Source organism: Cibotium barometz, chromosome 59, assembly GCF_041138505.1.
Source record: "Cibotium barometz isolate CiBa-2024 chromosome 59, ASM4113850v1, whole genome shotgun sequence".
Lineage (NCBI taxonomy): Eukaryota > Viridiplantae > Streptophyta > Polypodiopsida > Cyatheales > Cibotiaceae > Cibotium > Cibotium barometz.
The window spans coordinates 23765149-23909327 of record NC_141104.1 but is presented as its reverse complement, the minus strand read 5'-3'; the positions used below and the strand labels follow the sequence as shown (position 1 = coordinate 23909327).

Sequence of the window (144179 nt, the reverse complement as noted above, 5' to 3'; positions counted from 1 at the left end):
AGGATAGCAACACAATTGCCGAGCCAAATTAAAGTTAACAGTCCAATAATCATTCAATAATTTGCATATTCTAGTAAGTCTCATCATTGCATGTGACAATTGCTTGGATAGAAGAGGTATGCCATTTAGCAACTCCCTACTTCCTGCATTGAGGAACAAAAAATCTATGAGCAAAGTCTTGTAGTAAAACTCTTTAATGTGGTTTTGGTAGCTTGGATCTAGGTTGAGACCCTCATTCCTGTTGGACATGCCTGACACAATCATCTAGCTTGCAGCCCTGCCCAGCAGCCTATGCGTAGACAGTCGCCAAAGCAAGTAAAGAAGTGCTACAATGGGTATGGCGAAAACAGTGGCACCAAAATTTGTAATGTAGACTGTCAATCTTTGCCTTCTCTCTCTCTCTCTCTCTCTCTAACAAGAAGGCTGCCTCCTCTTATACCACCACCATGGGCTGCCATCAATAGGTTGCCACACAAACTGGGTGAACACACCAGTGCACTGAAATTCCTGCTCCTGAAAATGTATGGTATGTATTGTAATCTTGTTATCAGTAGCTATTGGTTTTAAACTTTCTTTATACAGGTTACCCCTCCTCTCTGAGCTTTCTTCTGAAATGTGCAGGATTGTCGAAAAATCCTGATGGAGCAGGTTCTAAATATGTGTACATTGGTCATAATTGATTTCATCATTCACAAACCAGTGCAAATTAAAATCCCCAGTGAGAATATTTCTTAGTACTATTTAGAACACGAGCTACAAGGTGAAGACATTGAAATCATAAAAGACTTGTGCTCATGAAAGTAAAGGCTCCACGTTTCAAAGCCTCCACCACAAACTTCCAACTGCGATAAAACAGAAAAGCATCCATCTACATCATAAAAAGAGGCAAACAGATTCTTACATTCCAATCTTTGCCAAAAAAAAAAGGGCATTTGAATCATGTGGAGAAGTTTACAAGTCCCCTGTGCAGTGTCAAATGAAGAAAAATACAGGGGTCGAGATGGCAGGAAATAATTCCCAATCCATCCTGCTAGACAAATGGAGAACTAATAGCCTCTCTCATTGTCAGTATGAAAGGGATGAGCATACTAGGTTGCAGAGACACAATTTATACAATAGACGGTGTCTCTTGTAGATGCTTCTCCATGATATCTCAGAACTTTGGTCATACTCTGTAAAAAACACCTTTCAGAAAACCTAGTCAACATCGTCAGTTGACCCCAAGAAAAAACAATTTACCCCTAGAGAGCTCTGTCAACATACATCATTAACCACAACCCTTATTCAGGGGCTAGACTGCAACTGTTTCCTTAGGTAGTTGCTTGGAAAGGCTGCCATTGGTATTATTTGACAAGCTCTGGTAATAGTCCACCAACACCTTCCATCCTCCAGGGCACATAAATCCTTCTGGGGGTTTCTCCCCACTTTTTGCAAAATTACGCATCTAAAGCACCCAAACAAAAATAAGATTCGTTACTTCAGTACAAGAAACAAAACCCGTTGTTAAATATGCAAACAAATAGGCTAACTAGGTATGTAAGCTGCCATTATATTCATACATACAAGGAAGCATTACCTTAGTCCCAGAGATGAATAGAAAATCATCTGCTCTAGCTGGGTCAAAGAATGCCATCTTTCCTTGTGATTTGTCATAGGCAGCAACCTGCATTCATGCGAGTAAAGCCTATTAGATTCACCATGACAAGTAGCCCATCTTGACCCTACTGGGAAAAACGGGAGACCGGGAAAAAAAAAATTGAACGTACTAAGGAAAGCTTTAATAAAGCGAACAATACTAAAACACCTACCCTAAATGGTAGAATGCTCAAGCGCTCAAGGCCAGGAGCCATGCTAAGGACCAATTTGCCATGATCTGGGTCGTATAGATCACGCTTCTGCGTGGGGTGTCCCATGCCTGCAGGATCCCGCCCCACTATGTAGAAATCAGCACCAGCATTGATACGAGCCTTGGCGTGCCATTGGACTTCCGTAGGACCTGCATAGTGCATTGGCGATGGAAAAATTGCCACCACAGTGCTTTCGGGGTCCAGAACACCTTCTTGAAGTACCTGTATGTTGAAGTAGAGCAAGTGAAATTGCTTACAGGAAAAATAAAAATAAAAAATTACAATAACAAGAATTGCCCACACAGCCAACACCAGTCAGTACACAGTAAAATTCACCTTCTCATGCTGCTTCATGCGCCATTCCAAAGGCACATCATCTGCCTTTGTGTAACCACCCAGAGGGTGCAAAAGTAGAATGGGGTTCTTGTAACCCATTTCAAGTAGCCGCTTACGAGTATCTGTCATGAGAAGAGCATGACCATTATGCACAGGGTTCCGGAGTTGGAAGGCAAACACAGCGTCCGCCTGCTTCTCATCAAATATCTTGCGAAGTTGTGCAGGAGAAAGCCTGTACTGATCAAGGCCATCATTATATCTGATGGGATTCAAAACCTCCAAGTCTCCTCCAACGAGCCAATTTCCAGACCTTGTAATAGCTTCCTCAACATAAGGCAACCCGGGAGCTGTAGTGCCCCATGTTCTCGCAATCCGCTCTTCCTTGTTGTGCTTGTAGATCTCAATGCTGTAGATTAAAAAAACCAGTCATTCTTATATTTAGTGTACATTTCATCACAGTTCAATAACTTGATAATCGATGCTCGATCAAAACCTTGCCCTACCTTACTTATATTCAAATTCAAATAACTTTCCACTTCTCTTCTTTTATGTGCTGTTAGTCACCCATGCTCGTAAAAAAGCAGATATGAAGTATGGCAGCCCAAAATAATGATCACATACTCCTGCACTTTATGATTTAAGCATATAATTATGCATAATGTCTACCAGCAGATATACATAGGCATAAGGCCTACCCAACTTACTTGCGCATAATGGCCACCGGTTCACCGGAGGGAGCCTCCAGGGCGATGGCGGGGGAGGCGGCGATTGCATCCTTCTGGCGATCATCGATGGGAAGGACGATGGGGACGGACATGTTGACAAGGGAGCCGTCGGCAAGGCGCAGACAGTTGAAGTGGAGCGCCTGCAGGTACTCCGCCTGACGCATGAACCCACGCAACGGACTAGCCCATCCTTCGCTCACCACGTGCACCCACTCCAGGTCGATCGGAGTCAGGCGCACCCGTGGGAGCGCCTCCGCCTCCGCCTGCTTGGCGACCCTCTCCTCCGCCGGAATCACCAGCTCCACCAGCTCGCCACCGTCCGGCGCTATCAGAGCCCGCAAAGGAGCATGGCGCCTCCTCTTGATAAGAGCAGAGCGTGCGTCAGCGAAAGGGAACACCCGAGGACTATTCTTTGCCAGAGTTCCCATAAAGATGGTTCTAAGGGACAGAAAGTTAGGGCTAGGGTTTTGGTTAGGATTCGAAGAACTCGCAGACACAGAAGAGGAAGAGGAGAGGGACAGGAGAGCGGCAGAGCTTGCAGCGGCAGCCATGGCCACAGCTCTAAATCACGCAGAAAGCAGCAGTTTGATGGGCTTGCGGACGCTGAACAAGGAGGAGGACAAGAACGTGGCTGTGACCGGGAACAGAGAGAAGATTGGAAGGCCTCCTATGGTATGTGCGAGCGAAAGCGTTAGGAGGTGGCCCTTGTTGTAATGAAGCTACGGGGGGATGCACCTGGACACACACTCGACTTTCAAACTCGAAAGAAAAAGAAATGTAAAAAGCACGTCACCGCACACGCCCCCCTCAGATGTGGATTGTTGTAGCATTCCACGTGCGCCATGAGAAAAACATTTATTGGGAGCTAAATTTTGTTTGGGTATTAATTAGTTTGGAAGGGGAAAACTGATGAGACTAGCTGACGCATGGGGCTACTGGAGCTTGAGGGTCCTAGAGGATTTTAGGAAGCTTATAAATAGCCACATGAGTTTCAGCTTGGGGTATGGCCCGAGAGAGAGAGAGAGAGAGAGAGAGAGAGAGTGATGCAAACAAATGAGAAAGAGATGCAAACAAATTAGTTTGGAAGGGGAAAAGTGATGAGACTAGATGACGCATGGGGCTACTGGAGCTTGAGGGTCCTCGAGGATTTTAGGAAGCGTATAAATAGCCACATGAGTTTCAGCTTGGGGTATGGCCAGAGAGAGAGAGAGAGAGAGAGAGAGAGAGAGATGCAAACAAATGAGAAAGAGATGATGAATGCCTTTTATTTTTTCCTTTGCCCTTCGCGTAATGTGAGGAGAGGCTGGGGGACGGCTGGCGGACAAGGGGGAGAGGGTCTAGGGCTGAACAAAGAGAAATGGGAAGAGAGGGGGAGGGTCTAGAGCTGTGCACAAAGAGAGAGAGAGAGAGAGAGAGAGAGAGAGAGAGAGAGAGAGAGAGAGAGGAGGGGCGTAGAGAGAAATGGGGAGAGAGAGGGTCTGGGTATGGTTTGTATGGGTATGCATACTAAGGTTTAAACCTTAGTAGTATGTATTAATTAGTGCCCCTTGAGGCGCACTAATTAATGAATATGGGAGTAGCCTAAATATATGGGAGTAGTATGTATTAATTAGTGCCCCTTGAGGCGCACTAATTAATGAATATGGGAGTAGCCTAAATATATGGTGTGAAGAAAGAGTAGAGAAGAGAAGAGCTCACAAGTATTCTATTGCAAGGGAATGAATGTGTATTACTTATTGTCTAAATTGACTTATATATAAGTGACTATTGTTCACACTAGATCGGCCAAAACAAAAAAATGGTAGGACCACTATTACTAGTCTTAAGCAAGTATGTGCACAAGTCCTTAGACTTTCCTTATTTGACATTAAGTTCATAGTACAACCACTTTGTATGTTCTCACACCATCTTACAAAATGCTCATTAAGCAAGTAAGATGCCAAAGTGACTTACACTAGGTCAGGCAGGTGAAACCATGTTAACCACCACAACAAGCTGATTAACATAGCCTTCTTAATGGTAACTGCGTTCTTACATCACCCAGGTCGGTGGTGAAGCTGGCTATAGGGTCTTAGAGGTGTGGATGGTCCTAATGACGTCGTGAAGTTGGTGTGTGAGGTTAAGTGGTAAATTTGGGATCGATTCGAACCAAATGCAGAGCATGTTGGTGATAATCTTTTGGTAGCCTTGGTGGATGGTCCTAATGACGTCGTGAAGTTGGTGTGTGAGGTTAAGTGGTAAATTTGGGATCCATTTGAACCAAATGCAGAGCATGTTGGTGATAATCTTTTGGTAGGAGCATGTTGGTGATAATCTTTTGGTAGCCTTGGTGGTAGGTAGCTTGTCAAGGCGGCATGAAAGGAAGTAGAAGTTCTTCATGTGAGGCCTCCTTTTATTATAGAATAGGCCTGGGCCCTTCAAAATCGGGTTAGTAGAAGTGGTCCGCATCTTTTAATTGGAGGAATTGATGCCAAGATCCATTAAATGATTTTGCATAAGTAGATGGTGATGCGGAATATCTTTTTCTAACCCACAGTGTCCTACTGCCGTGTTGGTAACTTCCACCTTCTAACTTTACCTTCTAAACTTCCAAGTTCCAACTTCTGAGTCTTGGATAATTCTTTACACTTGCATCCCATGCAACTAGATTAGTAGTGGATAATCACGTTTGCACTAGATAAGTTCTTCCAACTTTAACAATGCTATGGCATTGAAGTAGAGGTTGAGCTTTCCGTAGCTCTCTCTCTCTCTTTGCTCCCCCCCCATTCGCAAAGCTCCTTTGTAGTGACAATGATGGAGGCAAGGTTGAGGACCCTAGCTCCACAAGATAGGGTTACTCTACCAAAAGTGGCTTGAGGTGCAAACCGATAAGATTGTTGCATTCTCCTCCCTTTCTGTCTATCTTGCAAGGCTCAAGTGTTCACCGCCGCGCTACTGAGAAAGTGCCTTTGCTTAGGACTTCCTTGCTATACGTTGCATTTGGAGTATTGACATAGCCCGATTAGAATGCAAATCCATCGGTTTAACGTTTGTTTGTTATTGTTTTATGGTTTATTTTAGCCACCTTAATACAACCGGAGTGTGGAACAATCCTTCGAGCTCAAGTTACATGATTACAAGTAAGTGTTTGATTCAATTTCCTTTAATTTTAGCTAGTTCCTTCTTGCATTTGCAATTTCTCACGTTTTTATTCATGTTAGGAATTAATCTCAACATTACTTTTTGTAGAAATACCATTGGATGCATTGTGCATATCATTAGATAGGTTAGAGAAAGCTAAAGCATTGTGCACATCATTAGGATGCATTCTGCACGTCATTAGGATGCATTCTGCACATCATTATATAGGTTAGAGAAAGCTAAAGCATGTTATCAAATAAAAAATCCAAAGACATGCACCATTAAGGAGAAATCAGAGGGTAGAATCGAAAAATTTAGACCAAAACACATAAAGCTATTCTCTGGTTTGTGTGCTCGACTGGGTGTGCATATGCACATTCACAAGTAGGAATACACGTTCCTAAGTCTGACAAAGAAGATCTACACAATATTCTCATTAAGTAAGGGTCATATAATATTCTTCCCATAAATGTTCATAATGATAAAAATAGTTGAAAACTGATCATCATGTGGCCTTGACTTCCACCACTGTAAGTGGCAGACCTATTAGAATTATGTATGCATGTGCCCTTAATGATAAAAATGGTTGAAAATTGATTGTCACATGGCCCTCACTTCCACCACTACAAGTGGTAGACCTATCAGAATTGCGTATGCATGTGCCAAAGTGGGAACACACATTCTCACATATGAATGCACATTCCTAACTTTCCTAGCCATGCATGTTCCTATCTTGGAACGATGTTCACAAGTTCGCTGGCCATGCACATTCTCAGTTCCCCACACACGTTCCTAATGTTGTGAGTGAATACACGTTTGTAAGTCTCTAACTAGGACTTGGCCATGCATGTTCCTAACTCACTTAGCCATGCATGTACCTATGTGGGAACATATGTTCTTAACTTGTGAAAAGACACGTTCACAAGTCAAAGAGAGACTATAAACATATAAAAAAATCAGTTAAATCCAGAATATCTAGGACCACCATTAAGGGTGGTGCTTTAAGTTGATCGCCCTTCCGAGGATTGAGGAGAGTGCCTCGAATGACACGAATCAAGAGCACCTTCTCAAGAGGAATATTTGCACGCTTCACAATCCCTAAGATCTCACAGGAGCCAAGTAACCCTAGGAACTGAACATTCGAGCAATAGTGAGGATGCTAGCTTGAGCGAGGCCTATTACTAGAAACCTATCTCTTCACGAACCCGTATCGAATAAGAGGTTGGAAGGCCTGACTCACCCCCACAACTACTCAAAGAAGTTTTGTAGACGTCATTAGAGACATTATCATAGGAGGACCATCCAAGGAGTGGGAGTCAAAGACTCGTCAAACTATCTAGTGAGCGAGAGACTTCCCACTAGAAAGACCAAGCATGGAGGCATCTGCTTGTGATATGAACCCTAACCAGTCTGGCTCGAGAATAAAAAGCACCAACCCTATATAGGAAGGAGTAATCCTTCCTAGAACCACAACTGGAATGGTTTCAGAGAGAGCAATTATATCAGTAGCTTTTGGCTCAACTAGCTCTTAGAACACAAACCTTGGAATGTTTGGAACAGCCTGGAGGCCCGCCATTCCTTTTGGCTTCACAGCATTAGACCCCAATATGAACAGTGTAGGGGGAGCTATGTTCAATATGACCATAGAGGCCACATCAACCACCCATGCCACTAGGTCTGAAGAGTCAATCCAAGCTGCCTAGGTACACGACTATGGGAACCTTATGGCATGGAGCAGGGAGCTCCGGACTAGACCTGACTTAGGAGGAGCATACATGCCACAATAGGAACTGTCCTTGTGTAGCTACCCTCCATTGTACCCCAACTTACCTCAAGGCATTAAGTTAATTCCAAATAGAAAGCACATTTTTGATGCCTAAGAAAGGTACTGGAAAGATGCAGATTGTACACAATATCCCTTAACCCACACAAATGCCAATTTTGGGTGAGGCATGGAGTGATACTAGGCCACATTATTTTTGAACATGGCATCTCTATTGATGATAGCAAGGTGAAATTCTTGAGCTTTCGCCACCCACTAACTTCAAGGGTGTGTAGCATTTCATGGGACATGTCGGATACTATAGAAGATTTATAATCCTATATACTGACATAGCTAGACCCTTGTACAAACTACTTGACATCTTTGAGTGGACGGACGAGTGTCAAAAGTCATTATACAATCTCAAGAAAGCCTTAGCAAGCACACCAATCCTAAGATCACCCAATTGGATGCCTTGGCTTTTGCGATTGGCTGTGTTTTGGCACAACCAAGAGAGTATAACATGGATTTCCCTATTAGCTTTGCGAGTTTGCCAGTTGAAGATATGCACAATAAAATTACACCATCACAAAAAGGGGGGGGGAGTCTCAATGTTCTATGATGTAAAAAAATACCGCCATTATCTTTTGGCAAAAAAAAATTGTAGACCATGAGCCGCTTCTTTACTTGTCAATAAGCCTTGCACCATAGGAAGGATAACCCAATGACTCATAATCCTACTAGAGTTTGATTTCACAGGTGAGACCATGTAGAAAGGCTCACAGCATGTACATATCAATCACTTATCATGCATCCCCAATGGAGAGCCACTAGTTGGAGTGGAGGATGATGTGAACTACTTGATGCCTCATTATTTAAACTCTGCATTGTTTCAAAATGGGCTGAAGAGATTGCCCATTATTTGGCTAATGGTTTTTCCCAAGAGAGACCCCTTAATCAAGACATAGCAACATGGTGCCTTATAAAAAAGGTAGCCCCTTACCAATTTATTTGTAGGAAAATTATACAAGTTAAGCCAAGAGAGGATCCTAAGGCGCTATCCTCAAGAATTTAAATGTGTTGATGTCCTTGAGCAAGCCCACTCCGGCATAGCTTAGCAGACACTGTTGCCAAAAAAAAGTTATATTTCTAGGCTCGTGATGGCCCACTTTGTTTGGAGATACAGTTGAGTTTATAAAAGGCTATGATGAATGTTAATGATTCCTTGGGGTTCATAACCATGACAAAATGCCCTTGCACCCTGTAGTGTCTCTACAAACATTTGAGAAATGGGGCATTAACTTTGTCAAACTGAGTAAGCACGATTTATCATCACTGCTACAAACAACTATACCAAATGGGTTGAGGCTCATGCTACCATAAAGGCTGATGCTAGTGCAATAGCCAAATTCCTTTATGAAAAATATAATTAGTAGATCTCGGTGTCCACTTGAACTAGTAAAAGAAATAGAGGGCCCCACTTCATCAATGATGTAATCAAGTTCCTGTTGAGAAAATTCATGGTAGTGCATCACAAATCCTCGCCCTACTACCCCCAAGCCAATGTCTAGGGGATAGTGCATCATCGCAAATCCTCAACCTACTACCCCCTGGCTAGGCTGAGAGCACCAATAAGATTATCTATGCTATCCTGACTAAGACAGTGGAAGCCTCACGCAATGACTGGGAATAGAAGTTACCGACTGCTCTTTTTTGGGCTTATAGAATGGCCTACAAGGTAGCCATCCACACGACACCTTTTTAACTTGACATGAAAACACTGTCATGCCCATGGAATTCTTAAGTACTAAGGAAAGGGTGACTGGAAACAATGTGATGCCCATGGAATTCTTAGTACCAAGCTTAAGAGTTGAGGAAAGGTTGACAGGAAATGTAATGACCGATCGATTAGTTGAACTTAAACACTTGGAAGAAGCCAAATTGTGTACGGAATGATGTTAAAAGATATGGTCAGAGCTTAGACTTGACAAGGATTAAATGAATCACTTAATGATGACGATTATCACTTAAGTTATACTCACACCAAAGAACAACACATATGCATCACTAAGTTAAGATGAGATGTGACCAATAAGCAATTATATGTGCTCAAGAGTCCCCACATAGGCAAACCATGAAAAACATGCAAGTAGAGAGAGTATCTCCACAGAGGACCACTTATATTACTTAGCACAAAGCGAGTACACAACTCATAGGTACTCCACACACTCTCCACTCTCTAGAGATGTGATGTAAACACCTATATATAGGCTCCATGGAGGAGGGTGCCTAGAGTCCTTGAATCTCTCCACCTTCCTAAGATTTCTCACTTGCCTCAACTAAAAGGGAATGCCTACATCAAGGGAATGTATCTACTAAACTTACACCTAGTAACTCTAGTAAAATGAGCCTTCTAACCTTAGAACAAGGCATTCTAAGGTACCACTAAGGATCCACTAAGGTTTGCACTAAGGATGGATGCCAGATCACTTAAATTCTAACACCCTCCCTTGATCAAGCATCCATACCATGCAGGGTGTGCTTGGATCAAGTATGATACCACAAAGAAAAAATCACTAAGAGAAAATTCCCCATAGGCTATAAAATGCATACATAGCAAATGCTAGAATAATGTGTCAAAAAAATTGTTCACTTCCTTCTTGCCCTTGTCTTTCTCCTCTTCATCCGCCGTCTTCCTTTTGAAGCAATCCTTGATGATGTGTCCCTTCTTCTTGAAATAGTATAGCAAGAACGAGGAGGCTTGGTCTTCTTCTCTTAATCCTTGACTATGGCTACTAGAACTTGTGTTGAAGAGGTTAAAGCCTTGAAACCCTCCATGCGAGTTTTCTCTAGAATGAGGGCAGACGTCACTTAGATAACAGCATGGTTAGCTTGGTTTGCTATCACTGAAGCACATTGCTCGTTCATAACATGGAGGCATGCTAGAAAGCAACATATAGATTGTCTCCTCATAGATTGCCTCCCCTTCATCAATGTTGCTAGCACTGAAATACATTGCTCTCATAACATGGAGGCATGCTAGAAAATAACACATAGATTGCTTGCTCTTGATCAATGTTGACACCTGCACCACTTAGTTGATCAATCATACCCAAAAATAACCTCTCTTAGGAACGTCCTCAACTATCTCACCAAGGCCTCAACCTCACAAGCCGATCACCCTTCTCTCCCACGCCTAGGCTAGCTTTTAGTCCTTTGAACATTACTTGGGTGGTCGGGCATTATACATATGAGTATTGTATACAAGACATTTTGACTAATGAGAAAAGATATAATCCCATTCTCACAATTAAGTTTGAGTTTCTTGCACTTGTGATTGAAGCTTGCTTTTATGCTCTCTTTTCTTTATTACATGCATGCTTGAGGATTGTGTGGGTGAGTGATGGTATGTTGATTCAAGTTCTCTTCTTTCTCTCTCCTTCTCTTCCCTTCCCCCCCATCCTCTCACTCACATAGGTATTGAAGTAGGTTAAGCTTTCCATAGCTCTCTCTTTGTTCCCCACCCATTTGTAAAGCTCCCTTGTAGTGACAACAAGGGAAGCAAGGTTGAGGACCCTAGTTCTTTGCTCCCCACCCATTTGTAGTGAAAACAAGGGAGGCAATTTTGAGGACCCTAGCTCTCCACAAGAGAGGGTCACTCTACTAAGAGTAGCTAGAGGTGTAAGCTAGTAAGACCTTGCATTCTTTCTCTTCTTCTCTCTATCTTACAAAGCTCAAGTGTTCTCATATCGGTGAACACCTTTGGCATTGCTGCTAGGGAAGCACCTTGGTTTAGGACTCCCTTGTTATATCTTGCATTTGGAGTATTGTCACAGCCCGCAAAATCCACTAGAGTTGGTGTTGTTTAACTCAAGTGTGTTGTTTATATTTTGGTTTATTTAATTACCTTCATGTAATAAAGCATGATTATAAGTAAGTGTTCTTTTTCTTTTTCCTTCATTCAAGCTTCATTTTTCTTGCATTTGCTATATTTTGAGTTTTCATTCATTTTAAGCATTAATCCTTGTAAAAATACCACTAAGTTGCATTGAGCTTATCAAAAGATAGGTTAGGAAAGTTAAAGCATCCTATCAAATAAAAAACTAAAAAACATGCACCATTAAGCAAGAAATAGAGGGAAAAATCTAGATTTTTTTGGCTAAAACTGTGAAAACTTCGGTTTGCCTATGTACGTGTTTGACAAAGCTTGTGAACAAACATTCATAAGTGGAAACGTATGCCCCCATGTCTAACAAGGAAAATCTACACAATATTCTCATTAAGGAAAGGCCAAAAGATATGTCCTTCATAAATGAACATAATGATAAAAATTGCTAAATTTAAACCATTACATGGCCCAAATTTCCACCACTACAATTGGCAAACCTGTCAAAAGTATGTATGTAAGAACTAAAGTGGGAACACAAGTTCTCACTCGTCTCGTGAATGCACGTTCTCAACTCAGCCAAACACCTGTCCATGGATACTCACATCTTTTCAAGCCATGCATGTTTGTAAACCCTGAGCACGTTCCTAGACTTATGAATACATGTTCGCAAGCCCATCAAGGACCTGGAACAGCATGTTCCCAACTCACCTGGCCACACACATACCCAAGTGGAAATGCAAGTTCTCAACTTATGCACACACATTCACACATTCACAAGTCCAATAGAGACTAAAAACTTAAAAATCCAATTGAATCCAAAATTTCTAAGGCCACCACATGACTTGTATTAGTATAGGGTGTGCTCTAAGCTGATCACCCTTTCGTGTACACAAGATCAAGAAGGATTTTTGGACTCAATTCCCTAGTACTAGAAGAGAGAGTCTTAAAATGATGCAGAATCAAGAGCACCTTCTCAAGAGGAATCATTGCACGTTTCATAGTCCCTGGGACCTCAAGATCCAAGCCACTCTAGTGACTGAGTATTTGAGCAATAGCGAAGATGCTAGCTTGAGCAAGGCCTCTTACTGGGAACCTATCACTTCAGAGCCTCATATGGACCAAGAAGTTGGAGTACCTAACTCCCCTACAACCACTCAAAGGAGTTTTGTAGATGTGATTAGAGACATTAGCACAGGAGGTCCGAGCGATGAGTGGGAGTTAGAGAATCATCAAACCAGCCAAAATGTAAGAGACCACTAGCTAGAGAGGCCAAACATGGACCCATCCATTCTCAATATGAACCTTAATTGGTCTAGCTTAGGAACCGAAATGCCCACCCTATAGGAATCCCTCCTAGATCTTGTAACTAGCATGGCCATAGGGATAGCGGTTGCATCAGTAGATTTTAGATCAGAGACCTCTCAAAACACGAAGCTTGGAGTGTTTGGGACCGCCTGAAGGCCTACCACATCTTTAGGATTTGCAACATTAGACCTCGATACAAGCAGTGCACAAGCACTCAGGCTTAATTTCACCTATTGGGGCTACCACAAAAACCTAGCCTACTAGAGTCAAAGAGATAACCCTAGCTAGTATTGGTTACACTATAGTAGGAACCTTACATCAAGGAGCAAGAAACTTTAGAATAGATATGGCACTAGTAGGGGCATACACCCTACCATACAATCTAGCCTTACATGGCTACCTTGTGTAGTACCCCAACTTGCCTCATGGGTAAGTACAATATCCACAACATATGCCATGCCACCTCCTACCTACTAGTACCCTTACTCTCGCTCACAATATTACCTTAACCTCCACCTACTACACTAACCACTAAATATATCTTGAGGATATAGCCCAAATAGGGAGGGGTAGCAATAACAGGGCTCGCAGTAACTCCACCTCCAGCACAAGCTACAATAGCAGTGGGGCTAAACCGTAGGTAACTCCACCTCTAACAGCAATTACACAACCGTGGGGCCAAACCCTAGACAACAAAATACAAACAAACCAATGTAAATTGCAAAGATAATGCCAAAGTTCAATGGGACTAAAGATCCTATTGCACACTTGGAGGTGTTTGATCAAATATGTGACACATATCAACCCCATGCTCTTTAAGGGTGAGTGCCTTCCGCCTTACCATGCAAGGGAAGGTAAGATATTGTTTCCAATCATTTGAAACCTGAAGACAAGGCTAATTTTGATAGCCGAAAGACTACATTCACGATTGGAATTCGTGTTAAGGAACCCAATTGGCCAACTTTACCAAGTAATAGAAGAAAGAATCAATCAGAGACTAGCCGAAAGACTACATTCACGATTGGAATTTGTGTCAAGGAACCCGATGGAACCCAATTGACCAATTTTACCAAGAAATAGAAGAAAGAATCAATCAGATACTACATCAATAGAGTGAGGTACCTCCACTCTAGATGTGTTGATATTGAAAAATTCTCTGATGAATAGCTAAATGGGAGATTCTTGGAAGGGGTCCTTGACTCAACCTTGCATAATATCTTGTACCGAAAAGCATAATAACTTTGAGCCATATTGTAGGAGTGACATAGATTTTGATACTTTTAATGATTCCTTCTTGGGAACTTCTTTAAGGAACTCCATCTGAGGTATGATTTGGCATAGTGCCTTCAAATATTGGAAACAAAGGGAAAGAACCACCATGGGCTGCATTGGCTGTAAAAGACCTAGCTACAATAAATAACTGAGCAATGGAAAGTTCGGTCAAGAAAAGATAACATAGGAAAACCATTGGCTGTAAAAGACCTAGCCACAACAAATAACTGAGCAATGGAAAGTTCGATCAAGAAAAAATAACATAGGAAAACCACATCTATACCCTAGACATGAGCTAGTTTGGTGTTCAATATGTTGTGCTAACCACACAGAATTCTCCCACTTAAGACCTAAACAAGGAGGGATCTGGTGTGCATATTGCATAAGGGTAGGAAACCATGATATTTCCCATTACGATAAGTCACACCAGCTCACCCACTCAATCACCTAGCTTTACTTGCATCACCATCTCCACCCGCTCATCGGAAACCATGATATTTCCCATTATGATAAGAATCAACCTTAGAGGTAGCAAGTCACACCAACTCACCCACTCAATCACCTAGCTTTACTTGCATCACCATCTTCACCCGCTCATCACTTGGCTTTGCTTGCTCCACCGATAAGGCCATGCTTGGAATATGAGGGGACACTATCTACCTAGAACCCCTAGAGGCCCAAAGTCCCCCAGGCCAAGTCACTATGTTCAAGATGGTGCTAATGTCTACCCTATCTATATGGTTGTTGTGTGCAATCCAATAGGGGGAGAGACATTAATGTTTTAGGATCCCACAAGCTACTACAATGCTACAAGTTACCTCACCGCCAGGTGTGAGAGTGTGGACCATCAAGAAGGCTATGGTAGCCACACCAACCAACCTACAACCACTAGTACCACTCTGCATTGGTTGTGTTATTGACCACATCATGTACAAGTATTGCCCATTATGTAACATACCCATCTTCACTAATAAAGAAATGTTCGTATAATAGATAAATTTATGAGTTTTTATGGTATAAAAATCAACAATTTCATTATTTGAGTCATTTCTACTTAGAATCTTCAAATTTTGAGCCCAAATTTGGAATCTCCGCGTGATTTTACCTTAATATAGGATTTTACAGCATCCAAAACGAACACCGGATCAAGCTTATACGCAAATTTCAGTCATTTTAGTTAAAAAGCGACGACCTTTAAACCTTAATAAATGCACGACCGGGCGTCCGATTGACGAACGGTCTGAACCCCAACGACCAGGAGAACCTCCCAGACCAAAAAAAAAAATTTCACCCCACGGGGCGGTCCGACACGCAAATCGAGACGGGCGTCCCAAATTTTGGGGACCCCGCTCCAAAATTTGGACCGTACACACTTACTAGGGCGCCCGTACGATGGTCACACAAGAACTAAAGGATGGGCGCCCATTGTGTGGTCCACACGTAGCCCTACGTGGACACCCATGCTACCCCAGACCAGATAAGGTACATGTGTACCACTCCTTTCCTTGACCAACTGACACCGTAGACCCATGCAGGCCACTGATCCATAGCCTTTGCTGGTACACGGTCCTTTCATCCTTGCTTTGCACAGCACCCGTACTCGTACCCCACAGCTATATAAACCCCCGGGGTGCTCCACAAGCAACACGCATTTTCTGCGTAGTGTATGCCCTGTTGTACCGCCGTCCATCCCTGTGTAGTGTACTTGCTGCAGTACAGCCACCCCTTGCAGCTGCCCCTCTCACACCCCCTCATTTGCCTCTTCAGAGAAGCACTTTTTCGGATAAGCCAATTTTCCTCCATCCCCCTCTTGCTAGGAGGCAGTGTCCTTAACTCTTCTCCCCCCCGGTGTGGATAGACTTACAGTAGCCCTCAGCCCTTCTCCCCTTTTGTAAAACGTTTTTGTCTTGAGGACATCTCACAATCCCCCCCATTTGCGTAGACTTTAATAAGGGATTTTTTGCTTTAAGAAAGGGTTTATGTGCTATAGTCTTTTGCTTATACGATGAGCAAACAATCTCAGAATTGAGATCCGACTGAAGCGTTTCGACCGCGGCAGCGAACCCTACAAGTCGATATCCAAGATGGCCCCATCCCAAAAACGTCAGAATGTTGCCTCAAGAGGAGCACGCAACAACGAGATTAGGGAAGATGCTCCCGACCCTCCCTCTTCAAGCTCCTCAAGGAAATGGTGGTCAGGTTAGCTTGGTTATATTTTAAAGAAGAGTTTTTTTTTAATTAGTGCTAATGAATGTGTATCTTTTCCTTTTTGAAATAATGACATAAAATTGTATGAAGTTACAAATTGTGTGATGCTGTATCCAAAACAATAAATTGCATTGAAATTGTTATCTTTAAAGAGTGCAAGATTTCCTGGCTTCAACGCTAACTCCGTTTCGTGCTTGTGTAGCCGGGCGGTGTCGTTAGCAAAGCACGGGAATGGCCCAAGGTATCCCTCATACCATTGGGAGAATAAGGTTCGCTGATTGAGGCGAGAGGTTATGATGCTACCTAGTTCTGAGGGCCCAGGCTAGTGCGGTAAATAAGCCCACCCTAGTGTGCAGACATCCCTCTGAGGGGCGAGAGGATCGAGCGATGGAGCCTGAGAGGGCGATAGGCCGGCTTGAGTACTCGCTAGCGGCCGGACGATGAGGTGTATGGTCCCGTAGGGTTTTGCCCAGCATGTAAAGGCTAGAAGGCCAAATTCTAGATCATCAGCAGAATAAAGGAAAAGAATAAGAGAGCCGATTTGGCTTGTATGGAATTGATTCATGTATAAACTTTTTATATATAAATCTTGTCTTTAGCATGATTGTATTGTGTAAAAAGGCTGTCTTAACAAACCTTGTGAAAAGGACTTTAATTAAGGAACGTGTTTATTTATGTCAAACAGTGTAGTAGGATTAATTAGAAAACAAATTGACGCATGAGTAGGGTGGAAAGTGGGAGGATGGAATGCCCCGATGGCACCATCCTATGGACGGGTGGACCCGATTAGTCGGGTAGCTTTCCAACAAATTAAATGAAAGCCCTACGCTAGATAATTAGGTTCTTCGGCAACTCTATTCTAGAAGACTAGATCAGCGGGGCTGTGCCTTGCATGGATGAGAAAAAAAGCGTTGCCTCTAGAAATCAAGTCTAGTAGTTGCCCAATTTATGATAAATTACCCTATGGGTGATTTGACTTTTAGAAGATTACGCTTCCCCTGCGGGATAGGATTAGATCTTACCTATGAATTGTATCCTTGAATCTCTACATGGTCAAGGTGTCGATAAATAGGAAATTTTCTCCAAGTTAAGACTTAGTGGACTATCTTAAGTGTTTCTCCTATTTTAGAAGGGGGGAACCTTACAATTGGTATCAGAGCCAATCTTTGCTCCTAGGAATTGCCATTTAAGGACTGTTTTGCAATGAATGTTTTACCTAACATAATGCTAATTAATAAAAACATCCTACTAAAACAAACAAGTTGAATTGATGTTTGAATGATTGTAGGAAGAGGAAGATGCCTACTCGAAGTTTCTAGTTTTCCAATGGATCTTCGAGACTGCTAGTCACTCCTCAAATTTCGAGTTCCGTGACACCATGGTGCAGATACTAGAGAAGATGTCCCTCTCTCATTTCTCTCGTATTGAAAGAGGATGGGGTAGAGATTTCTGGAGTCGTGGGCCGAGATATTTCTTCATCCGAGCAGATCGAATTGGGAACCTTACAACCGACCTAAAGCTGATTCGTTGGATTGAAAAGTTGAAGATGATCCGTTTATTTTGGTTCGTTGGTACCCCCAAGGCCGACACCTCTGTGACTATAGATGGGATTCGCATACCTCTCGCTGGGTGTATGACCAAGTGATGCAGATCTTACCTGTGCTGATAGAGTAGCTGTGTTGGGATCTACCCCAATCCAGAGTCTACCACCCTTACCACCATCAATTTTTAGAGTCTTAGAAACTACAGCGGAACCCCTATATTTCACCTATGTGGACCGCTCTACCCTTATGTCATAGTCAAGCTTAGGAATTTCCCTTGATGGCAAATAAGACTAATTATATTAGTCTTAGATCTTTGTAATAAAACTCATCCCTTGATGGCAAATAAGACTAATTATATTAGTCTTAGATCTTTGTAATAAAACTCATCCTTGTAAATATTTGGAAATAAAATAATTTCAATGTTTTATTCTCCAAAAATAAGCATTGTGCAAATATGAATCTTGTAATCTTAAAAATTGTTTTTACAATGATGGCCAGGATGATCACCCTCCACTTCCCAATGCGCTTTACACTGATACCCAGGAGAAGAAGCTCCTGCTCAAGCAAATGCAACCTCCCTCCTTTAAAAAGGAGAAGGTTCAAAGGTTGAGAAGGATGCTGATGTCTGGATTGAGGCGATGGACGATTATTTCTCTGTCTGCCTCGCCCCACTGGTACTGGAGTAGCAACTCAGTCTATGCTTGCACGATTTCGCCTCATCGGAGATGCTAAACTCTGGTGGAAAAAGTGGTGTCGTGACAAGGAAGTCACCGAGCATTCTCAAACGTGGGAAGACATCAAGCAGGCAGTGAAGGAAAGATATCTTCCCCCATCCCATGAATCCATAAAGATGAATGAGTTTTTTAGTCTTAGGCAGTGCAGCTTAACTCTTGAGGACTACTAGTCCAAATTTATCACTCTTCAGAAGTATGCCCCAACTATGACTACTTCCCAGCAAGTGGCTCGTTTTTGCCAAGGGTTAAATGAACCCTTGACTCCCGCCTTGAAGCAATGAGGCCAAGCACATTACAGGATGCTCTCATACGAGCAAAGCCCCTTGTGAAAGAAATGAAGACTGACAAACCTAAGCATCAAAAGAGATCTTACCCTGAGGCAAATCCTAAAGATCAACCTTACAAGAAACCCCAACAGAATTTTCCCTACTACAACAGAGGGTGACAAGGCAACTCTTTTGTCCCCCGCTCGTATGCTGCTTCTTCCAGAGAAGGCCCTCTGTGTTTTGAGTGCAATGAGCCGGGACAATTTAAAGCAAACTGTCCCAAGATGGCAACATCATTTCCCCAAGGTAGCAGAGGAAATCAAGGCCGTGGAACCCCTATCCACCAAGGTGCAAGAGGCGGTGGGCGTGGCAGAGGCCGCGGAGGAGCAGTTGCTAGGACCGCCTATATTATAAGTGAAGAACCAACCTTGGAAATGGCTGAAGAAGAGCGCGCCACTGTCCATGCGGTAGTAGAACACCAAGGTCCGAATAAACAATTTGGTGTAATCCAAACCCCAGCCACTCATCACGGTAAGCCATTTTTCTTTCTCCTAGTTATTTGCAAAAATTAAACTTGAGTCAAAAAACAGCTAGAAGAATGACTGTAGAGTTAGCCAGTGGGAAAGAAGTAGTATCTCGCCACTCTATAGGAAATATTCACTAATAAAGAAATGTTCACGTAATATATAAATTTATGAGTTTTTATGGTATAAAAATCAACGATTTCATTATTTGAGTCATTTCTACTTAGAATCTTCAAATTCTGAGCCCAAATTTAGAATCTGCGTGCGATTTTACCCTAATATAAGATTTTACAGCATCCAAAACGAACACCGGATCAAGCTTATACGTAAATTTCAGTCATTTTAGTTAAAAAGCGACGACCTTTAAACCTTAATAAATGCACGACTGGGCGTTCGATTGTTTGACGAACTGTTAACCCATGGCGGACATTGAGACGTACTATGTTTTACGTCATTAATTTAAATATTCTGAGTCATGGGCCGGGCTTGTCGGCACCATATGTTAAGGATAAAGGGATTGGGTGATCGCCGATGAGAGGCGCACCTTGGATATCAGTAGGATAAGGGTTAGGGTCGGCCGGCCATGTATGGGCGCCCAAGTGTGAACGGCCAAGTCACCTATAAGAGTCAAATGTAACCCTAAAATCCTCATTCTCATGTGTTGTGAATACAAGAGTGCTCTTGCCTTATCTCTTTGGTTTCCTTCTCCTGCGTGTGTGTGTGTGAGAGAGAGAGAGAGAGAGTGATCGAGCACTGTGTAGCGGCACGGCGGCGGAGAGGCGGTAGAGCGGCGACGGCGGCTCCTCCTTCACGGCTGCGACACGGGAATCCTTCAAGGCGACAGTTAAGCGGTGAGTGACACACCTTTTTGCATTCTGTTTTGAGCTTGCTTCCCTGGTTGTATGCTTGCAGCCATTCGTGGCTCGCATACGGTGTTCGGCAAGTCCCCTACGACCTGTGCGGCAAAAGCGCACATTTTTTGCGCCGCTGCCGAGGAGTTGCCCTGCACCAAGCTCCAGTTTGCAGCTCGGCTACTACGTGAAGTTTAATCTACGCTGTAGGAAAGCGACTGTGTGTTTGTTGTTGAGTTATTTCCGTTTTTTGCAATCTGTTTCTGTAATTTGTCTTCTGCATTTCTGTTATTTTTCCGCTCCGCGTGTGGGCGTGTGATCTGTTATCTGGTTTTCTGCGTGTGAGGGGGGATTTCTGAATCCCCAGACCTATGCTGTGTGCGAACTGCGCCGCGGTTAAGGCTGAACCCTAGATAGAAACTCCAGAAAACTTATCCCAAACAAAAAAAAAGAAAATAAAAATTTAAAAAAATATAAAAAATCAAAAATAAAAAATTAAATTTTATTTTTAAAGAAAGAACCAAACATGTGGAGAGGAAAGATTTTCTAATTGCAGAAAAAAATTTTGAAAAGAAAGAACCCCAATCGACCCACGACCCCGACCCCGGCCCCGGCCCCGGCCCCGGCCCCGGTCTCGGTCCCGGCCTTTTGATATATATATATAGGAGAGTGAGCCTCCATAGCTTTCTTTCAAGTGAGAGCTTATGGGAAGTCGTGCCCTATATGTAGCCCACTCCCCAAGGAGTAAAGTGAGCATGTGGGATAAAGCCCTCACCCTTTCCTCGACAAGCAAATAGGCTTTTGCCCCTTCCCCCCAAAGGAAACGGACTGTTTTGAGGACTACAGGAGCTCTAGATAGGCGAACACGGTGCTGTAAAGCACACTAGGACCCTTTGAACGATACGCTCGTTTTTCGAGCTATCACACGCCCTAGTCCAAGTTCGTCGATCGTAAGTAAGGGGGTCAAAAACGAGTTAAAAACAATCTAAAAACAAGTAAAAACGGGGTGCGAAACACCTAAGAAACCACTTGTGTGAGTTTCAAGGGTAGTTACCAACGCATGTAGGGTACCCACGTCACATGCATCTACGTTCTGGTCGGGTGCTAGAGCCTGAACCACTAGAAAGTGTTTTAGTTTACGCAGGCTCACACCATCCCTCCACATTGGCATCTTGGCCTTCGGCTGGAACCCAAGGGAGTGCGACCCAAGATCCACGAATAGTGGATAGTGACTCATCTTCTGACTCAGAAGCCATGGAAGGACACCCTACCAAGAACCCTGAGGAGACAAGCCAAAACATGCCAGTGTGGGCCCCACAACCCGGATCTAGCATGTTTAGTCGTCTAATAGAGACCTTTAGTAGAGCTACACGCTCTGAACATGCGACAAGCGAAGTAAATGAAGAAGGAGGGGTAGTGGATTCGCCATTCACATCTTATGTAGACCCTACCCTCCCAAAGAGTGTCCATGTGGATATTCTACCCACTTCGTTTAATGAGGGCCCTACTGAGCTACCACCTTCCGATACTCTTCCTAAAGTAGAGGTCCCTAGAAGCCAATCCATAAGAAGTGACATTGCGTCCACTTCAAGAGAACTGTTTGGCACACCAAGTCTAGATGGGATATTTCTCAATGAAAATTGGGAATATGATCTACACACAGAGACTCTAACGGACCTATACACGGGTTACACATACCATGTAGGTTGGTTAGAAGTCCTACGATCTACATCTAGCGCCACTAATCTAGAAGAGCAACAGCAAATGATATGTGATGTTATTCATAGAATTATCCAAATTGAGAGGCAAAATAGGGGAGTGGACCTAGTTTCCACTGGCCCTATGAGGTTTTTGGATACGGGCAAGGCCAAACAACCAACCCTATCACAATTCCCTCGGTGAGTCCCATAGACCCTTCATATGTTGTTTCGCCTGGAGTCTCAATGCAGGTTGAGCCCACGAGTAGTAACTTTAGCTTTCTAACCTTGGCTCAACTTTCCATTAGGGAATCCGCAATGCCTACCCCAATGATGAGCATAGCTGTGAAAGTGCACCTGTTACCGCTGTAGTTAGTACGACACCGCTACCTAGTGGAACAGTACCTACAACAGTGCGTGCCAGTGCCTATCGACCCTATGTATCTATCGCTACTCATGCTCAGGTAGCTCCTACGCCTCTTAGTATGCCAATGGCGTATGCTCCACGACCGCCTTATCACCACCCTTATCCAAGAGGAGCTAGGCCTAGCCACATATCATATCCTACGTCATTTGCCAACCTACTCAGACCAACGCCAACTCCTATCAGCCAGGCTATCCCAGAAGTGCCTCCACCAGTTATGCCTGCTCACCTAGGTGATCTCGCAGCGTTTGCTCAGACGATCCATTGCGGAAAACATGCGGGGCATGCCTGAGAGAGAACCTAGAAGCAAGGCAGTACAAGTGGCTAAGCTCACTCAAAACTTCAGTGGGGTAACGAGGATGTTAGGAAGCACATTGAAGTCTTTGAACACGTGTGTGATTCCTTGGAAGAGCACAATGAGTTGCATAAGTGTAAAGCCTTAGGCTTAACCTTGAGTGGGAAGGCCGGAGATTGGTATCGAACCTTAAGGGTTGAAGAGCGCACTCACTACCCCACTCTCAAGAGATTGTTCTTGAAAGAATACATACGTGAGGGTGTGCTTTGGGGAGTAGCATCTCAACTCCAAAAAGTTGAACGCGAGGAAGGGGAGTCAGTGAGAGACTTTATAAGTCGATTGAAGCATCTAAATTCTCGCTGCACTCCCGATGAACGCTTCAATAACAACCAACTCCTCGATAGATTCATCCGAGGATTGCGCCACGAGGACATTTACAATGGCCTAGTCATTAGAGGTCTTACAACGTGGGAAGCAGTCACTGCCAATGCAATCCAGTTAGAAGACAACTTGATGATTGCAGGTAAAAAGGTGTCTTCGGAAACAAAATCCGTTAGTTCGCAAGTATCTGGGCACGAGCCAATGACGGTAAAACCTATTGCCAAGGAGCCCAAGATATCTGAAATGTCTGTGCCGATCTTACTAAGGCTCTCCAAGAACACTTTAGGGGTAATCGAGCTCCTCATAATAGCCATATGTACCCAAGGAGAGAGCAACAATGGTGTTCGGTGTGCTTAGGACCACATAGCACGAGTGAATGTCCCACATTCAGAGTCAAATTCAATGGGAATTGCAATGCATGTGGTAAGTATGGCCATCAATCTAAAGATTGCCTAGTACTTAAGCGAATGTTGGCAAATCAGGCACCACTAGCCTGGTCAAACACACCTCAAGTACCTACGCTAATGCCTGCACAACCTGTCGAGCAACCGTCACAGCATATAGTTCCAAGGAATCCGAATGTAGTCCAGTCTGTGCCATTACCACCGCCAGTGCTAGGACCACAACCTCCACATCCAAGGATTACCCCAATAAACCAGATGGGTTGTGAGTCACATAAAGCATGTGGGGATTATGAAGAGGAGATAGACCCCACTGCTCCATATGGGATTGATACGTTTGAAATGATTCCCCAGTACTACATGGAGGATCATTTCGGGCAAGTCAAGCCTGTATATCAAAAAAGCGGCTGCTCTCGCCACAAGAGGGCAAAACCTTAATACCTTGGCGAGGAGACCACCTCTTCAATGCTACGATTGTGGTGGACCGCACCGTGTAGCGGAGTGCCCTAATAGGCTACAGAAGATCACTACTCAAATGCAGCCAAATCAAGGGAGCACATCGGGAATGCCGGTACTTACATGTAATTGTTGTGGCATAGATCATTTGATTGCTCAATGTCCACATAATCCTAATGCACCCAAGATTACGCCATTGAATTTGGTTGAGGTCACCAACCAAGCACGAGGAACCACACCCGTTGTACCCGCGAATGTAGTTACACGGTCAATGCTTCAAAATCAAAACTACATTCTTGAAGAGAGGGATACTGCATCAATCGCTCAGGCAAAGAAAAAGAAAACACGACGAAAGAGATCGCTTAATGCCACGAGCTCCAAACCCAGTTCAAAGACTAACATAGGGACAGGAGACGACCCCGTGTATGTGAATGATCCTGAAGATGATTCTGATTCAATAGAAACCATGGGGACCAAAGCCACTACCTTAAGGGAGGAACCCACTCGGGAGCTCAATGAAGGAGAATCAAGCGAGTACCTAAATAAGGGAAAACAAAAGGAAACTTCCTCGGCCCCACAACCAAGTCAGTTAATGCCCTCTCGACCACCCAAACTGACTAAGACTCCCCAAGACAAGCCACGTGGGCCAAAAACCCTCAAGAAAAAGATTGGAACTTACCCAAACCCAGTTGAGGAGATTGAACAAGTGCAACACTTAAGGGGTTTGGTGAAAGAAACACAAAGAGAACTGGAGCCAAACTCGAGAAAAATCAAAATTCCAGACACAGTGTTTCCTACGCAAGTTCAGCCTCACAGGAACCATAAACCGTTAGCTATACCTAGTATCATTCGGGAAGAAAGTGAGGATAGGACATCAGGAAGTGGGCAAACACCCTTTTTTATTGAAAGAATGTTGAGGGAATGCCTGACCCCATCGAGGAGGAAGTGATTCCATCTTCACCAATCCCTAGTCAAGGGGCGATGTCTCGAAAAGTACCGTTGAATGTGTCCAAGCTAATGGATTTCATATCCTCCGAGATCAGAACCACGATCATATCCAAATTATACGGAGATCCTGAGCTATTCTTAGCTCTTCGGGCATTTCTCAATGGAGAACTAAAGGCGGGGTTACCACAATTTGCAAGTATGGATAGACCCGACACACTTCAAGATGAAGGGGAGCATTGGGATCTACAACCCAACCTAGATGAAAACTCGGTCGTTGAAATACCTGTTAACAAGTTGGGACAGTACTTTGAAGGGGACGAATCTAATGCCACCCTCCCCATTACTACCAAGGGATTAACTCTAAAGGGAATCCTTGATGGTGGTGCTGGAGTGAGCATTGTGACTAAAAACTGTTGGGAATCCATGGGAAGACCTCACCTCGAAGTCACAAACATAGTGGTTAAGATGGCAAACGGAACCATAGCTAAACCTATTGGAATGTTAAGGGATCTTAAGATCAAGGTCCTGGGATACAAGGTAAAACATACCTTCATTGTAATGGATTTCTCCAAGCATCCTATGTCATATCAAATGATCTTAGGGCGTCCTTTCATGAGGGAAGCACAAATGGTGCATGACTGGTCAAAAAACCATGTCTATCTACAATTCCAGGACTCTGTCATTCGAGTTGATCTTGAGAATGGTCGTGCGCATCCTTTAGGAAGCAAGGTTATCATCGATAATCGATCGGATACCACTGTTCACTCCGCCCCATTAAGGTATTGCTATACATGCAAAAAAGAGACTGATGATGGGAAGGATTCTCCTTACATGGATGTCCTACCGGGTATGACTGAGTCGGATAACGTGGATTGGGTACACTTAGCGGCAACCATAGACACATGGGGAAATAGAGGCACAAGTTGGGTAACACCTGTGAGGGGCAAGATATGCCACCATTAGTGCCAATAAACATGATAGGTGTTATGCACTTGACTCCTGATGGCAAGAAAGTGGCGAACTCCACTGACACTGAACAGTAGTGAAGACTCAGACCAATGCAACTCTGAGTATGAATCTCAAGAAGAAACTGACTCTGAGCCTGATGGGGAAAATGAATCAAATATTCACCCAAATGTGGAAGCAAGGTGCTCAAGGCCTAGGACAGTGGCCCCCTGCAGTTCATCCGAAAGTGAAGATCGACCAAGTGAGTCCGAATCGGATAGAAACAAAAATCAAAAACTTGGTAAGAAGAAAACGAGACATAAGCGCCAACACTATCGAGCTAATGTATGAACTGCAATAAATAAGGAGAGATCCACTGCAGAATGGCTTAGTTATGTAGGAGCCATTGACGCTCATCGGAAGATAGCGGATAATTGGGGACAATACCTCCAAAGTGTCATGTGGTGTATTCCGCAACCTCATGACGTTGCCCAATTAGAAATCGAAGAGAAGCCAAAACTAAGTCGTACTGCAAGAAGGCGACAAAACCAAGAGTTGGCTCAGCAGCAAAAGGAAGCGGAATTGAAAGAAAAAATCCTGGCACAACAAGAACCAGTAGACTTACACCCCGCCCCCGAGCATTTCAAATCATTCACCACAGGGGAACGTAAAGTAGTCTACACAAAAGCCCAACGAACGCCTACCAATGGGAGTAGCGGTGTCTACGATGGCCCTGCGGTAGTTAAGGAGATAGACTTAGCAGATCCGGGTGAGGAGTCTAAACCAGTTTTTATTGCTCAAGACCTCACCAAGGCGGAAGAAGTTGCACTTACGAAGCTTCTTAAAGAATTCAAGGACATATTTGCATGGACATATCATGATATGAAGGGTGTTCCACCCTCGGTGGTGCAACACACGATTCCAATGATTAGCACTGCTAAACCAGTCCAGCAACGTCCCTACCCAATGAATCCTAAGTATGCAAAGATTGTACAAGAGGAAATTGAAAAGCTGGTAAAATGTGGATTCATATACCCAATTGAGCACTCAGAATGGGTTTCTCCGATAGTCATCGTGCCAAAGAAGAATGGGAAACTCAGAGTGTGCGTTGATCTCAAAAAGGTTAATGCAGCCACCAGAAGGGATCATTATCCCTTGCCATATTCTGAACATGTGCTTGAAAGAGTGGCAGGCAAGGAGGCATATAGCTTTTTAGATGGGTACTCGGGTTACAATCAGATCACAATTGCAGTCGAGGACCAAGCTAAAACAGCATTTATCTCACAGAGTTTGGAGTGTTTGCTTTTCGCGTCATGGCTTTTGGCTTGACCAATGCACCTGCAACATTCCAACGATTGATAAACACGGCCTTTAAGGAATATCTAAGGGACTTTTGTGAAGCTTTCTTAGATGATCTTTGTGTTCATTCCTCTTGGGATGAGCACTTGATGTGTTTACGAAAAATATTTGAAAGGTGTAGATTATATCGCATCTCCTTGAATCCTTTCAAATGCCAATTCTGGGTTAAACACGGAGTTATCTTAGGACATATAGTGTCCAAAAATGGGATTTCCACGGACGAGAGTAAAATCAAGGTCATTCTGGAATTGCCACCACCCACCAACTACAAGGGAGTCCAACGCTTTATGGGCCTTGGTTATTATCGAAGGTTTATTCTCTTCTTCGCCGAGATTGCTCGACCATTGTATAAGCTTCTCAATCGAGTTTATTTGGACCGAAGAATGTGACCGTGCCTATGAGCTATTAAAGAAGGCCTTGGCAAGTGCTCCAATCTTGAGAATGCCTAACTGGGATTTACTCTTCCATGTGCATATTGATGCATCAAATTTTGCTATTGGGTGTGTGTTAACTCAACCTGGAGAACACAAGCTAGACTACCCCATTAGCTTTGCCAGTCTCGCCAGTTGAACGATGCTGAGATGAACTACACCACTACGGAGCGAGAAGGGTTGGCAATGATATATGCAGTAAGGAAATTTCGTTATTACCTTCTTGCCACCAAGTTTGTTTTCTATGTGGATCATCAAGCATTGTTGTATCTGGTAAACAAACCATGCTCCACAGGAAGAATCACACGATGGCTATTGATTCTTCTTGAGTTTGATTTCACTGTTGTTGTGAGACCTGGCAAAAAACATATTATGGCTGATCATTTGTCTCGCATACCTAATGGTGAAGCTCCTACGGGAGTTGATGATGACTTACCTGACACTTCCCTGTTCATGGTGGAGACAATGCCTGAATGGAGTGAGAAGATTGTTAACTTTTTGGTTAATGGCTTTCCACCCAAGGAGCTTCGTAAAGATCTAGCTCGAAAGCTGATCAAAGAATGCGAACCCTATTGCCTGATAGCTGGGACTCTTTATAAAAGAGGAAAGGATGACGTTCTTAGGCGTTGTGCCCGAGAGGATGAGTATCTATACATTTTACAAGAGGCACATATGGGCGTAGCCGGTGGTCACTTCTCAGGAGACTTAACTGCGCGAAAGATCTTACAATCAGGGTATTGGTGGCCCACTATGTTCCAAGATGCATCACTCTTTGTGAAGGGTTGCGATGAATGCCAACGATACAAGAAACCCCAGAGGAAAGATCAGATGCCCCTACATCCAATCAAAGTAAACCAACCATTTGAAAAGTGGGGTTTAGACTTTGTAGGTCCAATTAGTCCAGCGGCCCGAAACACACAATCTCGCTATATTATTGTGGCCACTGACTATATGACCAAATGGGCTGAAGCGAAAGCGACACGTAAGGCAGATGCGAGGACAACAGCCAAGTTCCTCTTTGAAAATATAATCACACGATTCGGTTGTCCTTTGAAACTTGTGAGCGACAATGGTACGCATTTTATAAATGAAGTGATTAAGGAGCTCACAACAAATTTCATGATATCCCATCATAAATCTACTCCTTACTATCCGCAAGCGAATGGCCAAGCCGAGAGTACCAACAAGACTTTAATCTCTATTTTGACAAAGACAGTTGAAGCTCATCGCACGGATTGGGATCTAAAGCTTACGACAGCTTTATGGGCCTATCGTACTACGTACAAAGTGGCTATTAATTGCACACCATTCAAAATGGTATATGGCCAAGAAGCAGTCATGCCGTGGGAATTTGTCATTCCTAGTCTTCGTGTTGCTACTCAAGAGGGATGGGATGGTAATCCCTTAGCAGAGCGTCTGTATATCCTTGAGCGGCTAAACGAAGAAAGACAATTAGCTGTATACAATGCCCTTGTGGAGAAGGATAGAAGGAAAAAATGGTTTGATCGCCATCTAAAGGACAAGGACATCAAGGTTGGGGATAAAGTCCTGATGTATGGAGTGCGAAACGAAAAGAAGAAGCTCAAATATGCTGGTAAGGGACCATATAGAGTATGTGAAATTACCCCGCAAGGTACCATCAGAGTGGAGACTCTCGACGGAGTTGAAACCATTGGATTCCTTAATGGGAGTAAATTCAAATGATACTATGACCCCCTGAGCCAAGAGGAGTTACATGCAATCCATCAAAAGAAGGCAGCTAAAGAACATGCTGAGCTTAAAAAGATACAAGCAAGAGTCGAAGCTAAAGAACGTCAACAGCGTGCTAGGAGACAACGAGAAGCCAACTTGGGAATTACGCAAGTATTTTTCGAGGAAGCAGAGGAGGATGCACTAGAATCTGACCCACCTCTAAGATACCCAATTGAGTTACAGAGTCCTTACGGGGAGGTGCTGTATAATGCATTATTGGATACAGGAGCTCAACACAATTTGCTATCATATGGCGTGTGGTGTCAACTGGGAAAACCACCTTTATCCAAGAGCTCTATCCAAGTTCAAGGAATCAACAAGAAGAAAACCCCTGTCTCAGGAATTCTGCACACTCCGGTTGCTTATGACAAGGGAACTATAATTCAAAGCTTTTTGGTTATGCCTGCTGGTACCATGGAAGGGACTGTAAACTTAGGGCGCAAATGGATGATGGCCACCAAATGCAATATCAATTGGGCAACCAGACGAGTCACGACGCAAGAACCAACACTAGGTCTGACCGCTCAAAATCTCGCTCCTAAGCCATCCACTCTGGACAAAATGATGGATAACGAAAAATCACCAAGTCCAGTGGCAAAACCATCTTTGATTGTTTGCCACCCCTCTAACGCTTCAACGCCAAGAGTGGAAACAGGTAAGGTGGTCCCTAAAGCTTCGCTTACTATGCCAAAGAGTACATACAAATGGGTCCCCAAAGCTTCGTTAACAGCTACTTTCCCTGCTCAATCTCGTTCAGCCACCAAGAAGCCTCGTAAAAGGAAAGCAGCTACCCACCCGAGAAAGGGCAATATAACATCGCGATGGATCCCTAAAAAATTATTAGTAGCCCAAGGGTACTACGAGGGAAATGACCAGATTTGGGTCCCTAAACATAAGCTGAATCCATCTACATCACCTGTAAAACCTTGCAAACCAATTGTTGCCACCCCAATGATAATTCAAGATCGTGGTAAGGGAAAGGTAACAGAGTGCTCCACACCACTTCTTCCAGAGTTAGTTTGGATTCCCAAACGATATCGATCATTACCACCTAGCTCAGGAAGGGGGGAGCCACATGAAGCTTCTAGCTCCTCATGCCAGGCACACGCTGATATAGAAGTTTCTCCATGCTCTACACCTACTCTTGCCAACACCCAACAAAAAACCGATGAGTCTACGTCTCCCCTTGTAATAGTATCGTCGGAAACCATTTCCTCCATTCGTCAATGGGAGCGTACACTACCATCTCTACAATTGGATGTGGCCACAAGGGTCATAAAAAGCTATCTGCCCACATCCCAACCTATGACCCGCTGGACAAATTGGTTCCAAGAGGCTGCAACGTCATTGCAAATAATATGATCTACCCAAGGAAAGGGGGAGCATGTACTCACGCTCGACATTCTAATGCTTCCTCCTTAGCCTTCTCCCCTGACCATGTAATTGCCAAATTCAAGGGGATGTATATATATAGCTTCATACATAGAAAAACAAAGAAAAGAAAAACAAAAAATAGTAAAAGAGCAAGAGCACAAAAACAAGAGAAATATCCGTATACAATCAAGAACTAGATTGACTTGTCATAAACCTACTGATGCTATATCCGTGTTTGCAGATATGGCAGATGCCCGATCATCATACACTTCATCCACTCCTACCTTTGGTGAGCGGTATCATCTGTACCTTTCTCAGATATTCCACATGTGCTATCCTGTAATTGAAACTGATATCATATAGATGTACTAGCCAGAGAGGAAAATGTTGAGGAATTAGAATGGCTAATTCACCTATTGACCATGACTGACCCCTACTCCGTAGAGGACATATCCCCGATAGCCCAATGCTTTCCTTTTCCACAAGATGACTATCCTCGCATGGTTACATTCTTGATGAGTCTATGTGGGTGGGAAAATGAAAAGGAAATATCTGACAATAATGAATGGACGGATGAAACTCATGGCACTACTGAGGTTGATTTTATTTATTTGGATGATGCGGATAGAGGCTTAGCCTTAGGGCTAGAGCCAGGACTCTACAACATCCTCTTACCGTATCCTCAGTAGTAGTGTGGTGACTGGTAGGTAGGTTAGTGTTTTTAAGTTTTTTCTAGTTTAGATTCCTTAAACAAGTCTTGAAATTTTCACACTGATGTGCCTCTCGAGGTATAGTGCTTGTTAGTTGATTGTATAGGTTAAAAAAGTTTGAGGTGGATTCGCTTTCAAGTCCTGAGACTGCCACAACGTTCATCAAAATATATCTACATCAAATTGCAAGCTGTCTCATCGAATCAAGGAGATCTCCAATTACAGGTGTAATTCTTCCATACCCACTCTCTTTCATTTTTACTGTTCAATTAATTGCATAAACTATAATGCATGACCACATGGAAATTGTCAATGTACTACTTAGTTTTTGAAGTTGCTTGCATGCTAGTGTAAATCATTAATGAGCTTAACTTTATTGGATATATTCCTGAGAATGCATGACGTCTTTAGTTAACCTTGGAATACGATTGTCTTAGGTCTAGGATCAAACCATCTTAATGTTTGACACCTGGCTGTGTGTGTGTTGACCTCTAGGACATAGCTTTTACCCCTTGTCAAAAGGATGTAAGAACACATTTTAGTTCGGGAGCGAAGATCAAAAGAAATTTAAATAATTTTAAAAAAAAAGCCTACAATAAATGGCAATGCAAGTATATGATGTGCTTTAATGTTGGCCTATCGCCTTATTGATACTTGGTAGGCGAGGAGTATTCTACTCCAGACCGATGCCTTGGTTGGTAGGGGGTAGCCTTGCCTAAGGTGAACTAATAGATTCCTGGATAATGCCTTGTGTTAAACATGGTACCAGGATCGATGTTAGTTTTACCTTAGGAAGGTCGCCATTGTGTATAAAAATTATCACGTGCGTGAAGAAATAAAGGCAAAAGGCTCCTGTCACTCTAATGTTTCTTGTGTCCCTAGGCTCGTGGTATAAACTTGTTCTTAGAGTAGACACAGTGTGGTCATCTGTTTATTTATTAAGCTTGGTTATTTTCCTTGACTTAGGCCAGTTATAAACCTTGATTAACCTTTGACACCTTGCTCACTCTTGATTTACTTTCAATAATTTTAAACTCCTGTTAATTTGCTACACTAGCTCATTCATGTGACACTTAAACTAAGTTCTCATAGCAACATCCATTGTGGTCTAACATGCTTGAATTTCTACACTTTATATCTTTTGAATTCCAGCGTACTTTCACTCTACTTCCCTGTTTTGCAGACGGTCTACCACAACAACCCTGTCGAGCTTACCATGCCATAGCTTCCGAGGACGGAATCTACATCAGGAAGGGGGGCATGTTAACCCATGGCGGACATTGAGACGTACTATGTTTTACGTCATTAATTTAAATATTCTGAGTCATGGGCCGGGCTTGTCGGCACCATATGTTAAGGATAAAGGGATTGGGTGATCGCCGATGAGAGGCGCACCTTGGATATCAGTAGGATAAGGGTTAGGGTCGGCCGGCCATGTATGGGCGCCCAAGTGTGAACGGCCAAGTCACCTATAAGAGTCAAATGTAACCCTAAAATCCTCATTCTCATGTGTTGTGAATACAAGAGTGCTCTTGCCTTATCTCTTTGGTTTCCTTCTCCTGCGTGTGTGTGTGAGAGAGAGAGAGAGAGAGTGATCGAGCACTGTGTAGCGGCACGGCGGAGAGGCGGTAGAGCGGCGACGGCGGCTCCTCCTTCACGGCTGCGACACGGGAATCCTTCAAGGCGGCAGTTAAGCAGTGAGTGACACACCTTTTTGCATTCTGTTTTGAGCTTGCTTCCCTGGTTGTATGCTTGCAGCCATTCGTGGCTCGCATACGGTGTTCGGCAAGTCCCCAGCTACGACCTGTGCGGCAAAAGCGCACACGAATAGTCTGAACCCCAACGACTAAGAGAACCTCTCGGACAAAAAAAAAATTCGCCCCTCCCCCCCGAGGCGGTTCGGCACGTAAATCGAGGCGAGCGTCCCAAATTTGGGAACCCCGCCCCAAAATTTAGGCCGTACACACTTACTAGGGTGCCCGTACGATGGTCGCACAAGAACCAAAGGATGGCCGCCCACTGTGTGGTACACACGTACCCCTACGTGGACACCCATGCTGCCCTAGACCAGATAAGGTACATGCGTGCCACTCCTTTCCCTGACAATACTGACACCGTACCTTTCTTCTAGACCCATGCAGGCCATTGATCCATAGCCTTTGCTGGTATACCGTCCTTTCATTCTTGCTTTGCGCAGCGCCCGTACCCGTACCCCACAGCTATATAAACCCCCGGGGTGCTCCACAGGCGCAACACGCATTTTCTGCGCAGCGTATGCCCTGTTGTACTGCTGTCCGTCCCTGTGTAGTGTACTTGCTGCAGTACAGCCGCCCCTCTCACACCCCCTCATTTGCCTCTTTTCAGATAAGCCAATTTTCCTCCATCCCCCTCTTGCTAGGAGCAGTGTCCTTAACCCTTCTCTTCCCCCGGTGTGAATAGACTTACAGCAGCCCTCAGTCCTTCTCCCCTTTTGCAAAACATTTTTGTCTTAAGGACATCTCACAATCCCCCCCATTTGCGTAGACTTTAATAAGGGATTTTTGCTTTAAGAAAGGATTCATGCGCTATAGTCTTTTGCTCATACAGTGAGCAAACGATCTCAAAATTGAGATCCGACTGAAGCGTTTCGACCGCGGCAGCGAGCCCTACAAGTCGACATCCAAGATGGCCCCATCCCAAAAATGTTAGAATGTTGCCTCAAGAGGAGCACGCAACAACGAGATTAGGGAAGATGCTTCCGATGCGGCTCCCGATGCGGCTCCAACCCTCCCTCTTCAAGCTCCTCAAGGAAATGGTGGTCAGGTTAGCTTGGTTATATTTTAAAGAAGAGTTTTTTTTATTAGTGCTAATAAATGTGTATCTTTTCCTTTTTGAAATAATGACATAAAATTGTATGAAGTTACGAATTGTGTGATGCTGTATTCAATAAATTGCATTGAAATTGTTATCTTTAAAGAGTGCAAGTTTTCCTGGCTTCAACGCTAACTCCGTTCCGTGCTTGTGTAGCCGGGTGGCGTCGTTAGCAAATCTCGGGAATGGCCCAAGGTATCCCTCATACCATTGGGAGAATAAGGTTCACCAATTGAGGCGAGAGGTTATGATGCTGCCTAGTGCTGAGGGCCCAAGCTAGTGCGGTAAATAAGCCCACCCTAGTGTGCAGACATCCCTCTGAGGGGCGGGAGGATCGAGCGATGGAGCTTGAGAGGGCCACAGGCCGGCTTGAGTCCTCGCTAGCGGTCGACGATGAGGTGTATGGTCCCGTAGGGTTTTGCCCAACATGTAGAGGCTGGAAGGCCGAATTCTAGATCATTGGCAGAATAAAGGAAAAGAATAAGAGAGCCGGTTTGGCTTGTATGGAATTGATTTATGTATCAACTTTTTATATATAAATCTTGTCTTTGGCATGATTGTATTGTGTAAAAAGGCTGTCTTTAACAAATCTTGTGAAAAGGGCTTTAATTAAGAAACGTGTTTATTTATGTAAACAGTGTGGTAGGATTAATTAGAAAACAAATTGACGCGTGAGTAGGGTGGAAAGTGGGAGGATGGAATGCCCCGATGGCACCATCCTACGGACGGGTGGACCCAATTAGTCGGGTAGCTTTCCATCAAATTAAGTGAAAGCCCTACACTAGATAATTAGGTTCTTGGGCAACTCTATTCTAGAAGACTAGGTCAGCGGCTGTGCCTTGCATGGATGAGGAAAAAAGCGTTGCCTCTAGAAATCAAGTCTAGTAGTTGCCCAATTTATGATAAATTACCCTATGGGTGATTTGACTTTTAGAAGATCACGCTTCCCCTGCGGGATAGGACTAGGTCTTACCTATGAATCGTATCCTTGAATCTCTACATGGTCAAGGTGTCGATAAATAGGAAATTTTCTCCAAGTTAAGACTTAGTGGACTATCTTAAGTGTTTCTCCTATTTTAGAAGGGGGCAACCTTACACATTAAGAGCATTCGCTCTAGGTCCTACCCAAGAGTATGAGCATTTTTTTGCTAAGCATCAGGGATGGGCTGATATACAAATGGTTCCTCTCAATGATATGACTAGAATGCAAAGTAGGAGGAGAGTCATCGCTCACACAAAGTTGGACAAGCTTCAGATTCCCATACTTAAAAGGCATAGAGATCAGCCCCCCACATATTTAAAAGACAAAGGTCTAAGAAGATAGGACAAGGGAAATACTGGGTTTAGGGTGAGGATACAGCTTCCAACATCACTTCATCCTCTTCTAAGGAGATATTAAATCCTCAAGCCTCCATGGACCAAGAAGAACTAGTCATACACCCTAGCAACCTGCCTAAAAAGCTGGTAGAATACCCCAATCCTATTGAGAAAAAAGCAAGCTAGAAATAACCCAAAAACTGCTAAGGGCATGCCAAGCACAAATGAACATTGAACCAGTGGTTCTCACTATTTGAGTGGATGCCAAAATAGATGTTGGTTTCACATTACTCAAGAGAAGACTAGGCAAGAACTAGTCTGTTCTACAACACCAAGAGATGGAAATAAGGATTAGGCAAAGAGGACAAAAGATTTAAAGCCATTGCCTCTAAGATCCTAGGAGATGATCAAAGAGTACCACATTCCAAGGGGCCTACACATATTCCATATAATATTACCGACCCCGATAACTATGTAAGTGTTAATGGACATACCCCTACATTCAAATTTAAAGGTGATATTTGTGACTAGGGAGGTGTCCAAAACACTCAAAAAGAGAGGATTTATATCTCTTCAAAGTGCCAAAACAAAGACCACTGGCCTCGCGGGGCCATAGACTCCCATGTAGAATTTTGCCATTGATGGTGGTAAAAGGAGCTCAATATTTCTAAAGTCTTGGTTAGGCTAATGGCCACAGAGGGATATGAATCTTTACGTTCGTATCTCTTGGTCAGGTTAATGGACACAGAGAGATACAAACCTTCAGGTTTGTATTTCAGAAGAATCTAAAAAATCTCTCGCTTTATAAAAAAGCAAAAAACCAAGCCTTAGCAGAGATTGAAAAAGAAGCTAAGTGCATTCTAGTAATGTAGCCATGATAAAATATCACTACTCATTTGCCATTTAACACCGAGCATGTGTTTGAACATGTAGTGGACAAGGAGGCCACAGCTTGAGGCCTATAGCTTCCTTGATGGGGTTTTGGGTTATAACCAAGTGGAGATTGACCCAAGTGACCAACATAAGACTACATTTGGCCATGGAATGGCGCAATTATGCATATAGAGTTATGCCACTTGGCCTATCCAATTCTCCAAACACTTTCCAAAGGCTCATGTGCCCGACATACAACGAATACCTTCGGGAGTTCCTTGAGGTATTTATGGATGACATTTGTGTCAATTCATTATGGTTCCTAAGGAATGTGTGTACTAAAAAAATGTAGATTATATTGAATCTCCCTTAACCTGCTTAAATGCCAATTCTAGGTAAGACATGAGGTGATACTTGGCCATTCATTTCTGAGCATGGTATATCAACAGTTGATAGCATGCTGAAGGTAATTCTTGAACTTCCACCATCACCCACAAAATTCAAGGGTGTCCAAAGATTCATGGGGTATGTTGGATACTACAGAAGATTCATAATCTTATATCTCAACACAACTAGACCCCTGTACAGACTATTGGTTATTTTTGAATTGACTGATGAGTGTCAAAAAGCATATGATGTTCTCAAGAAAGCCTTAGCAAGTTTACTATTCTTAAGATCTCCTAACGGGGATATTATCTTCTACGTGCACATTGATGCTTCAACATTTTTAATTAGTTGTAGCTATTGGCACAACTAGGAGAGCATAACATGGATTTCCCTGTTAGATTCTCTAGCAGCAGAGCAACAATTGCTTTTGCCAATTGAACGACGCTAAACAGAACTACACAGAGAAGAACTCTCGATGGTCTACACTATAAAGAAGTGCCACCATTATCTTTTGCTGGCGAACAAATTTGTGTTCTTTGTATACCATCAAGTGCTTCTTTACTTGGTTAATAATCCTTATGCTATGGGAAGGATAACTCGATGGCTTTTGATCTTGCTGGAGTTTGATTTCATTGCTGTGATCGTGCAAAAGGGCTCATAGAATGTGCATGTCGACACTTATCTTGTGCATCTCTAATGGGGGAACTGCTAGTTGGAGTAGAGGATAAACTATCCAATGCTTGACTATGGGCTGAAGAGATAGTCCATTATTTTGGTTGATGATCTTCCCCAAAAGAGACGCCTTAACCGAGAGATAGAGCATGGTGCCTTATTAAAAAAGGTAGCCCCTTAACTAAGAGACAGAGCACGATGCCTTATTAAAAATGGTAGGCCCTTACCCTTACTAGTTGATTTCAAGTCAATTGTACAAGCTCAGCCAAGACAGAATCACGAGGTGATGTCCTCATAAATTTAAATATGTCAATGTCCTTGAGCAAGCCCACTCTCGCATGGTTGGTGGGCGCAAACACCACCGCTAAGAAAGTCCTACTAGCAAGGTTATGGTGGTCTATCTTTTTTGGAGTTGTAATAGAATTTCTAAAAGTCTGTGAGATGAATGTCCACATTATTTTGCTAGGGTTCATAATATTTGCAACAAAACGCCCTTGTACCTCTTGCAGTGTCCTTTGCAACCATTTGAGAAATAGGGTATTAACTTTGTTGGACTAATTAGTCTAGCTATGCAAGGAACTCAAGCATGATTTATCATTGGAGCTACTATAGGCTACTATAGTAAATGGGTTAAGGCTCATGCTACCAAAAAGGATGGTGCCAGCGCAATAACCAAATTCCTTTATAAGAATATAGTTACTAGATTTGAGTATCTACTTGAACTAGTGAGCGACATGGGGACTCACTTCGTTAATGATGTGATCAAGTTCTTGCTGAGAGAATTCATGGTAGTACACTGTAAATCCTAACCCTATTATCCCCATGCTAAAAGTACCAACAAGATTATCTATGTTTTCTTCACCAAGTCACTTGAACCTCATTTAATGATTGGGAACAGAAGTTACCATTGCTCTTTGGGCTTACAAAACTACCTATAAGGTGGCCATCCACACTACACCTTTTAACTTGACATACAAAATAAATGCCATCATACCCCATAGAATTCTTAGTACCAAGCTTAAGAATTATCGTCAACAACGGGCTCACATGCGCACAGGCGAGTTGGTAGAATTGTCGGGTTCCATTGAGAGGACCCGGGTTTGATACCATCGAGTTACGTGATGGGGGTGCTTTGTGAGCTGATGGAAATACTCCACCCTCCCACAAAGAATTATCGTCAAGTAAAGGTGAATAGGAAATTTCCTGACTAATCAATTATTTGAGCTTAAATGCTTAGAAGAAGCGAGATTAATAGGAAAGCAGGGCTCTCCATGTCAAAGAATTAATGTCCTTGCCTCTTGTGGAAGCAACCACGTCCATTAGTGAAGTATACTCTTTATACAAAATTACCAAAAATCCAAGAGGAGTTGTGAAAATTTTTGGTATCTTGAGACTCTGTATGAAGGATTTATGACCAAAAACGTACAATCGGCAATGGAAAACGGTGTCACCCAAATGCAGGCTTCCAACCCAAAACTTGTATTGATAAAATGCTGACACACGACGAGATTACAATGGGATCACAAGAGTGATGAGAGAAAATGACTTGTGAGTATCCGAGGCACGGGATCCCTTGCCCACAAGCTGTCTTGTATCTAAACGAAGGTAGGAGAGGTCGGGCTAGGCCACATTACTCCACCTCAAGGTAGTCCCATATAGATGCAAAGAATTCAGGGCGTCCAAGCATACCTCGAGAGCACCATGTGAGGTTGGATAAAAATCCCAAAAATCCCATGCCTCACATACACCCCCCTTTTGAAGAGCTTGAAGTCTCTTTCAAGCCATTATTCTGGCTGTACATCATCCTCAATGATTATCCTCAATGGGCACTATGTTGTAAAACTGTAGAACTAACGGACGTGCCATTTGAATCATTTTCCCTTCTAGTACCCATGTGCAATCTGTCATCATGGGGCGATGTTTCCATTTCACATAGAATTCTGGTGTTCCCGGAACCGTGATTTCAATATCAGTTCTAGTTCAAAAGGTGTACGGCGGGTGTTGCATCGAGGACAAACCTCTTGAGTAGGCTTATATGAAATGCATTATGTATGTGTACTATTGCGGGTAAATCTATTTTGTAGGTGACTCCATTGTAAGATTTGAGCACTTTGTATGGGCCATAGAAGCGATGATTGAATTTTGGTGTGAGGTTGGCAGGGAGTGCAATGTTTTGGGTACTAACCCAAGACCAAGTCTCCCTCATGAAATTCATCACGCCTTTTCTTGTTGGCATGTTTTACATATCTAACTTTGCTTTGTTCTAGATTCTTCTGTGCAACCCGCATTCTTTTTTGCCATTTCTACAAAAAGTCCTCTGCATCTGCATCTTCGGCATGCACATCTCCGGTGGTAATGGCGAGAGGTGTAATGACTTCTTTACCCTGCATAACCAGTATCATGTTATTTACACCTTTTCCCATAAAGGCGATGAGATATTTGTCGACCCAAGTGAGCCCGACAATCACTTCGAAAGTATCCATTGGCACAACTATGAAATCCAGTCGTGCTTACCATGCGCCTGCGTGCACTTGCACATTGTATGCTATCTTTACATTGTCATCCTGTCCCTGTGCAAACGACACTAACAGTTTAGTGGAGTCGCACACCTTCACTCCCAGCTTCCTAGCGCATTTTGGGGTGATGAAATTATGGGTGGCTCCCGTATCCAACATGATGTTTTGCTCCAGGCCATTCACATTGGCCTCAAAATACACATTTTGCACTGTCGCTAACTGTGCTGCCATGCATTTCGGTACTGCCTGCACGGCACCTACCCTTGGTGGGCTATCGCCTCGTCGAGATAAGGTTTCTGCATCCTCAATCTCGGTGATCCTCAGTCGATCCATCCATTCATAATTATCTTCTTGCCCTTGGGCCTGAACGGTGGTAACCCAACTTTGTGCGGGTCGACGAGGGCTTTCACTGTCATAATGATTGCCCGTGCAACTTCTACACGGGCATGTTGGGGGAGGCAGAGGATGCCTTGCGGTATTGGAAAATCCCCCTGTATTGGTTGATTGGGGTGTCCCCCTCCCCGGCACAAAGTTTCTATTCCCAGAATCGCTCCCATAGGTTTGGGGTACAAAAGATCCACTCGACCTTGCTGTCCCAGAGTTTTCTCCCCAAGTTTCATTGGAGGAGTAATCATTCATGTTTTGAGGTTTGGCAACATTCCATCCCCTTGTTCCTATTGCATTGTTTTTACTTTGCCACTTTTTGCTCTCAGTGTCGGACAGTCGTTCCGCCATTGTGAGTGCCGTCTCATAATTTTTAGGCTCCTGCTTTTCAATCTCTCTGTGGGGTCCAGCCATGCAACCCGAACAGGAACCCATGTAGTCTATCTGCAAAATGCATATCCATAATCTACAGCATAAGTTGTCGGTATTTGTTGATATAATCTCGCAGTTTTCCATTTGCGTGTTTGAGGTTATGCCATTCATCACGTACCCTGAAGACTTCATTCCGTGGTACGAAATACTCGGCCATGTCCCTGGTAAAGTCCTTGTCCATGGCCTTTTTGCCTCACCTGCTAGAAACCAAGTGTATGCATCCCCTGAGATAGCAGTCGCGATGCCACACGAATCGAGTGTTTGTGAGATACTTTGTTCATCGTGAGATAATCCTCTGTCTCACGGATCCACCTTGTCACTCCACAAGCGAATCTCTTTGCCTAGTATACTTCTCTGGGGGTAAGGGTTTGTACTTCTCGTATCCCTCATCTGATGACTCTGAGTCCCTTCTGTCATTCCATCTTCTGTGTTGACGTCTGGGAGGGGACCTCAACCTTGTCTGTCTTGGCGACGAAGGTCGGCTGCCATCCTTCTTGTGTAGTTGATCGACTAAGGAGGCCAATATGCCTTCTAGCCGGTTTAGTCTGTCATCTTGGTGATCTTGCCAACTCGGCCCTGGATCCCTTGGGTCATCCATTTGGTGTTCTCGAGTATCTATTGCTCTTGACTCGAGACGTCTGTTGTGCCCTTCACGCCGAATCCAAGCTGTTACTTCAGCGTCTGCGTGTCTTTCTTGCCTTGCTTCCTCCTCAATTCTCACAGCTTCTTCCGCGTCCAGATAGCCACCTTCTATGGACTTCCCTTTGGCATAAGTCTTGATCAAACTCACCGCAACGCGGCGTTTTCTGCTCTGATACCAAGTGTCACTTTGTACATTTTGACAAGGCAAAGAGGACCCCTTACAAAAAGCATGGAACGTCCTACAACAAATAGACCAGCTGAAGTTAAAGAGGTCAACTTAGCAAGACTTGATAAAGATCCGAAATTGATAAACATTTGGAAATGAAAAGATGCAAGGGAGAAGAGAGCTTGAGCTCTTGCAAGCACACACACACACTCACAAAAACCTATGAGAAAACACACAAGATGAGAGGCTGAAAATCTTCTTCTTCTTCTCACAACACTCAACACACCATATACAAAAGATAAGAGTACACACAATATGAAAGGTACTCAACCAAATACATACTAGGGTTCTCTATAGTGTGAACCCAACTAAATGAGCTGGCGCTATAACTATGCCAGTCTCTAGAATGGCTGTCACACAGCCTGTCATCCCACTAGCCGTATATCACCCATGATCTCACCAACCATGCCAGTGGTGTAAGTGTGGGGCCTATCCCCCCAGGCGGGTCATCAGTGTTCCACCACCTCACTAGAGATGAGCTCAATATCTCAACACTCCCCCTCGAGCTCAACTCTATCTCTCATGTACACCAAGCGAAGCACTGAATCTGCGGAGCTTCTCTGTACACCCAATGCTTTGGTGAAGATGTCAACCACTTGATCCTGTGTGCTGACATAAACAAGGTCAACGTCTCCTGCCAAAACCTTCTCTCTGACAAAATGGTAGTGGACCTCTATATGCTTCATGCGAGCATGAAAAACTAAGTTCCTGGCCAACTGTATACTGCTAATGTTATCACAAAAAATGACAACTTGTCTATCCACTGATAGGCCCAAATCTACAAGTAGCGTTGTCAACCAAGCTACCTCACATGCTGCCATAGCAGCACATCTATACTCGGCCTCTGTGTACTAGATAGAGCAACTGTAGGCTGCTTCTTATTGCTGCTCCAAGTCACAGCAGCACTCCCCAAGGAAAACATGAAGCCACTAGTAGATCTTCTATATCTGAGATACTACCAGCCCAATCAGCATCTGTGTACCCATGTACACATATCTCTGTCCCAGTTTCATAAAATAGTCCACAATGCAAAGTAGACCTCACATACCTTAGTATGCGTCTTAATGCATCCAAATGCGGCTTCCGAGGAACCTGCATAAACTGACTCACCAACCCAACAGCATTGTGATGAGCTATTGTGGATCAAACACTAGAATCAACATCATTAATAAAGTGATTAGTAAATAATTAAGACATAATTAGTGGGTAATTAGCAAATAGATTAATGTAGGCATGGATACTCAAAAACCAGTAAATTCTCATTAGGGCAATGCCTCAATTTATTGAGTTTACATCAAGCATCTAATCCCATTGATTTCTCCATGATTCACTCCACCTCTTTTCCCTGATTCTCTCCACCTCTTCACTTTTCCCAGAATACCTTCACACTTCCCAGAATATCTCCACACTTCCTAAATCTTCTCATGCTACCCTTTATTCTCTCCCAGTAGATTCTTCTCACCTTTTCACAGGTTCTTTCACATTTACTCATTCTCTTTTACAGCCTCTAACCAAGGGCTTGTTCCCGCACACACCCTATTCACTTGTATTTTTAACACCTCCCCTCAAGTGAATACTCCTAGTACACCTAGACCCTATACCAAGTTTGCCTCCCCTTACTTGATAGTCCGTGACCAGTGTCTACACCTCCCCTCAAGTTAACTTAGCACACCTGGACCCTGTACAAAGTTTCTCTCTTACTTGATAGCCCGCGACCAGTGCCTCAAGTCCCTAAACTCCATAGTCCTTGACACTCACTCTCTCTATGTGTCCAAGGCTACTATAAGTGCCCGCGACCTTGACTAAAGTGCTCATACATACATCTACCTACCACGTGGCCTACATCATCGGTGGCTCAGAGGTGGTTTTACTTTGTTGGGGCAGGTTACATTGGGTTGTGGGGTCTCTCTCTCTCTCTCTCTCTCTCTCTCTCTCTCTCTCTCTCTCTCTCTCTCTCTCTCTCTCTCTCTCTCTCTCTCTCTCTCAGAAAAGATGATCCGACTCCACTTCCTTTGGAGCCTCCATGAAGTTTGCTGATGTCGTTCCTTCTCCACTGGGTTTGCTATAGCAGTCGCTCGCCATGTGTTCTGGCTTTCCACATTTGTGGCAAGTGAATGTCCTTCCTCCTTCTCTGCCTCTTCCTCGTCCTCGTCCTCGAGAGAATCCTCCTCGGGTGAAGAATGCTTTTTCCTCTCCTGCTGTTGAGTCGAGCCCTTTCTTCTCTTTGCCTCAGCTCTCTTGCTCTAGTAGAGCTGCTTCTATCTCTTGTAGCTTCAATTCAGGTACATTCTTTAGTGTTGCTACAATGTTTTCATAATCACCTTTGTCCACACTCTTCAGAAGTATAGCCAATGCTTCATCATCTTCTACCTTTTTGCCAATAGCTGCCAGCTGTTGCTTAATGCTTTTATATTTGTTCAAGTGTGTGATTAAAGGTTCACTTTCCTTCATGTCCAATTTGTAGAATTGCATTAACATATTTATCTTTGAATTTTTTGCTTGTGTACTAAATAATTTATTGAGTTCATCCCATGCATCTTTTGCCCATTGTATCCCTGTGATGTGATGAATGATTTCATCATTTAAACTGAGTGCAATAAGTCCCAATGCTTTTTCATTCCTGCTCTGCCACTCATTTTTTCCTCTCTGGGCATTCATCTCTCCCTTCAACTAATCCCCACAGATTTTTCCTCATCAGCAAATACATGGTTTTTGTCTGCCATGTATAAAACTGCTCCCCATTAAATTTGGCTATTTCCTGTGCTGAGAACTCATGGTGATATAAAGGGGGTCTTACCTCTTGATCCAATTTCAAGATTCAAGGGCAGTGTCTACCCTTTTACAACTCAATCTGGTGTTTAATAGATGATTACAACAAATTTATCAGCATAAAATCACTAGAAATTACATTAAATCAAGGGTAACCAATTTGTATGGGATGGTTGGAGTATCAAACCAACTCCGAATTGCAATCTGAAGCTATAGGGATCTGTATCAGATACCTAATGGTTAATTTGAACCCTCAATTGCACCAAAGTACAGTGATTAGCACTGATTGATCTCACTGTAGACTTGATGAAATTGAATTCTGTCTTCACCAGCTTGTAGAGCATGCTTGAATACACCTTGGGCTAGGAGGAATTAGAAACATTTGATTTGATGAAGAAGAGATCTGCAAATTACTCAGAAAAAGAAGAAGGTTTGCCCTAAATGTGAGTGTGCAAGGTGAATGAGATCCTCCACTGGCTGGGGGTGAAGGGGTGAAGTGAAAAATAACTAAATGTGAGTGTGCAAGGTGAATGAGATCCTCCACTGGCTGGGGGTGAATGAGATCCTCCACTGGCTGGGGGTGAAGGGGTGAAGTGAAAAATAACTAAAATTTTGATTATTTCCTAATTATCTCCTAATCCTAATTAATTAAATAATGGGCTCATAAATCTGATAGATTCTAGGCATGGCTCTGATACTATGTTGAAATTTGAGCATTGTGATGAGCTATGGTGGATCAAACACTAGAATCAACATCATTAACAAAGTGATTAGCAAATAATTAAGATATAATTAGTAGGTAATTAGCAAATAGATTAATGTAGGCATGGATACTCAAAAACCAGCAAATTCTCATTAGGGCAATGCCTCAATTTATAGAGTTTACATCAAGCATCTAATCCCACTGATTTCTCCATGATTCACTCCACCTCTTTTCCCTGATTCTCTCCACCTCTTTACTTTTCCCAGAATATCTCCCAGAATATCTCCACACTTAGCAGAATATCTCCACACTTCCTAAATCTTCTCATGCTACCCTTTATTCTCTCCCAGTAGATTCTTCTTAGCTTTTTATCACAGGTTCTTTCACATTTAATCATTCTCTTTTACAGCCTCTAACCAAGGGCTTGTTCCCGCACACACCCTATTTACTTGTATTTTTAACACTATCTAAGCAAGATCTTTACATCAAAGATCTCTGCATCATGGTCCCCCGTAATGATCAAGTCATCTACATAGATGACAATAAGTACAACCCCTCTATCACTGTGTCTCACATATAGCGAGAAATTTGCATTAGCTACATGAAAGCCAACAGTGACAAGAAATTTGCATTAGCTACATGAAAGCCAATAGTGACAAGATATTCAAAAATCTTGTCCGACCATGCTCTTGGTGCTTGTTTTAAGCCATACAAGGCTTTCTTCAACCTGCAAACATGGTCGAGGTGACTCACATCCTCATAACCAGGTGCTCATAACCAAGTGGCTGCAACATATACACCTCTTCCTGCAAATCCCCATGCAAGAATGCATTCTTTACATCCATCTGATGTAATGACCATTGCTTTGACGCAGCCACTACTATCACAACTCTCACTATTGCGATCTTAGCAACTAGGCTGAAAGTTTTATCATAATCAATGCCATATGTCTGTGTATATCCTTTGGCTACCAATCTAGCCTTGTACCTACTTATGATTCACTTATGATTCCATCACTGTTATGTTTTACTTTGTACACCCACTTGCATCCAATGGCTTTCTTCCCTTCAGGCAATTGCACTAAATCCCAAGTGTCATTTCCATATAGTGGATCCATCTCCTCATCCATAGCTTTCTCCCAACACACATTTCCAACAGCCTCATCAATGCATGTGGGCTCTACAACCTGCACAACCTTTGCCATATATGCATAGTGATGTGCCACATAACCATCATAGGTAAACCTCTGCACAAGATTCTTCACTCTCCCAGATCGTCATAGCTTTGTATTCATGGATTCCATAGCCTTCTTTACACCACGTGTTCTCATAGCTGGTATCCCAAGATCCTCATCAAGGCTCATCTCTGAGCCACTGGACTCTCCATCAACATGAGAATGCCTTGCAGAAATGTCAGGCATACTAAGGGGCTCAACCACTTTCTCTTTGCCTTTATGTGATGTACTAATCACATTTGCAGGATTGGTATTATGACGCAGCCTGCAACTCCATGGTCTATCAACTGAACCACTAGATGAGGACTCTCCTGGTCCACCACTCAAAGACTGTGATTGTTGACTTGCGTTCCGTCCAACCATATTTCCACTCACATCAGCCCCAACAACTTCTTTTTCAGCAGCATACCAGCTGCTCATCTCATCAAAAACAACATCCCTGCTTACCCTCAACTCACGTGTAGCAGGGTTATAACACTTGTATCCCTTTTGCTCAAGGGAATATCCAATAAACACACATTTTTCAGCTTTTGGATCCAGCTTAGTTCTCAACTCATCTGGCACTTGCACATATGCAATGCATCCAAAGACTTTCAGATGAGACAAATTAGGTTTTCTGCCAGTAAACCTCTCCTCTGCCTCTGGAGTTACATCATGTATGGCTGCAGTTGGAGTCTTGTTCATGATGTGAACTGCTGTAGAAACAACCTCAGCCGAATAGCTATGCGGCATATTCTTCTCTTCCATCAATGCTCGCGCAATCTCAGCAATGTGCCTATTTTTTCGCTCAGCAACTCCATTTTGCTGCGGAGTGTATCTGCATATGTAAACTATCTTCGAATACCATTCTTCTTCAAAAATTCAGAGAACTCATTGGAGAAGTACTCTCCCCCTCCATCTGACCTTAGGCACTTTACATATTTCCCTGTTTGCTTTTCAATCATAACTCTGAAATTCTGAAAGTGAGTGAACACCTCACCCTTCTCCTTCATGAAGTATACCCACACTTTCCTTGTGTGGTCATCAATAAATGTCACATAATACTTGCAGCCTCCCATATACATGGTCTTCGTAGGACTCCATACATCTGAATGCACAACATCTAGTGCTTTTCTGCTCACATTTCTGTTACGTGGAAATACATGCTTTGTTTGCTTTCCAAATTGGCATGCTTCACATATTTTCTGCATACCTTCAACTTTAAACTTTAGCAGTCCTGTCAGAATTCCTTTAGTCTGCATAGACTTCATTCTCTGCACATTCACATGTCCAATTCTTTTATACTAAATGTCTATGTCTACAACAATTCTTAAACCATTTGCAAACATCGCAACACTCACTTCTAGCATGTTTACATTCAACGTAAACATTCTGCCCACTCTGTTGCCTTTTGCAACCAACCTGCACTTGTCTTTAAATTCTTCAACATAACAACCAACCTGCACTTGTCTTTAAAGTCTTCAACATAACAACCATCAGGGTTAAATCGAACCTGCAAACCCTACTCGATCATCTTGCCAACTGAAACTAGATTCTTTGTTATATTCGGAACATGAAGTACATCTGCAAGGTACTTCACTTTGCCATCTTGCATAGACAATGGCACATCCCCAATATGGGCAATTAGATGAGCAGTGTCATCCCCTGTTTCTACAAAACCTAGTCTTTCAATGATTTTCATCCCCTTGAACCACTCCCCATAACTTGTCATGTGGTTCGAAGCCCCTGAATCAGCGTACCATACATCATCTTTATGTGCTGCTTCAACATTTTTAGACGTGGCATTAATGACATGCTGCATAACAAACAACCTTTCATTATCCTCATTGTTTTTGCTCAAGGATGCATAGTTGTTTTGCTGCAATTTCCCATTTTGCATGTCAGCCTGCTTCTTATAACAATCTGCCTGCACATGTCCAGGCTTATAACAATCTCCCTGCACATGTCGAGGCTTACCACAATAAAAGCATCCATGTGTATCATTATACTACCTTTGCCAATTTCCACGACCTCTTTGACTCCCCTTGCCTCTAAATTGGCCTCTTCCACCTGCGTGTTATTGTTGTTGTTGTGAATTCTGAGACTGTTGTTGTTGCTGCTGCTGGCCATAATTCTGATTACCTATTCGGCCACCTCCTTGACCGCGTCCACGGTCTCCTCTACCTTGTCCTCTTCCTGAACTTGTGTAGAAGGCCTGTTGCCCTAAACTGTTTTTGTTTTGTGAAGACTGTTGATCTTCACCCAAGCTCTTCTCTTCTATAATCAACATAGACACCAAATATGTGAAATTCAAAATGTTTTCTCGAGTCTGAATAGACGTCTTGAACGCCTTGTATTATGGCCCGAGACCATGTAGACAGACTTCCACCTTGTCATCATCATCTACTGAAAGGCCAATAGATGTAAGGGATCCCACAATACCCTTGATCTTCAATGCATAGTCATTCACAGACATACTCTTTTTCTCCACAGTATGAAGTTCATTCTTCAACTCTATCTTTCGTGCCTTGGTATTCGTTTCATAGAGTTTTACTAGGGTGTCCCATGCCTCCTTGGGGGACTTGGCATCCTGAATGTGCCTAGCCATGGTGTCCTGTATACTGATAGAGAGCCAATACATAACTTTTCTGGCTCCTTGGTTCCAATCCTTGAACTCTTTCACATCTGCAGCACTCGGGTTAATCTCTGGTATCTCCGGTGCCTCTTCATGCTCACCTTCTATGTAGTCCCAATAACCCTTTCCCATCAGGAAATTCGTCAACCTGAACCTCCAAGCATGGAAGTTGTTCTTATCAAGCTTCTCAGTAACAATGTGGTTTATGCCATCATTTGACATCTTGGCAGACACACAAATTTACCAGAAACATCACTCTGATTTGTCCTGCTGCACAAACTGCTGTATTTTCTGCAGTAGTATTGTAGTACAATCAAATGTCACAACCAGTGACCTCAATGTGCATACATACACCCAATGGCAACTGTTGACCTCCTTGCAGTACACACAATGTCTGCACAACCAATCTGTCTTCCTGCAGTTCTTAAAACAGAGTTTTGCAGAGAATCGATGACTTACCCACAGTGCTTGAAATCGCCTGCTTTCTAAAAAACGGAGGTCGTAATGCACCCGAAATGTATTTTCGACCTAAAAAATTTTGTCCGATAGTGTCCAATAGAACAGTATAGTTGCCCTATCAATTTACTCCAACAAAGAAAGCTTCTCAATCAGAGATCGTTTGCCAGTGCCTCCCGTAGAGCTCCCGACAAAGGGTGTAGTCACCAACACAAATAGGGAAGAGTAAATGAAGGTCTTACCTTCGTACTGCACGGCCTGAAAAGTTCTGCCCGATAGTGTCTGATAGGACAGTATAGTTGCCCTATCGCTTTACTCCCGCGAAGAAAGCTCCTCAATCAGAGATCGTTGCCGGTGCCTCCCATAGAGCTCCCAACAAGGGTGTAGTCACCAACACAAATAGGGAAGAGTAGATGAAGCTCTTATCTTCGTACCGCTTCCTATGCTTCTCTTGCTTGCAGCTCAGCCCTTAGCATGAACCCTGATACCATGAAAAGATGCAGGGGAGAAGAGAGCTTGAGCTCCTTCAAGCACACACACACTCACAAAAACCTAAAAGAGAACACACAAGGTGAGAGGCTGAAAGCCTTCTTCTTCTTCTCACAACACTCAACACACCATATACAAAAGATAAGAGTACACACAATATGAAAGGTACCCAACCAAATACATGCTAGGGTTCTCTATAGTGTGAACTTAACTAAATGAGCTAGCACTATAACTATGCCAGTCTCTAGAATGGCTGTCACATAGCCTGTCATCCCACTGGCCGCATATCACCCATGATCTCACCAACCATGCCAGTGGTGTAAGTGTGGGGCCTATCCCCCAGGCGGGTCATGTGCACCGCCTCACTAGATGAGCTCGATATCTCAACAAGAAGGCACCATGCTCTATCTCTCGGTTAAGGCGTCTCTTTTGGGGAAGATCATCAACCAAAATAATGGACTATCTCTTCAGCCCATAGTCAAGCATTGGATAGTTTATCCTCTACTCCAATTAGCAGTTCCCCCATTAGAGATGCACAAGATAAGTGTCGACATGCACATTCTATGAGCCCTTTTGCACGATCACAGCAATGAAATCAAACTCCAGCAAGATCAAAAGCCATCGAGTTATCCTCCCATAGCATAAGGATTATTAACCAAGTAAAGAAGCACTTGATGGTATACAAAGAACACAAATTTGTTCGCCAGCAAAAGATAATGGTGGCACTTCTTTATAGTGTAGACCATCGAGAGTTCTTCTCTTTTTGTGGTAGTGTAGTTCTGTTTAGCGTCGTTCAATTGGCAAAAGCAATTGTTGCTCTGCTGCTAGAGAATCTAACAGGAAAATCCATGTTATGCTCTCCTAGTTGTGCCAATAGCTACAACTAATTAAAAATGTTGAAGCATCAATGTGCACGTAGAAGATAATAACATAGTTAGGAGATCTTAAGAATAGTAAACTTTCTAAGGCTTTCTTGAGAACGTCATATGCTTTTTGACACTCATCAGTCGATTCAAAAATAACCAATAGTCTGTACAGGGGTCTAGTTGTGTTGAGATATAAGATTATGAATCTTCTGTAGTATTCAACATACCCCATGAATCTATGGACACCCTTGAATTTTGTGGGTGATGGTGGAAGTTCAAGAATTAGCTTTAGCATGCTATCAACTGTTGATATACCATGCTCAAAAATGAATAGCCAAGTATCACACCATGTCTTACCTAGAATTGGCATTTAAGCAAGTTAAGGGAGATTCAATATAATCTACATTTTTTTAGTACACACATTCCTTAGGAACCATAATGAATTGACGTAAATGTCATCCATAAATACCTCAAGGAACTCCCGAAGGTATTTGTTGTATGTCGGGCACATGAGCCTTTGGAAAGTGTTTGGAGAATTGGATAGGCCAAGTGGCATAACTCTATATGCATAATTGTGCCATTCCATGGCCAAATGTAGTCTTATGTTGGTCACTTGGGTCAATCTCCACTTGGTTATAACCCAAAACCGGTCTATCTTTTTTGGAGTTGTAATATAATTTCTAAAAGTCTGTGAGATGAATGTCCACATTATTTTGCTAGGGTTCATAATATTTGCAACAAAACGCCCTTGTACCTCTTGCAGTGTCCTTTGCAACCATTTGAGAAATAGGGTATTAACTTTGTTGGACTAATTAGTCTAGCTATGCAAGGAACTCAAGCATGATTTATCATTGGAGCTACTATAGGCTACTATAGTAAATGGGTTAAGGCTCATGCTACCACAAAAAGGATGGTGCCAGCGCAATAACCAAATTCCTTTATAAGAATATAGCTACTAGATTTGAGTATCTACTTGAACTAGTGAGTGACATGGGGACTCACTTCGTTAATGATGTGATCAAGTTCTTGCTGAGAGAATTCATGGTAGTACACTGTAAATCCTAACCCATTATCCCCATGCTAAAAGCACCAACAAGATTATCTATGTTTTCTTCACCAAGTCACTTGAACCTCATTTAATGACTGGGAACAGAAGTTACCATTGCTCTTTGGGCTTACAAAACTACCTATAAGGTGGCCATCCACACTACACCTTTTAACTTGACATATAAAATAAATACCATCATACCCCATAGAATTCTTAGTACAAAACTACCTATAAGGTGGCCATCCACACTACACCTTTTAACTTGACATATAAAATAAATACCATCATACCCCATAGAATTCTTAGTACCAAGCTTAAGAATTATCGTCACAACAACGGGCTCACAGGCGCATAGGCGAGTTGGTAGAATTGTCGGGTTCCATTGAGAGGACCCGGGTTTGATACCATCGAGTTACGTGATGGGGGTGCTTTGTGAGCTGATGGAAATACTCCACCCTCCCACAAAGAATTATCGTCAAGTAAAGGTGAATAGGAAATTTCCTGACTAATCAATTATTTGAGCTTAAATGCTTAGAAGAAGCGAGATTGCATAGTCTACCAAATGGTTGTCGAAAAGCTGAGGTGTAAGGAATGGTTTGATGAGAAACTCAAAGATAAAGAAATAGAAGTTAGGACATTTAATCTATACATGGGATCCACCACAAGCATAATAGGAAAGCGGGACTCTCCATGTCAAAGAATTAATGTCTTTGCCTCTTGTGGAAGCAACCACGTCCCCATAAGTGAAGTATACTCTTTAGACAAAATTATCGAAAATCCAAGAGGAGTTGTGAAATTTTTTGGTATCTTGAGACTCCGTATGAAGGAGTTATGACCAAAAACGTACAACTCGCAATGGAAAATGGTGTCACCCAAATGCAGGCTTCCAACCCAAAACTTGTATTGATAAAATGCCGACACGTGACGAGATTACAATGGGATCACAAGAGTGATGAGAGAAAATGACTTGCGGGTATCCGAGGCACGGGATCCCTTTCCCACAAGATGTCTTGTATCTAAATGAAGGTAGGAGAGGTTGGGCTAGGCCACATTACTCTACCTCAAGGTACTCCCATATAGATGCAAATATTTCGGGGCGTCCAAGCTTACCTTGAGAGCACCATGTGAGGCCGGATAGAAATCCCAAAAATCCCACGCCTCACATACACCCCCCTTTTGAAGAGCTTGAAGTCCCTTTCAAGCCATTATTCTGGCTGTACATCATCCTCAACGGGCACTATGTTGTGAAACTGTAGAACCAACGGACGTGCCATTTGAATCATTTTCCCTTGTGCAATCTGTCATGGGGCGATGTTTCCATTTCACATAGAATTCTGGTGTTCCCCACCGGAACCGTGATTTCAATATCAGTTCTGGTTCAAAAGGCATAATGGTGGGTGTTGCACCATCTACAAGCATCGATACATGGCGACCAGACCTGGTATCGGGGACAAACCTCTTGAGTAGGCTTATATGAAATGCATTATGTATGTATACTATTGTGGGCAAATCTATTTCGTAGGTGACTCCATTGTAAGATTTGAGCATTTTGTATGGGCCATAGAAGCAATGATTGAATTTCGATGTGAGGTTGGCAGGGAGTGCAATGTTTTGGGCACTAACCCAGGACCAAGTCTCCCTCATGAAATTCGTCATCACGCCTTTTCTTGTTGGCATGTTTTACATATCTGACTTTGCTTTCTTCTAGATTCTTCTGTGCAACCCGCATTCTTTTTTGCCATTTCTGCAAAAAGTCCTCTGCATTTGCATCTTCGGCATGCACATCTCCGGTGGCAATGGCGAGAGGTGTAATGACTTCTTTACCCTGCATATCCAGTATCATGTTATTTACACCTTTTCCCATAAAGGCGATGAGATATTTGTCGACCCAAGTGAGCTCGACAATCACTTCGAAAGTATCCATTGGCACAATTATGAAATCCAATCGTGCTTTCCATGCGCCTGTGTGCACCTGCACATTGTAAGCCATCTTTACATTGTCATCCTGTCCCTGTGCAAATGACACTGACAGTTTATTGCAGTCGCTCAACTTCACTCCCAGCTTCCTAGTGCATTTTGGGGTGATGAAATTATGGGTGGATCCGGTATCCAACATGATGTTTTGCTCCAGGCCCTTCACATTGGCCTCAAAATACACATTTTGCACTGTCGCTAACTGTGCTGCCATGCATTTCGGTACTGCCTGCATGGCACCTACCCTTGGTGGGCTATCGCCTCGTCGTCGAGACGAGGTTTCTGCATCCTCAATCTCGGTGATCCTCAGTCGATCCCCATCTGTTCTTCATAATTATCTTCTTGCCCTTGGGCTTGAAGAGTGGTAACCCGACTTTGTGCCGGTCGACGAGGGCATTCACTGTCATAATGATTGCCCTCGCAACTTCTGCATGGACGTGTTGGCGGAGGCAGAGGACGTCTTGCGGTATTGGAAAATCCCCCTGTATTGGTTGATTGGGGTGTCTCGCTCCCCGGCACAAAATTTCTATTCCCAGACTTGCTCCCATAGGTTCAGGGTACAAAAGATCCACTCGACCTTGCCCCGCTTGTACTTGTCCCAGAGTTTTCTCCCCGGGTTTCATTGGGAGGAGTTATCATTCCTATTTTGAGGTTTGGCACCATTCCATCCTGTTGCATTATTTTTACTTTGCCACTTTCTGCTCTCAGTGTCAGACAGTCGTTCTGCCATTGTGAGTGCCGTCTCATAATTTTCAGGCTCCTGCTTTTCAATCTCTCTGCGGGTCTAGTCACGCAACCCGAACAGGAACCCATCTAGTCTATCTGTAGAATGCATATCCATAATCTGCAGCATAAGTTGCTTGTATTTGTTCATATAATCTTGCAGTTTTCCATCTACGTGTTTGAGTTTACACCATTCATCACGTACCCTGAAGACTTCATTCCGTGGTACGAAATACTCGGCCATGTCCTTGGTAAAGTCATCCCACCTTGTCCACAGCCTTTTTACCTCACCTGCTAGAAACTAAGTGTATGCATCCCTTGATAGTAGTCGCGATGCCACACGGATCCACCAGTGTTTGTGAGATACTTTGTTCATGGTGAGATAATCCTCTGTCTCACGGATCCACCTTGTCACCCCACAAGAGAATCTCTTTGCCCAGTATACTTCTCTGGGGTAACGGTTTGTACTTCCTCTATCCCTCATCTGCTGATGACTCTGAGTCCCTTCTGTCATTCCGTCTTCTGTGTTGATGTCTGGGAGGGGACCTCGACCTCATTTGTCTTGGCGACGAAGGTCGGCTGCCATCCTTCTTGTGTAGTTGATCGACTAAGGAGGCCAATATGCCTTCTAGAGCCGATTCAGTGTGTCATCTTGGTGACCCTGCCAACTCGGCCCTGGATCCCTTGGGTCATCCATTTGGTGTTCTTGAGTATCTATTGCTCTTGACTCGAGATGTCTGTTGTGCCTTTCACGTGCCGAATCCAAGCTGTTACTTCGACGTCAAGTTCCGCTTGTCTTTCTTGCCTTGCTTCCTACTCAATTCTCGCGGCTTGTTCCGCGTCCAGATAGCCACCTTCTGTGGTCTTCCCCTTTGGCATAAGTCTTGATCAAACTCACCGCCACGACGTGGCATTTCCTGCTCTCATACCAAGTGTCACTTTGTACATTTTGAGAAGGCAAAGAGGACCCCTTACAAAAAGCATGGAACGTCTTACAAATAGACCAACTGAAGTTAAAGAGGTCAACTTAGCAAGACTTGATAAAGATCCGAAATTGATAAACATTTGGAAATGAAAAGATACAGGGGAGAAGAGAGCTTGAGCTCTTGCAAGCACACACACACACTCACAAAAACCTAAGAGAAAACACACAAGGTGAGAGGCTGAAAATCTTCTTCTTCTTCTCACAACACTCACCACACCATATACAAAAGATAAGAGTACACAATATGAAAGGTACTCAACCAAATACATACTAGGGTTCTCTATAGTGTGAACCCAACTAAATAAGCTAGTGCTATAACTATGCCAGTCTCTAGGATGGCTGTCACACAGCCTGTCATCCCACTGGCCGCATATCACCCATGATCTCACCAACCATGCCAGTGGTGTAAGTGTGGGGCCTATCCCCCCAGCGGGGCATCAGTGTTCCACCGCCTCACTAGAGATGAGCTCAATATCTCAACACTCCCCCTCGAGCTCAACTCTATCTCATGTACACCAAGCGAAGCACTGAATCTGCGGAGCTTCTCTGTACCCAATGCTTTGGTGAAGATGTCAGCCACTTGATCCTGTGTGTTGACATAAACAAGGTCAACGTCTCCTGCCAAAACCTTCTCTCTGACAAAATGGTAGTGGACCTCTATATGGTTCATGCGAGCATGAAAAACTGAGTCCCTGGCCAACTGTATACTGCTAATGTCTTCACAGAAAATGACAACTTGCCTATCCATTGATAGACCCAAATCTACAAGTAGCTTTCTCAACCAAGCTACCTCACATGCTGCCATAGTAGCACCTCTGTACTCGGCCTCTGTACTAGATAGAGCAACCGTAGGCTGCTTCTTGCTGCTCCAAGTCACAGCAGCACTCCCCAAGGAAAACATGAACCCACTTGTAGATCTTCTATCTGAGATACTACTAGCCTAATCAGCATCTGTGTACCCATGTACACATATCTCTGTCCTAGTTTCATAAAATAGTCCACAATGCAAAGTAGACCTCACATACCTCAGTATGCATCTCAATGCATCCAAATGCGGCTTCCGAGGAACCTGCATAAACTGACTCACCAACCCAACAGCATAGCTCAAATCCGGCCTTGTGATCATCATGTAGATCAAGCGTCCTACTATGCGCCTATACATAGTAGGATCCTCCAAAATCTCTCCTGAATCTGCACTCAACTTGCCATTCTGATCAAATGGCACTGAGATAGACTTACAGCCTGTCATACCATACTTGGACAACATGTCCAAGCCATACTATCTCAGTAATAATCCAATACCATGTGGTGACCTAATCACCTCAATGCCCAAGAAATATCTGAGCTCCCCCAGATCCTTCATCTCAAACTTCTATCTAAGCAAGATCTTTACATCAAAGATCTCTGCATCATGGTGCCTCGTTAATGATCAAGTCATCTACATAGATGACAACAAGCACAACCCCTCTATCATTGTGTCTCACATATAGTGAGAAATCTGCATTGGCTACATGAAAGCCAATAGTGACCAGATATTCAGAAATCTTATCCGACCATGCTCTTGGTGCTTATTTACAAGGCTTTCTTCAACCTGCAAACATGGTCGGGGTGACTCACATCCTCATAACTAGGTGGCTCCATAATACCAGTCCTACAAATGTGATTAGTACATCACATAAAGGCAAAGAGAAAGTGGTTGAGCCCCTTAGTATGCCTGACATTTCTGCAGGGCATTCTCATGTTGATGGAGAGTCCAGTGGCTCAGAGATGAGCCTTGATGAGGATCTTGGGATACCAACTATGAGAACACCTAGTGTAAAGAAGGCTATGGAAGCCATGAATGCAAAGCTACAAAGATCTGGGAGAGTGAAGAATCCTGTGCAGAGGTTTACCTATGATGGTTATGTGGCACATCACTATGCATACATGGCAAAGGTTATGCAGGTCCACAGCCGTGAGGCAAATCCGGTGGAAAAACTCCGACCGTGAAAGGCAATTTCGGCGAAAAGTTCCAGCCATGAAAGGCAAATCCGACGAAAAATTATAGCCGCCGTGAAAGGCAATTATGGCTGTGAAAAGGGGTCTGCTGGCCCCAAAAAAAAACTCTGGAAACCACCCCTGTTTGGAGGCTCGTATCTCCTAAACCGTATATCTGATGAAGGCACTCTAGGGCTCATCGAAAAGCTGACATCAAGCTCTTCGACCTTGGATGTGGTCTTCCAAAGTCAAAATCGACCATTTTGACCTCCGACTGTAGCATCAAAATTCGACCCGGAAATCGAGGCAAAAAATAGCCTAAACCACGAAAAATAGCCTAAACCACGAAAAATCATGTGAAAATGATGACGAGCCATATTTGGGCTACTTTTTGAGGGTCTAAACGACAAAATCATGGAGGACTCAGGGAAACATAGTTGTAGTACTCCAAAAATACTACAACTCCCTCATACAAAGTTTTTCAAAATTCCTTTTGGAACACCCTCAAAAACGTGCTGCAAAACAGGGAAAAATTTCTTGGGAAAATTTTTAGTCTTGAGATAGTGATGGAAAATAGGTTTTAGGACCTCCTCTTCCATTTGGGAAGTTCCTAGCATACGCTTTTTTCGAAAAAATATCGCTAAGGTCGTTCATGTACGTATAACGCCTAAGCTAATTAGGGCAAACGGACACCCATTTGATCCAACGAAGAGTACACCAAGCCTTTTGAGGCTGTACGGGTTGTGGAAAAGTATAAAAAGCCAAAAAAAAAATTGTGATTGCTCACTAAGGAGCATTTAGGCACTCTGACATGGCCACGATAGAGAGATTGCCAATGATCACACAAGGACAACCCAATGGCTGACATCTTCGAGCCATTGAGATCTATGCCGTAAATTCACCTCCCCATGCCATTGGCCATGCCTATAACATATGTGTCATCGGGTTTTACACCCCCTATGACTTCGATCCCACCAGGCTTTGGTTCCTTGCTTAACATTCTCGCAAGTCCTATAAGTACCAACCCTTTTCTAGATGCCCACACCTTGGACATACTGACTAGTATAGGAAGGGGGTGGCCCAAGGACTCACTGAGTCTCTTCCAACAAGAGCACTCACATACGGCCTCAATGATTCATACAGAAATATGACCATACAAATTTCCAAAATTATTGGCAAATATGATGGAACAACAGACCCTATTCAATTCATTCAAATGTTTGAACAGAGATGTAAAGGCTTTGGAAATCCCAACTGCCCCACTAAGGTACATGCGTTGAACTTATGCTTAGAGGGAAAAGCTAGTCGATGGTTCATCGCATTGATGCCACAGCGACAATCAAGACCAACTTCAAAACCTTGAAATCAGCCTTTGTACATGGCTTTTCCAAACAAGGTGATCAGTGGAGTGTAGTACCAAAACTCTATTCAATTGAGCGTCAACCCAATGAATCTATTAGAGATTTTATCCTTCGAATAAAACTCTTGGACTCACGTTGTGAGTCATGGGAAAAATTAAACAATGTTCAATTGAGGAGATGTTTCATGATGGGCTTAAAGAATAACAGCTTACACAACTTGATCATTATAACCAATCCAAAAACATTCGATCAATGTTGTAAAGAAGCAATATGTTTAGATGACAAGATGCTAGAAGATGAGTATGCTATGAGGTGTTTCTCATCTAAACCAAGTGAAGCAATGGCAAAAGAAAGATCGATCTCGAAATTAACATTCCTCGAATTTTATGCAGCCTTGTTTAAAACATTACAGCAGACATCTATATAAGACAGGATGAAAACCATCAAAACTGAACATCCTTAATGCCTCTAAAAGTGAGGAGAGAAATGCCTTATGTTGAATGCAATCACTACGACCATCCCAATCCTCATTGTGCATACAAGGCACCTATTCTTCTATACTGCATATATTGTAGAACCTTTGACCATGATACTAAAAAGTGTCCCGCTTCATCCACAATGGACTCAAAGCCTCCATCTCCCGTGCACCAAACAGAAATAGTCCAAAGGGTAGAAACTGCTCAGGAGGCAGTTAATCAGACACTTCAGTGTTTCTATTGTCATGGACCTCACAAGGTGGCAGACTGCACAGTTTGGCATACTTCCATGCTCATAGTCACTGACACCTTGCGACCAATGTGTGAATGATGTGGCATTGATCACATATTCCAAGATTGCCCAAGATGAGTTGCTTCAATGTAACTTGTCTCACAAAATACAACTCTTAACATCTTAAGTGTACAAACGGGCAATTGTCCACAGTACCCTTGAATGTGCTTACAAGCTTACAAGCCAAGGCACGAGAAACAATCAAAAGGAAAGCAAAAGACAATACCTCAACATGGGTAGAAGAACATGCTTTAAAACAGAATCTAAAAGAGAAAACAAAACTTTCTAAACCAAAGAAAGACAAGGAACAAAAAACTATCAAAACCAAGGTCGAATTAAAAGACTGGGAAAAGGTGTCTATACAGGACATAAACCCAAAAGGAGACATAAACACGAAAGAGCCAAAAGCTATACAGAATGTAGAAGCATCCACATCAAAGACCACCACACAAACCTCAACACCCATATGTATGACACAGGATACAAAAACCCAAAAGAAAATTCGATCTCGTCTCATGGGTAAACATAATGAAAAACTGACAAACCAAAGAAAGTCAAAAAATGAAACAAGTTCTAGTACATCACTAAGTGAGGATGAAACAAGTTCTTACTCTTCGCTCAGTGCACTACATAGACCAATCAAGAAACTAGAACCCACCCAACCACCCCAAATGGATAAATAATAATGATCACATAACGTATGCAAAACGCAAAAAGCAAGCTCAGGAGAGCATGATTAGCTTGGTTGAATGTCCTATAGGGTCACCGGTTGTGATTGAGCCTCATAATGTCAATCCTAAAAGAGCAACCAAGATTTAAAGCTTAGAAGAGTACCGCTTTCCCTTTCAAGAGGAAGACATACTCTCTACAAAGAGTCATTTGAGACAGATTGTACGAACTATAGGCTTGAGAAAGCACATGAGGAATTCGATAATTCCCTTACAAGATTAAAACAATCTCTTAAAACCTCATTGAGAGGAATGCTCTTCTCTCATGATAAAGCCAGCATCACATCAACACTTGCACCTTTAATGGCTCAACTTGAGTTATACAAGGACATAACGAACTACATAAAATAGGACTGTGAGGACTCGCAGGTTTCCAAACAGCCCTCATTAAGAATTATCAGAGGGCCAGGTGTGCTAGTGTACGCATTGGGTACTCTTGAAAAAGTTGAGACCTAAATAAAGGATGAAAGTGAATGGGAATATGAAACAGACACAAGATCTAAAGCTGAAACAATAATTGAAACACCCATGGTTCCTTTGGAAGATTCTATCATGGTATGGTTGGATTTCCCTACTACAGGTAATGATGTTCAGCACAAACGCGCATTGATTAATCCTCGAGCTAGTCATAACATCGTGACAATAGACACTTGGGTGTCATTGGGATAACCTAAACTCATCCCTACAAGCAATAGTCTTGCAAGAGGAGCCAATGGACAAAACATTAAAGTTCCAGGTTCCTTTAAATACACTACTCAAACAATCGATGGGGGCGATATGGAATTTACATTCCATGTTACCCTAGAATCCCTTGAGTATGATGTCATCTTTGGTGGATCTTGGATAAGTGACTCGTTGTATTCACTAGATGAATCCATGCAAGTAGTCACCTTGAACACTCCTGCTGCTGTGCAGGCAATGTTCAATTGCTATTATGAGAGGAAGAAACCTTGCAGGAGCTAGAACTTCCAACATATCTTACTGAAAAGATCCCTAGGATTTTGGCTGGATTGGAAATTGCAAATAAAATCACCACATCTCAAGCACAACTTTATCCAATACGAGAACACAATCTCATGACCCGAGCTATGGGATTTGTTAGCTCAACCAAGACTCACGGCACATCCTGAAAGGATTACCTTTACGTATGAACATGCCATGTCTGGGGTACTTTGAACATACAATGTATATTGAAACTAAACTCCTCACTTACAAGTTTTTTATGGTTGAGTATGTGTTGGAAGCACATTTAATCTTGGGGCATAAATGAACTGTTGTGCTGCCCAAGCACACCACTGTGCTTTGCTAGTGATAGAGTCATCATGATGGTCAACGACAAAAAGTTGACAATACTGTGACACAAAATTGGGGGTTTATTTTGGTCACTTCTTAAGATCATGTGTTGAAGAAGGAAGAAGAGATTTTAGTGTTAAATGAGAAAAAGAGACAATCTCACTTCCTATCTCCCTAGAGTAAAACAAAGATATAGACATCAAAAGTGAGGTTGAAATCCATAGATGGAAATAGAAATGTCTCAGGGGAAGCATTAATTTGGGCTAACCGATTAGCCCCAAAAGCAAGGGCAGGTCTCTGCTCTGCTGGAAGAAAATCTTTCGGCTTAGCACTATGTGAATAGAGGTGAAAGGGGTGTATTGATATGGCTCATTTGGACGTATAAGGCGATTTGGACACATCATTCGGAAGTAAATGGTAGTAGAAATAGGTTAAAATGATTTAAATACATGGGGTTTCATATGGGTAAGATGATTAAGAGGAAATAATTGTGATTAAGGAGAGGGATGACCAAATATACAAAAAATAGCTAAAAATAGAGAATTTCTATCTGCAATCCTTATGGCTACACTGAAATTAACTACATTGATGCATAGAGCTTGAAGAGAGCTTCGCGCCTATATAAAAACTTTTGAAAACGGGTAACCGAGCAGAAAGTTATGGTCATTTTACTAACAACATAGAAAGCTGTCCAAAAAATGACTTTAAGCTACCAATTTTGGGAGAGATTTTGATCATCATTTTAACACGAGATGGAATAATTGATTACACAAATGGAAAGAGTATTGAAATAGATTTCTAACCGTATAAACAATTTTAGAAAAGATCACGCAAGAAAAGAGTAATTACCAATAGAAAGTAGGAATTAAAACCACCAAAACTGTATTCCTCTTTGCATTTGAGACTCCAACTTAGCAAAGTCCTTGCCTTTCATCTCATTCATGATGCAAACTAGAGAGTAAGAGTGAACATTACGCAGTGGATGATGCAAATCTACCCATGGTTCCCAAAGTCTTTCCACATGCTCATTATTGCTAAAACCATTGGTACCTCCAAAGGAGGGCAGCAATAAGGCAAGGGCTACCTTGAGAAGTCATAGGCCCATCGAGATAATAACTCTTTACCTCCCTTAGTTTGGATCAGAGTTCTAATCTTAGGGTAAGGCCTTGGGAGCTAGTGCTAAGTAAGCCTACATATGCAAAGAGAGTATCTTGGGAAGAGGATTAAGAGAATTGGGCGAGTGATAATTACACAAGAATACTCAAAAGCTCAATTGTGGAGGCTTCACTCATTGATTTGAAAGGGAGAGGATGGCTCCTTTTATAGATGGAAAAGTGGCCCCCTCTCACCTTGTTACAAGTTACAATTGTAGAATCCTTCCACCTCCCATGACACCTGTAAGGAGGTCACATGAAATGTCTCTTTAGGCAGTCTTTTTTCTAATTTTTAATTTGGAGATCTTTGACTATAGATACTTGCATGAGACAAGGTTGTAGCCAAGTTGGCACCTATGTGGCATTTTCACTTTACAAATGTCAAAAGGCTCCTCATCCATGTAGGATTTCTACAAGAATCTTCCCTAATTATGCACCTACACACACTTCTCCACATGCCTTCCACATGCTAGCTTGTGGCAAATAGCATTTAAATATTACAAAGGTGAGCCATGCATACATTTAGGCCCACTTTTATTTTCCACATCACTCACCTATACAACCATACCAAAGCATTTATAGAACATACTTGTATTTACAACAATGAGCACACAAACTTTAGGAAATGCAAAATATTGATGAGAGATGCCGTCGGGGTAGCCGCCAAGCCACCACCATGATGTCATTTTATTACGGGCCCGCCACAATCTTCTTGGACAAGCTTCTACCTTATTACCATTACAAAGCCACAAAAATATATACAAAGTTGAAAATGAAAGATATTATTTTTTTATATCACATCTTCCCCCCCCCCAGCAAATCCCCATGCTTGTCTTGGGGGTCTGCTGGCCATGGTGTCCTAGGATAAAAGATTTTTAGCTGATACTTATTGACACGTCCTGGAACCTCCTGGCCATTTGCATCTTCCAAAAGATAGGTGTTGTTTTTGAACTTCTGCTTTATTCTAAAGGGGCCTCCCCAGCATCGAAGAAGCTTCTTATCTAACTGCTTCTCCGCACGGTCGTCAAACCGCATGACCAAGCTTCCCTCCTCGAGTTATGGCTTCTTCTTCTTTTTTGTCAGAGTGTCATGCTTTGCCTTACGCCTTTGTTGTACTGCCTCTAAATTTTGAAGTGCCTGAAGCCGCATTTCATCCAAGGTCTCAAGTTGTATCAAGCGCTGGGCATGAGTTTCTTCTTCATTGTTCAAGCATGCAAAAGATGTGCGGAGGCTTGTGATTTCCAATTCTATTAGCAAAATAGCCTCCACTCCATAAACTAGTTGAAAAGGTGTGAAACCAAAGAAGATCTTGTGAGTGGTCCTATAAGCCCATAGGACCTCTCGTAAATGCACATCCCACTTTCGCTTCATAGTATCCACTAGCTTAGACAAAGATCCACAAAGCAAACCATTAGTCTTTTTCACTAAACCATTGCATTGAGGATAATAATGAGTCGACACATAGCATGATTTATTCTTAATTTTTGCATCAAAGATTCAATCAATTCATTCATAAAAGATCTCCCTCCGTCTGTAAGAATCTCTAATGGACACCCAAATCGAGCACATATGTACTCCCTATGAAATAATGACACAGTCCCTGCTTTATTATTGATTGTGGCTTTTGCTTTTGCCCATATGGTTGCATAATCTGTGGCTTTTGCTTCTGCCCATCTGGTTGCATAATTTGTGGGGTGTAATACTTTCCATGTGAGGAGCGAGGAGGTGGACCCACAAAATCTAATCCCCACCTTTCAAATGGACCATATGCTGGAATGGGATTTAAGGGTCCAGGAGTCAATTGTTTGCAACCATATGCTTGGCACACTTCACAGCTTCGACACCACTCATAGACATCCTTGTTGAGTCGAGGCCAGTAATACCCAGTGTTGAGAATCCTGCGAGTTGTGCTAGTAGCTGAGGCAAAGTGACCTGAACATTCACGACATAATTCCATAATCCTTTTAGATTCTTCCAAGCTCACTACCCTTCTAAGAATCTTATCCTCAACTTGCCTGTAGAGAATGTCAACTAGAATCGTATAAGGACGAGCTTTCCTCATCATAAGCCTTTGCTTACGCTAAGGGTTCAATCTAGGAGGTGAGTGGCCTTTATCCAAGTAATTTTGAACATCTAGGAGGCGAGTGGCCTTTATCCAAGTAATTTTCAACATCTTGAAGCTCTGGCCCAACCTGTATCCATCAATGCAAGAATAGCCACCTTTAAAGAAGCTCAAGTTTTAGTAGCCAACTCATCAGCCTTTAGATTATCTTTCCTGTTAACATGCACAAATTTGCAAAACTCAAAAACTTCTTTTAACTCCATTGCCCTTTTGTACAATTCTTACAAATTAGGACTCCTTGCTTTGTATTCTCCTTTCATTTGCCTAATGACCAGTTGGGAGTCCCCTTTAACCTCTACTTCCTTCACACCAGTTGGGAGTCCCCTTTAACCTCTACTTCCTTCACACCCTCCTTCAAGCAATCTTCCAATCCATAAATCAATGCATTATACTCAGCCACATTATTTGTCATAGCTTCTAGAAATTCCTTACCTTTTGCCCATACCTCCTTTCCTTCTGGGTCAAATAAAATTAGCCTCCCAGCCCCACATTGCCTAGAGGGGCTAAAGGCTCCATCAAAATGCATAGTGAAAGCAGTTGTTGGTGGTGTCTACAAATCTTCACATACCTCTTCCTTTGTCCCTGTTCCTTCTTTTTCTTCCTTACTTGTAAACAAATCTGCAAGAGACGCCCTAGTGGGGTGCTTTCTGTAATAAAATTGAAAGAGAATTCTTGAAGCTCGCAAAGCCACTTAGCAAACTTCCCTACAGGGTTGGGTTTGCGAACCAAGAATTGTAAATAAGGTTGAGATGTAAGGAAGAAGAAAGGGTGAGGTAGTAAGTATGATCTAAACTTCTTCATTGCAAAAACAAGAGACAACCCTTCTTTTTCCATTTCACCATACCTCTCCTCAGCATCAGTGAGTTGTCGGCTTGCATAATACACCGGTTGCATGCATCCTTGCTTCCCATTTTGTAAGAGTATAGCTCCCATTGAATGTGATGAGACACTTGGATTCGAATAAAAGTCCTCCCCCCACCTAGGAGGCTGCACAATTGGACTCTGGCTCATGCATTCCTTAAGCAAACAAAAAGACTGAGTTTGTTCTGACCCCCATTGGAAGGAAACATTTTTCTTTGTCAACAAGTTTATGGGATACATCTTCTCAGAGGACATATCAACAAAGTGCTAGTAGTACTTTGTTATACCCAAAATCCTTCTAACCTCCCTTACATTGGTGGTGGTGGGAGAGCCAAAATTGCTTGCACCTTCTCAAAATCCATTTCTATGCCTTCCTCTGAGATGATATGTCCTAAGAGAACCACCTTTTTACGGGCTAAGCGGCATTTTCTAGGATTAAGACACCCTTTTGCATCATCAACACTTTGCAAGGCCAACCTCAATTTTTCCAAATGATCCATGCGGCTTGAATAAACGGTGGGAGAGCCAAAATTGCTTGCACCTTCTCAGGATCCATTTCTATGCCTTCCTCTGAGATGATATGTCCTAAGAGAACCACCTTTTTACGAGCTAAGCGGCATTTTCCAGGATTAAGACACCCTTTTGCATCATCAACACTTTGCAAAGCCAACCTCAATTTTTCCAAATGATCCATGCGGCTTGAATAAATGCAAAAATCATCCAAGAAGACCCTTATAAACTTTCCCAAGTAAGGTGCAAATACCTAACTCATGAATCATTGGAAAGTTGCTAGTGCGTTGTCAAGCCGAATGGCATTACCCTATAGGCATACACTCCACAGCAGGGGGTGACAAATGAGGTTTTCCTTTGATCTTCTTCACAAATTCGGATTTGAAAGTATCCAAAGTATCCATCACATATTGAATATAACTCATGGCCTGCAACCTGATCCAAAATCTCATCTTGAAAGGGTAGAGAAAAATAATCCCTCTGTGCATGCATTTAAAGGACGGAAGTCCACACATACACACCATTTTCCACCCTTTTTTGGAGTGACCACAACTGGAGAAATCCATTTGAATTCTCTACAGGAAAAATAAACCCATCTTTAAGCAAGTTAGTTACCTCTCTTTTAAGCACCTCTACTTGCACCACTCCTAATCGTCTGAGTTGCTACACTACTGGCTTGATTTGGGGTTTGACGTCAATTTCGTGCTCCACTAAGGTAACTTGGCATACTTGTGAGTAGCTATTTGTGCAAAATATTAGAAAAGCATTTTCAAGTAATCCTCCCTTTCATTACCTGTTATGGACTCATCAAGAAGAAGTTCACTTTGTTGGCGAAGACTAGTGAGGTCCACACTGTCTCTCAAGATCATGGTTGAAGAATCTTCTCCTTCCAAGGTTTTGTCTCTTTCAGTGTCCCCCCGATCTATTCCGAGGCAAAGACCAAATGTAACTCCTTCCACCTCTCCTTCTGAGATGGAAATCTCTAAGCTACCACTTGTCTCCTCATCGGATGACTCTGACTCTGATCTTTTAGAAGTTGAGGATTCATCTCTTACCATTCCTTGGTGCGCCGACTCTTGATGTTGTACTGTACCTTCTTGCTGCCCCCTTGAACCCTAGCATCAGGCTCGGTAGGAATCACCTGAAAAGTAGTAGGCTCAGAAATTCCACAAACATCTATTATTAGTGGCATCAAAGTCTCATTATCTCCCTCTGAAGATGTGTCCTCTATAATGCCACCCTCTTATCCTCCTTCTGTTTTAACTTTGGACACTCAGGGTGATAATGACCCTTCTCTTGGAACTCATAATAACAAGTGATACTACTTTTATCCCTTATTGGCCTATCTTCCACTCTAGGGGGTCTAGGTGGGCGAGCATTTACTAAGTGAAGCTTAAGATCAGCAAACTCAGCCATAAGTTGTGTAATATTCCATCCTCTCATCTTCCTTTGCTTCTTTTCCCTCTTGACTCCTTGTTCTACAATCCCTTTTGGCTATTAGTGGCATCAAAGTCTCATTATCTCCCTCTGAAGATGTGTCCTCTAGTAATGCCACCCTCTTATCCTCCTTCTGTTTTAACTTTGGACACTCAGGGTGATAATGACCCTTCTCTTGGAACTCATAATAACAAGTGATACTACTTTTATCCCTTATTGGCCTATCTTCCACTCTAGGGGGTCTAGGTGGGTGAGCATTTACTAAGTGAAGCTTAAGATCAGCAAACTCAGCCATAAGTTGTGTAATATTGTGATCTAATGTAGTGGATGAAGGTACCTTTGATGTTGACGAAGTAGTTGAAGGGACATCCACTTGAGAAGTTGGAATTGCCATAGTTATGGAAGCCTGAAGTGTTGACTCAATTTGAAGGGCAGACTCCTTCTTCATAGCAATCCAAAGGGCTTCTTGAAAACTTTTGGGGTCTTTGCTTAAGACCATTTCTCGCAAAGAAGGAGCCAAGGCCATGACAAACCGGCTCATTTTTAGGTGTTCCATTGCCAAGGAGCTCTTAGAATCCACCATGGAAGAAGAAGGAGAAGAAGCAACTACAACATGTAAGGAGGCATGCAGGTATTTGTTGAACAAGGCTTCATACCTCATGGAGAATGCAGAAACCAACTCCCCCTCTTTTTGAGAAAGCTGATCCAATTATAGACGCAAACCCAAACCTCTCCTTCATTGCCTTGGTTATCTCTTCCTAATCCTTTTGAGAATCTTCTAGCAAGCCTTCATACCATGCCAAAGCTGCACCTTCCAAGAAATCAGGAAGTATCTCTGCTGACCAACTTGCTATCCTACATGCTCGACTAAACTCTCGCAGGTAGGTCCTTGGATCTTCTCCTTCACTCTCATGGAATACTAGAATGTTAAGCATCTTTGTAATTGGGAAAGAAATGCACAAGCCTTGGCACTTTGTTATAAGCACAATACTAACTTGTTGACTATGAATCCATTCACAAATTCTTTCCACCATGTGATCTTTGATAATATCATTGAACCTAAATGACCCACAAGTATGAGGAAACCATTGGGTGTGAATGCAATTCAAGTGAATCCTTCTTACAACAACAGGTAATGCACATAGCAACTTGAGAGCATGATACTCCTCCTTATTTGCATTATAAAAGAAGGAAAAAACATCAACATGTACATTCTCAATTGTATCATCGACATTGACCCACCAACTTAACTTTTTTGCACACCGTGAAGCTATTGTAGTCTCCAAACCCCATGCTATCATGGTATACCTTGTCGGCGTTGACGACTCATGAGGGTATTCAATAAGGAAAACATGAAAGCAATGATTATGATTACTAATCGAATTGCTTTTGATGATCTTCTTCACTTTCTTCCAATTCTCGAAGCCGGGTGGCAATCTCCTCCAATGGTGTCCTCACCATTATGAAGTCTTTATTGACCCATTCACAAAGATCGTTAGGTAAGGCGGGTTAAAAAGAACCAAAGCCAAACTTGCCCGCCATCTCCACCAAAAGGTGTGACACAAAATTGGGGGTTTATTTTGGTCACTTCTTAAGATCATGTGTTGAAGAAGGAAGAAGAGATTTAGATCATGTGTTGAAGAAGGAAGAAGAGATTTTGGTGTTAAATGAGAAAAAGAGACAATCTCACTTCTTATCTCCCTAGAGTAAAACAAAGATATAGACATCGAAAGTGAGGTTGTAATCCATAGATGGAAATAGAAATGGCTCAAGGGAAGCATTAATTTGGGCTAACCGATCAGCCCCAAAAGCAAGGGCAAGTCTGAAAGAAAATCTTTCGGCTTAGCAATATGTGAATAGAGGTGAAAGGGGTGTATTGATATGGCTCATTTGGACATATTGATATGGCTCATTTGGACATATTGGGCGATTTGGACACAGCATTGGGAAGTAAATGGTAGTAGAAATAGGTTACAAATGATTTAAATACATGGGGTTTCACATGGGCAAGATGATTAAGAGAAAATAATTGTGATTAAGGAGAGGGATGACTAAATATGCAGAAAAAACAGCAAAAAATAGAGAATTGCTATTTGCAATCCTTATAGCTGCACTCAAATTAGACTACATAGATGCATAGAGCTCGAAGAGAGCTTCGTGCCTATATAAAAACTTTTGAAAACGGATAACCGAGTGGAAAGTTATGGTCATTTTACTAACGGCATAGAAAGCTGTCCAAAAAAATGACTTTAGGCTAGCAATTTTGGGAGAGATTTTGATCATCATTTTAACATGAGATGGAAAATTTGATCACATATGGAAAGAGATTTCTAACCTTATAAACAATTTTAGAAAAGATCACGCAAGAAAAGAGTAATTACCAATAGAAAGTAGGGATTAAAACCACCAGAACTGCATTCCTCTTTGCATTTGAGACTCCAACTTAGCAAAGTCCTTGCCTTTCATCTCATTCATAATGCAAACTAGAGAGTAAGGGTTAGCATTGTGCAGTAGACGACGCAAATCTACCCATGGTCCCCAAGGTCTTTCCACATGCTCATTATCGCTAAAACCATTGGTACCTCTAAAGCATGGCGGCAATAAGGCAAGGGCTACCTTTAGAAGTCATAGGCCCACCGAGATAATAACTCCTTATCTCCCTTAGTTTGGATCATCAAGAGTTTCAATCTTAGGGTAAGGCCTTGGGAGCTAATGCTAAGTAAGCCTACATATGCAAAGAGAGTGTCTTGGGAAGAGGATTAAGAGAGTTGGGAGAGTGATAATGACATAAGAATGCTCAAAAGCTCAATTGTGGAGGCTTCACTCATTGATTTGAGGCTTCACTCATTGATTTGAAAGGGAGAGGAGGGCTCCTTTTATGGATGAAAAAGTGACCCCCTCTCACCTTGTTTTACAAGTTACAATTGTAGAATCTTTCCACCTCCCATGACACTTGTGAGGACGTAAAAAATGTAATGTCTCTTTAGGCAAAGTCTTTTTTCTAATTTTTAATTTGGAGATCTTTGACTATAGATACTTGCATGAGACAAGGTTGTAGCTAAGTTGGCACCTATGTGGCATTTTCACTTTACAAATGTCAAAAGGCTCCTCATCCATGTAGGATTTCTAGAACTTCCCTAATTATGCACGTGCACACACTTCTCCACATGCTTTCCGCATACTAGCTTCTTGGCAAATAGCATTTAAATATTACAAAGGTGAGCCATGTATACATTTAGGCCCACTTTTATTTTCCACATCACTCACCTATACAACCATACCAAAGCATTTATAGAACATACTTGGTATCAATGAGCACATCCACACATTACACAAAACTTTAGGAAATGTGAAATATTGATTGATGAGAGACATCGTCGGGATAGCCACCATGATGTCATTTTATTACGGGCCCGCTACAATCTTCTTAGACAAGTTTCCACCTTATTACCATTGCAAAGCCATAAAACTATATACAAAGTTGAAAATGAAAGATATAATTTTTTTATGTCACAATACCATATTGCGAGGAAGAGGATCCAACTTTAATGAATTTCTATGATGCTGAACACAAACGGATATAAGTCTCTTCCACAAAAGCCCCTCTACACAAGGACCTATCATATGCATCAACGACCGACTCCAATAAAGCATCAACTCCTTCAACCCATTCCTCACCTACGAAGTTTGATGCCAAAACTTTGCAAATCAGCAGCTATTAAGAAGTTCCCAGATCCCAAACCATCTATCTCTAACAGGGAACTCAAAGGAAAGACCCCGGAGCCTATGCGTTTTCATCGACAAACCTCAACAAAGGAGACAACAACATGCTCAAAGGCCTCATCATCGACAGCCACTCCACAAGAGACTCTAAACTCATCATCAACAACAATTCCCATGAGTCTCAAACCCACAGCCTCAGCACCAGCCAAAGTTAAGGAAGGCCCCAAACCTTCCACATCAACCCTAAAGAAAACTCCACCAAGACTCCCACAATCACGATATCTTAATAGTATCAAAATGTGGGTGGAGAAGCGGTTACTTGTAGCTCAAGGCTACTATGAAGGTGCCAATCAAATTTGGGTGCCTCGACAGTCAAAACCTCTTCCTCAACGGAGCACTCAAAAGCCAAGGAAGAAGAAGAGTACTCCATAATACCATCCACAAAAGCCTATGCAGGTTCCTCAAAGAACTCCACCAATGCAACAAGTGTGGGTACCAAAAACACTGCTATAAGCACAAGGGTACTACTAAAGAAATACCAAAGCTTGGGTCCCCAAGTTGTCATTGAGTATATCAGTCACATATATGTGGGCTGATTGCCAATATAGTAAGCGATAGTGATATAAAGTTTAATAGTTGTTTTAGCATACTGTGTTCAAAATATTAAAATATTGGATACTATACTAAACTTGAGTACAATTAATAATTCATAGCTATAGTGATATAGTAAGCGATAGTGATATAAAGTATAATAGTTGTTTTAGCATACTGTGTTCAAAATATTGGATACTATACTAAACTTGAGTACAATTAATAATTCATAGCGATGGTATAATAAAGAGAGTCAATCAAATCCAAAAGGATATGCTACGACCATAATTAAGAAGCAAACCAGTTGGATGCATATTTGCCCATATCGATTTGCTAACCACTGTACCAGACATTCTGCAGGAGGGCCCAGTGTAGAGTCCTCATGGCCGTTGGACTCAAGAAAGAAAAGATACAAAAGGTTAAAGGTTTTGTTGTTCAAGATCTCCATGAGATGACGAAAATCATGAAAGATAATGTTAAGAGAGCAGAGGAAAGTGCTAAACATTATGTAGACAAAGATCATAGACAAATCATCTTTGAGAAAGGTGAAAGTGTTTTTAAAGGTTTTCGCATACTCCGAATCTTTGAAAACGGGGAGAAGTCTGAAGCTATCTCCAAGGTATTGTGGTCCATTTACAATACTTAAAAAAGTAGGTAGTGTTGCTTATAAGTTAGCTTTACCATAAAGCTCTAAAGTTCATCCAGTTTTTCATGTCAGTGGACTGAAAAAGAAGTTGGGAGATGACGATAATCTCGTCAATCAAGAGATCCTCGTAGAACTTATTGAACCTCCATCCTTACCACATGAACCATAAAAAGTCTTGGATTTCCAAGAGAAAAGAACTAGACACTCTATATGATAGGAGTGTTTACCACTCTGTAGTACGATAGGAGTATTGAACCCCCATCCTACCACATGAACCAAAAAAAGTCTTGGATTTCCAAGAGGAAAGAACTCGACACTCTGTACCATAGGAGTGTTTAGTCAAGTGGAAGGATAGACCAGCAAAAGGTAAGCACACTCAGAAAGAGGTTCCCGATTTTCATTTTCGAGGACAAAAACTCCTTTTAAGGGGGAAGTAATGTCATGTCAATGGGATTTAGTGGGAATCTAGAGAGCTCGACCATCTAGGCAAGGCACGGGCGAGGTTTAGGGGAGCCAAAATGACCAGGTGCGGATCCAAGAGTGGCTGGGCACGTGTGAAGGGCACTATGCTATTAAAAGAGTTAGGGGTCCAATCTTGGGGGTGCCTCTTTTGGTTGTGGTTGGGTGGAGTAGAGAGCTCTCAACACCCCTTGAGGTGAAGAAGAAGAAGTGCAGCTATAGGAAGCTGCCCCAACACCTTGACATTGGACAGTTAAGGCAATCCCAAAATATCTTGTACCTTTGTTAGATCTCCTGAAATTCCATCTTTGGAGACCATGAATCCCAGATATTCAATTTTGTTTGCAAAGAAGGTACACTTACTCTTTTCAGCAAAGAGTTGGTGCTCCCTTAGGATCTCTAGAACTTCTCTAACTTGGACTGCGTGCTCTTTCTCATCCTTAGAGTATACTGCTCATAATATCATAAAGAACACCAAGAAATGATTGTCTAACTACTTCCTAAATATATATTGCATGAGCCCGTTGAAAGTTTTTAAGGAATTAGTCAACCCAAATGGCATCACAGTGTATTCATAATGTTTGTATCTAGAGTTGAATCCTATCTTTGGGATGTCTTCCTCCTTGACTCTAATCTGATAGTAACCAGACTTCAAATCAATCTTTGTGAAGACTTTGACTCTATGAAGCCGATCTAGAAGTTTGTCAATCCTAAGGATTGAATACCTATTTTTCATGGTGAGTTGATTTAGACCGTATAAGCAATGCATAACCAAGAGGTTCCGTCCTTCTCCTTCTGAAATAGGGTTGAAATTCCCTAAGGTGATACACTCAACTTAATGAATCCTAGCTTCAATATTTGTTAAATTCGTTCTTTGAGTTCTATGCACTCATGCACTAACATTTTATATGCTCGTTACCAGTGCACTAGTTGTGCGCCTTAAATGAACCCTATCTCATGGTCGATTTCCCTATGTGGATGTGGCATCTAAGTAAACCTTTCTAGGAAAAAATTTTCAAACTCCTATTGTCAATTTAGGTTCCTCTTTTTTATATCATCATTGACTTTTATGATTTTAACTACGAACACCCTTTGATTTTTTATAAGGCCCTTTTACAATTTGTATGTTTTTAATTGACTGTGACTTGGGTCTACCAATACACCCTGGGGTTACTACCTCTTGGGACTTTTCCAGTCTCACAATTGAGGTTGGCATTATTTTCTTCTAACCAATCCATGCTAAGATTACTATTATAGACCCCTAACAACATCACGTGAAAAGTAGTCGTGGATTGGTTTCCCAATTACCTCTAACGTCTCATCCACCTACGAGGACTCCAAAAATATAAAGTATTTTAAAACCCTAATTTTTCTAAAACTCACAGCATGTATATTTCAGCATCTAGGTTCCTACTTCTACTTGCATATTAAAAATTCCATTCTAGTCATTCACTGCTGCTGATGTGATGTGGTTGGTAATGGTCTAAGAAGTATTTTGCCTAGGCCTTTCATTTGACAATTGGTCTGACTATTAAACTATACCAATATGGTCACACTGATGCTAGTACAAGGCCGTACTCGTCAATTCAAAACTATAAAATTAAGAGTCCTTACTCTGATAAACCAAAGCATTGATACCACTTGTAAGATACATGCCCATCCTGTCACCAAGGATAGGGAGGCACCCAACTCGGTACGATCAATCCTAACCAATTGTGAGAGCTATCTCATCGGTGCCTCTTCTAGATGATCTGGTTTATAAGTGATCTCCACAAGGTTGGGGATCCTACCTAATATGTCAAAAGATCTCATTTTGTGGTTTCTAATCTCTTGTAAGGAAACACGACTCATCAGGTCCACCCGATCTCCTGCTTCCCATCGACTAGAACCGTTCATCTATAAGGTTTCTCCTAAGCTACTAAGCACATTGTTTTCACTGATGCAAGTTATAGCACAATTCAGTTATTTATTCTTATGTGCATGTTTCTTTATCCCTTAATGAATACATTCTTTTCCAATCCCTTCATTCCACACACAAAAAGAAATTCATCATCATAAGAGTAACCATAATTTCAAACCCCAGCATCCTAAGCTACATCCATCTCTAATCCCTCGGCTCACTGAGTCACAAAATAGTCTAGAACTTACAACCATTGTGGAAAAAAAATTCGCTCGCATAGTAAAATGAGAAGTGTCATCTTTACCCTCTTCTTGTTATGGAAGATCTTTCTAGCTCAGGCTTGTAACTGCTAGAAAGAACCCTCACCGTGCCCCGTGGTGGGTTACCCAATGAAGGCAGTTGCCCCCATCTCTATTCTAAGTATTTCTAAAGTTGGTTATCTCGAAAGGGGAGTACTCGATTACCCCAGATCGATTACTAAATAGATCACGTCGAAATGGTTGCCCCGCACCGATCTCGTCAGAATGGTTATCCTAGGGAAAGTTCCCTAGTTCACAGATTCACCCATCATCATCATCATTCACACTTTGAGACCATGTTTTTCAACCATCTTTATGACACCAAAATAAACAATTTCATATAAGATAATTATCTTTCTATAAAAAGAACAGTCACTTTTCTATAATATGCAATAAACATTCCTTGTTTTTTAATCAACAATTAATAATTAAGATCTTATTCTGGTACTTAAATCAAGTGGAGACACAGATGGAAACATTGGCATTCCCAAACCAAATCTTAAGTCTTTGGAATTCATATTAACCCATGAAAGAAAGCAAGTCATATTCTGTGTGATGGATAGACCAATTTCGAACCATTATTCCAAATTTGGTCGCAACCCAAGATGGTTAACCAGGGTGAAAATCTCATTTCGTATCAATTCAAGTCTTCACCGACAAGGTTCTTTCACAAAAGTCATTTAGCTTACTTTTTAAAAACCAAATCAGTTTAAACATGCTCCCAAGGAGAACTAATTATGAAAAGGTTTTGAGTTAAGATTTGACTTACTTGCAATGCCAAGTGCATATAATAGAAATGAAGAAGACTCCCCTGGATGCAAGTAGTAGTAGCCGACAATCTACATCCCCTTTATCCATTGCCTTGGTATAGTCTACATTTTCCCTCGTCTTTTCACATCACCCCATCTCATACTTGCATTGGGAATGTTAGTTCTCCTCTTCTTAGTCCCTCTACCCTTAACAGTAGTCTCACCATGAATTTGCATCAGACAATAGTCCCCGAAAGATGGACACGACCACCTTCACTTTAGTTCCACTTATGGATTGTTCGAGGCATCCATATCCTCATCTCGTTTAATCCCTTCTTCATGCACTATGTGAGTTCTTCCCCATCACAAGGTTTGGGTGGGAAGAAGTGTTGAGGGAAATTATCCATTAGGCTATCCAACCTTCATGATAACAAGAAGGTAAGATAAGGATTATTATCTCATTCCTATGGCTAAATAAATGGGAAGAGAGAGAGAGAGAGAGATAAAGGGAGAGAGGGAAAGTGCATGAGAGAGAGAGAGAGAGGAGAGAGAGAGAGAGAGAGAGAGAGAGAGAGAGAGAGAGAGAGAGAGAGAGAGAGGGTGGTTGGGGAAGAGACCAAGAGAGGGAGAGAGGGATTGAATAAGAGAGAGTCCGGGAGGAAGGACTGAAGGAAGAGAGCACGTGAGAGGGGGAGAGAGTGAGAGAGTGAGAGAGGGGCTGGAGGGAGTAAGGAGAGTTGGAGAGGTTACCAAGAGGGAGGAGCATGGGGGGGTTGACAGGATTGCAAGTGAGGGAGAGGCTACAGGAAAGGGGGGGTTGATGGGAGGGTGAGCGAGGGAGAGGGAGAGGGAGAGGCTACTACAAGGGAGTGAGAGAGAGTCATAAGGGGGGCGCCGTATAGAAGGGGGGTCTATGTCACTAACGAGAGGAGAGGAGGGTTTTATAGGGGCAAGAGGGGGTTGGGGTGTGTAAGTGTGTGTGTAAGTGTGAGAGAGAAGGAGTCAAAGGAAAGGGGGGTCCAGTGGTGGCCAGCATCGACATGTAAGGAGGATGGTGTTCCAATGGTGGCTAGCATGATGCGCGAGGAGGAGGGGGATCCAATGGTGGTCGCATGCAAAGAAGAGAGAAAAGGAGATTGAAGGTGTCAAAAAGTGGACCCGGATGGGCAACATGTGAAGAAGAAGGGTGGTGGTCACAACAAGGTGCTAACCATCTCCTCCATTTTTTAAAATAATGTGTGTGTGTGTGTGTGTGTGTGTGTAAAGGTGGGGAGGGGAGGTTCTCAGGTGCAAGCCAATAAATCAGGGATTTTACACCGAGCAACTTCTTGATTGATTATAATGATGACTAGATCCCTATTGTTCCCCTCATACATGAGCTATGGGCCTAATCATGTCAAGCAAATCAGAGCACCCAAAGAAATGTAAGCATCCTTCCTCATCCTTCCAAGGTGTAAAATCTTCATTCTACACATTTTTAAATTTTGATTTTTTAAAATTATAGAAGATAAATCATATAAAACTAGAAATAATGATTTCACAAGTCCATTATATTTTCATTCTTCTTGAGAGGTAAGATTATCTCAATCAAGTTCCACTTCACATAAACTCTACATGTGTATAAAATAGATATAATCTATACAAAATACATCTCTTAAATGATAGTGTTTTATATGAATTAACTTTTTGTACTAGCTACAACTTTAAAATTTTGTACAAATTACATCACTTAAATGATAGTGATTTATATGTATTATTTTTCTATCCTAGATATAACATTGTATACATTTTGTACAAAAGTATATTTTGCACAAGATACATTTCATAAAAAGTCTAAGGCAAAGAAATAATTTATATTTTAGATAATTTACGTTTGAGATTAAACTATAGTTGCAACCTAGGTCTTCCTACATGCATCCACACATATGCATTATTCACAAAATTGAGAGTACTCAAAGTCGTGTGGAAAATCTCAGAGATTTATAGTTCAAGTTTTCCCATAGGCTTATACAATTTAGGTACATCGAGTCTACAATTGATAGTATGAATTTACCATGCATATATCCCAAGGTTAATAATTACACACTTGAATACTTTTATTATTATAGAGAGGGGTTTTCACCACATGTCATTTTTTAATGATTTCATGCTTGAGTGGTTAAGAAACTACACACCCTTTTTTTTAAAGAAAATGTTTCATGCTCGAGTAGTTAAGAATTAAACACGCTTTTTTGAGAGATGATTTCATCTTGCTATATGACTCATATCCCTTTTCCTCTATAAGGTTTCATCTTGATATGAATCAGATCCATGTCCCTATAAGGTTATTTCTTGCTATATAGCTCAAATCCCTCTTCCTATAAGGTTTCATCTTGATATGACTCAAATCCCTCTCCCTATAAGGTTATTTCTTACTATTCAAACTATACGGCATAATGGGTTGTGATTTTGATTCTTAAAGAAAAAAAAGAATTAGGAAAGGCTTTTAACCTAATCCTATAAGGTTTCATCTTGATATGACTCAAATCCCTCTCCATGTAAGGTTATTTCTTACTATTTAAAAAACTATATGGCATAGTGGGTTCTACTTTTGGTTCTTAGAGAAAAAACCATTGAACTTGGTTTTACATGGGCTTGGTTAACATGCGCTGGGCTTGGTTTAACATGCGCGCTGGGCTTGGTTTAACATGCGCTGGGCTTGGTTAACATGCGCTGGGCTGGGCTTACATGCGCTGGGTTGGGTTTACATGCGATGGGTTGGGCTAACATGTGCTGGGGTTACATGCGCTTGGTTTAACATGAACCTGGGGTTAACATGCGCCTGGTTTTACATGCGCCTGGGGTTTACATGCGCTGGGGTTTACATGCGCCTGGGTTTCAAGCGCCTGGGTTCAAGCGCCTGGGTTTACAAGCGCCTGGGTTCAAGCGCCTGGGTTTACAAGCGCCTGGGTTACATGCGCCTGGGTTTACAAGCGCCTGGGTTACATCTCTTTGGCATTTGTTTGGTTTTTGTGATTCAAGGACTGCAAAGGTATACACTATTAATGAAAGTTGTATGCTATATGGTTTCAATGAGTCAAGAGGGAAATGATCCTATAATAGTAGTGAAGCTAAAAGAGATAAAACATCCTATACAGAACATTTTGGCATATTTAAGACTTTATCGTTTGAGATTGTTCTTACAGGTTTCTTTTTCAAAGTGTGTAAAATAGATCCTTCTCTTATAGGAGAGCCATGTGGTGGATCTAGCTATGATATAAGAAACATTTTCTTTTGCTTCATGTGGTGTGTTGAACCCCTTGCCCCCCACCCCCTCTTTCCCTCCTCTCTCTTTCCTCTTTCTCTATGTGTACAGTCTCAAATTTTCCTTGGGGTTTTTAACTTTGAGAGTTTGCATCAAGAATCACTAAAGATAGGATCCACAGTGGTTATCTGATGATTTTTGTGAAAGGTTTCCACAAGACTAGATTTTTCTTTTGTGCTAATTGAGAACCTACTATGCTACTCTTGTGCTCTTTTTATATGTGCATTACACTTCTATTTTGATGAAGATAATAATAATTAATTAAATTTTTTTTAGGGTGCTTATTCACTCGTTCACATTAATTAATTTTTTGAGGATCCTTATATTTAATTTTTCATAAAAAACATTAGCCCCATTAAGGTTTGGAACCTTAATGTAGGTGGCTAATTTTTCCCAGCCTCTCTCCTCCCGCACAGCTCTCTCTCTCTCTCTCTCTCCCCAAGTCCCTATTCCTATCCCATAAAACATAATGAAAAATTATCCTTGAAAACCTTAATGAAACCTTTAATCCTTTTGAGTGAATACACACTCATTAATTAATGCGCGGACGTTCTGGATATATAATAATAATAATTATTATTATCATTACAAAAATATGAGTCACGGCATACTCCCATATGACACATTGTGAAACATTATTGTGGCAGCCGACCTAGGTTGTCGCCATGGCTTTGAGAGGTGTGTGGCAGCTGAAGAAGCTAGTAGTCACCTTCTGCGACTTCTCGGGAAGTAGTATTGGGACCAGGTGAGTGATGGTGCCCGCCTGCATTAGGGTTGTAACACGAAGACATAAAACAATGCAGCCAGTCGTTTTTTTTTTTGTTTTGATATGAAAGAAGACATGCTCACTATAGAGGTGGATGATTATTATTATTATTTTGGTACATCGATACTTAATACTGACATAAAACATTGGTTTAAACCCCTCTCGCTCCATGAGTTTGGATTTTGTAAGTGTTAAATGGACGGGCAAAAATTATGAAGGGACCCTATGCCTTACTATGCTCTAGGGATGATTCATCATAGGGTCGTATAAGATTGTTGCCGAAGCCCTATCAAGTAGACTTTCTGTACATATAAGAAGGTATACTCTTATAGATGCCATTATGGGAGGGAATAGAATATGCAAAAAAACCTAGGCAAGATTTCATCCTCCTTAAAATCGTTTTTGAGAAAGCTTATGATAAGCTAGAATGACCCTATCTCCTTTTGGCTATGAGAAACATGGGGCTAAGTATTTCTTTCTTGCCAACTCTTAGGACAGTAAAACTTTGCATAATTCACTAACCATGGGCACTCTCTGCTACGGAGGGGACGATATGCAGTTTTTGTAATGTTTTTTTGATGTAATGCTCTTTGCCTTCTCCTTTTTGGATAGAGGAGCATAGAAGTAAGTCCTTTTTAGATAACTTATTTTTTTGATGTAATGCTCTCTGCCTTCTCCTTTTTGGATAGAGGAGCATATTAGCTAGAATGTTTTTTCAAAACTAGGATAGCCAGCTATGAGAGTGCTTTCTTGGGAGCTGTAATGTGGGAGTGTGGATCTTGGAGCACTTAAGGGTTAACTTAATTAAACACACAATCAACCACAAAGGAAAATGCCACAAAAATACCAAGACCGCCAACACCACACTAGGTGTTAAAGATGGGCAGATCCCCCCCTCCCCCCGCCTCCCCCCCCCATCTTAAGAGTGTTCGTAATACAAGCTTGTGGGTGATCTTGAAATCACCAAATTTCCAACACATGATATAATGAAAACAATAATCAAACAAAGTGTTGTTGAATAAGGTTCATGGGGATCCTTTGCTGGCTAACTATCAAGCAAGGGAATCCTCATCATAGGCATATTCGGGCCAAGAGGAAGAAATTCTCCCTCTACTAGATACTGCAGTACTCCTCGTGCTGTTATGGGATTGCCAAATTGGCAACTTGGTTGTCCAAACCTTTGATGGCATGATCTATCTCCAAGAGCCTTCAAGGCTCTTCCAAGATCTTCATGATCTTCACAAGAGCTCTTCAAAAGCCTTCAACAATTTTCAAGAGAGTCTCCAATAGGATGGGTCACCCCCACATGCTCTTCATCACATAGGCAAGCTCTTCATTCATCCGAGGTAGAGCTCCAAAAGAAGAAAAAAGTACTATGGCAACCCAAAATCTGTGTGCTTTGTGGCTGTGAGGAGCTGGCTGATTGCCTAGTGCAAGCCACCAACCACAGGTGGGCAACCAATTGTGGCTGTGCAAGGTGGGCTGAATGCTCAGGAAGGCCACCAGACTTGCATGCCTCGTTGATCAGCCTTGGTCGGGCTTTTCTATGTTGACAAGCTGGCTGGTAATTATGCAGCCCAGTACACAGTCCGCCCCTCTAAGCTGGCTGCCCATAGCCTTATCCGCTCATACGTGGACCTGTGCACCCGCAAATTACAAGAAAAAGCGTTAGTAATAATAAAAAGCAAACGATCTGTTTACACCAAAATAAACAACGGTTACCTAAATCTTAAAGGTGGGGGGAAAGAAGTAGAGCATGAAACGGAAAGCTACTGCATTGGATTACTGTGGAGAGAAATCGCATTCACTCACTCACTCTCTCTCAAGCGTTTTTCTACAGTAAGATTGTGGGGAGAGTCGAGACCCTGGACAGCCATATGCAAGATCCATCTATTCAAGAACAAAGTGAAAGGCGGTTCCGGATGGAATGGAGCAACACAGCAATAGGCAGCCCAATGTGCAAGGACCACTTGGTGGGAGACAACCTAATGTTGGACTGTCTAGAGGACAACCTAGCAGGCACACTCAAAGCGGCACGTTAGCAATGGTTCAGCTCTGCCACTCTTGGGCATCTTTTGGCCTACATGAACCAAACGTCTTATTCCCTTGTACAAATGAACCGTTAATCTCAGCATCAACTTCTTCTATGACAACCCATTCAATTGATGCAGCCTTCCTATACTCCTTAGCCCCAATATTTTTCAAGGGAGAAGAAGAAAAAGATGCTTGACTTTGTGTAATCTTGGATTGGAAAGTGGTAGGCCCACTTCCCTCTTTTCAACGTATGATCTTGGTGGAAATGTGCTTGAAGAGCAAGGCCTATACTTGGTTGCGGGATTGGAAATCTAAGAAGGCCTTGGCGGCGAGTGAATGGGATGAGTTCAACCAAAGGTTTTGGAGACGTTTGTGAAGCCCAAGGATGATTACACAAAGTTTATTGTGATCTCTTGATGGTGGGTGAAAGCTTCAAGGAATATGTGGCGGAGTCGAGGGAGTTATTAATTTGTCTTCTCCTATATTTCTGATATTCCTAAGAGTACAGTGTATCAAATTTGATCATGGTCTTGATGAGGACCAGCAAAATGAGGTACAAAATAATTAACCAACCAACTTAGAGAGTGCTTACACTTTGCAAAGACGAAGGATGATACGGTTGGATTCAAGAAAAGCAAGAGTTCTCATTTATTGTCATTTGCCAATGTTTCATGGGAAAAAAAGTGAAACAAGAGTACGGGGCTTGACACCAAAGAGGATGAATTGGCATCCTTGCCTGAGAGGCAAAAGGTGGAGACTACTAAGGCAACGACGGAAGCACGGCTGAACAACCTAAGCTTTTGGTACAGTTGCCTTGGTCACCATGCCAAGGATTCCATGATGCCACAATCTTTCAAGAAGAGAGGAAAGAGTGTTATTGTTACATCCCTAACTGGGTCATGGGCCAGTGCTTACTGGGGTCAAGATAACCCAAGGTTAAATGGATGTGCTAACCAAGGGTTGGGTTTAGGGCTTAGCCGGGCATAGGGGGTGATAGGACCTGCTGAGGGCTAGCAAGGATGAGGTCTAGATCGGCATAGAGTCAATAAAAAGCTAACTAGAGGCTAATTATGGCTAAGGGCTTAATTATAAAAGCAATGGGCCTTTATAGCTTGGTTACTACTATATAAGTGAGTTTGGGGTCAATTTCTATTATTATGAGGTATCCATGTGGAGAGGGATGTCTCCAAGGCATGTAGGACCTCAGGGCTAAAGTGGCTCTAGGTAGATAGTTGGTTTGGTGGTATGGGACACCAAGGGCGCGTTGTTAGGGCTTGGCCGGTTCTTGGCAATCTGACCTGAGGCTAGGGGGTGGTTCCAAAAGGGAGCCCATGGCTGGGAAGAGAGTCGCTAGCCACAATCTATAACACAAGGGCAACTGTAACACGGAATTCTTATCTATCATGAAAACTGATTAAATACTTAAGCATGGCAGATAAGAGAAAGATAACAACTCTGCACAGCACGCCACACTAGGGGCCAGAAGATGGGTTGACCCCCCCCCCCCCCCCCCTTTTCTTAAGGTTAGATTACCAAAAAGGAGTCCGCTTCAAATACAACTTTATGGGTGCCCAGGGATTCTCCACTGGCTAGCACCTGCTTCGTCCAGTACAATATTAAAACAAAACAAAGCTCACTCCTCAGCACAAGAGAGCGTTCCCGGCATAAAGCACATGTAGGACAACCATGGACAGCCCATAGCACTCCCACATCAGCCCGGGACAGCACTGCATCTTCATCTTCCACCTATCTGGCTCACAGAGCAAGTCGACCAGCCTTGAAGGGCTGTTTACAGTAGTCGACCAGCTCTCAGAAGCCACAAGAAAAGTCAACCAGCAGCAGTTCACAAGCCAGAAAGTCTTCGATCAGTACAGGATGCCTCCCACACAAATCGGCCAGCACTTTTTTGCCTCCGGGTTGTTAGAATTTGTGCATCTCTGTGTTTTTTGGGGGGGGAGTAATGGCTAGGAGATGGGAGCCCAACCACCGACATTGCTCAGTGCCCTACAGTGGTGTGTGCGCTGCTGCTGCGTGACTTTGACATGGTATCATACGCTTAGGTCGAGGTTGCTCCAAACTGTGCAAATCTGCCCAGCTTTCCCTCCTTTGCTGTGCGCTTTTTGTCAGAATATTCAGCGGAGATGATGACAAAATCTGAGAACACAAGAGCAAGTGCACTGCAGAAAATAGACAGCAATGGAGAAGGAGAGAGAGCGGCGTGTAACTCTGCTCTATATACACAAAAGAATCTCAAATAACTGATACAATGGAATGGGGGCCATGGGGCCATTTTATATGGCCCCAAGTACCCAGTCGGCCAGTGCAAAAGCTGCCGACACCCTCACGACCGGTGTCATCCAGTCGGCCAGCACGAGAGGTCCACGACCTGTGCAATCTAGTCGGACAGCTCCCAGAAATGAACACGTGCATCCTGGTGCAGTCGGCCAGCTACTGGGTCATCCTTCCATCATAGGGCAGCCACCCATACCATGAAAAAATAGGAAAAAATGGGGAAAAAATATGGAGAGTGAGGAAAAATGAGAAAACACCTAATATGGGTGGGCACACCTACAATAGAGGCCTTGGTGTATATGTATAGACAGGAGATGACTTCTAACACCCTCTCTCAGCTCCTGGCCTTGGAACCAACCCGAGGGAGCTGGAGTGCCGCCGAAGCATAGCCTGAGGTAGAGACTTCGTGAAGAGGTCTGCCGCATTGTCCTCTGTCGAACAATAAAGTAGCAAGATGTCACCAACCAAGATCTTCTCACGTACAAAGCGATATTGTATCTCTATGTGCTTGGTCCGGGCATGGAAGACCGGGTTCCGAGCAATAGCTATACAGCTTTGGTTATCGCACTGGATGACTGTGGGCTCCTTCTGTGGAAACCCAAGCTTGCCAAGCAACCTCCACAGCCATACAACCTCGCAAGCAGCACCACAAGCAGCCCGGTACTCTGCCTCTGTCGAAGATAGGGCAATAGTTGGCTGCCTCTTACTTCTCGGTAAAACTGTAACCTGAAGTACATCTCCTTGTGTCTGGATCTCCTCCCCAATCTGAGTCACTCCAACCTTGGAGTCGGACTCCATCCATCAACCCCCCTCATGTGTAGAAGAGTCCAAGATCCTTCGTACTCTGCAGATACCGCAAGATCCGCAATCCTGTGTCCCAATGAGACTTCAACGGCGTCTGCATGAATGAGCTCAACAGCCCCACGGAAAAGCTCAAGTCCAATCCGGTGTTCAGCAACCAGATCAATGAACCAACCAGCTTCCGATACTGAGAGGCATCAATTGGCTCACAAGGATCATTCAGAGTTAACTTTGTATTCGGGTCCGTCAGCGACGTAATAGGCTTGCAGTTCTCCATTCCAAAGGCCTCAAGCAACTCATGAACATACCGCTGCTGAGAGACGAAAAACCCCCTCTAGGTCTGCCAGATCTCCAATCCCAAGAAGAAGTGGAGTAAGCCTAGGTTGGTCATCTCAAGCTCCTTTGACAAGGCAGCCTTCGTCATGCCAATGTGCTCCACATGACCGCCGGTGAGAATGAGGTCATCCACATAAAGGATGATTATCGTAACCATGCTGCGTTCCCGAAAGAGATACAGGCTGGGATCTGCAACAACCGATCTCTGAAAACCAGTCTATAGAAAGAAGGAATCAATCCTCTGATTCCAAGCCCTGGGAGCCTGTTTAAGACCATACAAGGCCTTCCGTAACCTGTAAACCATCCCTTCTGATCCTGGAACAACAAAGCCTGGAGGCCGCTCAACATACACCTCCTCCTGCAGGTCACCATTAAGGAACGCAGATTTTACATCCATCTGAAACACAGGCCATCGCTGAGAAGCAGCAAGGGCAAGAACGGTTTGAATCGTGGTCATCCTCGCTGTTGGTGCAAAATCCTCATAGTCGATGCCTGGCCGTTGAGCATAACCCTTAGCCACAAGTCTGGCTTTGTGTTTGTCCACCGACCCATCTGATGCATATTTGGTCTTAAAGACCCATTTGACACCAATGACTGACCGTTTTGACGGCCTCGGTACCAATTCCCATGTGTTGTTCTTCTCGATGGCATCCAGTTCCACTTGCATGGCTTTCCTCCAAGTATCATGTGAAAGGGCTTCCTTGACGGAAGTGGGTTCTTTGTCCCGCATGATACGAGACATCAAAGCATAGTTTACTTGAAGAAGCTCCGCTGAATGACTTTTGTCGCGGACTTTGTGCGTTCTTCGAGGTCCGTCCTTTGTGGTCCATTCGGAGGGAAGCTCTGTGACACCTGACTCTCGAAGAGTGTCGACTAACCACTTGGGTACTCGAAGAGAATGCGGAGCCTCCTGCTGCTGTGGGGGCCCAACCTCCTGTATTGACTGCGGTTGTCTAGCTGGAACAATGGACTGGGAACCATCATCAGAATCCTCTGGGTCTCCAAGAAGTGGTGGCTCATCAATAGTGGATACCGGAACATGCTCATCAAAGACCACATCCCTGCTGACAACAATCTCATTCCTCTCTGGATCAAACAATCTGTATCCCTTGGAAAGAGAGTTATAAGCTTACGGGACTTGGAGTCAAGCTTCCCCCTCTGCTTCTTCGGAATATGCACATACGCATCGCTCCCAAACCCACGGAAGTGGGAGACATCAGGTTTCTTGCCAAAGTATGCCTCAAAGGGAGTCATGTTAGGTATTGAAGTCGTCGGAGAACAGTTGAGGATATGGACACAGCCTCTTCCCAAAGTGGACGAGGAAAATCACGATTCTCCAGCATTGTCCTCGCCATCTCCACCAAAGTCTTGTTCTTGCGTTCTACCACTCCATTCTCTGAAGGCAATCTTGTATTGGCCAGTTCCCTCTTGATGCCATGATCTGCACAAAATCTGACGAAAACATTCGAAGAGAATTCACCTCCTTTGTCAGCCCTGAGAGTCTTTACCTGCAATCTAGACTCTTTCTCCACCATCACATGCCAATCCTTGAACCGAGCAAAAGCTTGGTCCTTCTGAGAAAGAAAATAGACCCATGTGAATATGGAACAATCATCAACAAGCAGCATGAAATATACCCAAAGATGGTGTCTGTTGAGGTCCACACAAGTCAGTGTGAACAAACTCCAAGCCCACCTGGAAGCCTGCTTCGGAAAGGATTCCCCATGTTGCTTACCACGTATGCAAGAACTGCAACGTCCTTGCCTGCTGCCAACATCTGGCAAGCCAACCACCATCTGGTCCCGAAAAGCTCGCCGCAGTGCATCCACATTTAAGTGGCCAAACCGAAAGTGCCACAAGTCACCAACCTGAGAACGTGTCAATGAGGAGAGTGCAGAGAGTTTGTAGATACCATTCTCCATGCCGCCTTCCCAAACAACCTGGCTAGTCTCGCGGTCCCTTAGAGCAACTCGATGCTCCTGAAATTCCACCCGAAAGCGAGTCGTGCATACTTCATGCACTGACAAAAGATGAAAACCAAGAGTGGGGACGTAAAGAACACGGGAGGAATGCTTACCTCCCTTGCCATTGGGAATAGTCTCCATCCGGCTCTGAAACCGGCCTTCAAAAACTTGACGGGAGTGAAACAAACATTCACACACAAAACACTTCAACACCTTTGAGGACCTGAAAAGGAAAATAAACAGGGGGAGCTAGGGTGCTCTTGCAAACAGTACACGGACACCGATTGGCCCCAAATCGCAGTGGCGTCCCTTGAGGTATTTCTTTACTTGATCAAATTTGAGTACAAAGTACAACTTGGAGTTCATCAAGAGCCCTTCTCAAAGCCTTAACCCTTGATCTTTGTCCTCAAAAAAGCCTTCAAGCTAAGTGCTCGAGGGCCTCGTACACACTCAAGGCTCAAGACTCGCTAGTCAGCACCTCTCATGGCGCCCTTGCTCTCTTGTAAGTCTACCTTGGGTGTGTCCAACATGTGCACTCGTGCCTCTCCCACAGATACATCATCCAAGCACGGTGCCAGAACCTGTGTTGTTTTCCATAGCACCAAGCGGGAGAAAAATAGAGAACTTGTAAGCAAATCCCTGAACACATATAAGTTCAACACGAAGAGAAATCACACCATCTCTCCCATGAACATAGTCCCGTGCATCTGTAGCTTGTTCTCTTGTTTTAGAGTCTCTCGTACTTCCATGGTACACAAAAGAGAAAACACACCAGGCCCTTATGATGAGAGAGAGGGAGAGAAAGAAAGAAAGTTGTATTAACGTCTTCAAAAGGCCAAAATGACCTATGAGACCAAAAGGTTACATCATATCCATGAGGTACATAATCCTAGGTACAAAATAGTAATAAAGGAAGATAACAAAAATCTAGAACTTTAAAATCTGATCTAGGTACATGAGCAGATAGCTCTCATATCACCCTAATACATCCCTCATGGGCCGCTGTGACATGGTGCTCAAGGTGGTTAAACTGAGCTGGCGCGAGGTCCTGCGATGATGGGAGATGATGGCCCGAATCTTCCTGTGGTGGCGTGGCCGTGGGCGAGGGCCATGGGGTCTGGGGCGTCGAGCTCTACATAACTCAGTGGCTCTGTCGAGTGTCACACCTCTCGGCCGAGCTCCTACACTAGCCTGTGGTCTGGGTATGATGGGTGGATCGGCCCTCGGAGTGTTGGTATGGAAGAAGTCAGTGAGAGCTCTCTGTGTTGGTCCTCGAGCAAGTTCAGTTGATCTGGATCTCACTAAGGACTCCCTGTGTCTATGGAGCTCTAGAAGAAAAAGTCTCAGGCATCTCTGATCTGGGAAGTCCATGATCCTGGAAAGTGGTCTGAACCCAGCTCAAAAGAGGCAGTGGAACCTCCCCCGAATCTCATAGTACACGGGGCATTGGCATATGTAATGGTCCTCTGTCTTGGGCTCTGTGTGACAGAGCTGGCATATCCTGTCCTTTGGTGCGGCCGCCCTAGGCCCATATCTGGCAGTCTCCACTGTCAGCTGGTGGGATGAGGTGCGGATCTGGCCGATCGCACATCTCACCCCAAAGGATAGGTGTATGCCCATGTAGCGTGGACGGATGATGAACCCATCCTTTGTCAAGCATAGGAGGTGATCTCTGCAGAAGGCCATCTTTGTCCCTAGTGGATGACTAGGTGAACTCCATGTCCTTTGAGTATCCAGTCTGACAATGTCCTTCCTGATAACCTTGTTCTGCTCTATGCAGCTGAGAGCAAATGATGGGGCCTCTATGCTGTATTGGAAGGGGGGGAGTGCCTCCATCTGCATACCGTGCATGCCAAACCAAGTGCCTACTTGTGCATACCAGCACTCTTTATCTCCCTCAAGTGTCAACTGTCTCGAGGACTCCAGGGCTAGCCGGGGGTATCTATCAAGTGGAAGCTCCCATAGCCTATGCCAGTTTGTCACTTTTTGGAATAGAGCCCCTGTCACTATCGGTGCAGCCCCCATCTCTGCCCGCACAATCTCATGTGGCACTGATGGTTTACTCCTAATCATGTGTGAGATCATCGCCACTAGGGGCCTCTCCATCAGCTTCCACCCATCATATACCTCCTCTGTATCTGTCTCGGCCGGCTCTCTCCTCTGTCTCCTTCTATGGTATAAGCTAGGACCCCATATGGGGGAACCATACAGCAGTGCAAGTGTAACTAGAGTATCAAATAGCCAAAGCTTCATCCTCGGCTCCTGAAACTGTATCTGTGAGCATTGCCTCTCTAGCGAGCCAAGGGCTGCATATCCCCTCATCAATCTAGCGTCGGCCACGTTCCGCATCGAGAAGTGAGGTGCAGCAAAAGTGATCCCAAGGTATACATATGAGGTAACATACTCCACAGGCTCTCCACTGTATGTAAATTGTACTGTAGATCTACTTATCCACTATGAGGAGGTGTTAAAGATCATGACCTTGGTCTTTCCAAGGTTCACAGTAAGGTCCTGGTCCTCGCAAAAGGCCTGTAATGCATCCAAATGCCTCTGCAGCCCCTCTGGTGAATCAGAAATAAGAACAATATCATCTGCATACAATAGGATCGGTATCAGGACTCATGCCAAATGTGCTTCTGGTCCTCCTTGTCTGTCTATGTAATTTGAGATCTCGTCAATGTATAGACCAAATAGAGTAGGAGACAAGGGGCAGCCTTGCTTCACCTTGATAGTGCTGTGTATGATCTCTGAGTCACCTCCTGGAGCCTGTACTCTGCCTGTGATTGACTCATAGATTGTAATGATCCCCCATAGCATCTCTGCTGGCACTCCCATATCCTGCAGTCTCCTCATCAGTCTGGCCCGTGGGACAGTATCAAAAGCTTTGCGGAAATCCACAAAGCAGCAGTATATCCATTGCTCGTGAGCTCTCCCCTCCTCAATGATCCCCTGTAGTGTAAAGATATGATCTAGTGTGGAGTGCCCTCTCCTACAGCCTGTTTGCCCCAGTGCTCTGAGTCTCTGCTCCTCGGACCATCTACTAAGCTCATGCTCCAAAATTGAACCATAAATCTTGGCCAAGGTGTGACCAATCATGATAGTCCTATAGTTGTTGGGGTCCATGGGGTCACTTGCTTTCAAGATAGGTACAATAGTATTCGATGACCAGCTGACGGGGAAGCCTTCACATAAAGCCCTGTTAAACATGTGAACCAGTAAAGGGGCTAGCGTGTCTCTAGCATGGGAGAAATGCTCGGTGAGGAGTCCATCGTGATCGTGTGCTCTCCCAGTCTGCATCCTGTCAATAGCATCTCTCACCATGCTGAGGTGAAAGAAGGAAGAGTGTGGGGGATGAGGTTCGGGTGGATGGGGGGGAGGTGGCTGCTCGGGGACATGGTAGAGAGAGGTGGCATAGGTGTGCCAGGTGCTGGGTGAAGTAATCGGAGTTGGAAGGCGATGATCCTGGAAGATCCTCCAGGCCTCCTTACAGGTTTCAGCCCTGTGCCTCTTTCCAAGGGAGAGAAGGCGTGAGAAAATCCTTCACCTGCTCTGTCCACCTCCTATAGCCCTCTGTGCGCCTGGGCATGAAAGAACTCTGCAGCCTGCCACTTGCAGAGAGAGAAAGAGAGAAAACAGCCCAATCCTCGTGCTGTCCAGCCTGCCCCCTGTCCTGCAGCCCAACAGTCGCCAGACAGAGAGAGAGAGAGAGAGAAAAGCACGTGTTGCTGTCAATTCAGTCTGCCTCCTGTCCTGCAGCCGCCGGCTTGCCCCTGTAGACCTGCGCAGCCTTTCACTAAGAAAGAGAGAGCCCCGCGTGCAATCTAGTCCTTCGCTTTTTCTGTAGCCCTGCGCCTCCTTCCACCATAGAGAAAAGGAGAGAGAGTGAGCGCAGTCCAGCCCGCTGGTTTTTTGCCAGGAGAGAGAAAAGCGTGGAAGCTTTGACGATGGTGTGGAGGCAGCCTGTGGAGAGGTTGAAGTGCTAGTGGCGGAGCTACATGCGCCGAGTACATCACCTTTTCACCAATAGGGAGGCGCCCCCAGAACAGCCCGCTGGTTCTCCCTTTTTCTCCTTAAAAAAAACTAAAAGCATCCTTTTGTCCCCTTCACACTTGTTCGAATCGACGGTAACTCCCCTTCCTCTACCTCCGGCCATGGAACCCCAAGAACGATGAAATCAGCAAGGTCGTATGACTCCAGAACAGATTCCATCATAACCTTCCATATGCTGTAATTGTTCCTGTCCACCAACTGACGGTCTACTGGGAATGTGGGGAGTGTAGGGATCTTCACATGCTTCTAAGCCATCTCAAGTAAATCTGCCATTGCGGGGATGTAACTGAAAAGGGTGGGTGGGTGGGAAAAAAAAAGAACTTACACCTTCAAGTGGCTGTCCAGCAAATCAGCCCGCCTTCCTCTTGCTTCTCCTCTTCCCGAACAGTCCAGAACAGTCCACCAATCAGCAACACAATAGTCCCCCTCTTGCTCACACAATTCCTAAGATCTATCAAGAGCCTAGAGCTCTGATACCATGTCAGAATATGCAGCGGAGATGATGGCAAAATTTGAGAACACAAGAGCAAGTGCACTGCAGAAAATAGACAGCAATGGAGAAGGAGAGAGAGAGGCGTGTAACTCTGCTCTATATACACAAAAGAATCCCGAAAGGGGGCCATGGGGCCATTTTATATGGCCCCAAGTACCCAGTCGGCCAGTGCAAAAGTTGCCGACAGCCTCACGACTGGTGTCATCCAGTCGGCCAGCACAAGAGAGGTCCATGACTTGTGCAATCCAATTGGACAGCTCCCAGAAATGAACACGTACATACTGGTGCAGTCGGCCAGCTACTGGGTCATTGTGCCATCATAGGGCAGCCACCCATACCATGGAAAAATAGGGAAAAAATATGGAGAGTGGGGAAAAATGAGAAAAAACCTAATACGGGCGGGCACACCCACAACAGAGGCCTTGGTGTATATGTATAGATAGGAGATGACTTCTAACATTTTTCTCCATATCTCTCGTGGCTGCAGATCCATGACAAGAAGTGGCTGCGTTTCCCAACTGTGGTGCATTTTTAGGTCTAGCCAGCCTGCTGTTTGCTGCCGGCCAATTTTGGTGGCTGCGTTTTCTCCTACAGAGGCAAGCCGGCCAGTTTACTTGGCTGCGTTTTCTTCTACAGAGGCAAAAGGTGGAGTTGTGGCTGTGTTTTCTGCACCGGCATCTGTTTTTGGTGAGTTCTTTGCATTTGGTGCTACCAGACAAGTGGCCCTACATTGTCTTCTTCCTCCACGAGTCCCTGCCCTTCCGGTAGGAGGTTCCCGGTGGATCTTGGACTGTTTTGCTGCTGTCCAGCCTCTTTCTCTCTCAGGTTTGAGAGGGGGCTGATTGTTCCTGGTGCCTCCTTTGTTGGAAAGCACTTGAGAGAAGTGTTTGAGAGCTGAGATTTGTTCTTTGTTGTTGTGGATATGGCTCCGCCCTGTACGAAGTACAAGCTTTGGGAATGGGGGATTATCCTAGAATACAAAGGACCACACTCCTAAAATTTAGGAGAGTTGCTATTTTTGGCCCGACACCGATGGAAATTTTGTTCGCGTCATTACATCTTGAATTGAGGAGATACCAAGAGTTGGCAAAGTGCCTATGACAGAATGTCTACCAGTTGGGATATTTTTAGAGATAAAGTTTATGGAAGGACCCATCTCTTAGATTGGGACATGTGGCAAGAAAGTGGACCAAAGTGAGACAAGTGGCCTGACACTTGTTAGAAAGTGGATCAAACTTGTCACTTCAACTATTGTGTGGCTCTCCACTTGTCATTGTAGCCTTCTCTTGCCATTTTAGCTCATGGGAGGCCCAAATCTATAAATTGGAGCCCTCTCTCTTCATTAATGGAGGCTCTCTTGCTGCACACTAGTCTCTACCACCGTTACAGGCTTCCCTAATGATGGCTACTCTCTTTCTCTCTCTCTTGAAGGCTGCCCATGAAGAATACCGGCTCTTGGGGACTGTTTTGGAGGCTTCCATCGCGAAGAAATATTGAAGGCAAGGGTATTTAATCATTTATTATGATTTCTAGCCATTGTACTCGTTGTACCAGCATTTGTACTTGCTGTACCAGCCCTTGTACCGGTTGTATCAGCTTTTGTACTTGTTGTACCACCCATTGTACCGGCTGTACCAGCTTTTGTACTTGCTGTACTTGTACCAACCACCGTACCAGCTGTACCAACCACTTTACCTGTTGTACCAGCCATTGTACCTGCTGTACCGGCTGAATGGAGAGTTGTACTTGTTGTACCCTTTCTATTGCATGAAGACCCGTGGTTTTTGGGGAAGAATCAGTACCCTTTCTATTGCATGAAGACCCGTGGTTTTTGGGGAAGAATCAGTACCCACACGGAGGTATATGGATTATATTGTTGGCTCGGCATTTCTATAGCCTATGTTCCGGCTTGGTTGCCTCGTGTTGGGCTGTGTTATGGCATTTGTATATGGATAATCCGGCATCTCCCGTGGGGAGAGTAAGGCCCTCAAAGCTTGTACATGATATTATTCTCCTTGGGTAATAAAATACTCCAAGGGGGGGGGGGGGGGTCGGCCCATTCCGACCTCTATGCAGTGTCACACGTGCAAGCTCCATTTTCAGCATTTGTGGATGTTTTGTCTAGCTTTTATGTTTTATGCAAAGTGATGATGGATATGTGTTAAGGCTGTGGCCATGTTTAAATGTTTTAATATGCATTGATGGTATCAACAAGTGTGTCAAAGGCCCTAGTCCCCTGGGCACCCGTCGCGAGTTTCACTAAAGGTGGTACAAGAAGGAACTGAGCCAAAGACATGGACCGACTTCAAGGTTATGTTCAACAAAAAGTTCACCATCTCCTCATCTTGGTCTCTGTGGGCTAAGCCTCTGAGCTTCATCCTAGCCAATGGCCATAGATGGGTGAGTACGTCGGTGACGTGAAGATCATGGAGATGATGAGATAGCTCAACTGCCTGACCCTGGATGGCGCCAGTCACCGACTCCGAGTCCCACTTAGTCCCTGGAGCTGCACTCAATGGGAAAGAGAAGATCATCACGCCATTCTCTGGCGTAGAGGGTATGGAGTGGTGGAAAACCTCACATATCCGAAACGGTGCTATTGTCTCCTCAAACATATCTGTCCCTTCCACCGGAAGACAACGGAAGAAACTATAATCCACCAGTTGCCCTAAGATCCTGGGGGCCCACTTGGGGACTTTGGCGGGAGAGCCCTGACCGGGGAGGCAGTGATGGTCAGCTCAACTGGCTCAGAGAATCGGTGAATCAATTGGCGAACGGAGCTCATCGACTGTCTCCGCTCTAGGTCGGTAGTTGCTGGGGGGCGACGGGAGTGCTCTGGGGAGGCAAAGGGAGGGGCAGGGCGGGCTCCAATGCGGAGGGTGGGGCGGAAGAAGCTGTTGTGGGCAAAGACATGGACGAGGATGGAGGAGGGGGAGGGGGAGGCGAAGAGGCCTGGGAGGGGTGCTACTGGGTGAGATCCATCGGAGAGGTAGGCTGCTTGGAGAGGTTCACCTGGGGCTCAGTGGGGTCTATCGACCTCACTGGGTGCTGAGAGTCTAGGGAGGGCTCTCAACGGGCTTAAGGAAATCTTTGAACTTAATTTAGAACATTTTAGTTTTACACAAATAAGAAATACAAGGCTTGTAGCAGGAGTCAATGGAGATGCATTCCTTTCACCATGCAGTCAGGTCCACCTAGTACAATAAGTACAGATCTTGGTACAGCAAGTACAGGTCTTGGTACAGCAAGTATAGGCTTGGTATAGTTCAGGTACATCATGGTACAATAAAGTACAATGTGGTACAACAGGTATAGGTGCAGTCTACAGGCAGGTACAAGTGTAGACAGCCAGATACAGTTTGGTTGCAGGTGGGTACAACTGAGGTACAGCAAGCGGGTGTGATTTGCAGGCAGGTGCAGCAGTCGTACAACAGGTGCAGGTAGGTACAACAGTCATACAACAGGTGCAGGCGTGTACAGCAGTCGTACAACAGGTGCAGGCAGGAGGCGGGTATAGTGCAGGTACAACACACGAGCAGCAGGCGGCTCTTTCCTTCAACCAACCCCTTCCACTATCCACGTGTGGAGAGAATTCTCCCCATGCAATAGTTGCTTTAAGTATTATTAAACTTTAATCAAAGGTTAGTTTATGGGCACCCACACTAGAAAATAAATGTCTAGTCCAAATTTTAAATGTGTGTGAACACATTTACTAATAAATATTAAAGTTAACCATAGTTTATGGATTTTACATTTCAAAAGGGCCAAAATGGTAATACTTACCACCTGTTCACACGCCACACCAGTGTGTCAGCAAGCAGCACTCCCATGGTACACTTGGGGCATTCTCGTCCAGTTTACTGGCACGGCAAAACAAGCAAACACACGCAATCAAATCATGCGAAAACAAGTTTATGCATGCAGTCATAAATGCATGTGCACATGTAATGGACGAAATCTCCCTTTCATGAAACTTGTACAAAAAGTTCCTGTCGGACATAGAACTAGCACGGCAGAAATAAGAATGTATGTCTTGGTCTTCCTATTGAGTGACAATCCCATAGGCAAGACGCCATCCTGGCCATACATGGGTGGCACCAAGAGGCTCCCGTCCATACAGCACGAAGCAGGTCACACACAGGTGGCACAAAACTGGTTCCCGCCCATGTGACGCAGTACTTGTCACACACGGGTGACACAAATCTGGCTCCCATCCATGTGACACCAAAAGACTGGCCCTTTTACATGGGACACCGGCCTGGCTCCATGTGAACATGGCACAAATCTGGCCGCTCTATGGAGTAACAATTCCAAAAGAGTGGCTCCAAACATGGAGATGGACCAAATGTTGTACACTCTTCCACACACTCTGAATGATTGAAATTCAGCAAAACAGCTCTTATTTTTGCTGTAATTTTTGGTCTTTTTGTTGAAAACCCTAATTTCAGTCCTCCTTTCTCAAGCTGAACCAAAGGGAAAGCTTTCCCAGGGTTCCCTTCATCCTCTTGAAGACTTTTGTCGCAAAGGATCGCAACAAATCGAAGATTTCAACACACCAAACGCTTCCATCACGAAGACGTCCGCTGTTACCAACTCTACTTGCAATTTGATAAGCTTTGATGCTTAAATATGGAAGCAAGTAGTAGGAGGGTGGAATTGGACTCCATGTCCACATACCTTGTGTAGTGTTCTCTTGTCCTACGTGCTCTCTTGCAGATTGTTGCTACCATGTGTTGGTGGAACAATAGAGAGCAGATGGTAGGGAACATGGGCACTTGAGAGGGTAGTGTGAGTTGCAAGTCTCCACCGACAACTACATTGTTTGCAATACTGTTTTCATATGCATTGGTATGGAAATCTGGTCAGAAATGCCCATAACACTATGTACTTGATTCTCCCAAGATCAATATACTTTATTTGAGTAGGGTTTGTTCTAACTTAGAGTAGGGTTTTTTGTAAAAGTGGCTTGTTCTAGCTTAGAGTAGGGTTTGTTGTTTTAACTTAGAGTAGGCCTTGTTTAGTCTTTTCTTTCTAACTCTAGCTTAATATCGACTTAGTTTGGTTCTTTCCTATGTTTTGTGTTTCTTTGTTGTTATACCTTAGAGCAGACTTTGAGTGCTAGTCTCTATCATGGCTGAGTATGCCCATCACCTCCGGAGAGTGATAGAAACTCAGTTCGCTGGTTGTATAAAGTATGTTCTTTTGGACTAACCTTATACAAACCTGCACCTACTCTTGGGCACTGATGACGTGAGTAGGGATGTCACTTATTGTCCACGCTATGCATGATAGAGTTGATGAACCTACACTTCATGTTCGGACAGACATTGGAGGTAATGGTTGCACTTTTGAGTCGAAGTCTTTTTTAAAGTTTAGCTTAATGTTTGGTTCTGGCTCTTAAGTGCTTTAGGTCTAGAGTTTACAGTTCTCTGTTTTGCTATTTTATGTTGTTGTTTAGTATTTGAGCTCAAAAGGTTTAAGTTCTTATTAAGAACAAGTGTGTGTATGTTTTTGTGTGTGTGTGTTTTGTTTTTGTTTTTTTTTTAAAGTTTCTTTCATTCATGTAATTGTTTTGTTTTGTTTTCTTGTTTTCTTGTTTTCTTGTTTCTTGTTTCTTGTTTCTTGTTTTTTGTTTTTTGTTTTTTGTTTGTTTTGTTTTTTTGTGTTTTTTTTTTAAAATTTGTTTGTTTTTGTTTTTTTTAATTTGTTTTTTTGTTAATGTCTTAATTAATAATTAAGTCTTCGTTTGATATTATCTTTTGATTTCCTCTCCTTAGCAGCTAGGTTTGTTAGTTTATTTATTTTTTATCTTTCAAATGCTTTGTTTTTGTCTTTGTCCTTCTTCACTATTTTTTTTTTCTCAAATCTCTCAATTCGTAAGTTTAGATTTTTCTGACCTTATGAAGGTATATATATATATATATATATATATATATATATATATATATATGTATATATTTGAGGGAGGGGCTGAGCGTTCCGCCTCACCGTGCGTCTCTTGTCAATTTAGCAAATTACTTATTGTATTGAGCATGTTGTCTACTAAATCTTGGTGTATTTAAGTGTATTGAGCATGTTGTCTACTAAATCTTGGTGTATTTAAGTGTATTGATTAGCATTGTGTTCAACCAAGTCATAGGGGCGGGTTGAGGAGAAAGAAAGGGGGGAAGGCGGCAGGTGGATGGGGGAGAGGGGGGGGGTAAGGAGGCCTTGGCGGCGATAAGGGGGGAGGGGGGGAGAGCTAGCACAACGGGGGATGGAGCGGGGGGAGGAACAGGCGGAGGAGGAGAGAGCAAGCGAAGGGGGGCAGAGCGAGGAGAGAGAGGGGGGGGGGGGTAAAGATCGGGCGGAGAGGTGGGAGGGGGCCGGGCGGGGGGTGGAGGGGCTTGTGAAGGGATAAGGGCGCGAACGGGGGGGAGCTAGCAGCTGGGCGGAGAGAAAAGCAGGGGGTGTAAGCCCAACGGAGCGTGCAGTGACAGATTCAACCACGTGTCCAAGAGATATAGATAGAGAGAGATAAGGGGGAAGGAGAGAAGGGGATAGGGGTTTCACGAGTATACCACACTTAGTGGGGAACAGGCCCCGCCCCTTTTTAGGAATTTATTTTAGGAGCAATCCACGGGCTTTTCCAAGCCAAGACCAATACAACAAATGAATGCAATATCAATCAAAATGTCGATGACGAGGTCAGTGCTGAATCGACGTCAAGGCAGATAATTCTTGATGTTTGAGCACACCAATAAAAAGACCCACAAGAGTCTTACTCCGGGCTAGTACCAAGATTTGAATCAAGTCTGTTGCTCACAAAAATCTCACAAGGAACTCAAGAACGAGATGTTTAGAGAGATGCACGGCTGTCCAAGGTTCTTTCATCAAAAGAGAGGAGGTGGCGTTTCTTCAACGGGTGGCAACCCTCCAAAGAAGGCGGTTGATAGGTGCTATAGGTGGGGCAGGCGGTAGCAGATAGGTTGCAGCGGAGGAGCGCACAAGGCGGCGAACAAGTGGCTCTGGGTGGTGGAAACGCAAGCGGAATAGGTGGTGACACCGTCGGAAGTGGCTGAAATGCCAGAGGAAGCGGCTCATGCGTGGCAGAGGCGGCACTCGGCAAAAACGGCTTTGTAGAGGCGGCGATGGCTGTGCTGCAAGTGGGGCAGAGGTTAAGGGTGGAGAAGGTGATAATAATGACGATAAATCTCTAGTTCTTCACCAAATAAATCTTTCAAGGAAGCTCTCCACAATTTTTTAATGAATCTCCAAGTATAAGCTCCTTATATACTTGAAAAGGGATCCTTGCTTTTGGCCATGCTTGCTTTTGTGTGTTTGTTTTGCTTTTTGTTTTTCTCTTTTTAAATATTTAATAATTGTAAAAAATAGCCAAATTTATGCTTTTGAAGCTTCAGGACCTTGCTTTTTGGCCCTGGAGCTACTTTTCGAAAAAGCGGCTTTAGCTTTTTGATCCAGTTTGATGTCCTCATTCAAATGATGCTCTCAGCTCTTGGTCAACACAGTTGACTTTTTGCGTTTTCTTGTTTTTTGACCAAGGTTGGTGCTTTTTCTTGTGCTGGCTTAATAAACCCTGTTTCCATCTGTCTGGGCATGAGTCCTTATGTGAAAAAGAGCTCGAAGGGCCAAATAGTTACATTCCCTCTCTCTTATATCACAATTGTCCTCAACTGTGGAGTATTACAGATGATTATGGTACTAGCCCCATCTGGTGCTCTTGTGCATCTGGTCTTTCCTCATATATGTGGTGTCTTGTGCTCATTTGGTAACATCTTTATGACTACTTTGACCGATGTCCGTTCTTGATGGTACATCTTCTTAGCCTGTCACATATGTTAGATATAATAAATGCATACTCACCTTTTGTAAAATCTAGGCACAAGCTAGTCAACAAACAAGTATGCATCATTCACGTCTACTGGGTGTTCTAGGTACTGGCGAGGTAGTCTGGAGCACAATGGACTGTCGCATGCTATAAATCCAGGTATTGTCCACACATCAAAAACAACACACAAAAGTCAGAGAAACTCAAACATACATCAGTATGTAATGCACAAGTAATGATCCTCATGTTCATGGATTGTCCTGTTTGGTTTCATCGGAAACCTTGGTGAGCCATTGGCCACAAGGACCGCTCAGACTTCCATTCCAGGCCTGATAATTGTCCATAGTCATATGGGCCGTTTGATCGCATTGACCGCCCGACTATGAGATCCAATGCAGTCATTTGGGCCATTTGGTCGTAATGATTGCCCGACTACGAAATCCAACGCAGTCATCTGGGCCATCTGGTCGCAATGACTGCCCGATTGCAAAATCCAATACGGTTATCTGGGCCATTTGGTCGCAATGACCGCTTGATTGTGAAATCCAATATAGTTATCTGGGCCATCTGGTCGCAATGACCGCCTGACTGCGAAATCCAAGATATTTGGCATTGTTGCCTCCCATATACAAATCTTGTTCCTTGGGCTATCGGGCATCATTGCTGCCCAAACTAGAGCATGTCCAGGTAACCATCATAAGCAAAATAATGATCAATTCCAGTCCAATATATATACAATGAAGAGGGCTAGAGATACAATCCCTCCCTCTTGAATCTGTCTTGATTGCAAGAGGTCGATATACCTGTGCTTCAAATATATCTGAACCAACCACTTTCAGAATAATGATCAATTCCAGTCCAATATATATACAATGAAGAGGGCTAGGGATACAATCCCTCCCTCTTGAATCTGTCTTGATTGCAAGAGTTTGATATACATGTGCTTCAAATATATCTGAACCAACCACTTCCTTATAAGCTTGAAGTATATCCGAGTAGTCCTTGAAGTACTCTCTTGGCATCCATTTCACAACCATAGTCGAATAATTCTTAAACTTCAAGAGGAACTTCTTGACCATTGTCTTTCCTCTTTTTCTCACAGAATGAAACACAATCTGTTTTGGCTCTTCCATCCCTAATGGATCCTTCAATATAGGCTTCTCTAGGGGTAACCTTGTACACGATTTCCATAATTTGTCATGGAAGGCATTATATATCCTCAAGTGATCTGAAAGGTCCAACCGATAACATACACGGTTGATCTTCTTGGTTTCTTGAAGAGGTTCATATACCATCATTCCCTAACTTGGGCAATCCAAAGATAAAATTCATAACAATAATCTCCCATAGAACATTCAATGGGTGCAATAATCCTGCCAGCTTTTGTCGATCAAACTTTGACCTCCTGACAAAACATTCTTGAACATAAAGTTCAATGTTCTTTCTCATAGTAGGCCAATAGAAGTAGCTGTCCAAAGCTTGAAGTGTAGTCAAGGTGTCTCTATGCCCCATGTAGGGAGGAGCATGGTATTCTTTCATTACTTTGGCTTCAATTCCTTGTGTCACACATAACCTGGGTTTGCATCATAAGAAAACCCTACTTGATGACATAAAAAAAAGTCACCAAATCTCTAATCTACAGTCTATTCCAAAACATCTTTGAAATCCTCTTTGGTAGCATAAGGATCCTTCATGAAAGTGAAATCCATATGGCAACCCATAGAAACCGCATAGCTCAGGGGCCTCCAAGATGATGTATCTGCTTCCTTGTTGTCTTTGACATTCTTAGGCCACAACATGGCTTGCTTGGTTCAAGACTACTCCAATACAATCTCATCATGTTCAACCACAAAAAGGTCTAGAATAACCAACACCGGTTCTTCGCTAGCATAAAGTCTCAATGCCTCAAAAGGGTTTTGTTTCAGCTTTGGTCCACAAAGATTCCACGCCTTTCTTTGTCGAAACATGCAATGGGCTAAACACCACTCCAAACCATTCGTCGAACTTCTAGGTATGATGTCAATTTGATGATCTTCAGATCTCTGTGGCTTCTTTGCCTTCCTTTCCCTTACCTGTCTTCAAGAAATTGCATCTGAGAGAGTAGGCCTAGGAGTAGCTTCCTTGTCTCCTTCATGAGAAATAGAGCGGGTAGCTCTAGATTCTTTTGCAATGGTGACTCCTTTGGCCCGAAGATAGGCTTTAGCGGCTTCAACTCTTTCGGCTTTGGTGACTTAGTCCTTGATAAAATCTGCAAACATTTGAGCTCTTCTTTGGTCCTGTTCTCTCTTGGTTCTCCAAGAAAGAAATTCTTTGTCTCTGAGAGGTCGTTTGAACTGCTAAAAGTCATGGTACTCTTCTGATGTCATGGCCGCGGTTTCATGATAAACAGATTGACGGTCTTGGGTCCCATTTTGAAGTCCTATATTGGCCTCATAGATTTTCCCTTCATTAGGCCCTTGGTCTCCCTCTGCTCTTGACATGGCTTTGTCACCCCAAGAAAGTTTCTTCAAGAGAAATCTTGCTATGATATCACTGTAAACACAACGGAACGTGCAGTGACAGATTCAACCACGTGTCCAAGAGATATAGATAGAGAGAGATAAGGGGGAAGGAGAGAAGGGGGTAGGGGTTTCACAGAGTACACCACAATGAGCGGGGAACATGCCCCGTCCCCTTTTAGGAATTTATTTCAAGAGCAATCCACGAACTTTACCAAGCCAAGACCAATACAACAAATGAATGCAATATCAAACAAATATGTTGATGACGAGGTTGGTGCTAAGTCGACGTTGAGACACAAGATTCCTGATGTTCGAGCATACCAATAAAAAGACCCACAAGAGTGTTACTCCGGGCTAGTACCAAGATATGAATCAAGTCTTTGTTGCTCACAAAAATCTCACAATGAACTCGAGGACAAGATGTTGAGAGAGATGCACGGCTATCCAAGGTTCTTTCACCAAAAGAGAGGAGATGGCGTTTCTTGAATGGGTGGAAGCCCTGCAAAGAAGGTGGCTGATAGGTGCTATAGGCGGCGGTGTTGGAGGCGGCATGTGGTAGCAGATAGGCTGCGACGGAGGAGCACATAGGGTGGTGAACAAGCGGCTCTGGGCAGTGGAAAATGCCAGTGGTAGGCGGCTCCTGGCAATGAAAACGCCGGCGGAACATGGGGCGACACGAGCAGAAGTGGCAAAAACGTCGGAGGAAGCAGCTCTGGGGTGGCTCAGCTGGCGGAGGTGGCACTACATAGGCGGCACTCGACGAAAACAACTCTGCAGAGGCGGCGATGGCTGTGCTGCAGGCGGGACAAAGGTTAAGGGTGTAGAAGGTGATAATAATGATGATAATGACAATAAATCTCTAGTTCTTCACCAAATAAATCTTCCAAGGAGACTCCACAATTTTTTTATTAATCTCCAAGAGGGTACAAGCTCCTTATATACTTGAAAAGGGATCCTTGCTTTTGGCCATGCTTGCTTTTGCCTTTTTGCTTTGCTTTTTTGTTTTTCTCTTTTAAATATTTAATAATAGTCCAAAATTGCCAAATTTATGCTTTTGAAGCTTTAGAGCCTTGCTTTTTGGCCTTGGAGCTGCTTTTTGGAAAAGTGGCTTTTAGCTTTTTGATCTTGTTCGATGTCCTCAACTCTTGGTCAACACAGTTGACTTTTTGCTTTTTCTTGCTTTTTAGCCAAGACTGGTGCTTTTTCCTGTGCTGGCTTAATGAACCCTGTTTCCGTGTGTCCGGGCATGTGTTCCTTATGTGAAAAAGAGCTCGGAGGGCCAAATAGTTACTGGGGGCGAGGGTAGCGGGAAGAAGGGCGGGGGCGCAAAACGCAAAGGGGGTGAGGCGCAGCAGGTAGTGAACGCAGAGAAGGGGGGGGGGGGGAGCTCAAGGTTGCGATGCAACAATTATTTTTTCTTATGCCATTTGTGAAGCCACGTGGCGTCTTCTTGAATGGCAACACGGGATGTTGCCGCACAGTCTTCCATCAACGGAATCTCCAATGCTCACATCTGCAACTCGAATGTCAAACTTGGCTGCGGTGGTAACCCACCAGAAGGGTTATCTAGAAGAGGATCTGGTATCAGGTTTTGGGAAAGAGAAGGAGAGAGGAGGAGATGGAGAAAAGGGGGCTAGAATATGGGTTCTATTCTCCAGGGCCAAGATTTGCGCCTTCTGCTCTTCCAACTTGGTGTTCTGGTTTGCAATTGCTCGCATCATCGTCTGGAACATCTCGTGCACACTCATGGCTGCCAACCTCGAAGGATTGCATGGTGCTTCTTGTTCTGAAGTTCTTTGTTCTCTCTTCGTCAAAGTTCGCCATGGTGGGAATATGCATTACCTTTCCAGAATGCAACAAAACCATCCACTATGTGTGGGGGAGACTTTTCGGAAGCTAAAAACCAACCGTCCTTCTAGGGACAAGAGTCACACCGAAAGGGGTGGTCCTCTGGAGTCTAGAAACCAACCACACAAGTAGAAAATTTTTTATTTTTTATTTTTTGGTGGTTTTTTGGCTGAATCTTCACACTTGAAGAAGGCTTTGATACCAATGTAACATGCGGAAGCTTGGTGGATAGAATCGGTAACTTCAATGGACAGAATTCAGCAATCTTTCGTGACAAAGATAACGCACAAGATAGAGAGACAGAGACAAGTGCAAAAATAGAGAGAGAGGGAGTCGGACACAGTATTGGGTCCCGAAAACCCTCTGTAGGGCCCCCACCATGAATGGTGTATTTGCTTTATTAGAATGATGTAAATCTATAAAAATCTTCTAGTTCTTGACCTTTCACCTTCACCTTCACCTTCACCTTCACCTTGGTTGAGAGCTTTCCCCTTGGCTGTCCTGGCCCTTGGAAGACTTCTGCCCTTTGTGGATGTTAAGATGACAAATGAGTTTCTTGTCTAAGCTATTTAGAGCACCTCTAGGTGCTGGTCGGTTTCCTCTTACAGGGATCGGCCTGCAGAATATTCTCCCACGACCTGTAAAGTGCGCACCTGATTCAATAGGTGTCGGGGATAAAGCTCTTGCTGAGCCCCTTATCACACATTCTCACCGACACACTCTTCTCTACACCCTCTGCCCTCTACAAACTGGTATCAGAGCCATCTCCGCTCGTCACGAGCTCCAGGAACAGGAACAGGAACAAGAACAGGATCAGGATGAACAGGCAAATTCGTTTTTGCTGTTTTTTCACTATAATTTTGCAAATTTTTTTCCTGAATCAACATTGGAGCTTACGATAAGTGTAAGCAACTTTTCCGCTGCTGTGTAAGAGATTTCGGTGAGATTTTTCGAAAAATTTTTCCCTGGCGAGAAATTTCAGTTTTGGGCATTCTTCTTGTAGCTCATTGCTGACCTCTGGGGAAGCATTCTAGATGCTATTTCAAGTGTTTTTCAAGCTGAAAACAGGAAATTTCAGCAAACATTTGAAAGGGTTTTATAGGGAAAAGCAGGTGACAGGTAGCAGGTGACAGGTAACAGGTGTTATAAGCTGAAAAACAGTAAATTTCAGCAACATGGCTTCATCATCTGAGCTCAAGAATCTCTTTGAGATTCGAAAATTTGATGGGCAGGGCTTTGACTTGTGGAAGGAGTGCATTTTAGGCGTACTCTTTCTGAAAGAGTGTGATACGCCAGTTGAGGGTACAAAACCGGACACAATGTCAGATGCAGATTGGAATAGGCTGAATAAGAAAGCTGTTACGTATATAAAGATGGCTGTGTCAGATGATATTCTGACAGAACTCAAGGATCTTGATAAAGCTCTGACAGTTGGAAGAAGCTCAAGGCTACTTATGAGAATGCCACGCCAATTAATCAGGTTCAGCTGATGAGGAAGCTGGTGAATATGCAGCTGGATGAATCTAAGTCAGCATCCGAGCATCTGAGTGTGTTTACAGGTATCCTGAGCTAGCTTCAGGACACAGGTCTTCCTCCATTTGATGATAAGCTGAAAGCTATCCTCTTGTTGATGACACTACCCGACTTGTGGGAGACACTAGTTGTCTCATTAAGTAACTCCTCTTCGTTGAGCTATGATGGAGTCAGGGGCTCTATTCTCAATGAAGAAATAAGGAGGAAAACAAGTGGTGAGTCAGGTGGTGCCTACCAAGTTAGAGGTAGAAGCAAGAACGTTGAAGGTTCCTCTAACAGGGCAAGGAGTAAGAGCAAGGGGAAGGAAAAGAAAGACTTTGAGGTTACTTGTTATCAATGTGGCAGAAAAGGGCATAAAAAGCCCGACTGCAGGATCTTTAAGAAGGAGCAAGAGAGGAAAAAGGAGTGGTAGGGCAAGAACAAGAAAGATGAGAAGAAGGATGCGAAAGAAAAACCATCCTCTGAGGTTGAAAAAGCCACTGTTGCCTCTAGTGTCGTTATCACTGAGTTGTCAGACACAGAGGACATACTTGTTGCATCAGATTCTGTTGAGTCATGTGCTAGTGATGTCAAATGTGACTTGCACATTGACAGAAAGGATGTCATAGATGCTTTGCTGACCACCCATGATGAGATGTCTCAATCATGGATTGTTGATTCAGGGGCTTCGTTCCATGTAACTCCAAATGTGGATGCGTTTGCCTCGTATGCTCCAGGCCCATGTGGTAAAGTGTTCCTTGGGGACAATCATGCATGCAATATAGAGGGCAAAGGTACTATACAGTTGGTCCTTGAGAATGAGCAGGAGCTGCAGCTCCATGATGTCAGATATGTTCCTGGCATCAAAAAGAGTTTGCTATCAGTGGGTCAGTGATATGCATGTGGTTTCTCTACCACATTTGGCAGTGGCATGTGGAAGATGCACAAGGGTGTTATGCTTGTAGCCAAAGGCAGCAAAAGAGGCACACTGTACCAATTGCATTCAAAGGTTATCTCTGGAAAGTGTCTTGCTGTTGCGGATGTGAAGTCTCACATGGAGCTTTGGCACAAGAGGCTTGGTCATATGAGCCACAAGGGCTTACAGGTACTCTCTTCTCTTAAGAGAGTTGATGTAAAGAAATCTCATCCTGATTTTTGTCCTGACCGTATTTTTGGGGAAAGCAAGTAAGACGTTCTTACTACTCTGGTGTGCGAAGAAAGTCTCAAACACTTGATTTGGTTCATTCTGATGTGTGTTCTATGCCTGAGAAAACATATGGTGGTATGAAATATTTTATCACTTTTGTTGATGATGCATCTCGAAAGTTGTGGGCATATCCCTTGAAACATAAGGATGAGGCCTTAGATGCATTTAAAAGGTACTATGCCTATGTGAGTACTCAAACAGGTAAGAAACTAAAGTGCTTGAGAACTGACAATGGGACAGAGTATGTATCTTAAGCGTTTAACAAGTTTTGTGAGAAGCAGGGAATTAAGAGGGAGCTCACAGCTCCTTATAATCCCTCTTCGAATGGGGTGGCCGAGAGGGTAAATCGTACGTTATGTGAGCGAGTCCGTTGCATGCTATCCACTGCTAATCTCCCTCAGCAGTTATGGGGAGAAGCATTGAAAACCGCGGTTCATATATGCAACAGGTCTCCTAATCGTGCGTTAGAGAATGGCATCCCTGAGGAGGTTTGGTCTGGCAAACCGGCCTCATATGACCATTTGAAAGTTTTTGGCTGTGAAGCATATGTGCTTATTCCAGTAGAGAAGAGGTCCAAGCTTGACAGGAAGTCCATCAAGGGCATCTTCATGGGTTATGGAGATGAAGGAGAAATGGGCTATAGAGTGTGGGATCCTCTATCTCGAAAGATTATTCGCAGCCGAGATGTAATATTCAATGAGACCAAACTGTTAAATAACTCTGTTTCATGCAATGAGGACAAGAAAAGAGTTAAGTTTGAGTCCATTTTGCCACCAGTAGTGACTGAAAATCAGCGAATGGCTGATGAAGAGCCTGTTGTCTTTGAGCCAGAAGATAATGGACAGCCAATAGACATGTATGGCAACAGGCAGGGGGCTGAAAATCCAGCAAAAAGTTTGATGCCTTTATGCTCTCACAAGGTTTTCAACGAAGTGATAGTGAGCACTGCTTGTATACCAAGAGGGCTGATGATGACAATCTCATTATCTTGGTACTTTATGTGGATGATATGTTGCTTGCCGCAAAGAGCATTGAAGCTCTGAAACAACTAAAGACACAGCTGAATTCAGTCTTTTCTATGAAAGACTTAGGCAATGCTGAGCACATCTTGGGCATGCGTATCAAAAGGGATAGAAAGAGAAAGCTTCTCTTCTTGTCTCAAGAGAAGTACATTAAAAAGGTACTTGACAGGTTCAATATGTCTAATGCTAAGCCATATGGAGTGCCATTGCCTCCTCATGTTAAGCTTAGCAAGAGAGACAGCCCAAAAGATGATGCAAGCATTAATGCTATGCGGGATGTACCGTATGCTTCAGCTTGTGGTTCATTGATGTATGCTATGATCACGACTCGTATGGACATTGCTTATGCAGTGGGAGTTGTAAGCAGATACATGGCAAATCCAGGCAAGTCACATTGGGAAGCAGTGAAATACATCTTACGCTACTTGAAGGGTACAGTGGATAAATGCTTATGCTTTGGTGAAGGGTCCATGCATCTAGAGGGGTATTGTGATGCAGACATGGCAGGTGATATTGATACTCGCAAGTCCACTAGGGGGTATGTGTTTACATTGGCGGGTGGTGCAATTTCATGGTGTTCCAGGCTACAAAGGATAGTTGCACTATCCACTACCGAGGCTGAATATATTTCAGCCACAGAGGCCTCGAAAGAGGCCATTTGGCTTGGCAGACTAGTCACTGAGTTGGGATTGCAGCAGCACATGCCAGTCATCTATTGTGATAGCTAGAGTGCCATTCATATGGCTAAGAATGCCATGTTCCATGCACGTACAAAGCACATTGATGTGCGCTATCACTTTATCAGACAAGTGATAGACGATGGTCTAGTCACATTGACTAAGATCAAAACGCAAGAAAATCCCTCAGATGTATTGACAAAGAGCATTGCCTTGATTTGGTGGGAGTCAGATGATTCACACACACACACTTCTACAAGATCGCTCAACAAGATCTTTAAGTGGGAGGTTGTTGGGGGTAAAGCTCTTGCTGAGCCCCTTGTCACATTGTCACACATTCTCACCGACAGACTCTTCTCTACACCCTCTGCCCTCTACAATAGGTGCCCTTTCACACCATGTACTGGCCACGGCCCGCCTTTGCTGGGCTGGCCGCCTGCTGTCCTTTATGAATGTTAAGATGACAAACGAGTTTCTTGTCTAAGCTATTTATAGCACCTCTAGGTGCTGGTCGGTTTGCTCTTACAGGGGTCAGCCTGCAGAATATTCTCCCACAATGTGTAAAGTGTGCACCTAATTCAATAGGTGTCCTTTCACACCATGTACTGGCTGCGGCCCGCCTTTGCTGGGCTGGCTGCCTGCTCTCCAGGCTGCACCTGGCTTGTCTAGGCTGCCTGGCTGGGCTGGCCTCCAAAGCTGGTTGGCTGGCTGGCCAAGTCCCCATGGGCTGGTTGACAGGCTGCCAGGCCCTGAAAGACCAGGCCGACCAAGGCCTAGCCTTTCCTTGGGCTGGTGGACACTGGTCTTGGGTCTCTTGAGCCCTTGGGGTGGCCAAAACCTACCCTGTGCCCACTCAAGAGATACAAATCCCGTCTTGGGGTAGCCCAAAGGGCTGCCCCATTCTCCTACATGCATCTACATCCTTCCTACGACCCAGGTGCGTGGTATCTGGCTACAAGCCCAACACCCAGAACATTGTTGGAGGTGGCAATTTGCGTAACTACTCTCGGGTTGTCGTATGACTGGAAGTGGGGGGTGGATTATCCCAAATGCAAGAGCATGGGAAGTCAAAGAGCCATATATAGGGTGTGGTGGCACCTCGTCATAGATATCTCCTCCGGCCGGGTTTTTGGGGAGAGCAACCCTTGGGAGATGGGAGCCTAGCCACCAACGTTCCGCAATGCCCTGGGGTGGTGTGCGTGCTACTGTTGGGTGACTCTGACATGGTATCAGAGCTCGGGCTGTGTGGTCATGGGCGATCTTAGCCTTTGTTGTTCGAGGTGCAGGTGGCAATTCGTGTAGCTACTCTCGGGTTATCGCATGACTGAAAGTTGTGGTGCATTATCCCATATGCAAAAGCATGGGAAGTCAAAGAGCCATATATAGGGTGTGGTGGCGCCTTGTTATAGATATCTCCTCCGACCGGGTTTTTGGGGGGAGCAACGGCTAGGAGATGGAAGCCCAGCCACCATCGACGTTGCTTAGTGCCCTGGGGTGGTGTGCGTGCTACTACTACGTGACTCTAACAAACACCTAACATCATTCCAGAGGGAGACTCACACTATGGACTGGCATTGCTTCATGTGCAGGACACTTGACCAAGACCATGTACGAGTCTTGTACACCTGACCGTGGATGCTTAGAGTGGAACCCTGGTTGACTTGTCTTGGACTGGGGATCACATGGGACCGCTTTCCACTCTAGGTCCTGCACTTGTTGTACAGATATGTCCACGTGGCATCCAAGTGTAGGATGCATGTGACAAAATGTGGCCAAATGATTAGGAGACGGCTTACGTAGACGTCACTGTACCAAGTAGAATGAATGCTTGTGCGGGCTGTGACCGCAATAGTGAGTGTGCATAGCAAACTGAACGAGGACACACTGTTCTCGGGTTGCGTGGCCCATTTGAGGGTTGAGATGTGTTAAAATATTGCATCTTTCTATTTATGCTATCGTGGAGCTGTCAGCCTGTTTCCTACAGAGCCGGCTGCTTCATGCACAAGTATATAAGAGTTGCTCCCTTTATTCATTCTATCACATCATTCATTGCCCTATTTGCTGGCTCTTGTACTCTATAACCTCAAGCTAATAAAGCTCAGTTCTTGCTTGCAATCTTTCTCTCTCTCATGTTTATTTGCTTCCGCTTGTGCACATTCTTTCATGGTATCATACGCTTAGGCTCTGGCTGTTGCACAATCTGTTTTCTGCTTCCCTAGATTCTCCAGGCTGTAGATCCTTCAAACAGTGGCTGCGTTTTTCTTTCTTAGCTGCGTTTTTTGCTCTACAAGCTCTCCAACTGCTGTTGGCCAGCCCCCAGGCTGCGTTTTCTTCTACAGAGGCAAGTGGAGGAGTTCTAGCTGCAGATTCAGTAAGTGCATCAGACAAGTGGCACATCAACTCTTCTCCCTCCAAGATCCCCTCCCTCTTCCGGTAGGAGGTTCCCGGTGGTGTGTTTTTTGGGTTTCTTTTGCTGCTGTCCAGCCTGTCTTCAAAGGGGGCTACTAGTTCCTAGTTGGATCCTGTGGAAAGGTGCTTGAGAGAGCACGTGGATTGCTTAGCTACAGAGGTTGTTTGAGACATAGCTTCTTTGAGGCAGACATGGGATGGGTCCCCCTTGCACGAACAAGGAGGACAAGCTCAGTGGTTCAAACTATGATCATTGGAAGCTACAGATGAAGGTCTGGTTCACACACAAGGGACTTTGGGAGATTGTTCAAGGCCAGGAACGAAAGCCCGAATGCCCTACCAGCTCTAGAAAGTGGACTCAGGATGAGGAGGATGCCTTTCTCGCAGAACTTTCAGCTTGGGAGAATCGGGACTCAAAAGCTCACTCTGCACTTGTACGAGCTATCTCACCAGAGGTCTCCCTCGCCGTGCAAACATTGGATTGTGCTGCCTCTGTTTGGAGAAAGCTGACAGATCTATATGCACGGGACTCTACAATGCGGTCTGTCAATCTATTGGGTCAGCTCTTCTCCCTGGAGTTTACAGCAGGGACTTCCATGGAGTCATTTGTGATGAAGGTTAAGGTAATCCATGACCAATTAGTGGCAATGGGTACTGCCCTGACCTCTTCTCAGTTAGCTACTCCTCCTCATCAAGCTTCCTGCAGATTATGACATGGTTTCCCGAGCTTTGCGGGTATAGATCACAACACGTTCCCTTGAGTTTGATGATTTGTGTACTCTCCTCTTGGAAGAGGAATCTATCCTAGTTTCACAGGGGAAGTTGAAAGTTTCATTGTCTATTGGACTTATTAGGCACTCTCGACGGTGCAAAAGAAAGTTCGGAGTCGGTGTTAAAAGTGGGGAAGAAAAGCCACCTGGCAAAGGATTGTCAGTCCTAGGACAAAGGCAAAGCCAGGAACAAGGGCAAGTCTTCAAAGAAGGGCAAAGACAAGTCACATGACACTGACACAGACTCGTCTAGTGATAACCCCAGCCCTCCCAAGGCCTTACAGTTTTCTTACATGGCAAAGCTTAGGCTCTAGGCAAAGCTTGTCTTGGCAGTTTGCTATTTGAAGACAGATTTGGAGAGATGGACCAACTTGCAAATAACGCAGCCGCTCGTGCTCGTCCTCCATTATTTGGTGATGGAAAGTGGGATGGGACAAATTACTCTCTGTGGAAGTTCAAAGTGTTTCTCTGTGGGCTAGGAGTGTACAGTAGGTCATAGGGCTACGGTTGATGTTTTCGCTCAGCCATAATCCTTTGTATTAGAGATTCAGTTGTACTACTTCTTCTTGTACATATTACGGACAATAGTTAGGACTCTTGTGCATGTTGTGTGTGATTCGGCCGCGCTTTGAAAACCCTAGCACATAGGCATAAGTGTTATACATGCTCCCACTTTAGGGGAGACTAGGCATATGCTAGCTCATGTTTGTAGGGCCCGTGTTATGAGGAGGAGAAGCTATGTTTAGGGTGTACTTTGCATAGACACTTGCGCCTATGTTCTAGGGTTTTCTAGAGATAGAAAGAAGAGTGCGGTAGAATCACACATACAACACACACATGAGTCCTAAACTACTGCTTTGTGTTGTGTACAAGAAAGAAGTGTTGGGGTAAAGGCGTTATGCCCTCCCTTATAGTGTGTACAAGCCCATAAGTTATAGTACATAGTACACTTAGTACTTTTAATGTACTAAGTGCACTATGTGTACTAGTGAAATATACATGTGTGATAGGGGAGTCACACACTCATATCTTCATGAGTTGACTTATCCCCACAACTCTCTCTCTCTCCCTTTGTTCTCTCTGTGTATGTCTCCCACTTGAACTCTAACCCTAATTCTCATTCTCCCATTCAACTGGTATCAGAGCCGGTGCCCTTCGAATCTCTGTGCAGTAGCAATCAGCTCGACTCTCCCATTCAATTGGTCGTGGCAAAAGGTAGCCAACAGCCAGATGTAGGCTTGCAGCAAGGCAGTGAAGTGCAGGTAGGCGGAGTAGTCAGGCGCCTACAGCAACCTAGGAGAAGAAGCGCAAGGACACGTCAAGAGCAGCTTGCGACTAGCTAGGCAGGCAGCGCAACAGGCAGCAACCAACGCTGCCCAGCCATTCAAACTCTAGCCAGTAGCGTAACGTGGGTAAGCGTGGCAGAGCTACCCATAGCAAACCACGAACCAAAACCAGGCGTGTAATCGTGAAGGCTGGAGATCGTTATTCACAAGGCGACGTCAACAAGCAACGCGTGTAGAGCTACACGGCGAAGGCTACTAAGCGAAGTAGGTGGCGGGCGTTGAATCACACGCAGCGGATAGGCGAAGGCAAACACGGCAACGCTCGCAGCAAGTCGTGGCATCGTGAGCAGCGCCTGGCCATTAGCGAAGGGAGCGACCCGTCGACTGCAGGCGTGTTAAACGCTAAGCGTCTATACTCAGCCTTAGCGTGGAGCGAACACAGGCTGCTTACCATAACCAGGCAGCGTAAGCAGGCGAATACACAAGGCGAAGAAGTAGACGGCTGTAGGATACGATAGACCACGTCATCATGCTGAAGCCCAAGGTCGATGCGGCTGTAGGCCATTAGGTCTCCCCGACACGTGTGCAGCCCCCTTCTCTACAGCAGCTTCATCACCCTCTTCTGCAAAACACAGAGCATCAGATTTCTGCAGCAGCACCAAAAAAAAAATCATCAACCCCATTTTCCTGCAACAAAAAGAAAAATCAGAAAATTACAAGGTATTTGCCTCAATTTTTTTTTGGGATTTGCAATTGAGCAGGTACAATCATCAATTGAGCAGGTACAGGTGTCGAATTGCTCAATTTTTGAGCAAAATTGGCAAAATTGGGTGACATTGGTCACAATCAGGATCAATTTGCAGGAAATTGGATGTCGAAATTTGGGGCTTTTGATGTAATTGTGCAATTAAGCACTCATACATGCTGTATGATGTGAGAAATTGCACATTTGGGCAAAATTGCAGCAAATTGCAGTGCAAATCAAGGGGCTTTTGTGCCGATTTGGTTGATTTGCATGCAGGCAATCGCATTTGATGCTGTGGATAATGTGTTGATGCCTTACAAGCACTCAATGTGTCTGTAAATCAAGGGGGTTTCATGTATTGGATGTATATGTGGCCAGGGGGAAGCATCGTGAACACTCTGGATGCCTTCATGTGCGTCAATGTACCATGTATGATCAGAAATTGATCTTAAATCAAGGGGCTTTTCAAGTTCGTATGCTTGTTGAGCTTGGCAAAGCAGCAAGCAAGACATTTATGCCTTGAATCCTCAAAAATCAGCTTGCAGTCAAGGGGCTTTTGCCCAATTTCTGTTCGGGACTGCTTTATGCAGTGTTCGGGACTGTAAAAGTCTGATTTTTACTCATTTGGACAGCCAGGAGAGCATTTATTGCTACTGTACCTGCTGGTACAGATTTGGCACAGCTTTGTGCAAGTTTTGGTGTGGCTGTACATTGTTTTGAGTGACCAAAAGGCTCAATTTCAGCTGCTGTACTTGTCGGTACAGGTTTGGTACATCATTGGTGAGCACTTGGTACTGCTGTACAGTACTTTGGAAGGGCAACAGAGCACATTTAAGGTGCTGTCCAAAATCTGCAGCAACCAGATTTTGGTGATTTCATCACATAAAGTGGAAGAAAAGTTGCATTTGTGCTTCCGCAGTGGGAGATAAAGCTAGGGAGAACAACTGTGAGCACTTTGTGTGCTTTTGGTGCAGTGTTTGCACATTTTGCAGGGAGTCAGGCCTTGACAGGTTGCATATTGCTATGGCAACCACAGGTGAGAGCTCTTCATTGCTTCACATCAAGAAGCTTGAAGGCTCGCATAAATATGATATTTGGCAAACCCAGTGCTACAATGTGTTGCTCCAGAAAAAGCAGCACAAGCCTATCAAAGAAAGGGGTGTGATGCCCGCTTCTCTTACTGCTGAAGAGTGGGAAGATATGGATGAGCTGGCAAGATCTACTATCATGTTGTCTGTGTCAGACTCATTACTTTTCAGCATTCGTGAAGAGAAGACAGCTTGGGGAATGTGGCAGAGATTGCAGGACTTGTATGCCCAGCAAAGTGCCTCAAGCAAAGTGTATTGGTTGAAGAAACTCATAGGTCTTCAGATGAAGGAAGGGGCGTCTATGACAGCCCATTTAAATGAGTTTAATGGCATTGTCAGCTAGGTCATTAATCAAAAGTTGGCAATGGACGATGAATTCAAAGCCACTTTTCTGTTATGCACTTTGCCAGAGAGTTGGGACACATTCAGGACAGCCACTAGCAATTCGAATGCTATGCTGTCATATGCAGATGTTGAGGGTGCTCTTCTTCAAGAAGAGATGAACAGGAAAAACAACTCTGTTGGAAAGTCCAATGCAATGAATGCACGTGGGAGATCCCAGCAAAGGGGGAAAAGCCAAGAAAGGGGAAGGAGCAAGTCTCGCTCCAAAAAGGGTTTGGAATGCCATTATTGTGGCAAGAAGGGACACATTAAAAAGCAATGCTACAAATGGAAAAATGATCAAAAGGAAAAGGGAAAAGGCAAAGACAAAGAGAAAGATGAAGCCAAAGATGTAAAGCCAAAGGGCAAAAGTGGAGTCAAGATTGAAGAAATCAATGTGTCACATGCAGGTGGCAGTGAGGATGAGGTCCTCTTTACGTCTTCACTTGATGCCCATTCACTTCTTACAGGTGGTCATGGTATGCACTCATGGATCATTGATTCAAGTGCCTCCTTTCATGTCACAGGTTGCAGAGACTTGTTTGTCAGGTATATAGCTAGCAATGAAGGAGTGGTTTATTTGGGTGATAACCATGCATGCAAGATTCTTGGCAGAGGTGATGTGAGTCTTGTGTTTTCAGATGGCTCACAGCTTATGCTCCATGATGTCAGGCATGTGCCTGAGATCAAGAAGAATCTGCTTTCTACTGGACAGCTTGATGATGCTGATTATGTTACCACATTTGGTCGTGGAAAGTGGAAAATTAGTAAGGGCTCACTGGTTGTTGCCAGAGGCTCTAAGGTGGACACTCTTTATTTTATGCATGCAGGTGTTTGTCACCATGCTAATGTAAATGCAACCGAGCTGCCGAAAATCTCTATGTGGCATAGCCGGTTGGGACACATGAGTGTCAAAGGAATGGAGCAATTGTCTCGTTTGGGTTACTTGCCTTCTCTAAAGTTTTCAAGTTTTCAGTTTTGTGAGCATTGTATATATGGTAGGCAACTACAGTGCCCCCACAAAAAGCTCTTGGACAGAAAGATGCTCAGTTAGAACTTGTGCATACAGATGTATGTGAGATGCCTCAGCTTTCTTTGGGAGGGGCAAAATACTTTGTGTCTTTTATTGATGATGCCACACGCAAGGTGTGGGTCTATCCTCTTCGTTTGAAGAGTGATACATTCTCAGTGTTTGAGAAGTTTGTTGCTCTTGTTGAGAATCAAACTGGCAAAACACTGAAGGCTTTGCGTTCCGACAATGGTGGAGAGTATATGTCCAAACAGTTTCAGGACTTTTGTGATGCTAAAGGCATCAAGAGGGAGCTCTCTACTCCTTATGATCCTCCACAAAACGGGACAGCAGAGAGGATGAACAGGACCATTCAGGAGAAGGTCCGTTCTATGTTGTCACATGCTGCATTACCTCATGGTTTTTGGGCTAAAGCTGTTATGACAGCCGTTCACCTTATAAACAGGTCACCTAACACGAGGCTTGGTGGGAAAGTGCCAGAGGAAGTATGGACAGGGAAGCCTCCGTCATACAAGCACTTGAGAGTGTTTGGTTGCGTTGCGTACGTGCACATACGCAGGGAAATGCGCACCAAACTTGATCCTAAGTCTCACAAATGCATATTCCTAGGATATGGTGACAGAGGTGAAATGGGGTATAGACTTTGGGATCCCGTGAATAGAAAGATTATACGCAGCAATGATATCATTTTTGATGAAACATGCATGTATAAGGAGCCTGCAAGGCAACAGGAGCATGGCAGAGTCATCTTTGATGATGATGGACATCATGGATAACAACAAAGGGCTGTAAATCAGCCATTACAGCAGGAAAATCAGCCCTTAAATGGTGCTGAAAATGGTCCAAATGGACAGCCAGAGATGGCAGAAGATATCCCTATGGATATACCACAGTTAGAGGAGATACCGGGCATGATTTTTCAGCCTTATGGCATGGAACAGGAGCCACCAATGGGTGATATGCAGGCTGGACAGCAACCTGCAAATGATGGTCATTGGGTACGGAGGTCCACAAGACCCTCCAGAGCCCCTGACAGGTTTGTTCCAGGGGTTGACTACTTGATGCTTACTGACTGTGGGGAGCCCTCATGTTATAAGGAGGCTTTACAGAGGGCAGACAAAGCTCTATGGGAGCGTGCCATGAAGTCAGAGATGGATTCTCTTCACAAAAATGGAACATGGAAGTTGGTGCATTTGCCTGCGGGCAAGAAGGTTTTGCCATGCAAGTGGGTTTACAGGCTCAAAGTTGCACCAGATGCAAAGCCAAGATACAAAGCCAGGTTAGTGGCTAAGGGCTTCAAGCAGGAATATGGTGTGGACTTTGATGAGATCTTCTCTCCAGTGGTCAAAATGACCACACTTAGAGCTGTATTGGCTTTGGTTGCTCATGATGATCTGGACTTGATTCAGATGGATGTGAAGACTGCTTTTCTTCACGGTGATCTCCATGAGGAGATATATATGCAACAGCCAGAGGGTTATGCAGTGAGTGGAAAGGAGAAGCTTGTATGCAAGCTGAAAAAGAGTCTTTATGGGCTCAAACAGGCACCAAGGGAATGGTATCATAAATTTGATACATTCATGAAATCTCAGAAATTCAGGAGAAGTGACATAGATCATTGCTTGTACACCAAGAAAGCTTTGGATGGCAGTCTATTGATCCTCATCTTGTATGTTGATGATATGTTGATTGCCAGGAACTCTCGTAAAGATATGGATGCCTTGAAGAAGAGGCTGCATGAAACCTTTGATATGAAGGATTTGGGTGATGCAAATCACATTTTGGGTATGCGGATACTTCGGGACAGAAATCAGCATGTGTTGTATTTGTCTCAGAAGGAATACATTGGCAAAGTCTTGCAGAGGTTCAATATGGACGGGGGGAAGAAGACTAGTATTTCTTTGCCTCTATATGTGAAACTCAGTGCTATGGACAGCCCACAGTCAGATAGAGACAGGGCTGATATGGCCAAGATTCCGTATGCTTCAGCTTGTGGCAGTCTCATGTATGCCATGGTTGCTACTAGGCCGGACATTGCATTTGCAGTGGGAGTGGTTTCTAGATACATGGCCAACCCTGGCAAGAAGCATTGGGAAGCAGTGAAAGGTGTCATGAGATACTTGAAGGGCACACAGGATATGTGCATTTGTTTTGGCAAACAGGATGCATTAGTGCATGGTTACGTGGATTCGGATTATGCCGGTCATCCAGATAACCGGAAGTCTACTACCGGTTATGTTTTTACATTCACAGGAGGTGCTGTGTCATGGATATCCAGGATGCAGAAGTGCACAGCCTTATCTACTACAGAGGCCGAGTATATTGCAGCCACAGAGGCTTGCAAGGAGGCATTATGGCTATCTCGGTTAGTGGTTGATTTGGGTTATACAGGGGATATTCCATTGTTGCATTGTGACAGTCAGAGTGCCATTCAGTTGGCAAAGAACCCTGTTTTTCATGCAAAGACGAAGCATGTGGATGTGAAGTATCACTTCATCAGAGAGGTGATAGAGAACAAGCAAATTCAGCTTGTTAAGATTCATACGGATGACAACCCGGTTGATCTGTTGACGAAGAGTTTGCCTCCGGAGCGGTTTGCTCATTGCAGACACTTGATGGGCATTGGATGAGGCCAGTTTCAGCCTTGATATGGCCTTGTATATTATTATGTACATGCTGATTTTCTTTTTCTTTACGTAAGGGCACTTTGCCTTTAAGTGGGAGGTTGTTGGGGTAAAGGCGTTATGCCCACCCTTATAGTGTGTACAAGCCCATAAGTTATAGTACATAGTACACTTAGTACTTTTAATGTACTAAGTGCACTATGTGTACTAGTGCAATATACATGTGTGATAGGGGAGTCACACACTCATATCTTCATGAGTTGACTTATCCCCACAACTCTCTCTCTCCCTTTGTTCTCTCTGTGTATGTCTCCCACTTGAACTCTAACCCTAATTCTCATTCTCCCATTCAAGAAGTAATACATATTAAATTCAAGTACAAGATGTGGCTGAGAATGAAGACGTCATATCACAGCCCTGTGACCTACTGTACACTCTTGGCGAGCACTTCACCTATAGAGGAACGCTCTGTGAAGTACAATAGTGAGGAAAGTAGATGAATATGACGATTTGACTACCCACGTATATATATGCACAAACTCTAGTTGGCCAGTAGTACCGCTGTCAGCCACTTGTACCCAATTGCCATGTCATCATTGCCACGTGTCCTCTCTACGTTGTGCAACTCTGCCTGTCGGCTGTTATCTGATGTCTGGCTGGGCACACTCGTAGGTGTGTCACACTTTGTTTGTGGGATACTGGTTTCACACAAGATGAAGGCCACCTGATGGTAAGATAACTGCCACATAATGGTGAGAAGCCAGTTGTGGCACCAAAAAGGGTAGCACCATACCTATTGCCCTGGTAGCAGCATAAGTTGGGGGAGTACTTGCCACTGGTCCACTGCCCGCTTGGCCTGCCCATTTTGTTTTGAAGGTGCCCGGAACCTGGACCAGCCTGCATACAAGAAGCATGAAGATGCTCCGAATGTTGTCCTTGGGCAGCTCGTCCCTGATGGCGACTTGAAATTGGGATAATGTGCACGAACTGAACACTGTCAAGGGAGACACATGTCATATCCCAGGGGGGAGCAGTTTTGAAATGTATTCACTGTCAGGAGAGAAGCATGTCATGGCTTTAATGTGCGCACATTATTTTTCAAATTTTAACCTGTGACCACCCTGCCACATGCACCCTTCTAGTTTCTCTAGGGTAAAGAGAGTTTGCTTTCTGTAGAAATAGGTAATTTGTTTCAATATTGACATCTACTCTTGTTTTGGAACTGGTTGTTTAGAAGGGTATGGCTATGCAGGCATACACAGCCACCCGTGTTACTCAATATCTTTCTATTTTGATGAGCATATTTATCTTGATTTTGAGTGGCATTTTCAATCTTTGTACCATTGCTGATGCATGCTGATGTATTTCCTGTAACGGCAGATGCTTTTAATCAATCATAGAATGTATTCTAATGGTCTTTGTTTGCTTTTCAGAGATTTCATAGATAAAGTATTGCCATCTTTTAAAGAAAAGAATCCTCAATTGGAAGTAGAAACACAGCTTGATCGAGGACAGCATCCATGCCTGAAAGGCTATTATGGTCTTTACCTCTCTCTCTCTCTCTCTCTCTCTCATGCTCACATTAAGTCTTATCATCTGCCTGTAGATTGATATTCATGTGCTACTTCGGGATGGTTGTGTTTCGAAATGATGCTGTAGGAAATAAATGCAGACGTTTCATTATGACAGTAAAGAAGTTGCTTTTTCACAGTTGCTAATAGAAAGTTGTTATAACTTTGATCACACAACTCCAGCAAGTTTTTGGCACCTTGATTTTCAGTGAATCACAGGGACAGGGTGGTGGGTGTGAAGAATCTAAGCAGTAAAGAGATATTGGTACAAGCCACCAGGCTGAGGAGCTGCCTGGGACGCAAGGTCATCAAACTCAGGACCCGTGTGATAACACACTTTCCAAGTGTGCAAGGGACCTGGACACCAGACCTTAAATAGCTCGAGCTCCTAATTTATTTCAAACTTGTGTCTTTCGTTCTTTCATAAAACAGTCACGAGCTTATACTCGTGCTTTATTCCTTGAGGAAATGCTGGGTTTTATATGTGATTACTATGCCCAGAAACAAATTGTGTTTAAATGAGCCACTAGTTCAAGCCCATTAAAAATCAACTTGGCAGCATCAAGCATATAGGATGTGCAAAGTTTTGTGAGAAGGCATCAGTAAAGTCAAGTTTGCACCCTTGCTTATTGAGCCTTCTGTTCTGAGTTTTATGTTGTACACAAGTCGACAATGCCGTTTTGTTTGGGACAAATTTGTGGGCAGCTGGTTTTATGCAGTGTTTTTGTGCCTTGTCCATCTTGTTTTGTCTTAGATTTAAGATGAAGTGATTGTAGTCGTTTGTGTCATGACAGACTCTGCCTTTCTTGCAATCAGCATGTCTGTGTATGCAGCATGAGCTTCAATCACTATGCTAGGTGGTTCTTGGTGGCAAGGCTAAGCGCCGCGCCCCCCCCCCCCCCCTCGTCTGCAACGACCAGAGGCCCTCTTCTGTGCGCACGTCGGCTGTCTCACCTCCGTCCGGTTCGCCGTTGCTGTTGTATTCGCCAACTGTTTGCTGCGTCGCCTTCAAGCTTTTACTTGTGCTTTCCTTCCATTCTACTCGAATGTTTTGATACGTTGCTGAAGACGAGACTCTTGCTGCATATACTCTATTATGTTTCATCATCGCCAGCGTATGTGTTTATTATAGTACAAGCCTACGTAGTTCTAAGAAATTGGTATGAGACCAGTAACCAGATAAGGATTTAGAACCTAAGGAATTAGCTTTACCTCATGGGATCTTTCTAATGGCGAAGCACCATAGCAATTCTTCACAAGATTCAAGAACTTGCATGATCAAATGATGGCTATTGGTATCATGATGACGTGTGTGTAAGTGCATCAAGGTCCTAGTCGAAAGTGCGATGCCTTGCCACTTCATTAATGAATACACATAGGTGATGCTTTTGAAAAGAGACGTGTCAAAACCCAAGAGACAAGGGAAGGTTGCATTCTATTCCAACACAAAGAAAGGCAAGGGTAAAGGCTCCAATAATCTCTCTTCATTAAAAGAAGAATGTAAACACTTGAGTTACCCAAGGAAATCAGAGGGATGATACCCCAACATGTCTACTTTGGTAAGAAACCTTCATTTGGCATGTTCTAGACTTAACTAAGACCAGGTAGGATCCAAAAAATGAAAATGTAATTGTAACTTTGTGGGGTTAGTATGGAGTTAAATAGTTAGCAACTCTACAATTTTGAGGTGGTAAAAATCATGTTAAAGTTATGATATGGTGTTCCTATAATAGCCCCATCATGTGTAGAAGAAGCCTCCCTCCATTTTTTCCATCACTAGGAAAACTAATACTTCACAAAAACAACCACTACATGTAGACCGATGCACTTTCTAGATCCGGTTGAACCAATGCATATACATAGTGTGAGAAAGTGAGAGTGTGTGTGGGAGAGTGAGAGAGTGTGTGTGTAAGCCTCACATAGGAGCCATGCTTAATAGGACCTTTACTGGGTGTATTCCGTTGTTGCCTCGTCTTAGAGCATGGTTGGGCCGCTTGGTGTCGCCTGAGGCACTTCAGGAGATTTATGATGGTCCGAGAGGCTTTTATGAAATACTTTTTCGCACTTCGGAAGCCCGTAGGGCAGTCTTGGAGCAGGTGCCACTCTTTTTGGATGGACAGTTGGTTCATGTGGTTCCGTGGAAGCCTATGGTAGAGTACCAAGATATGTTGCGCCAGGCTTGCCCAGTTTGGGTTGAAGTGAAACAATTCCCACCAATGTTTTGGCATGTTTTACCAGATCTCATGCGAGGTATCGGTGATGTCTTGGTGGTACCTCGAATGACATCTAGAAACCGAAATCGTCTATGCATGTTATGGGATACTGGGAGACCTAGGCCAACACATTTGCGTGTCAATATGGCTGGGCTGCAACCTTTAATGTATGAATTGAGGTGGGATACATTTGCTGGCCATTGTTTCAAATGTGGGAAGATGGGCCACTTTGTCTCCGAATGTCCTAAGAAAGAACAAGTTGTTGCTACCAAGGATATCGTTGATGGGCAGTTGCCCGTGGAAGATGAGCATGATGCTCCTTTACATGATGCCCAGCACATAGATGTACATGTGGATGTTCAGAATGAGGTTGAGCAGCCATGGGTGGAAGTACGTGGTAAAAAGACACGATTTGTTGCCCCGCGGGGGGATTTCTCAGATGCTGTTTGGCGGGGGCCTTTGCGTACTCATTAGGGGCCCTTACATACATATGCTCGTCGCCCCTCGCCCTTTGGGTTCAGGTGCCTAAAACACATCATTAAGTTTCGATTCAGCAGGGCTTTCCTTAATTCATGGGAAAGAAGGTGTACTGTGCTTTCAAAATTTGATGGGGTAATAAGATTGGTAAAAAAGATGAAGCTTGGATCAAGGAACTAGAAGATTACTTTAATTTGAGAGAATTTCATGAGGTGGTTAAAGTAATGATACTACAACACAATGGATCTGCTGAGCTTTGGTGGAAACGAGTGTTAGCTAGTAGGAATGCTAGAGCTGGTCTAGTAGCTTGATATGAATTTGTTGAAAAACGTTATATCCCTCTCAAGTACAAAATACAAAAGAAGATGTTTCTTAAAATCTTTCTCAAAAGGGTAAGTTTGTAGAGGAATGCATGAATCAATACGTATGCCATGGATTGGATGTTGCCAGCTATTGCATGGCCAACCGTCGATGGTGCTTTTTCTACTCTATAGGCTGCTCTATGGTGTGTAGAAAAAACAATGAGAGATGGTTGCGGGCTATGTGGACAACATGCATCTCATGAAGAGGTACACAGGGCATCACATAGTTTTAACAAAGAAAATGCAGGCTGAGAAAAATGTAGAGCTTCATATGGAGAAAAAAAACGTAGGACAACATGAGAAAAATGCACATCTTTATATGGGGAAAAAACACAGAGGATATGGCTATGGTGCCTCTAAAACCATGTTAGCATTCATGGTGCCAGGATGGAGCATGTGCAAATAGAGGGATGAAAAGGGGATCAAGCTATGACTATGGTGGTTGGAGGATAGCCATGATAACTGTGTGCATGGAGAGAGAGAGAGAGAGAGAGAGAGAGAGAGAGAGAGAGAGAGAGGTATCATAGAACCACCAAAGTACATCAAGCCTTATCTTTTGACATAGACTTTAATAAGAGATGTTCACACCAACTAACTCTGACATACCCAATAAGAATGCGGAGGGAGCTTGGACACCTCTCCCAGTAGTGGTGCTGTCAAGTACATACTTTTATAAGACATCAAGCCCTATCTTTTGACCTAGAATTTAACTCTACTCATTCACAATAGAAAGCAAACATGAGATAAAACCATAGACTTGAAAATAGAGCTTAGACGACATCACCATCCTCAAAGGATTGGGTTAAATCTCCCCCTCATGTGTGCTGGCTCCTTGCACGGCATGAGTATTTTTAATCATGTATTACCAAGATAGCCCTTGAGCCACCGTGAAGCTTTTGCCAAAAATAAGGCTCTTTACTTTTTACAAAAATGACCGATCCTTCTAGAGGATGTTCACACACACATCTAGTGTGTGTGTACCAAAAATAATAGTGAAGCTCTAGCTCACACGCAATACACCCGTGTACATCGGTGTATATAAATATTCGAGTACAAATAAATGGCACGCGGCCAACCAAAAATAATGAAGTATAACTCATAAATGTCGAGGCGATGTAAACGCCCACGCACATGACAAAACCTATGCAACACCTCGTTCGGTGACCCTTGCACACTCATGCCTATGCGCGACACCTCGTTCGATGACCCTTGCACAAGTACGATGCCTCATTCGGCATCCTCGTACTCATCACCTATACTCAACAAGTCAACATGTTAGGTGAGACAATAAAACACCAATATCAACAACACTAGCATGCGTACACATGGCATCACCCAATCACAGTATACATAGCATAGATCCGCAAAGCATACATAGCATAGATCTGCAAAGCATATGCCAATGGCACTTACAATGTAGTATTTAATATGACATCACTCACGATACTAATTGCAAGCATGGCACAATGGTCAGACGGGCATCCCCAATAGACCATAGAGGGCCAATAATGTAACATCCCTCTTGCTCGGGTTAGCAACTGACCTCAGTTGCGTGTTTGATAGAAGTGGATTAAGTCAGGACATAGTCAGGACATGTGCGGAAAAACAGCTCGGGCATCCAACGAGCATCTTCTCTCGGATGGTTCTTGAAGGTCAAAAGATATTTGTTATAAACATTGCCATTTCTTGTAGTAGTCTACTTATGGTCAATAATTGCATCAGGTACTAATTGCTCTTCATCATCAACTAGCTCTGGAGATTCTTTATAAATAGGATGAGTAGGGATGGGTCCTTTTAAGGGGTCTCAATAGACTAATATGAAAGGAGTTATGAATCCTCCAATGGGATGGAAGATCTAGTCTATAAGCCAGGTCATTGATTTTGTGTACTATCTTGAAAGGATCGTAGAATCCAATAGGATTCTTTTCTACACTCTTAAGCCTCCTCTTTTCTATCCTCAAAAGTACATGGCATCCTTTTTCAAAAGTTATGGGTTTCCTTTTCTTATTGGCCTGCTTTACATACTTTTCTTGAGCCTTCCTAATAGCCTCTTTAACTTGGTCATGAATATAGCTGAAGTCTTTGGTAAATTCACCAGCAGCTTCTATAGTGCGGGAAAGCCGAGTCATCGGAGTGGGAAGGGTCTTTCCATACACTTTCCATAACTTAGGCAAACCATGATGCACAAATATATGCTTTAAAAATAAATGAGTAGCTTGATGAGCAGTTAGTTTCTTTTTACATGCAATGAAATGAGCCTGTTTGCTAAATCTATCACCTACTGTCCAAATCATGTCATTCAGATTAGCAGTAATCGGGAAACCAGTGATAAAATCCATTGAAATCTGCTACCATGGTTCATTGGGAATTGGGAGTGGCATAAGTAATCCCTGAGTTTTCCTCTTGTAGCTTTTAATTTTTTGGCAAGTAATGCATTCGGCCACAAACTTGGCTATATCTTTCTTCATAGATAGCCAATGAAAGTCTCAGGCAATGGTTTGTAAAGTAGAGGATACTCCTCTATGCCCTGCATATGGGGGTTGGTGCAACTCCTCCATAACAAACTGTCTAAAAGGTCTCGTGATGCATAATCTCCTCTCTGAAAGAAGAGATACCCATCATGATAAGAGTAATCTGAGTGGGGAGTCCACCCATTATCTCTCATTTTGGTCCAAGTGTCTGAAAAGTCTGGGTCTTGGTCATAAGAGTCTTTCATAGTATCGAAAGTTGAGCTATCTACAGCTGTGATGTGATGAACACTAGGCCGTTGACTAAGGGTATCAGCTACATTCTCTTTTCCAAGCTGGTAGAGAATAGTAGGCTGGAAACTTTGAATAAAAGCAGCCCATTTGATGTGTCGGTCAAATATCAAAGGCTGGGTGAGCAGGTGCCTGATCCTGTGCTGGTCTATTTTAATGAAATGAATTCTGATTCCATCAAATAATGTTTCTAAATAGGGGGTAGGTCATAGAGAAAACAATCTGAAAACCGAGAAAGGAAGGAATCATGTGAGGTGTCCTTGGGAGGTGGTTCATGAGTAGTAATCTCATTCACAAAGACGAGAAACGTCTTCTCCCTCTTCCTCAGTGCTCTCTTAGCCTGGGTGTGGCTAAGGAAAGGTGTAGTCATGTCTTCCATCATTCTCCTGAGACACAGATGCTGATCATTGAACATGAAATACAAGGAATGCGTGTCATAATCAATATATGGATTGTACTTGTGTCGCCATGGCATGCCAAGTATTACATCTATGCCTTGCAGTGGTGCAACCAAAAAAGTTTGTTTTTCCTCACATAAGGTGAAAGTGATATCGTTAAATTCCTTACTTCGTTGGTGCAATTATATTTTTGGTTTTGAAAAGTAGACTTAACCTTATAACAAGATGGAGTGATTTCAAGATTAAGTGCCTTTACCATCTTTTCATAAATGAAATCATGTGTGCTCCTGTAATCTCATGCAAGACTATGACAAATTCATTCTTAATTGTTCCTTTCATTTTCAACAACATATGTGGTTTGGACTTAGGCCGTGTAGATTTAGACTTAGCCCGTGAAGATTTAGGCTTCGTCTTCAGAGTTACCCTGTTGCTCGGGCAGATAGTCGTCATCCTCCTCCTCGATCATGTTGACACTAGCGTTCGGTGTATTCTTCTTCTTCTCCGGGCACTTAAATGCCACATGGCCTTCCTTGTTGCATTTGAAACACCGGATTCGATGCTTGGGCTCCTCTTTGTTTGTCTTCGGAAGATTGTCGGTCTTCTTGTTTTTCGATTCAATGCTTTCTTTGTTTTTGAACCGACCAAAGTTGCGGTGCCATCCATGAGTCCTGTTAAAAGGTTTAGATGAAGAAACATGCTTTTGAGATTTAAAGGGACGAGACTCCTGGGTAACACGATTCTCCTTCGAAACATTATTCTTCTTCTCACAATTAATGGCTAAAGAGATTGTTGAACTAAGAGAATGTGGATGGAACATGTTCATGTGAGGTTTCAGACCCGCTATAAACTTCCTCTTCTGGTCCTTCTCATGCACTTTCTCAATGGCTTTGAGTTGTAGGAGAATCTACCAAAACTTGTCTACATACATTTGAACAGTCTCTTTCTCCAACTGACGCAAGCCATCCCACTGCTGTCTACTCCTGGCCTTGTATTATGGTGGTAAATTTTTTTTCTTAATTTCCTTCTGGAACTCTTTCCAAGTACGAGGCTTATGATGGCGCTTGTCTTGGTAGCGTTCCACCACAACGCAGCTTCTTCAATAAGATGATTAGCAACACATTTGACTTTATCTTTTTCAAAGAAGGCTTCCCCGAAAAAGTAGTCATCTAACTGACTGAGCCAAGAGAGAACTAGCTTGGCGTCCTTCTTCCTATCTCATAATTTTGGAAGGAAAAGGCCTTTCGACTAATCTTCTTTTCCTTTCTAGACTCCTGGGCTCTAAGGGTAGTTTCCACCGTACGCCGGATCTCATCACCCGAATCAGACTCCGCCCCTCTACTTCTATTTCTCAACTTCCTCTCCAACTTCTCTCTCTTTTCCCTCTCCTCTAAAATCTGAGCTTCAAGAGCTAGCAACTGATCCTCCATAGTTGGGGGTTGCAGATTCATTGTAACAGAGGTAATGAAGTCGAGAGATACAGAGATTGATTAATTAATGATAGAAATAATTTAGCAAAGATGATAAATGATGATAATACTTATCGTTGAACCCAAAATTTGCAAAGAGTCAAGTCGATTCGAGATTCAAGCGCACCGATGATACTCGTATTCTCTCGGACAATACCGTCGAGAGATATCAGAAACCACACACACTTGCTCGGCCACCACCAAAGAATTTGTTGAAGTCTTTGATTTGTTCGAAATTGCAAAATGAATTTTCGGGAGCTTTGAGATTAATTTTTTCCTTCAAGGCATAGAGAGCCTTGGCAAGAAAAATTTAATTTTAGCAAATCTAAAATTTTTTGCAGGTTTTCAGAATTTAGCCCGAGGCCTCCATGTGCATGTGCTCCCTTGGTTTGGCTTGGAAAACTTTGAAAGGTTTGAAATTGGAAAGATTTGAAAGCTTTGAGATTTTAAAGGTTGAAAAGACCTTATATGGTTAAGGCTTAAGCTTGATTAAGCTTTTTAGGCTTAATCTCTCCACGTATAATCGCGCACAGTCCATATTCAACCCTTCATCATTGATTATACAATCTTCTGATGCTCAAGCTCTTCCAAAACTGAGAAGGAGGAGGTGAGATTTTCCCCTATGCTGCTTCAATCTGGATCGGGAGGAGATGCTCTGTTTGCAGAAAACCGCTTTCTCTCACGTAGGCATGGTTTTAGACATCCTGCATGTGCCTTTTGATCTTCATGATTGTTTTGCCATACCATACAAGCTTTAGTCCTTTGGATATTGCCTTTGTCTTTGGATTTTTACCTTTGCCCTTCATGGAAATCTCTTGCCCAATTTCTCCATCAATTTTTGAGCTTTTTGCCTTCTCTTTGAGTGTGGTTGGCTATGATACCACTGTCAGGATCTTTGCCACACAAGAGAATCAAAGTACCACAAGTGCTTGCATAAATCAAGAATTAGTAATCAACTCCATACAAATAAAAGATTCAAACGTATTAAGCATGGATATGAAAATAAACTTGAGATAAAACCATAGACTTGAAAACAGAGCTTAGACGACATCACCATCAACAAAGGATTAGGTTAAATCTCCCCCTCATGTGTGCAGGCTCCTTGCACGACATGAGTATTTTTAATCATGTATTACCAAAATAGCCCTTGAGCCAACGTGAAGCTTTTGCCAAAAATAGGGCTCTTTACTTTTTACAAAAATGACCAATCCTTCTAGAGGATGTTTATACACATCTAGTGTGTACCAAAAATAATAGTGAAGCTCTAGCACACGCAATACACCCGTGCACATCGGTGTATATAAATATTCGAGTACAAATAATGGCACGCGGCCAACCAAAAATAATGAAGTATAACTCATAAATGTCGAGGCAATGTAAATGCCCACGCACATGACAAAACTCGCGCGACACCTCGTTCGGTGATCCTCGCGCGTGCAACACCTCGTTCAGTGACCCTTGCACACTCATGCCTATGCGGTGATACCTCATTTGGTGACCCTTGCACAAGTACGATGCCTCATTCGGCATCCTCGTAATCATCACCTATACTCAACAAGTCAACATGTTAGGTGAGGCAATCAAACACCAATATCAACAACACTAGCATGCGTACACATGGCATCACCCAATCTCACAGCATACATACCATAGACCTGCAAAGCATATTCCAATTGCACTTACAATGTCGTATTTAATATGACATCACTCATGATACTAATTGCAAGCATGGCACAATGGTCGGATCCCCAATTGACCATAGAGGGCCAATAATGTAACAATCACGGGCAATTTACATTACTCCTGAGATCAACCCTCTCTAGTCCTTGAGCATGCACCTCCATTCTCCTCAAGCATCCTCTCCTCCAAGCTATCACCAAAGAGGCTACTGCCACTGCTTGAAAGGGTAGCTCTCCTCTGAATCTCTACTCTCTCACACACAAAGAATAAAAAGGAATCAAATGGGCTTAACAATCCTTGACTATCATGGCAGAGTGTCATGGCTCTTTGGAAAGCAGACATCAAGAGTGGCTAAAGCTTCTACCTCCTCCATTATTTGTACTTCCCTCTTGATTTGTCAAATTAGGCCAACTTGTTGAAGTTCATGGTGGATCAAACACAAGCATTACTCTTCCCCAATCTGGGTCCTAGTTGAATCCCTAATAGTTTCGAGAACATATTCAATGAAATTGTTGAAGTTCATGGTGGAATAAGCCTAAGCAAGCATATGATATCAAGTGATAAATAATAAGCAAAGTAGTTAACAGAGAACCAACATAATAATATAAAGTGTGAGGATTGTGTATTGATAAATATGAGCCTCGTTATATAGGCTTTGAGTACATCTGATTATATAGGCTTTGAGTACATCTGATTAGGTGACCCTAATCTTGCTTAAGATACTAATGAGATGCTCCCATATTCTCTCCATGATTCCAATCTCTGTAAATTAAGCTATCAATCACCTATATTCCCTCACCCTTCTACTTGATTCCCTGTCGAGTTGTGTCGATTTTTCTTTTGAGAGTTTATTACTAGTGATTACAATTTTGACCTTTGCACCTATTCCCCCCTAAGGTTATGCTTCATATATTATCCCTCATTCCCATGTATACATTTTTATCCAACAATCCCTCCCTCAAATTGATGACCCTCAACCCTAGTAGTAGTACCATGGGAAGCTACATAGTTTGATCACACCTGTACCAACTCCTATGCCCCCAACCTTGTGCTCACCCTAGTTGCATTGGCAGTAGACTCATTTGGGCACCCTAGCCCCAACATGATCTTACTCCAAATTTGGTATATTGGTTTACAAAATGAGAGGATTCAATTGGCATATATGTGATTTACATATGAGTTAGGATCCTTATGAGCACTTAGAGGGCCCAATCAATGTCAACAAAAATTGGCCTCATGAGAGGCCACAACATCAGCAGGTTCTTCTTCATCTTTGACATCCATCAAGTTTGCAGATAGCCTCTTAGTGTCCAGGCTTACCACAAAAGTGGCTTTTTCTCTCTCCTTTGTCTTTAAATGTTGGCTTTGATGTAGATCCCTTCTTGAAGTGCCTTTTTGTGAAGTAGGCTTTATCTTGGAATATAGGCAAAGTGGTGTTGGTGGTGTTTTACCTTTTGATCTTCTTTTTCTCTTCCAAAAGAGGTGCAGTGATGTCAACTGGTGTTGGAGAAAGCAAGTTGTTGAGGGTAGTGACTATATTGCCATAGTCCTCATGGGGTAAACTTTTTAACAATAATGCAATGCAAAAATATTCTTCCATATTTAAGTTAATCCTTGTAAGTTGTGTGGTTAGGCTTCTCATCGGATTTAGGTGAGAGGCAAGAGGCTCTCCCCTGTTTAACTTAAGTTTAAAGAATTGAATTAGAAGGCTGATCTTGGAGCTCTTAGCTTGTGCACCAAACAATGTGTCCAACTCTTCCCAAGCTTCATTTTTGAAGTGTTTCTTCCATCTATGTGATGGATAAACCAATCACTCAAGCCCAAAGCTATTATGGCAAGAGATTTTTTATCCTTACTAACTCACAATGCTTCCCCCTCCCTGGTAGTAGGCTTTTTTTCCTTTCCATTAGCAATTCTCCAAAACCCCTTTCTCATTAATGTAATTTGTTCTTAGCTTACCATGTATGAAAGCTTGTTCCTTCAAATTTACCTATCTTGGTGGCCATTAGGAAAGGCCTTACCTCAGAGAGGGAGTGTCTAGTCCCTTTACAAGAAATAAATGATTAATATAAAGATTAATCCTAAATGTTTTAAGTAATGATCCCTTCCAGAATTAGATATGCATGAGAATAAATGTGAAACAAAAGCTGAAAATGTGGAACAAAATTTGATGCTGACAGACAGCTGATTCAAACATCTTACTTAGATATCTGAGTTCAAGGGCTAGCTCAGACAGCTGACTCTAAGAAATGACTCTCAGAGAGATGACTCTGATAGCTAATTTAGCCAGATGTAGATAGCTAATTCAGCCAGATGTAGATAGCTAATTCCAAGAGCTAATTCAGTCTCATGTAGATAGCTGATTTAGCTAGCTGACGTAGATAGCTAATTCCGAGAGCTGATTCAGCGCCAACTGATGCAGATAGCTAACTTCGAGAGTTGATTCAACCAATTGATGTAGATAGATGACTCTGAGAGATGATTCATCGAATAATTCAGACACCTGATTCAGATATTTAATTAAGATAGTTGATTTAGCGTTCTGATTTCACATTCAGATTCAATCAGTTGATTTAGTAAACCTAGCCCAAAAAAGTAAACTCGGCCAAGAAAGTCAGCAGGTTTATGGCAACAGAGGTGGCAGACTATTCAACAGACCAAGTTACCAGATGCCAGTATAGGCAGCAGCAAGTTGTCGACTGTCAGAGCAGGTAGTCTGAATTTCAGAAACATGTCGTCGACTGTCTTAGCAGCATAGTAGGCTGACTGATTCAGTAGGTCATCAAGAGTCAGCACAGTAAGTCGCAACCGTCATCAGCAGTAGTAGGCAGGTTGTCTGACTGATTCAACAGGTCATCAAGAGTCAACATTAGAGGAGAGTAGGTTGTCTGATTGATTCCGTTTGTATTGTACCTTGATATTGATGCTGATATGTTTGATCTCAGATGCTAAATGAAGCAAAGCACCAATTGGAAGACAAAGTAGCACAGGGAAGCAACATGGCACGTAGAGTCGACTGCAAGATGGAAAGACAGTCCGCAATAGTCGTGGGCACTCTAGCCGAGATGAACATGGCACGTGGCCTTTGCGTGGCTACAATACAGTTTTGATGTAGCTGATGAGGAAGCTGGTGTGCTCCGTGATGTGTTGTGCAAAAGGAAATAAGGATAGAGTAAGTTGTAGGAGATTGTTAAGGAAGAGCGGCATCGATTTGGTCGGCAACAACAGAAGGACTTGACGGAGTCATCAATAGTCGGTCATTTTACAGCAACAGATTGTAGGAGACTACAGATTGTAGGAGATTGTTAAGGAAGAGCGGCATCGATTTGGTCGGCAACAGAAGGACTTGACGTAGTCATCAATAGTCGGTCATTTTACAGCAACAGATTGTAGGAGACTACAGATTGTAGGAGATTGTTAAGGAAGAGCGGCATCGATTTGGTCGGCAACAACAGAAGGACTTGACATAGTCATCAATAGTCGGTCATTTTACAGCAACAGATTGTAGGAGACTACAACAAAAGCAGAAGGGGACTACAGTAGTGATGCGCAGGTTTAGTCGGAGCAGCACAGGCGAAAGATAGAATGAATAACCTCGCTTTGATACCATGTTGAAGTTCATGGTGGATCAAACACAAGCATTATCATGGTAGATTTAGCCTAAGCAAGCACATGATTAAGTGATTAACAATAAGAAAAGTAATTAATAGAGAACCAGCATTATGATATTAAGCATGAGGATTGTTTATTCATGAATATGAACCTCATTATGTAGCCTTTGAGCATATCTAATTAGGTTACCCTAATCTTGCTTAAGATAATGAGATGCTCCATATTCTCTCCATGATTCGAGCCTGTAAACTGAGCTATCAATCAGCTACATTCCCTCGCCTTGATTTCTCTCCTACTTGCCGAGTTGCACCGATATTTTGCTTTTGAAAGTTTTATTGCTGCTGTGTTGATTATAGTTTTGACCTTTGCACCTATTCCCCTAAGGTTATGCTTCATATATTATCCCTTATTCCCATGTATACATCAATTTTATCCAACAAAACTATGATGTACTTCTTACATTATCCCAGGCTTTTTATCATCTTGCACCTCAACAATGATATCTCTTACCTTTTCCTTTTTTTGCTCTATTTCTCATGGATTGAGAATTGGATGATCCCAAAAGCCTAATGGTTGGAACCTTGTGATGTAATGCAATCCTTCCACTTAGATATTGTTCTTGTGAACTTTTTGATTTGGTCATGCTCTACTTCACTTATTGTTTGAGGTTGTGATTGGAGACTCCAAGTTTGTTTTTACTTTTCTTTTGGAGCTAATTTTATGTTGAGGTAAGAGCCTACTTGTGGATGATGGTTTTTGTTAACCCTATGAAGTTAAAGGAACTTTAAGGACTTGTTTCTCCTCCCCCAAATCAGTCAGTGGATTGAGCTTGACAACCCAAGTGACGCGTCTGATGAAGACCTTGTAAGAAGTGTGGGATGGGATACATCGCACACCCTCACAAGGTTTGGTCCCTAATCGATGTCATTCAAGTGATCAAACGTCAAGAAAACAACTAGTTTGGTGATTTTGCACCTCTAGGGCTGGCCTATGTTGAAAACCTATGTTTACTAATGCATATCCATGGGGGAAATGCCCAAATGGGCAACATTGGTGGAAGGGTGTGGGTTGTTGGACACACCATGAGCCCACCATGAACCCTTGCAAGGTTTGATCTCCATGTGACGTCTTTTGTGTGACATTTATTCCCCAAACATGTGTTTGGGACAATGTGCATCTTAAGGATGCTTAGAGGGGACATTGGACTGCCTAAGAACATGTCATGGGGGGACCAAATCTTTCAAGGGTGTGGGATGGGACACATCGCACACCCCCACAAGGTTTCTGAGGGCATACAACAATAATAGAGATAAGGATTGGAGTGTTATGTAGGTTAGAAACACCCATTTTTTTAATATTGAATATTGCGTGTCGTAGAAAGGCTTACCAAATGGAAAGGCTTTTATAAGAGGTAACTTGATTTATGCTTCAATCTTGACTAGGTTCGAGGGAGGTTCCAACCATCCCAATTGGTTGCGGGGAATGGGAGGTTTCTTAAGCTGCTATGTGTTGTATTTGATAACTTTAAATCACTTGTATTATATTTAAAATTATCAAATTATGTGAAATCACTTGTAGTGTTTGATGTCATGCATGAACTTTACTTTGAAGTGATGACATGTCATCATATACGACTTATGAGCAAATAGTATGATACAAGCTCGATCTTTTATTTTTAATTGAGCACGAAATGTGATCCAAGCAGTGTTTTATAATTTTGATTGAACACAAAACATGACACAAGCTCAATCTTTTAATTTTCAATCGGCACAAAACATGATCCAAGCACAATCTCTTAAAAGTTTTGTACGATCACGAAACACGATGCAAGCTTGAGTTTCTTAATTTTAAATTGAGCATGAAATGCAACACAAGCATGATTTTTTAAAATTTAGATTGATGAGCACAAAGTATGATGAAATCTTAAGTTTTTTAACTTTCTCAAGATGTCAAAAAATTTGATATAAGGGCTCATCACTCATGAGTGGACCATGCTCCACGAAGTTTTGGGGGTCCAATTTACCAGCCTTCAGCTAGGGAGACTGCAGGGCTCAAATGGGCCCAAAAAGCTTTGTGGTGCATGATCCACTCATGATGAGCTCTAGAATCAAGTTTCAAACTATGTGGAGCAACATACAATTTTTGGTTTTTTTAGCAATTAAGTAAATACTAATAATAATTAATTTTGGAGCTATGAATGTAAGTTTTGGCTCGTTTCTTCTCATTTCCCCTCTTTAAGTGTGGAATCTTAAATTCCCATTCCATCTAGTCAGATCAGTCTCTCCAAAGTTGAGAATTTCCTTATAAAAGAGATCTTATCGGGACTCGAACTTTTTGAGGAGGTTGTGAACCTGCTATCGTGTGATATTCACGCTTCCTTAGCTTGTGCTCACTTCGATGTGGGCTTGGACCTGCTTATGTGTAGGGGATGTGCAGTAATCCTTCCCTAGGAGAGGTGGTACTTCTAATGGGGTCGAACTGAAGTCATCACCTACTATCACATCGAAGAAAATATTGTGGTGACTATAATGACCCCATGGGAAGGCTAACTTTCATCTCCCACTCAGTCCTCCTTCACTGCATCTAGCAATGCAAAATTTGGTCGAATTGGTTCCAGAGGCAGAGGCTCTGGAACTAGATCTTTTTGTGGCCTCTTAAGAATGGTTGGTCCAGAGGCAAAGGCTCCGCAAAGTGGCTCTTAAGAATAGTAAATGTTTTGATCAAGGCCTTTGGCAGGCACTCAAGTTCTATGATTGGCTCTCGAATGGAGTTAGGGATCACCTGAGGTAGGGTGAGTGGTTCCTACTCAACCACTTTCTCAAGTACTGGCTCTAGTTAAGCCTACACCTTCCTTATAGGCTCTTGGGCTTGTTTCATCACATTCTTTCTCCAACAAGTGGTTGGGGCACTCTTTGAGTTTCTTTGGAAGGTTTGCACAGTCAATGGGTTTCTTTTCTTAGGGAAAAGCTAGTTTGAAGGGGAGATCCCAAGTTGTCTCTATGAGGGAGCAAGATTTGGAGCTATTGTCTGGACCACTTTCAATGGTCATGACATTGTTGCCCGTAATAACTAATCGTGCGTTATGTTTTCACGTGCTCTTCAAGGTCTTCTTCTTCTTCTTGACCTCTCGTTCTCGTGCATTAGCCTTTTTGGGGGGTAATTCAGCCTTTGGGGCTTACACCTCTGGCTCTCAGGATGTTGGCTTCGAGGTCGAAGCTTGAGCTTTCTACTTCTTCATTGCCTTGGATGCCTCCTTGTGGTTTCAACTTGGTATGGAGGCTTGTTATAGCATTAAGGGAGATTGTATGAATAAGTCCACCTTGTACACTTAAGGTTAAGGGAGGCTTGTGACAACATTAAGGAAGACTATATGAATAAATACACCTTGTATACATTGGTGAGCCGTAACAAGTTAAGGCTCACCAACATGGCTGATGCTCCAATTGCTAGGGTGATTATCACTCAGTCGAGACAACCCTTGAAAGCATTTTCGAATCCACACTTGTAACATGTGCCTCCGCATGGAATGACATTAGGGTTTGGTACTAGATTCGAAGATGGAGTTGGGGACTAGTGGGTGTGATAGTTTTATGAGGACACTCGATAACACAGTGCGAGTTCTTACAATGGAAGCATTGCATCGATGGCCTACATGCCATATTTTTGAGGTCCCTTGCTCTTTGTTGCATTATGGCCTTAAACAAAGAGCTATAGTCATGGCTGGGGGTTGCTCTGGATATCTAGATAAATCATAATGCTCATATGACTCATAGCCCTCCTGTTCTAGACTCTTGGAGTCCACTGGCAATGTCATCGAGTATTGTTGTACTGGTTCGATTTTAGGAGAGAGTGGTTGGGGTGGTCATACACAAGAGGTGGGTATGGCATTGGTGTCTCTTGTAATATGGGGTTTTAATATATAGGCCCTGGATTATGCATTGATTAAGAAGCATTTGGTATGCACGGTAGAGCTAGTAGATTGCTTTAGCACGAAGAGCATAAGTTGTGGTGTCGAGTTTCCCTGGTACCAACATTGGGTTGTATCATGGTTCCCCTAGCGGGCCTAGCAGTGAGCACAAATTTGTTGTTATCTAGGCCTTAGCATTGGAAACTCTATACTTGCATGATTTCACAGAACAAAAAATTGCGTATCAAACCATATCTCTTTGTGGGAATAGATATAGATGTCCTGTTTGGAGTGTTGGTTGGGGTTGCCCTTGGCTAGCCCTACCATTGCTGAGGCCTTGGGGTTGGCCTTGGGACTACTAGCCCTACCACTGCTAGCCTAAACGGTTTATCATATTTTTTGCTACCTCATCTATGCTCATGTCCTTAACTAGGACTCTAACTAGTGTTGGTTGGGCACCCTTGGCCGACAATGAGGCTTTGGATGATGCGCCCCCTATCTCTTGGTTCGGGTGGATGACTTTTATATCCTTGTCTTGCAAGCTATCTACCATATCTACCTCACAGTAGCACTCATTGAAGATGTAGTGCCTAGATTTGTAAAGATGGTCATGAAGCATCTTGCTCTTTAGATTGATCATAAATCGAACGATGAACGATAGATCATTCAATTGTTCACGGGTGTTGCATATCTCTTATATAGTAATGTAGTCCTACATTGTTTCACCCTCCTCTTTCTTAAGGTTATATATGTGTGTGATAGGGCTCCATATGGCTCCCTTGGGTAAGGATCCCACTATGAAAGTGTGTCACGAGACCTCGTAGTAGAGCTGGCATTTTCTAGTGGGTTTACAGACCTGAAAAGCCATCTCTTGAAAAATGAGCCAAAGCCTCCTCCGCATCCCTTTCTTTCCAGATGATGTTCCAAATATGCATTGCAAATTAAACGACAGGTGGCATATTCTGTGGGACAAGAAAGTGGCATTTCAAATTTGACAAAATTTGGTCACATGTAATAAATCCAGATCATCTACATTGATGGACATGTTATAAACGCGTGCAAGTGTTTCTTCATGTGTTCTACATCTCAGGTATAACCCATCACCAATTCCCAACTGCTTTGCTTTGTCATTGGTCCAGGCTTTATTCATAATTAACAACAGACATGACTTCTTAGGGGGAATAACCAGAATGTCTGCATGAGTATGATTTGATTTGGAAAGAATTTCTGCTGGGTGACGTTCATCTTCCCTTTGGAACAACATCTCGACAGAATACTTGTGGTGTCTGGATGAATAGAAATTAAAAAGTTTTTAACTGTGCTCAAAGCAATGTGCTACAAAGCTTGAGAATAGGTCTGGTTTTGCAGATGAAAACCGTAGTGAAGGTGTCATTCAAGCAGTGCAAAGCGAGGAGGATATTATACGATGTGGAAGAAAAGCTTATAATCAAGTAGGCCAAGAACGCTTGCGAAGAAAAAAATAGAGATTCAAGATGAAACCCTGCACACAAAACCAGGTGGGTTTTTGGAGAAGAATCCCTCTTAGCCAAGCGTGTGATAAGCTCTGTGATTACATCACCACCTCTAACTACATATTGTCAGACTGAGTGTTTCAAATGTCACCATGTCCTGTAAATCTGATTAAGAAGATGTGCCTTAATGAGCATTCATTATTTATTAGTTTATTAATTGTAATTATTTCTGATCATGCTTAATATTTATATTATCTTAATATGTTGGGCTCCAAAATTTTGCAAAATGTTCGGTATCGGCTTCTTCTGATGCAAAACCTTCATATTTTTCTTGAAAAATTCCTGCTGTAAATGCCTGGGCACCCTCATGCTGAGAAATTCCATGTTGCAGGTGTATAGAGGGAATGCAGAATTATTGGATGTTCCTCTGCAATAGGAGTTGACAACTCTCCTCTAAAAAAAATTAGAGCAAGAATTGAATTCATGAAATTCTCACCAATTCCTTTTATTGATACGTTATCTTGGCTGGCTGCCTCTGCAAACAGTGCTACTTGGGATTTGATTTGTACAAAGTGCAGGTCGGCTACATCAGGATTTGTTTGGGCTGCTGGAGAAGGAACCTCCTCCACTTCTATCATGCAATTTTGAGAAGCGTGGATTTTGTGGGCTGCATGTGCCTTTGCTGCAAGGTCTCCTGCCTTGACTCTGTTGAGGAGAATTATGATTTCATTTTCTGATGATGATACTTTTTGCTGCAACTAGCGCTTCAACTCCACAAACTAGCTCTGTTACCAACCCTACTGGACTTAACAGGCATGATTTTTCAGTACTGAACAAAAGGTAATTCTGTACCAAACGCCACATGAAATTCTGTCGGTACTGTTGTAAACTAGATTTAAAGAGAGTCAACCTTGCTGGGAATTCACTTGCATCGGCATCTCGCATAAATACCTAATTTGGTTATAATTATTTGTCTGCACAAGAGCTAAAATGGCGCGGGGACAATAACTCTCACCAAGTTGCTTCTTCCTCCCCACCATCCCTCCCCCCCAACCCCCCCTTACTGGCTTTAGGCCCAAGATTCTCTTCTATAGTAATCGTTTTTCACTGCCCATAGGCACTTTTTTTTATCTACCCAGAGGCATTGCCACCGAGGAAGCACATTGTGGGGTTTTGAACCAAAGACCTCCTGGTCCTAGATACGCACCTTCACCACTTGACCTATTACCAAGCTTTTACAAGCACACATCCGCCATATTTAGACAGCTGTCATTATTGCTTGGATAAGCTCTTGAGCTGGAATTTGCCGTACATAATTTTAACAAACAAGCAAAATGCTGGACTGTTAAACCATTGTTCCACAGAATAGAGAGAAAATCAAACTAAGCTTTAAAATTGACTCAAGCATATAGCTCTGCCATTGAGGAACTGTTCAAACTGCGCTGCGTTATAGAGGAACATGAAATTATAATGGATTGGTATTTTGGGGAAGGCGGTAGGGTGGGAATCTGCCAACAAATGCTATTTCCATCTAAATTTATTACATAGTTTATCACATTGCTACGTAATCCCACGGTAGGCTAAGGCTCACATTAATGCAAAATTGCCATGTGCCTACATCCAATAAACTTAATTCCAGAGCATTGTCGAAGTATATAAAGGATTCCTTTATTTGGCTCACTAATCTCATCTTTCCCTCCTCAAAAAGTAAGGTCTTTTGGGTTCTCAATAATCTTTGCTAGCGTTTGCAAGAAAGCCGCCAGATCAGCACCATATATTATTCTGTGATCAGCCGTCACATTGACCTGACATGAGAAAACTAGTTAGAACACGTGGCACAACACACTTTATATGTAATGTAGTGGGCCAGCAGGCTCATTCCAACAGCTTGCAGATTTGTCATGCTCTTGCTATCTCAGATAAGCTGCCTATGCACTTGTCCTTACCACAGTCGTGTGCGAACTCTTCTAAAGTAGGCCAAGAAGTTTGAACAACTTCAGCATGCATTATTTCTACTTATATCTCTAGCAGAACAGTCTTATATTACCAGCTACTTTGAAAAGAAAAAATTCATCAGCTGTACTATGAAGACCATACCTGCATCTGATTCTTTATCCCAATAAGCCCATCTAGGGTTGCCATAACTGTAGGTTGTGATGCTCCAACAGCCATAATGGCACCCTGAACCAAGTGCAAACATGTAAGTCCTCCGACCAATGGCACACTTCAAATACATCCTAGCTTACACAACACCACATTTATAGCAGCAAAGTGTTATCCATAACATAAAGCTTCCTAGAGAAGACTCACTGTAGCTGGTGGCAGGATTGCGTCAAACCGATCCACACCAAACATGCCAAGATTGGAGAGAACAAAAGTTCCTGCAAGAAAACAGTCAAGAATTTCCTATTTTAGATGGCATAAGTACATAAAAAATTTACACCAAACACAATCAGTTGAGTACACAAGAAACTTTCATCCTTCCATGTTTTTCTGTAGAGAATTTACCTGTGGAATATTCGTGGGGCTGCAACTGCTTTGCACGAGCCTTATCCACTAGCTCTTTCCATTTTCGAGAAAGAGAATAGATATCCGTCTGTTTGCACATGCAAATCACAAAATGGAATTTAAGCTTGACATGCTACTCTACAAAACTCTTTAATCATCTTAAAAAGGAAAGGAAAAAAATGGGGCTTAAGCGCAAGGGAAAGCAAACTAACCTTATCAGCATCTTGCAGTACAGGAGTTATTAGTCCCCCATCCATTGCTACAGCCACAGCAATATTGATGCTACTGTTATAGGTAAAGCTTTTACCATCTTTACATGCAGCATTGACAGTTGGATGTTGTACTAGAGCAAGAGCTGTTGCCTTTGCAAGAAGTGCAGTCATAGTCACTCCCTTGGATTTGATCTGGCATTATGACAATGTTCGTAAGTCATCAAACCATAATTGCAATTTTTAAGAAGAAAGCATACAATTGCTCTGTTGCAAAGCTTTTTGATGCAGCATTTCAGAGTGCTTGCCGGAAAGAAATACATCTGTCAAGTGCTGCTTGCTTTTACAGTTTAAGAAAGAAGCACGTGGTGTTTGTAAGGAAGAATTTTGATGAGACTTGCAAAGCAAGAAAGCAGAACGCACTGCTTGCAAGATAGGAATGTCCTTCGCGGAGCTCAAAATCTGGCATGCAGGCTGCATGTATTATGTAAAGAATGGGTTTCATTATGCATGAGCAGCAGACACAACGCAGCATGCAGCATGCAGAGTGCCGTGTGAGTCAAAAAAAGCATGTAAGAAGGATAGGTAGTTTGTTTTGCAGAGCTATAACAGGGGCAAAAGCATGTAAGAAAGTAATGTAGCTTTCTGAAGAGCTTTCGATGCGGATATAATTTGTAGCAGACTGCTGGCAAAAGAAAAATGCGTTCGATGGAAGGATATTAGCAGGTTACCTTCTTGTAAAGAGCATCAAGTGCATCTGTGGTGATGGTGTAGCCGACTCGGAACGTTGGCACGGCAAGGCTTTCGACCATGTTGCGAGAGACGGCACTCTGCATGGTGGAGAACGGGACCGAGGTTCCAGGTACAACGGACGGAGAAGTAGAGGAGGCAGCCGGTGGAGGAGGAGGAGGAGGAGGAGGAGGAGCCACTACCGCAGCCTCCACAGTAGCCTTCCCAGCAGCTGTTGCTTCGACGTCGGCTGCCACGATGCGTCCCGAGGGGCCAGATCCGATGATGGTGGCGAGATCCACCTTGAGATCCTTGGCGAGCTTCTTGGCGTAAGGAGACGCAACGATCCGCTTCCCTTCGTCGGAGGCCGGGTGCGTCGAGGCAACGACAGGCGCAGAAACCCTAGGTTCTGCAGGAATACTAGGAGCTTTCACAACCGCCGATGCCCGAGGAGGGGGAGGGGGAGGGGGAGCTGCGCCTCCGTTGCTCGCAGCCGCTGCTTTGGACTTGGCCTCAGCAATATCGTTCTCATTCTCCGCCAAAATTCCAATTGCAGCTCCAACAGGCGCAACTTCTCCGTCCCCGACCACGATGGCAGCCAGGATGCCGTCGTAGAAGGTCTCCACGTCCATGTCCGCCTTGTCGGACTCCACCACAACAACGCTCTCGCCTTTGGCAAGGCGGTCGCCCTCCGCCTTCACCCACGACACGATTTTGCCCTCCGTCATGGTAGAGCTCAGCGCAGGCATGAATATCTCCCGCACCTTGGCTTCCACCAAACAGGGAAGGCGGCAATGGCGCTGTTGCTGCTGCAAACATAGCCTCTGCAAACAAGGCCTCCACACAAGCTTCTCACCTTGAAATGAAGAAGATAGAGTGGCAGAAGGCGATGCTGCACATGCACCACAATAGACTGCTAAGCTTGCCATCGCCACGGGGGCCTACTGCTCCCGGAAGAAGCAAATGAAGATCAAGAAATGAAGATGGTGACGAGGATTCTCACTTCTACACTTTATACTACTGTCTGTTTTCTCCATCTACTCCATCCTTACCCTACACGTGGCTAGCCTCATTTCTTACGTCCTTTGACGGACCCTCCAACTCTCAAAAGTTATGTTGTTTTTTCAGCTAATTTCGAAAAAAAAAACTTCGAAATCGATTGTAATTTATTAGTAGGTACGACACACAAATCGTCGAGTCTTGCTAAGGTTTTGCATTAAACAATGAATCACATTATGTCTTCCTTTTTTTTAACAATGAAATCCTTTCATTTGCCAAGTGTATGAAAGCCATCACATTTGCACATATTCACTAAAATTAGTAAGTGGCAAATTAAGACTCCTAAGGCTCGCTCAAATTCGTATGTGGCAAATTAAGACTCCTAAGGTTACAAATTACGAAACTCTTGCTTCCCACAAACCATTAAGGTGCCATAGTTCAAGGCACCTTAGTTCAAGATACCATCTGCAACACCCTCCAAAGTCAGTCATGTTGCTCCCATCACCTCTGATGCTTTGCCCCTCCTACGGCCTCCCAACTCTCGTGCCCCACCTC

The 144179-nt window shown here is 43.3% G+C and overlaps 3 protein-coding genes across 3 annotated transcripts; 1 reads left to right on the top strand and 2 right to left on the bottom strand.

The window, feature by feature from the left end:
- Nucleotides 1-881: 881 nt before the first annotated feature.
- On the bottom strand, nt 882-3604 carry LOC147605630 (ATP sulfurylase 1, chloroplastic-like). The gene is made up of 5 exons (XM_086793126.1): nt 2888-3604; nt 2184-2589; nt 1809-2069; nt 1577-1663; nt 882-1444 (listed from the first exon to the last, which is right to left on the bottom strand). Exons 1-5 carry the CDS (start codon nt 3457-3459, stop codon nt 1292-1294), a joined length of 1479 nt encoding a protein of 492 aa, XP_086649252.1. The 5' UTR covers nt 3460-3604; the 3' UTR covers nt 882-1291.
- A 76578-nt stretch (nt 3605-80182) lies between these two features.
- LOC147605629 (mitochondrial ribosomal protein L51/S25/CI-B8 family protein) lies at nt 80183-121466 on the top strand. The gene is made up of 3 exons (XM_086793128.1): nt 80183-80343; nt 120696-120802; nt 121043-121466. Exons 1-3 carry the CDS (start codon nt 80264-80266, stop codon nt 121210-121212), a joined length of 357 nt encoding a protein of 118 aa, XP_086649254.1. The 5' UTR covers nt 80183-80263; the 3' UTR covers nt 121213-121466.
- Nucleotides 121467-140679: 19213 nt separating this feature from the next.
- Nucleotides 140680-143613, bottom strand: LOC147605628 (dihydrolipoyllysine-residue acetyltransferase component 5 of pyruvate dehydrogenase complex, chloroplastic-like). The gene is made up of 7 exons (XM_086793158.1): nt 142628-143613; nt 141900-142091; nt 141688-141775; nt 141490-141560; nt 141277-141360; nt 140850-140984; nt 140680-140813 (listed from the first exon to the last, which is right to left on the bottom strand). Exons 1-6 carry the CDS (start codon nt 143552-143554, stop codon nt 140880-140882), a joined length of 1467 nt encoding a protein of 488 aa, XP_086649284.1. The 5' UTR covers nt 143555-143613; the 3' UTR covers nt 140680-140813; nt 140850-140879.
- Nucleotides 143614-144179: the final 566 nt, after the last annotated feature.

What these genes read in the sequence shown, in the direction of transcription:
- LOC147605630 (XM_086793126.1), bottom strand. Translation starts at nt 3,459, where the DNA reads ATGGCTGCCGCTGCAAGCTCTGCCGCTCTCCTGTCCCTCTCCTCTTCC. An exon ending in CCGGTGGCCATTATGCGCAA is followed by an intron (nt 2,590 to 2,887) that starts GTAAGTTGGGTA and finishes TTTAATCTACAG; the next exon opens with CATTGAGATCTACAAGCACA. An exon ending in TGAGCATTCTACCATTTAGG is followed by an intron (nt 1,664 to 1,808) that starts GTAGGTGTTTTA and finishes GCATGAATGCAG; the next exon opens with GTTGCTGCCTATGACAAATC.
- LOC147605629 (XM_086793128.1), top strand. Translation starts at nt 80,264, where the DNA reads ATGGCTTTGAGAGGTGTGTGGCAGCTGAAGAAGCTAGTAGTCACCTTC. An exon ending in GGAAGTAGTATTGGGACCAG is followed by an intron (nt 80,344 to 120,695) that starts GTGAGTGATGGT and finishes TTTGCTTTTCAG; the next exon opens with AGATTTCATAGATAAAGTAT. An exon ending in ATGCCTGAAAGGCTATTATG is followed by an intron (nt 120,803 to 121,042) that starts GTCTTTACCTCT and finishes CTTGATTTTCAG; the next exon opens with TGAATCACAGGGACAGGGTG.
- LOC147605628 (XM_086793158.1), bottom strand. Translation starts at nt 143,554, where the DNA reads ATGGCAAGCTTAGCAGTCTATTGTGGTGCATGTGCAGCATCGCCTTCT. An exon ending in TTGATGCTCTTTACAAGAAG is followed by an intron (nt 142,092 to 142,627) that starts GTAACCTGCTAA and finishes TCATAATGCCAG; the next exon opens with ATCAAATCCAAGGGAGTGAC. An exon ending in TACTGCAAGATGCTGATAAG is followed by an intron (nt 141,776 to 141,899) that starts GTTAGTTTGCTT and finishes ATGTGCAAACAG; the next exon opens with ACGGATATCTATTCTCTTTC.